Raw genomic sequence first — 142,254 nt, forward strand, 5'->3', positions numbered from 1 at the left:
ACACGTAAAACACGAAGTAAGGTTCGGCTCTAAACATTAAAGTCTTTTTGAAGATGGAAGCAGCACTAACTACTTCGTATTGAACTAAAGCATCGTTAGTGAGTTGGAGTGTTGGAGTGTTTATATTGCATTATTCGCAGATAAATTTGTGGCTGCTAGACAGCCTTTAAAGCTGAAATAACCAGGGGAGAAAAAAGACGTTAGGAGCTTCGCTCAATGGACCAGAGGCGCAACATTAGCCATGTCATATTGCCTTCAAAACCCGTAGTGGTCTGTCACGCAGACCTGTAAAACATGATGGTGTGGGCACAACAAAAGAAGTGATGAAAAAAAAGGATTCCAGACAGATGTTATTTTACATTCTGTGCCAGTACGAAATCCGGCATCCTTTATTTGCAATTCCCAGCATCTTAGACTGAAATACATGCGGAAATAAGTAGTTTTATTATAGCAACTTAGTTTATACAAAGCGATTACGATTATTTCTTTAGTACACCTTTTGTTGTGTTGGACATTATATAAATTGATCGCCTACGCAGGGGTACAAATTTCCCAATATTTTGAACAAACGGAATTGTTTTCATGCGTAAGCTTTTTTCGCGAGTACCCCAGCGAAATCTTTCTATTCCATGGTGTCTACGTTTGTAAAGTAAAGGCATAATTGGACAAGTTAGCATATGCAAACGCTACAATAGTGTAATAGTAGGTGATTGGAACTATTAGGAAAAAAACGATGATGTTGTTCTCGTCGCGTCAAGGCCGTAACAAAATAGTAAAAGAACAACAGAAACTAAAATAAATGTCCTGTGCCAAAAGAAAAAAGGTTTCTGGCAGCTTTTCGGCTGTGTTGATAGAATCGCTTTGAGGAGCAAGGACGCACCGAGATGCGTTCCTTCAAAGGCACCAAGGAAACGTAACGTTGGTGATTCAAAGAAGCACTTTAAACACGCCTATCCGAAAGGTAATATCGCCGTCGTAATGAGGAATAATAGCGACAGGATTTGGAACATGAATCAGATGAGGCCTCGAGAAGCACATCGGAACCGACGTTATGGAGCGACACGTCATAAATGTGGCGCCAAGGCGGTACAAGAAGAGAACACGAACAACATCGGCAACTAAGGGCTCAACTTTTTCAATACGAGGAAGTGGAGGAACGTCATGTGGCCGGTGACAAGAACTTCCACAGCGACTTAATACGACAAACGAAAAGCGAGACATTCAAAGAAAATTATAAGCAGGTTCCCAGCCTCCACAAAAGAAATGCAAGTCGTCTGACTGCCAATAAAACACTGCACAGAATGCAGCAAAATAACCCAGTGATTGCATGGAATTGAATTGTCCTTGGAACGTTATAATTTCATGTAAGTACGATAGATATGACAAACAAATAAATGCTGCGAAAATTCTGAGAATTGTGTACTAATGCGTAGGCATTCATTGGATCAAGAAAAGGGATGTATACACATGCGTAAGCTATCTAATTAAGTAAGCAAAAGCGAAGGAGCGGCGGAGCCATAGGTTGTTTGCGCATTAGCCCGCAATTATCTGAATGTTGTAGTATATTTAGTTATCTTTGTTGTTTAAGTGCTTACGTCTATACAAGGGTTTGGTGACGCTCGAAACATAATGTGTGCATGGAGCGGTGACCTAATGAAATAATGAATGTTGTAGCAGATGAGCGCTGTGTCTCAATTCATCTGATTTGCTCCTGTTCTCGCTTTGTGGGTTCGACACTAGTAGTCGCATGCTTACGCACTGCATTAGAGTACTGGCGACCTCATATTTTGCTTTAAGTTAGATTTTGACAAAAGTAATGCTACGTTACCCTGAAAAATATTGCACTGAGCATGCGAATGCATCTAGAGTACAAACAAAAGACCGGAGTAAATATACGCACCAGAATTATGTTGTGGTACCTTTTTGTGCTCTTTGAATTTTATTCCATATCATGAACGACCTTTGTAAACAAGCTTCCCCACAATACATTTCTTCCCTGATTCTCCATTTTTCTGTATGAATATGAATACGAGCAAATAAATCAGAAATTTAAACTATTGCTCGTTTGTATGCAGTACATATTATAGTGTATCTTAAAATAATGCACCAATTCAAGCTGAATCATCAATCTGATGATTAACTTATCCTAAAGGGTCTCTGAAACAAATTTAGCGATTGTGTTCAAATACAATGGCAGGTGTTCAATACAAGGGTAAGTGTATGCTGTTATAAAGATGGGGGTGAGACTCAAACGCTTTTAGTGAAGCTTGCAGCTTATCATTAGGTTTCAAGATTCTTCGTCGCTAGTGATCAGAAACTGCACCGTTCCTCGTATTTTCTGCCACCTCTGGCCAGCGTACGCAAAGACGTATCCAGCTTTTCTGGACACGAGGGTTTAGTTCGCGTGAGTGCCAGGACGTGGCGTACCGACCTCAAACTTTTCGAACTTCCCGCGGTGACGCGGTGATGATGTCAACAAAGCAAAAATAAAAGAATTAAAAGCTATCCCTGCTCATTGAATTTCGCCACAATGCTTGTCCCATCGGTGTTATCAGTGTTTTTGATAAAGCGTAGCCGCTCGTCGCCTGGAAATGATTTATCATCCTAAGTGCGTTTAGTCGCGATTAGCGATGATTGATTTTGGGCTTTCAATATGGTTCTTCTTCTTCTTTTTTTTCTTCTTTTTGATGCTACGAAGAAAACAAGCTAGGCTAACTGTGGGAAGCACTCCGTGGCCGCCTTTTCTCAGTGGGCACACATTCTTAGCGTCCTAACATCGCACAGCGTCAACGAGAGACGCTGTCGTGGGCGGCTTTTGCTTTTGACCTATCGATTTCATTAATGTGCCCCCAATTATTTCCCTAGTGACTTTGCTATCCGCACTAATGGGCTACCGCAGCAGCTGCCAATCGGTATGTGCTTAGGATTAGGATAGATACATGGATATGTTGAATTTGCACTTCGACCAAAAGTCACAACACAAGAATTGAGCAAACTGTCTCTGTGTTGTCGTCTGTTAGCATGCGAAGGCCGAAGCTGCTCGCATTACTATGTCACATGTACTGACCACCGGGCCAGGTGCACCTTTGGATATGACATATATAGTAGTTGCAGTTAGTTCCCAAAATAGTCTTCAGTGGCGGTTATCTACCTGCGTGAAAGAAGACCGCTATTTAAAATTATTGTGCAGTAATATAGGCGCGATTTCTCTATTCTGCATGTTGTCCACCATGTAGCCGTTCCACTTTTATAACACAGCCGTAATGTAGACCAGTAGGTAGCGGAGTCCATAAAGGCTGGCCACTTACTCATAAAGCTCGCGCGCAACTCCTGATATTTGCTTGCATTCAAGAGTTCTGCGACTACCAAGGATACCCTTAACGAGTGTTACATAATAAATTAGGAGGCTTTACGTGCCAAACCACGATCTCATTAGGAGGCACCCTGTAGTGGGGCATTCTGGAATATTTTGAACAATTTTGGGTTCTTTACCGTGCGCCTAATACTAAGTACACAGGTCTTTTCGCTTTTCACACCCATAGAAATACGGCTGCCATGGCTGGTATTCCATCCCCCAACCTCATGATTAGGAGCCGAACCCCCAAAACAAACTAAGCAACTACGACGGGTAAGGAATGTTGGCTGTTCGGGGAAGGTGACAGTCGGCACGTGAAACAATTTATTGTCACCCTCATTGCCCGAGAATCAGTACCAGCCGTCGAAGAATTGCACCGTACAATTCACTATAAATAATGTGATGAAGTCCATGTCCAATATTACAGACCCGAATCACCCTGTAACTACTGACGACCAGGTATCTTGCTTATATGTGCAGTCGCCTGACAGCTGCCGGACACTGGCGTCGGCTACAGGACCTACGTACTTGATCTCTCTTCAACACTTGCCGACATTCTCGCCCTATTTGCCATCATTGAGTTTCAGCTGAATTTCTTCAACAGCAAATTTATTTGTGCCGAAATTTGGCCACCCTGTCAACGCTATGTTTTTTTTTTATTTTTAGGTAATATATATTTAACCTATTGGTAGGCTTACATTTGGAGCGGTTTCACCTTTCCCAAAATTCCCGCTATTTTGTCGGCTTGTGTTCATATCTTTGGGGATATTTAATAGTGTTTGAGACCATAGCACGGCTGCCTGACCGTGCTGCCCAAGATGTCAGTTTATTTTCCTGTGGTGTTGTGCAAGCTTCTGCCTTATTGTCGTTCGTCGACTTCCTGATTTCCACGTCACTTGCATCCTATTCTGACCACTACGATACCACGGAAGTTGGCAATGATGTAATGGCCATAAAGTTCAAGCCGTTTAAATGAACTCTACCTTGGGCACGACAACCACCCTTGCTAACTGCGAATGAAAGTATTGCATTAATGAGTGCCATTATTAGGAATGTAAATTCATAGTCTAAAAATTATGCGGATCCCACGCACTGTGCGAATCGATGTAAGCGAAGCTTTCTGTGTTAGCACGCAGTAAACTCCATTAAATAGATTGTGTCTTCTTATCTATTTTCTCGACAGGTATTATACTTGTACAGAGCTAAGGTAGCTATACACTCTTTGTAGACATCGCCCAGCATAATGATGTGTACTTCCTGTATACCTTAATTACGTATTGGCTCCGTGGCTGCTGGTATTCTTACTGAATGACTTGATTAGTTTTGGCCATGAATATTTCCTGGTTGATTTGTTTTCTTTTCAGTAATTTTGCTCTTTCCCTCCTGAAACTGTGAGTAATCCCTTACCTTATTAGCAATGGTTATGGCCGTTTACCCTACATAACGCTTCTACTTTGTGCAATATGTTGTGGTTTGTCACAGAGTATAACATCTAATGCCGGTATTATTTGCCGGTCAGGGCTCTTTCAGGTCATTTGTTGTGGTATTGCACTTCTGGAAGTAGGTATTAATTATTACAACTCAATTCCTATTGCAAATTATCCGAACATCTTTGCTTTGGTATTTCTGTAGTCCATACCGTAGTTGCCAATTGTTCGATTACACTTGGTTGTTCCCTGACTTTGCATAAAAATTGCCCATGACTAAAGTATACTGAATTTGCGCATTCCTAGTTGCTCATTGAATGCCCTCGTCAAACTGTTTGAGTTACTCGCCATCCTAGCTCGAGCTTCGGCCGTAGGCGTGTACTTCTCTATTGCCTCTTTAGTTTTACTGTGGCGACTGCTAGGTCTGAGTATTAATGTACAACTCTTGTATGCTGCCCATCTGTACTTGTATGTCCTAGATCGTAACCTGTATTTCCTCTTAGTTGTAAGACCTCTGTGGTAGAGGACATGGCTGTTAGTCAGCACTGCAAAGGCCTCAACAATTTTTCCAACGTACTTTGACAAATGATGTTCCAAGCAATGCCATGGAATATCTGATAGAGCCCCACTAACCCCACTCCAGACGGTTTACGCTTTAAACGTGGCCTGGTTCAAACTTGAGCAGCGGCCTGTCTGGATACAGATAATGTTGCGTGTACTCTATGCAGAAGACAACAGCAATGGGCATATTAACGGTATCCGCCTAGTGGGTCAATGGTATATTGCGGGGAAGACGACGTGTCTCTGTTCTGTTTGTTTGAACAGGTAGTCCTGCTGTTCTCTAAGAATGCCCTCTCTCCGCTTGGTACAGCGACACTAGCGGAGATGGGGGGTACTGACCGCGTCTGATGCTCCGGAGTCCTGGAAGTGGTTCATCTATCCCGAACGCATTGGTATTAGTTACGATAACCATTCATCGCTTCAGTAGTCGTCTGCTTGGCCTCTCCCTGGAGTTCTCCCCTCTTCAACCAGCTTTCTCCAAGAGCTCCACACATTTGACAATGACCGAACACAGCCCACCGCAAGCACCCCAAAGCAACCGGTTTCTCAGTCTACAACAATTACGCGTTGTGTATCCGCTGTTTCTCTTTCACTATCGCGGTGCAATCGTCGAAGACATTGAAGACTGGCTTTGCAAGTATGAACACGTCTCATGCATTAACAGTGAACTGAGCAGCAAAAGCTCTCCCACGTCTATTTTGCCCTTGACGACAGTTGCCCTATTTGGTACGAGAGCCGCGAAGCTAATCTAACCACATGGAATAACATTCGGCAGATTACAGATGATTTTGCTGGTGCCAACCGAGGCGACCGCGCCCAGATGATGATGGAGCTAAGGGTGCAACAACCTAATGAGTCTGTCCAATGTTCTCCGAGGACACGACTCGCATCTTTCGTAGAGCCGACATGAACATGACCGAAGATAGGAAGTTGAGCTACCTCATGCGAGGTGTAAAAGTGCAGTTGTTCACGGGGCTTGTGCGGAATCCACCACTCATGGTCGCTGGTTTTATCAGCCTTTAAGATCCTTCCGGAGGATTGTCACTTTGGAGCTTACGACTAGAAGAGTTTGACTTGGCTGTCATGTACAAGTCTCGGAAACAACATACAGAGGCTGACTGCCCGTCTCAATCGCAAATAGAGTCGCCTGCTCCACCCGAAGAAGAAGACTCAGCATTTATTTGCGTTCTGGACACATCCGCCATCGCGCAACAAGAACGGGACGACCCCAATTTGCTAGAACTAAGTAATCACTTAGAAAGAAGATCTGCAAACCGCGTAGAGTTTTCGCAATAGTATTATAGTTTTGTGTACGGGGTAAAATCCTTTGCAAAAGAAATATCTCTTCGATCTGGTCACTCTATCTACTCGTCATTCTTGCTTCTATTTGTACGGACGTACTTCAAGCCTGTTACAAAGAGGTGATTTGTGGTCATTAGGCTACACACGATAATTGAGCAGAGTGCAGCAAAGGTACTACGGGCCAAGACTTACCGCCGCCCTGAAGCATCACGTTTGCACTTGTCTCGACTGCCAGAGGCGCAAGCCGCCGCCGACCAAACCAGCCGTCCTTCTACAACTCGTCCTGGTTTTTCGAAGACCACTTAGATCGAATGGGAATGGCTATTTTGGGCCTACTTCCTACTGCTTCTGTAGGGAATCGCTTTGTTCTCGTCGCAACCAATTATCTCACATGTTACGCTGAAAGAAAGGCAATCCAGTGATGCACCGCAGCCGTTATCGCGCGCTTTTTCATTGAGCATGTCGTGTTGCGACACGGCGCACCAACCGTCGTAATAACAGACCGAGGAACTGCATTCATGGCTGCACATTTAGATCACGTGTTGCTGCCAAGTGGAACGACTCATCGGAAGTCAACCGCCTGCCACCCACAAATAAACTAATTGAAAGAATGTCTAAATAAAACAATTGAAGACATGCTTTCAATGTACATGGATATTGTACCTAAATATTGGGATGTCGTGATACCTTATATTACGTTTGGGTAAATACGGCGCATAACTCAGTTCGCCCTTGTTCAGGGACGGGATGTGCGAACTACTTTGGATGGGATGCTTCGACACGACTTTGACTACATTGATTAGGACGCCGATGTGTTTAAGAAACGCGCAGGAGAGGCTCGGAAGCTTGCGCGCTTGCGGATCTTCCAGCAGCAAGACTACGACGCAGGCCGCCATGATGTTCACTGTACAACAGTAACCTATGAAGTCGACGACAGAGAGTGGGTTCGTACACCCATACGGAAACGAGGCCCCTACGAGAAGCTACCAAGGCTATAGTTCAGACCATATCGAGTATTCCGGCGACTCAGTGGTGTCACATACAAGATCGTTCCCGATTGTTCCAAAATGAATGCGGTGCCGCCCGCTTCGTCCAGGGCTCATGCATGTTTTACGCATAAAGCCTTATGTGAGCGAATGCGAGAGACCTTATACGAGAGACCCTCACTTCGGCAAGTGAGATTTCTGGTCTAGCATCAGGGCGATGCTGGTATAAGAAGGGGCAAATGACGCGTGTACACTATGCAGATGACAAGGACAATGGGGGCAATAACGGACTCTATCTAGCGGGGTAGCAGGATTTGGCTATGACGAAGACCTATCTTTCTTATGTTTGTTCTCAGAGGCCTTCCTGCTCTTGTAGAGCGTCTCTCACACTTCTGTCCGCGTTGTACCGCGAAAATATATCTAGTACCCTCTGCTGTGTCGCAGCTCTGAACGCCGCCTTCGTGAGGTGCTACGCAGGCGTTGTGGACTGCGTACGAGGCGTTACTTGAAAGAGTAATGATGGAGGAAGTGGCCAATACTGCACATGGAGGGGGGGCGGGGCAATTTTTGTTTGGTGAAAAATTGTCCTTGATGAAGGACAATGGATCTTCCTAATTTGGATCTATTCGGACAAGTGTAACCCCACTGGCTCTCCCAATTCTTTTTGTCGGTTCAAGGCAACACTTTAAGCCCTAAAAATGTAGTTGCTTGGACGATAACTCGAACTGAGGTCCTTCAGATAAAAATCTCTGTGTTCTGCAGCTTCTCGACTTGATAATTATTCAATCTAATGGCGCATTCGCCTCGTTTACAAGAGCGTTCTGAATGCAGGACTTGAAACCCATCATCCGAGGGGACCAGAAACAGATACGGGAATACAGAAAAAGCGGGCGCTGCTAATTTATCCATTGCTATGAATTGAATTCAAAGCCTCATTTGGCGAGAGGGACCTACTAAGGCGTGACGCAGGGTACTTTCGTGAGGCGCTGCTTTTCACATGCCGATTGTTGGAGGTCACCTGATCTTCTCAACTTCAGAGGAGCGGCACAAGGAAATGGCGGAGGGTACAGCAACATGGAATGTGCGCTTCTGATGACGGGCTGTGGGGGCTATTCCCCGGTATGATGCCTCCTAATCTATGAGAAATTCTGCGCGTTTATGAAGTCAGCGCATATTCGTAGGAACTTATACTGCGCATAAAATGACAGCCTTACTTTTCGTGAAGTTCTAATACTACTACTATCGCTACCCGCACTATCGCTCTTCAATCGCAAATATTTATTATGACTGCAATGAAATTTGCTTAATGTTCCCTTTCCCCCCCCCCTCTCTTTAACTGTTTTCCCATGCTGTGGATGGAAAAGAACAATAAGCTACGTTCATGCAGCCACGAAGAATAGGTCCTTCGTCATTCAAAGACGTCAAAAGAAAGACTGGGTGACGTCTACTAAAAGGTGAGCGTGAGGTTCTACGATGGTCATATATCATTATGTTGAGGATCATTGAGATTGAACCGTAGAGGCATATATAAATCAGTGCCTTTGCATTTCACAACACATCGTTTCTTGCTTGAAAATTGGGAAATGGCTCGTATGCTGACAATTGTCGCGGCTGCTTTGGTCATTATTGCAGCAGACGAATCATGGAATGCACTTGGCGAAGAAACTCACGAGAAGTGCACGAATCTCTGGAAAACGGTAAAATTTTTAACTGTATATTTCGAATAACTCTGACTGCCCAATCATTCTGAATGTGCCATGCTTCCATTTTTCTATGCTGGCAGGTTGTCTTTTATGAATTTAAAAAAAAAAATACATATTGTTCATATACAAGTATTTATCAAAATATAGCCGTAAGCATTGTAGAGGGGCGCGCTCCAAGTGGAAAGCCACCAAAGGCAGTCACAATAACTGCAATTTCTGTTACAAAACTCAACATGTAGCAATATATCAATCTCTTCACTTACTATTTTATATATGAGAGCTCCTTTAGAAATTCTTGAAACACATGCTGGATGAGTGCTCGGTATACGAAAATTTCTTTTGCCCCGTGCGTCAATTCAATCATCCAGCTTGAAGCAGCTCCCCACTTCATTATTGCTACATTATAACATTTAGGAACCCGCATTTTCAAAAAGCATCCTCTTCAGCGTTTTGCAGCACAATATACCACATTGCAAGTCATGAGGTACAATCACTTTGTGGTACCAGCAACACTGCACACAGTTGACAACTGCGACTTCTTTGCGTGAAGGTTCTAAAACTGGCCCTATTTATGCTTACTTCCTCGCGGTCGCGCTTTAATAATTAAAATATAGTACGAAAGCGTTATCGTCACACTTAATTATATCTTTATTATATTTTAGAACATAATCTGCAATATTGGGTATTCTTTTGGAACGCATATGTACACTCTTAATCTGGTTCCACATAAGTTCCAGTTAAAAAGGTGATCCACATATTTTTATCTGGATGCGATGTGGTAATAAGTGGAACGAGACATATAAGTGGATCTTATGTGAAACGCTCGTTCTGTTTTCTTTATGTTTATCGTTCTTATGTGGAACTCAGTAAAGGGGAGGAGGCGGTGTTGCATGATCCAGTTATCGTTCCACTTAGGTTCCAGTAGCATTTCTAGACAGTGCGCTCGTATATTTTTTACTTGTGTCTTGTTCCGCATAACTGGTGTGCTGCAGTGAAGTGTGCGTTGCACCACATATAAAGTTGGTGCTCTTTGGGCAAAGATACGTTTCACACATACACCCATGGCATATAAAATAGGAGAAACTTTGGCTGTATCTGTGAAGCTATCTTACAGCAGACAGCTATAAACTGCTAGGAGGATTTTTAGTGACGCCATTTTACCTTTAAAAAATATCCCTGTTCAACAACGCCGTAAAAAATTTAAACGACGCAAGCAAATGATATATCTTAGCGAAAAGCAGAACGTGCAGGAACCTCTTGTCAGGTGGTCTGCGACGCTCAAACGGCCTTTGTGAACCTGCATGGTTTTGCTGTCACTAATTTCAGACGCGCAGTACACCAAAGCGTTGGTGTCGTTGCCCTCTCTTGTACTTGTCTCAGTTTGCGTTTAAGTTTCAATGACGAATGTTCACCAACTAGCTCGTCTCTCCATTTTCCTTCAGTGCGTCTAAAATCAATAACTTCAATTCTAGAAGGTCTGGGGTCTTTCGGTGCCTAAAAACTTCTTGACGTATGCCGTAAGCTCCATCAACGACTGGAGTTCCTGCATGGCTTGAGGAGGCCGGAACACCTGAACAGATGCCAGTTTCGACCGGTCAGGACGTAACCATCTTTTGTGACAACATGCCCACTGTAATTAAGAGGAGCACAAAAGCAACACTTCTTGGTTTAAACTTCAAAGGTGCTTTCTAGAACCTTCAAAAGATGTCTGTCAAGATGGAAACCTAGTCCTCAAACGTCCGACTGAAGACTACGCTATCATCCACATAGAGGAGACCATTGTCATGCCTAATTCTGTCAGTGTTTGTAGCCATGGCTCCTTGAGACGTGGGAGGACCTTTAAGGCTAAACGGCATCGTTAGAAATTGATAAAGACCCCAAGTTGTAAGAAAAGCCGTCTTGTGCATGTCTTGTGGATGAGTGGCTATCTGTTAAAAACTAGACACCTAGTCTATGAAACAAAGGTACTTCCTCCTGATGAGCGCCTGCAGGACATGTTCAAACCTTGGAAAAAGCTAAACGAAATCTTCAGTCACTGCGTTGAGCCCTCGATAATCGACGTTGATGCGCATTGTCACGTCCGAGAAGGCAGGACTGTGTTCGCATCTACGAAGTCCTCGATTGACGAGGTAACGCTGTGCAGGAGACAATCTGAGAGGTAGTTTGAAGAAAGGCTTCGCATCCGTCCTTGCAAATCTTGCTCGACTTCGAGGAGGCTACATCCGTACTTGTGTGTCCAAAGCAAACAGCATGCCACGCCAACAACTATTTCACGACCTGCAGCTCACTTGAGGATAGCGTTGTTTCAATGTTAAAGTTGACGGCGTCAATTTCGATTGAGCGATGCTGCGAGTCAACAACTGCATAATCTGGTGGTTCATCAATGCCTTCAGAAGAAGGCACGCATGAAATTTAGAGGATCTGTTGAAATTATTCCACAGAGAGCTCAATGTCCTCTATTCCACATGCTTCTTTTACGATTCCCAGTGTCATCTGAGATGGAAACATGCTGGCTTGGGATGATGAGTTCGTCAGAAAACCTTGCTTACTACTTTTTATGCATCGGCAACCATGGCCGCACAATGACAGCATAGTGGTCGTACAACAGCTTTGTCCCTGTGATGACCATGACACAATGTTTGTCACTGGAACTGCCATGTCCGTCCACTCGAACTAACTTTCGTAATAAAGCCTGTAGTGCTTGCTCCCTAATGAGGTGAACCTTCTGTAACATTTGTGGAACAGACAAGGCAAATGCTTGCAAACCCCAGTCAGTGATGGCTCTTGAGTTCCAAAGAAAGTAGTCGTCTAGAAGCATTCCGTCATGAGGTAACAGCATAACCACGATAAATTCAGCGTGCAGGCTGTACCCACCAAAACACTGTACACTAAATTTAGAACGATAGTGCCAAGCAGAGTCGGCGATTGTCGGAATCTGACCTACGTGTCAAGCGCATCGGCTTTTATACATGAGGGATCGAAGGTTCCGAGCATTGGCTGGTGCCAGCGTGTCTTCCACAAAGTACAGCACATTCGCGTCTTGAATACCTATGATCAGAATACTCACGATTCAGTAAAAACAGGCAGCGGATACAACTATCTATAAATTTCCTGAAACTCCCGATACATGCAGCTGTCTCGCAATATTCAGATCACCTCTACCCTGGTAGATGAGCTTCATCTTAGTTTGACCCTAACCCACGAAAATGTTCTCCGTTTTAATCATCTGCTCTATGGCAGTATAGAGAACTGCCTTGGTCTTTTGACTCACGTTTTTGATTAGCTGTATTAACATTTTACCAACTCCTGTGGCATTGTTATTAGGAACATTTTCTTCGGATATTCTCTAGTAAAATGTTTGTGCTAGATTTTGATCTTTCAGGCGTCCCTGTTGTTGCCTGATCTCTTTGAGTCTGAACAAATATTCGTACCGCCCTTATACCTAATACCATGTCCTCGTACCGAAGTGCATCGTCTCCTTTCATTATGTTACCATCTTCATCTCTTATGACAGTTTGCGAATTTCAGTTGAAGTTCTGAGTTCTCTTACATGGTTCCATAATCTGTTTGGTGCGCCTTTGTTTCTTTTGCCACTGCATGCACCCAACGGTAACTTGTTCAGTTTTCTCTCTCGCGAAATTCTTTCATGAAGCTCCCTCCCTTTTGTTCTTTCGGCATTTGTTGCACCTAAGGGGCACCTCTTCTTCATGTAATCCCAACTTTATGCTTCTCGATCATCCATAGATGCTTGGTGCAGCTCTTTAAACTTGCTTTGTTTACTTTTTTGAGCACTTGCGTGTTTTTTTCTTTCCAATTGATTAACATTTGTTTGCCATGCCTGTCTTGTTTCCTGTTGCGTAACGTCAATTATTTCCCTATATTCCCTAGCCGTTCTAGGAAGCGCCCCTATTTTCATCACTATGTCTTTACAGAGAAGCTGTATATGGCTCAGATCCGGGTTTTCTTGACATATGCGAGTAGAAATTATCATCGGTAGCTGTTCGAACGCCGTCGTCTTCTTGATTGGCGCCCCTCGGCATAACCGCACGAACGCACTCGTGCCACTGCTCGCGCGTTCGTCGTTGTTTTCTTCTTCCAGAGATTGCTCAGTTGTGCAAAAAAAAATGTCATAATCAATAGCTCTTTCGAGTGCGACGCGAGCGTGATCGTCGACGGCGTGTGGACGCTAATGCAGTGGCCGACGAGCGTGCCCGCGCGACGGGATGTACGCGACTAACGAGAACCGACGAAGCATACCATGAGTCAGAGAATGGCGCGAAGCCTCTTTGGCGTCAAGGGGCAAACGTGGATGAGTTCAAGGGTGGGAACGCGAAGCTCTGAAAAGACTTCCTTGGTCGTCAGTTCAGCTCTACCTGCAATGTGTGTGACAGCGCATGGTACGAAAACGACATCAATGTGCAAAAAACTAGAATCATGAGCTATGGCTTGAGCGTCGTCGTCTTCATCATACAGCTGGCTCCGTTGCCGCTCACCATCCCAGCGTAGAATTTCACTTGTCTTCAGTCGTTGTAATGGGGAGGCCGCGTTTACATTGGTATGAGCCATAGCTTAAGGGGTCTGGATCATTCATTGTTTTGCTTTATGGAAAGGTTAATTAATTGACGTCATACGCGAATGTCTGTGCGTACTATATCGTCACGATTACCACAGATCAGGACAATAAATATTGTGAAGCAGCAGTTGTCACGACGTTGATTCCGCGTCAAAGATGCGGCGAACCGACCACGCCCACAGCACGGATCACACTCCGGAGCCAGCCCCACAAGCGATGATGAAGAAAAACCCCATATGAACCCCACATGATGGTGATCATGTACATATAACAAAGAATAGCTTATAAATTCCCACACTAATGTCACCTCGCACAAGAGCGGCCATCCTGGCCGCAATTCAAAGGGGCGGCAAACGCCTCGTGAAAGGCTTCATACGGGAAACGTGGACAACCTCAGCGGCGCGGCAGCGGCGGTCATTTGAAAAACTAACTGGTAGCAGGCGATAGTTAACCGGAGAAGTCTGCTCCAAGACTTTGTAGGGGCCGATGAACCGAAGCTGACACTTGTCAGACTAGCCAGGAGTACGAACTGGTGTCCGGAGTAGCACTTCCTCGCCAGAACGGAAACGCGACGCGATGACAGGCGTCGTAATGCTGCTTGCGGTCCTGTTGCCGTACTTCGTTGTTAATGCGGGCGAGCTGGCGACAACGCAGAATGCGGGACACATATTCTTCACAGGAGGAGGGATATTGATGGACAGTTGGCGCGAAGAAAGAGACGTCAAGACAGGAAGAGGGCGAACGACCACAGACAATGTAGAATGGCGAGTAACTGGTCGTGCTTTGAACGGCGGCATTATACGCAAAAGTCACGAATGGCAAATTTGCGTTCCAGTTTCTGTGATCCGGTTCGATGTACATAGCTAGCATGTCCGACAGCGTGCGATGAAATCGCTCTGTGAGGCCGTTGGTTTGCGGATGGTAACTGGAGGTAGGCTTGTGGGTGAGTACTCTGAGTACTTTGTCTAGTAGTTGGGAGAGGAATGCTTTTCCGCGGTCGCTCAGGAGGACGCGAGGAGCACCATGACGCAGTGTTAAGGATTGAAGTATGAATGCAGCAACTTCAGAGGCTGACGCAGAACTCACATTTGTTTCGGCGTAGCGAGTCAAGTGATCAACGGCTGTCCCAAACCATCGTTTGCCGGTGAGAGTCACCGGAAGAGGACCGTACAGGTCAATGCCAACGACCTCAAATGGTTGCGACGGACAAGCAACCGGTTGCAGTTGTCCGCTTGGAGCTGATGTAGGGAGCTTTCAACGCGGACATAGGGCGCAGGAAGCGACATACCTCGCTCCACTGGCGGACAAGCCAGGCCGTTGAAGCGACCTTTGATGCGGTCATAGGTTTTCTGGAAACCAAGTTGACCAGCGCTCATGTTGCCGTGAGAAGCCTGCCGGACCTGAGTACGTTGAGAGCATGGCAGGACAGCAAACCAGCGTTGACCGTCAGGGTGATAGACATGACTGTATAGGACGCGGTTGTCAATCTTAAATTGCGTCAGCTGTCGACCAAAGCGGGCGTTAGGCGGGCGCGAAGCTCCTTGAAGGTGGTCTATGATGCGCCGACAGTAAGAGTGGGCAAGTTGATGAGATTGGAAGGATTTGTTGTCGTGTGGAGGCATCTCGTCGACAGTGGCCAACAAGAAAGCATGCAAGGAGGGATCGTGCGAAAGCTTGTCACGGATGGTAGTTTGAGGTCCATTGCATGGTGTCGTAGGAAGTGAACAGCGAGAAAGCGCGTCTGCATCCTGGTGTTTTTTTTCCGCACTTGTAGGTAATAGTAAAGTGGTACTCTTGCAGACGAAGAATGCACCGACCAAGTCGTCCAGACAAGTTCTTCAGCGCTGAAAGCCAGCATAATGCAAGATGGTGTGTAACGATCGTAAAATGGCGACCTTGAAGATAAGGTCGCAACTACTGCACAGACCAAATAATAGCTGGCATTCCTGCTCCATGATGGTGTAATTCTTTTCAGCGTTTGTCAGCACTCTCACCTAAAGCGTCCACTCGCTGTAGGAGAATGCCACCAATGCCGTGACCACTAGCATCCGTTTGCAGGAGGGTACGAGCAGCTTCATAAAAATGGCGTAGTACTGGTTCAGATGTTAGAGCGAGCTTCAGATGGGCGAACGCAGATTCATATTCGGGAGACCACACAAAGAAAACATAAGAACCAGTAATTTGTGCAGAGGTGACGCTATTGAGGCGAAGCCTCGTATGAATCGGAAGCGAGGCCTAAGAAACTACGCACATCTTTGGTGTTTTCGGGAGGAGGAAAGTGCTGAACTGCCGAAAGCTTCTCAGGATCAGGACGAATGCCATCTTTCCTCACAATGTGACCTAGTACCTTGATCGTCTTGCTCGCAAAATGGCATTTCTTGGTGTTTAGCTGAAGTCCAGCGTTGGCAAGGCACGAGAGAACTTCACCCAGACGTTACAGCTGCTGAGAGAAGGTTGACGAGAAAATAACAATATCGTTCAGGTAGCACAAGCAAGCCTTCCACTTTAGGCCGCGAAGAACGGTGTCAATCATGCGCTCGAACGTTGCGGGCGCATTGCAGAGGCCGAATGGCATGACATTAAACTCGTAGAGCCATTCTGGTGTATAAAACGCTGTTTTCCCTGTATCGCCCTCGTGCATAGGTATCTGCCAGTAGCCGGAACGCAGATCGATGCTGGAGAAGTACTCGGTACTCTGCAGGGATTCAAAGGCATCTTCCATTCGCGGCATAAGGTATACATCCTTGCGTGTGATCTTGTTAAGTGCTCGGTAGTCGACACAAAATCGAACAGAGCCGTCTTTTTTTCGAACCAAAACAACGGGGGAAGACGAAGGGCTAGCAGAGAGGCGTATTATGTTCCCTTGAAGCATGTCAGTGACGTTCTCGTCAGTGACTTTCCTCTCGGCTAGCGATACGCGATATGGTCTACGGCGCACGATGGATGTACCATCTGTCTCTATTCGATGCGTCGTAATCGAAGTCTTTCCCAACTAAGCTGAATGCGCGTCAAACAAAGCTTCATGTTTTTGGAGCAAAGCAAGCAGTTGTTGTGACTGCGAAGGTGTCAGGTCAGAACTGATGGCAGGTGCAAGAGATGAAGGAGATGCGGCCCGTCCGGTACAAGGAACTTCAGAGGAAGCTGGTTTAACAGAAACAACAGATATAGACTCCGATGCAGTGGCGCACGCCAATGTAGTGCCTTTAGATATGAGAATCTTTTCGGATGTCAGGTTTGTAGCGTAGAGAAGTGCAGAGCCATGATCAAACCGAACTAGCCCTGATGCAAAGGCTATCCCTGTTGCGAGACAGCGTGCAGATGGTAATACGAGCACGTGGCCGCAGTCAGTGACGTCATACGTGGTGGTAACGATGCTTTGATGGCGAGGAGGTAGCGCGGTATCTTCTGCAGCAAGCAAGTGAAGTGGTGCGTAATCTGCATGAAGGGAATAGGTCGTGTCGGTAATGTGCAGAACGCGTTGCCCGCAGCAGATGGAGGCGGCGGCCGTAGAAGGAAAATCCCATCCCAATATGAGCTGCTGTGCACGAGGACTTAGCACTGCAAATTGTACGTAATGCAGAAGTCCATCGATGGAAATACGAACAGTGCACACGGCGATAGGTCAAATGGCAGCACCTTGAGCAGCGAGTAGCGTAGGTCCATCATAGGGGGTCGTAACTTTCCGAAGTCCGACACAATTCACGGTGAATTACTAAAACACTTTAACTTCCAACACAAGCTGCCACTTGTACACCTTCGACTACAACCAATATTATATTGCACGGACACGATGGAGGAATTTCTGTCCTGTCGTTCGATGCAGCTTTTCCTCCAAAAGCTGCATAATTCAGTTTTCCGGACGACGCTCGGCGAATTGAGAAGCAGGTCTCAGTGGGGACGTAGAGCGGCGAAGGGGCGACGGCGAGCGGCGTCTCGCAGGACGGTACGTCTGAGCCGTCTCGGATGCTACAGTAGGCGATGGAGAGCGTCCGCGCGGTGGACCATAAGGACGGCGTTGGTCATGGAAGCTCCCTAGACGTTGGAAAGTAGCTCCGGGCAAAAAGTCATCCCGTTCGTATACGTCATATCCGCGACGCTCGTCTTGCTGGCGCTTGCGGCAAAAGCGTGCTATGTGGCCATGATAGGCGCAGTAGTAGCAGATTGGACGAGGAGGGCGCCACTGTGGATAGCCCGTTTAGGTAGGTGCGTTGGTAATCGTGGAAGCCATATGGGCCGGTGTTGGTTTTGGGGGCATCGGTGGAATGATGAGTGGATTAACTGCGGCTACTTGTGCGTACGTTGGTGGGGCCGTGGGGGTTAGAGGGTCCGTGTACGCTGCCCCAGCCATGGATGCCCATTCCTCCTTGATACCGTCTCGCAGATTGGTAGCCGAGGCATGAGAAGGCATAGGTTCTGCGGCTAAGCCAAGATACTGTAGCTTTTCTCGAATTATTGCGCGTATCACTGGTCGTAAAGTAGGGTCATCGGCGGTAGTGTTTGCAGTGCTGTCTGGCTGCAACCGTACTGATCCGAGTTCATCTAGGCACTGGCAAGTAGCGACGATATCAGCGACGGTAGCGGGGTTATTGATGGCTAAACAATTGCAAGGAATAGCGCCGATGCCTTGGAGCATGTGGCGAACCCTGTCAGATTCGGTCATGGCCATGCTCACGCGCCGACAGAGAGCAAGAACATCTTCGATGTATGACATATAAGATTCCCCGAGTTGTTGCTTGCGGGTGTCGAGCGTCTTTTCTTGCTAGGGTGGAACGAACAGCCGGTGTGCAGAAGATCTTGTGGAGCTGCTGTTTGAAAGCGCCCCATTTCGTGAAATCAATCTCATGGTTGAAAAACCAAGTCTTCGCTACTTCTGTCAGATAAAAGGCGACGGGACGTAGCTTGAACGCATCGTCCCAACGGTTAGCGGAACTCACACAGTCATAGTCGTCCAGCCAATCCTCGACGTCTTCACCGCGAAGTCCAGCAAACAGATGGGGATAACGCTGGTGCCCACTGACAACCTAATAGGGAGAGGCTTACCTAACTTTCTGCCGACCCCTGCTACGCTTCCCTTCCCTTGAAATCCAGTCCGTAACCCTTATTGACCATCGGTCACCTTCCCTCCTCATTACATGTCCTACCCATGCCCATCTCTTTTTCTTCATTTCAACTGTTCCTTCACCCGATCTGCTCTTTTCTTATCCCTTAACGTTACACAAATCATTCCTCTTTCCATAGCTCGTTGCGTATTCCTCAATTTAAATAGACCCCTTTTCGTAAGCCTCCAGGTTTCTGCCCCGTGCGTGAGTACTGGTAAGACACAGCTATTATACACTTTTCTCTTGAGGGATAATGGCAACCTGCTGTTCATGATCTGAGAATGCCTGCCAAACGCACCCCAGCCCATTCTTATTCTTCTGATTATTTCCGTCTCACAATCCGGATCCGCCGTCACTACCTGCCCTAAGTAGATGTATTCCCTTACCACTTCCAGTGCCTCGCTACCTATTGTAAATTGCTGTTCTCTTCCGAGACTGTTAAACATTACTTTAGTTTTCTGCAGTTAATTTTTAAACCCATCCTTCTGCTTTGCCTCTCCCAGTCAGTGAGCATGCATTGCAGTTGGTCCCCTGAGTTACTAAGCAAGGCGATGTCATCAGCGAATCGCAAGTTACTAAGGTATTCTCCATTAGGTCTTATCCCCAATTCTTCCCAATCCAGGTCTCTGAATAACTCCTGAAAACACGCTGTGAATAGCATCGGAGATATTGTATCTCCCTGCCTGACGCCTTTCTTTATTAGGATTTTGTTGCTTTCTTTATGGAGGATTACAGGTGGCTGTGGATCCGCTATAGATATCTTCCAGTATTTTTACATACGGCTCGTGTACGCCCTGATTCCGTAATGCCTCCATGACTGCTGAGGTTTCGACAGAATCAAACGCTTTCTCGTAATCAATGAAAGTTATATATAAATGTTTGTTATATTCCGCACATTTCTCTATCACCTGATTCATAGTGTGTATATGGTCTACTGAGTAGCCTTTACGTTATCCTACCTGGTCCTTTTCTTGACAGAAGTCTAAGGTGTTCCTGATTCTATTTGCGATTACCTTAATAAATAGTTTGTAGGCAACTGAGAGTAAGCTGATCGGTCTATAATTTTTCAAGTCTTTGGCGTCCCGTTTCTTATGGATTAGGATCATGTTAGCTTTCTTCCAAGGCCGAGATGGTGGAAGTAGAAGTGACTGTTGGCTCGTCCAGCGACATGCTGGCGGACAGCTGGCACAATCGCTGACCCGATCGAAGCGCGAGGAGGTTGAGCGGGGAGTCAGAGGAGGGAGGACTGAAGAGCAGACTCCACCACTTGTGACGCAGCAGTTGTCATGACGTTTATTCCGCGTCAAAGATGCGGCGAACCGACCACGCCCACAGCACGGATCACACTCCAGAGCCAGCTCCAGAAGCGATGATGAAGAAGAACTCCATATGAACCCCACATGATGATGATCGTGTACAGATGACAAAGAATAGCTTATAAATTCCCACAACATTTTCATACCATAGTTCCAAAGTCTGTGTCGCCTCTATATTGTGCGCTAAAGAGCTTCGCTGGTAATCCGCCTTCACAGAGTGGAAGAGCTCATGAATTTTTTGGAATATCAGTTATTTGCTTTTCATTCATTTTTTAGAAGTTTTGATGCTATTTGTTCATGTTTTGCATTGGTATCTCTCACATACACATAGATATCTCACATAGATATCTTTCAGTATTTTTACATACGCATCGTCTACACCCTAATTCCGTAATGCCTCCATGACTGCTGAGGTTTCGACAGCAGTCATGGAGTTATCCTATATAATCGCTACCAAGGGTATGCTTTCCATGGCAATCTACGGTCATTTGGTGTAGTCGTGCATGGACCATTTCTGAGGTCTAGGCGAAATCCATAAAAGACTGCCTTTTGCGCAATACCACGTTATTACCGGTGACATTTATTCTCCTTGTTAACTACTACGAAGTTCGGTGAATCGCACAGAACCCGCATTAGAGAACCCCTGTAATCAGCATACCCGTCTAAATACTCCATGTGCGCATTCATATATCCTATTGATACGGTCAGGACCAATTTCCTGAACTCACAAGTATCGCCGCAAATGCGCTCAATCTTTTTATTATTTGTTATCACTACCTGTACACAGGTAAGCTATCCGAAGCCGCACCTTTCTTCCTTCTCAGGTGCCGCTAATCCAACGTGTCTTTTTTACCATTTCGAACTTCATACCTCGCCTAATTAGCCTGGCTACACCTCTGCCTTTCCTCAAACCAACCATACTGTTGCAACCATCCCAGACAATTTTTCCAGTGAGAGGCGACTGCTGTCATTCTCGTAGTCGCGTTTCAGTGAAGGCGTACAAGAAAATAGCTTCGTCATTAGGCTGCGTTTAAATTTCTAGTAATCTTACCTGCTTACCGACCGCTGTAATTATGCTTTGTGCGTCTTTTCTTCAGTTGCTGTGCGAGCGCGCATCGACGTTAGAGAAGCAAATTTCACGGTTGCTACAGCAATGCTGCCCAGGTTTCCCTGCACTGGCTGCCCCAAAACAGGCACGCTGCACCACAGCACCCAAAATAAGCGCTGACGCGAGAGAAACGTATTTAGCGGTTCAGCGTGCTGGTACCCCTCGTATCCAAATGTGGAACATGGCAAAACGAACGAGAAATGTCCGACGTACTTCCATAATATCACTCGCAGATTTGTCTAACGTACCTGCAAAGAAAGCTGCAGGGACACGTCGAACGTATCTTTAAGCACAGCCTATTCTTTAATCTAGAAAAGACAGCAAGCTGTATGAAACCTGGGTCCCTTTGAATATAGCAGCAATATTTGCGAAAATCTTGATGCGCGCCTACACGCATATTACTATACTCGCGTGCATCCTAATATCGCTCGATTGTCACGAAACGTACCTGCACTCTTACCGCTAGGCACGTGCGACATTCAAGGTGCTTCACTTTTCAGCCGAGCTTTAAAGATATTGAAATGCTACGTAGATGGACAGAACTAAGGCATCGTTCTTTGCCGTCGCTTCGAGGTACTCAGATTATTTTTTGCATACGGCCTAATTACATAGTCTAGATTATTCAGCTTCTAAATTATTATGATTAGGAGAAGACTTCCCAAGAGAAAATTCAAGAGCAACAGGAAAAACGCACGGTACAGCTTTCTGTTGCTCAACACATCCTACATAAAAGTGTTTTTCGGAGCGTGAAATACATGCAAAGTGCCTCCAGCGGCCAGTCACGCCATTGTTTTGTGTGAATTGCCGCGTTTCTTTCACGCTTGGAAAACCACTTTTATGTAGTGCGTATTCAGTAATAGAAAGCTGTATCGGGAGGTTTTGATGCTGCTCTACACTTTTCTTATTGACATTTTTTATGTAATTATACCAATTGAGAAGTTGTATTGTTCATTCAGACTATATATCTAATAAGGCGGAATGCAAAAGGAAATCTGAGAATCTCCAGACCATGGCAGACAACATTACCCTATTTCGTTCGGGCTACGTGGCATTCTCACATTTTTTTTAAGTTTGGCTCTAGTTATATGAAATATCCTGTATGCCTATTGTTGCTCCAGAGGAACACTTTTGCTGGTATATTACACATAACCAGAAGACTGTGATCGTCCGTCACCAGCAGGTGTATAACGCTGACTAGAGTAAAAATTTATTTCAGAAGAAGAAATTTTGTTCTGACAGCTCAAACTTTTTTACCTAGTTTTCAAACATAGTGTCCTGCCTGTTGCCGTTCGCAAATCTGAGAGCACTCAGGCCTGTCATCGAATGGCTCTAGGTGTATCAATTTACTTTGGCTAAACACGGAACACGATTAGGATACTCCCTAATGCGAAATTTCAGCGCAGCTGTATACGTGCTTTCATTTCTTAATACATTAGAGCGAAGGTCTGTACGCCTAGAGCTCCATGCATTTTTGTTGTCCGTGAACAAAAACTATTATCATCAAAGGCTTATACCCGCGTAAAAATTAATGCTCCCGTAAGCAAGCAAAAATGCAGTGGCTCATAGTCCCGTAAGGCAGAGGCTACAAGCGCTCAGCAAGGCGAAGCTAACAGTGCTGAAGTTCTTTCTGATCACCCTTGCAACATACAGAACAGCATGTCCAAAACTGTTATCAACAATGGCTCATACCGGCGTGAGTAATGGCTCGCACACCCTTAATCAATCACACATAGTCCTGAAGGTTGATGGCTACTCACTCTGCGTGAATTAGCTGCGATGACACTACCCCTGTTGTCGTTGTCGGTGAATTCAATGTGGTTATGTCGGTGCGGAGAGGTAGCGGTTTACGCGTTCCGTGTTGTAGGCATATTTTTTGCGATGTCGACCACCCAGTGGCGTACGTGCATCGTTTGGACATTATCAAATAATGTGTTTGCAGTGGCAAGTGAAATAATGGCCGCCAATCAAGAAAATGAATGAGTTAGTACCTTTGTTCAATATTATGTCCCACTGCCGTGTCTTGTGCTAGAAAGCTTCGCTGGTCATCCATCTTCACAGTGCGGAACGGCTCATGAATGTTTGGTTGGCGCGGACAATAGATTTCATGCGGAACGTTGTAAACGGAGCGACGTGTTATCTGACTGGCTCGCTTATCGGGAGATCATGAGAGGCAGCGCGTAGCAGACGCGTGGGCGCGACTGGCAGCAGCCACCACACAGAGACCTCCATTCATGAAACATTTTCTTTCGATATATGGTATTGGCGGCGTCGTTGGTGAACAGACGAAGCGTGCTACTCTAGCGCCATCTCGTAGCCATTGTCGCCGCAAAGCCTGTCTTGGGCGGCACTACGCTTTTCTTTTCATGCTTTTGCTTTCTGCTTCATAGTTTCACTGCATCCTTCTCGCACTCTTTTCGGTATCGTCATCTTTAAGCCATGCTTCGCGTTCACCCTTTCACTCTTCGCTGTCCTCATTCGCTCTGTTATGAAGGACGTCGTGGCACGACGCCGACGCTCGCAGCAGGAACTTGCGCGTGAGAGATGCGCTATAATATTTTTTGATCTGTTGCTATGGAGCAGCGCTGGGCATTAAGAGGTTAATGGTGTATGGAATGACACTCAAGAGTTTGTCATGCACACTCATTCACACTCATTCACATTCACGTCATTCACACTCGTAATCCGAATAGCGCATTCTTATCAGTGCTAGGAATCTGTTCCTTCTTGAATGTCGGTTGATCAGTCTCGAAACTAATCAGTCATTTATATGCGCGCTTTATTATTTGCTAAAAGAGCCTATCTGCGGCACGCGAACTTGCGTTGATCCTTATACGTAAGGCAAGATAAACTAGGAACGCAGAGTGTTGGAGGGCACATGTTAAGTGTACCAAGGAATAGTTTGCTTTATTTGTGCAATTATATGTTAGCATATCAAGTGCATACAGTTAGCAAAAACCCATTCCATTTTTGTCGCTATTCAGGCAATGGGTTTCACTCTGAAGGCGTCGTTTGTGATCAGAAGCTATAGCTCCATCTTTTTCGCGCTCCGCCAAATAATTGCTCTGGAAGATTTATAAAAATATTCGCACTTCCGCTGGAAAGGCGAAGCACCGATTGGGTTTAGCAAATTGGTAGATGGCTGTACGAAGTAAGGACAGAAGGTTTCGCACCCATATAAACTTCTAAGCATTCTCTTACTAATAAATTAGCAATGTTAGATTGCGCAACCCTTACAAAAATGCTTCCTTACTTTTTTTAGGACTTTTATGAACTTCCTATCAACTTTAGTAACATCATATGGACTTTTAATTTTTAGTAACGTTTGTCAAAAGAAAGTTGGTTACTTTTTTTCTAACCTCAGTATGTTAAAAAAGTCACTAGAAGGTTAAGACACACTGCTTAAACTTTTTAGAAACATCATTCAATAGGAACCTAATAAAATAATTATGTTTTTTAAGGTACGTGACCAAAGGTACATAACATACATGAATATTATTAAATAGGCTTATAATTAGTCAGTGGACATGGCTGGTGCAAGACAGTCCTGTTTAATGCACAAGTGTATATTTGCTTGATTTTCAATCAAATTTCTAGTAACACAGGTTCTTAGAGTGTTTATAAAAATTATTTACTGAAAAATGAGCAGATAGCATAATCTTAATTATAAATGAATATGCAAAGGCTCGCTGCTTTTAAACATTTTTATCAATTTCCTCGTAACAGATTATAGTAGAATTTTCATAGGAAACAAAATCGCTTTTAATTCCGGGTGCTAAGAGGGAATGTGGTCTCACGAATACGATATGATGGCACATATTCTCGAAGACACGGCACCTGCGGCCGTAGGAATCATGGCTATGAGCGGCTTTTATATGTTTGTGCTTGGCAGGTGTCAAAGAAGCCACCCAACATTGCAAGCAGACGGAGCTGCACGGACGAGCGCTGATTGGCTCGTGTTCGCCAACTAAAGCTCGCTCATAGTTATGCTTAAGCCCCCGTATATGCTGTATTAATAAGGAAACCCACCTCAATACTGTAAACCGAACAATTGGGGCCAAAATGCCTGCCCTCCTCCCAGCTACGGCTTCATTTCAGTGACAAATTGCGATCTCGAAGGCCGTGTGTTTGCAAACTAATGCGCCTGAAGCTGATGTGAATCTTGAAAGCAACATCGGCTTCGTTTTTTTTTTCGTATATACATTTCCTTAAACTTCATATCACAAAGTACGAAGTGCATATTTTTACATAGCACACACTTTCTGGAACTGGCAAATTCGTTAAAGGGTCCCTACCTTTTGTTATTAGGAAAAACACGCAATTATCTAATTTAACATACAATTTTCTAACAACCGCAGAGTGGCACTACTGTACTATTTGTTTGATCCACATACCACGTTGGTTGTATTGAATGCTCCTTGCCTTAGGAGGCACAGCGGCGGGTTGCTTTTTTAATACCGATCGCACCTACGACTTCTTCACTGCGCCTTGACAAAACGCTCATGCCTGCTCGCGTTGTCCTGTTCTTCATGGAGTACTCGCGCGGCATTTACGTTCCTCCGAAGGAAGCATCGTCCCGATGCGCAATTCAGTAGGGACAACGGGACAATCGGAGAGAGTACAAGAGAACAGACACACACCCACACACCTACACCCACACCCACACCCACACCCACACCCACACACACACACACACACACACACACACCCACACACACACACAGACACACACACACACACACACACCATGAAAAATGAGAACACATACAAGAAAAACAAGAAATTAGGTCGACAGGTATGCCTTCATCCGTACCAGATGCACCACTTCGGGTGAGTGCTTGTGGCGACTGGAGCTATTGTCGCTGTCAGGAACGGCCTCGTAATTCACGTCGCTCAGGTGGCGGATTCCTCTGTACGGCCCAAAGTATCGTCTTAGGAGCTTTTTGGAGAGTCCACGACGGCATATCTGTATGCAGACCCATATTTTGTCGCCGAGAGTGTGGAAAACGGAAAGGCGTCGAAGATCTTACAGTTTCGCGTCTTGGTCTTGCTGAAAACAGATACGTACGCAGGCAAGCTGTCTGGCTTCAGCGCGCTCAGTAAATTCGTGTACGTTGGTAGGTAGGTCGTCAAACTCGTGCGGCAGCATGGCGTCCAGCGTTGTCGTGGCTTCGCGACCGTGAACCAAGCTGAACAGTGTCATTCCAGTGATTTTGCTGTCGAGCGGTATTGTAGGCGAATGTTACGTGACGCAACATATGATCACATTTTTATGTTCTACGGCGACATAGATGCATAGCATGTCTGCGAGGGTCTTATTATGACGCTCGGTTAGTCCATTTTCTAGGGATGATAAGCGGTTGATTTCCGGTGGCTTGTACCGCTGAGTCTGAGATGCGAGTGAAGAAGACCGACAGTGAAGGCAGTTCCACTGTCTGTGATGACTACTTTTGAGGCGCCGGGCCTAACGAAGATCTTCTCCACAAAAAAATGAGCTGCTTCCGCTGCGGTGCACTAGTGTGTAGCTTCCGTCTCCGCGCAGCGCGTCAGGTAATCGGTGGCAACAATGACCCATCTGTTGCAGCTCTAGAATTTGAAAATGGGTCCAGGAAATTCATTACAACTTGGGCGAATCACTGGCGTGGTACCTCGACCAGATGTAAGAGATCTGCGGGCTTCCCGGCTAGCGCTTTGCTTCTTTGGCAATCCGCACATGTTTGCACGAGATGCTTTACAGCAGCGGGTAGCTTCGGCCAGTAATACTTACGTCGGAGTCGGGACAATTTTTCTCGTGTAGCCTAGATGACCTGCGGTGACAGTGAAGGCAGTTCCACTGTCTGTGATGACTACTTTTGAGGCCCCGTGCCTAAGGACGATGTTTTCAACAAAAAAATGAGCTGCTTTGGCTGCGGTGCCCCGCTGTGTAGCTTTCGCTGCGGGCAACGTGCCATGCTTTTAGTATTTCTATTCGAAGTGATGTCGGTAGGACAAGCAGGTACGTGCTGCCACGAACAGAAAAGTTCTTATAGAGAACATCGTTCTGGAGGCAGAACGACGGCAGTCTTCTGGCATAAAGTCACGGAACGTCTTTACTACGGCCTTCCAGTAAATAACTAAGTGGGAGCAACTCTTGGTCGTGGCGCTGTTCCTGAGAAATGGTGACGTCGTCGACGGAGCCCAAATTGCAGCGTTCACGTTTGCGTCAGCGGTACTTGCGGACTCGACGGTGACCGCTAGAGGCAGTCAGCGTCGGTGTACGTCTTTCCTGATATGTAAATAATGGTCGTGTGGAACTCCTGGAGCCTAAGACTCGAGCGGGACAGACGGCCAGGTGGATCTTAAAGGTCAGTAAGGCAACAAAGAGAATGATGATCGCTGACAGCCTTGAATAATAGGCCGTACAAATACGGGCAAAATTTGATGACCGCCCGCACAACGGCGAGGCATTCTTTTTCGGAAGTCCAGTATTTTTGCTCCGTACGAGAGAGGGATCAGCTAGCGTAGGCGATTACTTTTTCGGAGCCGTCTTGCCACTGCACCAGTACGGCACCCAGACCAACATTGCTCGCATCAGTGTGAATTGCTGTAGGAGCATACTGGTCGAAGTGCGCAAGAGAAGGAGGCGATTGCAGGTGTTGGCGTAGTTCACTAAATGCTACTTGCTCATTTTTCTCCCACAGAAAGGGAACATTGTCGCGTGTCAGGCGTGTTAATTGTGTCACAATACATGAAATGTTTGCAATAAATCGTCGCTAATAGGTGCCCAGCCCCAAGGAGCACCTCACTGCCTTCTTGTCGGAGGGTGTGGGGCACTTGGCCAAAGCGTCTATTTTGGCTGGATAATGTCGTACACCCTCGTGACAGACGACTTGCCCGAGGCAGCACAGTTCAATGAAACCAAAATGACATTTCTCGGATTTTTACGTCAGGCCAGCTCAGCGTACGGCTTGCAGAACAGTGAGTAACTGGCTTAGGTGCTCCTCAAATTTAGCTGAGAACCCTAGGACGCCGTCTGCATAAACCAGGCATGTTTTCCACTTCAGACCTAATCGCACGGTATCCATTAGGCGCTGAAAAGTGGCAAACGCTGAACACAAATAGAAACGAAGGTGCTTAACTTCGTAAAGACCGTCGGGTGTCACGAAGGCAGTTTTCTCACGATCTCTCTCATCGACCTCAATCTGCAAATACCCGCTTCGTAGGTTCGCTGATGAAAAATAACGTGTATGCCGCAGCCTGCCGAGCGAATCGTCGATGCGTGGCCGCGGGTAGATGTCTTTCTTCGTGACCTGGTTTATTTTGATGAATGGATAAAGAATCGCAAACTGCCGTCTCTCTTTTGGACTAATACCACGGGTGACGCCCAGGAACGTTTAGAAGGCTATATCACACCATCCTCAAGCATCTACATTGTTTTTGAATCTCTTCACGTTCCTTTGGAGCTGCACGTAGGAATTTTGCCGAATCGGCCGCGTAGTATCATCCGTGACGATACGGTGCTAAGTCAGTGGTGGTTGCTTGACCTTTGACGTAGTCGAAAAGCAATCCTGGAACTGGTGTCTCCGCTCCATTAGGCGCTGCCGCACCGAAGGCGGCAGGGTGGAGCTAATGTCGATAGACAAAGGTAACGAGGGCGGCACGATCGTTTCTTGTAGAGCGAAGCAATCTTTCAGCTTTGCGAGTCGTCGCAGTGTGCAATTGCGGTAGCCTACTGGATCTGACGGCGTTCGTTTCTGAAGTTCGTGAAAAGAACTTCCGCATGCCCACGAGTCATATCGAGTACGCCTCTAGCAATGGAACTGCCTTGCGTCTGCAGTAGTGCAACAATTTGCTCCGCAATGACATCCCCATGGTAGGGCTCCTTGCATGATGCAGAGACAAGGCGGCAGGATCGCGGCGGAAGGCTCACATCGTCGGTGATTCGCAAGCGCTCATGTTTCCCGTCATTCATCGTGTCGCCATATTGGCTGGCAGAAAACGTCACCATACGTTCTGGAATGTGTATGACTGAACCGCGATTTCGTAGAATATCCATCCCCAAATGAGCTCTTTGCAGCAGTCGGGGGAGAATGACGAAAGTGGCAACGAAGCTGAAATCACCGGTGTGAATTCGGGCGGTGCATGCTCCCCTTGGTGCCATTAGCCGACCTCCGGCAGTTCTTATGGGGATCCCTGTCCACGGCGTCTTCACTTTCCTAATGCGGTTGGCCAGCTCTTGCCCCATAATTGAGAAGTCTGTGCCAATGTGAAGAAGTGCGTTGACGTGATGACTATTCACCAGAATGCTGAAATCGACACAGGCAACGTCGTCGGTGTGAGTATTCGTCGTCGTCATGTCTTCTTTGTCGGCGTGAGTATTCGTCATCGTAATGTCGTCTTGGTCAGCGTTAGCATTCTTCGTCGTCATCTCGCCTTCGTAGGGAGAGGGGGGTATATTTGGCTTTTCGATACAAGGCAACCTTCCCCCCGGAGGTCACTGCCGTTAGTTTCCCCGGCGCGGACAAAGGGGACGACCATCCCTGCCGACGTCAGTGGTGATAGTCTGGCAGTCTGACGTAACGTACAGGTGATGGGGCCTGCCAGCGACGACGTGATGAAGCTGCTTGGTGACAGCTGATCACTGTTCCGGAGGGACGGTCGTCCAAGTGCAGAGAAGCGGCAGGCGAAAAGGAGCTGGCTTCAGCATCTGCATGGGAACAGTAACGGGCCATGTGACCTGGTTCACCGCAACGGAAGCAGAGTGGTCGACGGTCGGACGCCTGCCACAAGTCGGTACGGTGAACGTGTGGTCGTCTCACGGACTCCCGTTGCCACTAAGGCACGGAAACGGGCCGTGGTTAAAATGGCGTTAACGACGGCGAAGGGGGAGGATGTCGAACCATGTCGGCATAAGTCGGCGGACGTGTTGTTGGAGATGGGGCTGGTGAGGAGGAGGCTTCCTGCAACTGCAGACGCCCGACTTCGGTCATAGAGACGACTGATAACTCTGCAGGAGGAATTCCGAGGGCTCGGAGCTCTACTCGCAGAATGACTCGAATCATGCCCCATAAAAAAACGTGGTGAATTATCTCAGCTGCAGAGCTGATAGGCGTGTTGTTGCGCTCGTGGTTGAAGTGGCCGGAACTTTGCGGAAGCGCTGATTCAAAAACAGCCGCTTCCTTGATGAATTCGTCCAACCTTGTTGGTTGGTTTCGTAAAAGACCGGCAAAGAGTGGTTCCTTAACTCCCCGCATAAGATGACGCGCTTTCTTTGACTCGTTCATATCGGGGTAGCTCGGCGAAACACACGGGCCATATCTTCCGCTTACATGGCGAAGCTTACAATGGGTTTTGTACCCGAGCGTCAATAAGTTGTTGTGTGTAATCGCTCCGGTCCAAGCTCCAGAATGTATCGAGGAGCTGAAGGAGAAAATTGCTCCACGTTTGGAAGCTCGCTGCCCTGTTCGTCTATCATGTACGAGTGCTGTTTTCTATCGCTAAATAAGCATGAAGGAGCTTTTGTTGGTCGTTCCAGCGATTTACCAGAGTAACGCGTGTGTACTGGTCAAGCCAGTCCTTGACGTCTTCAAAAACATCGCCGTGAAGTATTTTGGGGCCACGAGGGTGTTCAAGAGTCACGTGGGTAAGGCTAGCCGCCGTTCGGGAAGGAGGAAGAAGCGCCAATGATGTAGCCACGCTGGTGGGAGTCGCAACAGGAGGGAAGACAGGGCTCAGGCCGAGCAGGCCCTTGAATGAAACGGTGCACTGGAGTCGTTACAAGAGGTGGAGCTTCGGAATTGGGTGTAAGGTTCCGCACAGGGGTTGGCCGCATGGAGATCCAGGCTCCAGCACCTGCATCAGTATCGCGACTTCAAAAACAGGGGTCGTAGAGTGCTATTCAGGAGGCACAGTGGCGGGCCGCTGATGATAATGAAGCCTCAATAATTGGTACACACCCACTATGGGGGATAGGCCACGAATCGGGTGGTAAAATGATTGAAAAAGTAAAATAATTAGTTAACAAATGAATAACACAAAGCAAAAAATGTATAATCCAAGATGAAAAATAAGCAGTGAATACGTGAAATAAAGTAGTGATCAATACTATAGTCAGCCTTGCATTGATAGAAATACTAAAGAATAATTGTTACTGAACTACATAGTGGCCGTTTGAATACCGAAGGCAACCGCGACTTCTTATTCACTGCGCCCTGACAAAACGCTCATGCCTACATGCGTTGTCCTCTTCTTCATGGAGTACTGGCGTGGCAATATTTTAGAACTGCCTAGACAAGATATGCTCCGTGTCGGGTGCATTAGCCATCGCGAACCTTCCAGGCTCGTGTAACGCCCTGAGTTCGCCATGTGTTTCGTGCCATCCACCAGTGCAGAGAGTGATTGTCGTACTACAGCACCCGCCCGAGCTGCCTTTGTTTTGTTCAGCTGCCTGCCCGCACTGTCGTGAAAAGTCTGGTACTGGGGTTTTGAATCATAGTGTATGGTAGACTTTGTTGACAGTTGTGCTTTTGTGGAGCTGGAGTTCATCGGAAGTTCTACAGTGTTCGCGCCAGAAAAAACGTTGGTGCGACGGTACGTTTGAGACTAAGGAGCATATGCTAATTCTTGAAAGGTAAGCAAGTTTGGCGCTTGCGCGCATTCTTGAAGCTTATGGTTCACGTTATGCCTTGTGTAACTAGCTAGAGCAGAGCGCTCTCTGATTGTAGGCGGGCCATGTTCGTGTGCACATTTAGCAAGCAATTTCACGAAATTCCTCTCATGTGACAGAGTACTTGTATTCTGCTGTAAAATATATGCTACCCGCCTTGATTACTATGTTTTGAATCGGCACACAATCATTTAAACACTCAAAGTAGCTGTTCATTCAGTAGTTACTGCAAGAAATTAGTCGTTATGTTGGCGTTCCCGCTAGTACAGTACATGTGTAATGTATACGTCGATGTATCAAGGGCTCCGCGCGTTGGAACATGATTGCTCTGTGTGACGCTTCAGCATATAGAACCTTGTATGAAGATTTTTGTACGTAATACAGTTCGGTTTGGAGGTCCGCTTCGCGAGGACCTGTGCGTAATGTTTATGTTCTTGAGTGCCTTCGCGTATTTGCCTTCTATGTTTGAATGCATATGTATGTCGATAATACAATAACGAGGTTTCTTTCTAATAGACACTTCATCTTCAGGCAACAAATCTTAAGAATGATATGTCAACTCTTGCAATCGTAGGTTAGGGCAGTGCGTAATAAAGTAAGCACTGCGATTTTGTAGCGATACTTACCACTCGATTCTATACCCCTCTTGTCGCCCACCGGTAACGGCCGGCTGTTCCTGTACGTAGCACTGGCCGGGGCGCCGCTCAGACCACTAACGAATTGCGAAAAGGAATAGCATCGCTACAATATCGCGGCCTAGCTTTCAGAAAGGTTTTCAAGAGCTCAATATTTTTTACTCCAATGCTGTATGTTTTACTACATATTTGAGTTCTGTTGATGATTGTCCTGGTACTCTGTTGTTGCTGCTGATTTTGTTCCTTCCTGAAATTTCATTGTTACAAAATAGCAGTGTAACATCCTGCGATATAACAAAGAGACATTTGTATAATCAGACGCAGGTTGATGCAGCTGTCTGTGTGAGGCTCTCTTTGTAATTCCACATGACACTGGTAAATCATAAATTTTCAGGTTCACGTCGCAATAAATTAAACATTTCTGACTGTTGAAGGGGATGCGGACTCTGTAGGCGTCCCTACATCCCGCCAGAACCTGCTAAACTGGAGCAAGCTGGACAGCGCGATGATACAGCACCTGATCTCTGTGCTTTCACAAAGGTGCGTACAAAACTGGCGCTACCTTTCCAGTTGTAGGATACAGTTGTGTAATATGCAATCATTTTACTGTATTGCCATTTGCAGGATTTCTAGTGGCTGATCACGAATTTTATGTTTTGGTGGAGTGCCCACAGTTTAATGAACTTACCTAAAGTAGCCTCCTCTGAGTTAAATATAATTGGGGGCTTGAGTAATTATGCCTGATATACTGCATATACACTCCACAATAATATAGCCAGATCGCCTTTTTAAGAACCGCGAATTGAGGTTTAGAGGTGTGAATAATTTGCTCGAGAGTGTCCAGAAAAATGTGTTCTACAACCTGAAGACATGGTTTATGCAAAAGTGCCCTAAGCAATGCTGTCGCAAAAAAGTTGTATCATCAAGAGCTTCACGGAAGCCTGTCTGGTCGGTATGAAGCATGACAAAGAAAGACATAGAGCAACCAAATAAAACTTAAAGGCAATATATTTCGGCTTCCATGTGGAAGCCTTGTTCACAATGAGGCAAAAAAAGTAGAAGTGCATATTTATGTACGTTGTACCATAAGACCCCGCAGGCTTCTATTGTTTCAGACGAGCGCTTGTCCTGTTGATTGGATCTCTAGGGAAACCGGGTACAGACGTGGCTTCCAATTTCTTTCCTGGCCAATTATGCCAGAGTTCCATTAGTAACTATTGTGTTTAGTCGTTGCCGCATGCTCTGCCAAAGCATTTGATGTTAATATTTTCTTGTCCACATCGTTCTGATGTTGGCGTCGCCATTGTATAAAGTTGCCCATCACCTTAATGTAGATAGCCTTCTTATGCACGCGTTACGTTTCAAAGGTCATAATTCATGTCAGTAAAATTTTCTGATCGCTTTCTTACCGGGATGGCTATCTCGTTAGTTTAGTATTGTTTGTCAATGGGATTCCTCTCTTATATGTGTTAGCTTCATGTCGGGTTGTTACGGATTTGATTTTGTGTACAATGACATGTTACAAACACTAGCTTGCATATACACGAATAAAAGGTTTACAACAGATAACAAATGTACATGGGCACATACATGTGTCAATAAAATACTTCAGCCTCCTTTGTGCCTAAAAAAGACGTTATGTCTCCTCAAGAGCATGGCTGATTGCACTATTGAACCTCCAAGCAAAGTTTTTCTCAAATTCGTATTTTTGATATCTAAATGTTTACGTGGCTTGTAAAAATCACTAGCATCAATTTTTCATTGGGATGAGCTGTCAAAAATTTTATTTTGAGTAATAATTACAATAATTAACTCATTTCACCTGTCTTCTAATGGCTCTAAAATTATATGCTTATACCTTGACAAACCTTTTATTACATTAGTTTGTTGATGCCCAATATACAGGGCTTTCTAAATTGAAGGCGTCAGTAACTATTAAAGACTATGCCAATTATGAAAATGCTGCTTCTGTATGTGGTTCATTCACTTTGTGAGTCAGATTTTTTACACCCAAGTGCAGTCAGTAAATTGAAAACTGCATGTCTGCAGGGGGAAGTGAGCCAATTGTATTCAAAGGCAATGGCATCTTGTTGGATAGCTCTCGAGAACTTGTGCGTCACTAATGAATCTCAGCTTCACCCTTGGCCTACTACTCAATCAGGCTTGAAGCTTTCACTGTCTGCGAATCGCTAGAACAGCACCAGATCTCACTCTGTGTGAAGGGGTGGCACGCATTTGCTTAGATCTACGCAAATGCATGTTTTTCTTTTGCGTTGAAGTTTTCAATACTTTCAGTCTTAGGTAAAAGTGCGCAGCTCAGAACAATGCATGCCTGGTATACGTAACGTTGCTTTGTTCTTTAAACTGAATCAGTAAGAAGCAGCTACTGCCGTTTTTGCAAACCTTACCCTATTTCCTGACCATTCCTTGGTCAAAAGTGTATAAAAAAATTATTGCTTGATATATTGTTTCACAGCTAGACATCAGTGACGATGCAAACGTTGAAAAAGTCCTGCTGAAGAGGCTGCGCCCGGATACTAACGATTCAGGCTTGCAGTTCGACGGGGACCTGCTTAAAGGTCTTTTTACAAAAGACAAGTTTGAAGGGAGGTCCTTCTTTGGGCGGCCTTCAAATGCCTTCCACCGAAGGATCCGTTGGATTCCAAGAAGGTCAACGCCATACTCAGTACGTGTGCGACAAAGAAGCATCTTACTATTTTTGTGCAGTTTTCAACAAAACTCTTTTCATGGCAATTTCAATCCTGTCTTGAAGTAGTGCTTCCTTTCCTGCTAAAATAACTATTAACCTGATTATAATAGCATATTATAATAGAAGCTTTGCCAACATAACTACAAAATTGTCACTACTGTTGGCTTATGTATTTTTGTGATAGAGACCCTGGTCATATGAATGCACTAATAATACAATATTCTTGTCTTGTGGAAAGCTAACATATATCGTAACTAGGGGCCGTATAACGTAAAACTATTCCAATATGTTTTTATTCCAATCTCTTGACGTCAAATTTGCGTAACCACCGATGCAAGCATCGGGCGGTCCCCCGCAGGATTGTCTCAACAAACCAATCAAATGCTCCCCTTGTTATAGGAGGTACCCTTTGTTTGCTTGAAAAACGAATAACGTCGCCTGCACTGAGCAGCTTGTCTTATATAATTGGCTCACAAGAGGCGAGGAGCATGCTCAAGTGGAGAGGGATTCGATGGGGCCGAGCCACTGCACTGAATATCGATAACCGGATGAAGAGGGTGGTGCCGGCGTCTGCGATTGGTCCGCTTTCTCCTAGCTTGCGGTGGCTCGTCGACAATCGTGGCGGCATGCAGCAGAAGCTTAAGAATGACGCTAAAACGGATACCCAGCAAAGAAGAGTTGGCAGAACGAGGTGGTAAACGTGCCGAAAGTTCTCGAAAATGTTACATGGCAACGCAAAAAGTTTTATTACACGCAAATAAACACATGCTCTCCAGCAGGGCCGAGTAGCGAGTTCCGGGGCGATCGCCGGCAGCCATCTTTTATTCCTTTCGGAATGGGGCAGCCTGCGCCTATTCAGAAGAAAATTCAGTTTTGTTCGGCATATTAATGCATCTTTCACGCGTTCGCGTCACTTTGACGCGGTAAATTTTTGCGGTTTTGGGACGTCGTGTGAGAAGCAGGTGAAGTGGGTGCCACCCGAAAACTTTTGACCAATAGCCGAGGACTAATGGGAAAAAGGCGTCGAAGCAGAAATAACTATTTTGTTTTGTTCGGTCAAATTATGCACAATCAGTGTGCACACGTCATATCGGATGGGGAGCTATCGCGGTTTTCGTGACGGGGTGGTCCAAAAAATTTTTGACCAATCGCGGTAGGCTGATTGCAGAATTCGAATAGAAAAGTTTGGAATAGTTTTACGGTAAAGGGACACTAAAGCGAAACAATAAATCAGTTTAGACTAATGAAGCATTGTTTGAGAACCCTGCAGGCAGTCATTTCAAATAAATAATTTGATTATTAGATGAGAAAATGAAGGTCCAAATATTAGCATTTGAATTTCGCGGCGAAACCCCAGCGCCGGTACGACGGCGTGACGTCAGGGATTCCAAAGTATGTTTTCGCATTTGGGCTGCGTTGGCTGAATAAAGGTTCCCGAAACTTGCCATCCTTAATATTTGGTTCCTTTAGAACACAATGTAGTCAATCTGTACCGCCATATATAATTAGTAGGCCCTAGAAGATGGCATCAAAATCCAAGACCTCACAGCCCCCAGGTGCGGGAACTCAAGTAGGCGTCGTCACCCGTATCTCGTTCGTGCGCTTTTTCTGGCTTACCAAACGTCTTCTCGTTGTAAGAGTGGTGTTTTTAGTGTTTTAGAACGGTAATTTACTGATGCAGAAGAAATCATTTTTCACTTTAGTGTCCCTTTAAAGCGCCCAAGGTCACTTTGACAATGTCTGCGCGCACAGCAAAGGCATTTTGTAATCTTGCTGTAGAACGTCCTCAATGCATGTTCAACTGCTTACATGTTGCTTATATTATTTCTTGGTTCTTAAGCGCCACACTTAATTGAACGTGTCTGTGTACCTGTGCCCAAGCAAAGCTGCGACACAGTTTCGACTTGCCTTTCTTAAGATAAGTCACACATGAAACTTCCAAGTACTGGTCTCGAGACGAATATAGAAGTTCATTAAACTGAAGTTGATTTAGAGCTTTTATTTCTAGATAAGAATTGATATTGTCACGGGGTAGTGACGGTTGAGGACACAGCATCAAAACTGTAAATGGCGAAACTAGCTTTATTGGGCAAACGTGCCCAGAAAGAAAAGGCTACCCTCAATGCTAAACGAAAACGGCAAATACAGTCGGCGAATGTTGAAAATCTCATAAGCGGGTCAACCGCACCGGCTTTTATACATTAGTCGTCGAATGTTCCAGAGTAATCTAAGGTACCCGCGTGGGGGGGTCTTCCACAAAGGTCTACGCTATTCGCGTGCGCACACCTGCAATCAGATTACACAAGGTTCAGTGACAGACATCGGATGGTACCACCCATAACATTCCACAAACTTCCGATACATGCAGGCGCGTCCTGCACTGTGCGATAAGATTTGTTAGGTGGTGAACCATAGTCGCCCGATAAAGATAAACAAGTACGCGTGTCAATATGATAGAGGTGATGTGTCGTGCATACTCTGGTATTCCGCACATCCTCACGCTCCCCGCTCTACTGCACTAATTGCGCTATTTCATGCATTTTAGAAGGACTTTGCACAAAATAGGTTGATATGTTTAGAGCTCACAGGGTTGAAAGCTTGTGTCTTGTGCACTTCCTTTTTTAGAAAGAGATGCATGGTGTGTCGCAACGTCACAGCAGCTACAGCAATGTATTGCCTTTTTTTCTCTTTTGTAGGGTACACAACCCAACATTTCGGTGTCTCCCAGGGCAGCTGAAGAACTCGTTGTCCGCATTACTAGCCTGGGGATATCAAATTTATGTGTCCAAGCACACATGTAAACCTGTCTTCTGTTGCATGCCACGCCTAGCCACTTGGCAACGTGTAACACCTGACTTTGTTTAGTGGCTGCTTCTACGAGGGAAACAATTCCTGTGCGTAGTCACTATGTACCTTAGGATGGCTAGCATTCTAAAGTTTCTTGACAGATATCCAGCTAATATATGCTGCTTCATTATGGTCATTAAGTAGCTTTCTTTAAAGCTTGCAAGCTATTCACTATATGATTACTCCCGCCAGTTGAATGGCATATATATATATTTTTTTTTAAACGGCAACAAATGTGTGCTACTCCGAACGTCCTTATACTGCTCAGTGAAGTCCAACAAGGAGTTCTTGGACAGTCGCAAACAGGTTTTCAGGAAGTGATAACAATTTCTAAATGCTTGCAACATATTCCTGGCCAATAGTTGACAGTTTCCTACTAGCAAGTTGTTATGATCGGTAAAGGTGGCGAATAAATAGACACTTTACAGTTTTTAGGAAATACGTAACAAATCTAGTCAGAGATAATAAAAGGTTATTATTGCGATATATAATAACAAAATTATTTATCTCTGAATGAAATACTTATGTATTTCATAATAACTGTGAAGCGACTATTTATTAACCACCTTTCTACATCCTAACAACTCGCTAATAACATCCTGTCATCTATCGATGGCGAATATTCAACAGGATGTTTGTTACTAGCAAGTTGTTAGGATGTATTAAGGTGGTTATTAAATAGTCGCTTCAAAGTTGACACATTCTACCAACATCAGATAATAAGCAGTCGGTAAGAATTCAGTCGACGTTTTATATCTGTATTTTCAATTCAATATCGGTGGCCAATAGTCTGTAGGAGGTTACTAGGAAGTGGTTACTGAGTGTAAAGACGGTTTATTGAGTGTCGCTAGGTTCAAGTAACATTTCTCTAAAGACTGCTTATTCAATGTTACTAAAATGTTTTGTAAGGGCAGCGTGACTCAACGAGGAAGTAGAAAGAAACCGACAACTGGAGACAGCGCTGTCTTTGTGTATCTGCTTCTTTCTAAGTCCTTCTTCAGTCGCGCCTGCACATTCTATCACGGATTCAAAGCAAACGGGCCGTCAACGTGTTCTAACTAAATTAAAGAGCATGGTGTCATGCGCCCACAGGTAAAAATTAACACACATCGCTCGTTGACAGCGGAAACTGTCTGTAAAAACGCTGGAATTAGGAAGCGCGGCAGCAGCCGCAAGCCAATTGACTTCCGTGCACCTGGCGCTCGAAGGCGTACGAAACGTTCAAGGTATAGCGCATACGATGCTACTGGCAAAACGCGCACTCCGAAGATATCGCAGATTGCTTTGAAGATGAGGCCCACGCGGGCTAGCACATTAACCACGTCGCAAACCGCTTTCAAGGCTCACGAGCGCCGTCAACGCTTCGCTACGGCGTTCGTCAAAACGCTGTTTCACATGACGCTAGTTTCAGTCAGCGACACAGCGAATTCCGTTGCTCAGTGACCGCCGCGACATCGTGGGCTCTGCACGACTGGATTCCAAGTTGGTCGCGCCGTCGCTGAGTCGCAGCGATCGGCGCGATGTGGGAGGGGCATTGTGTGACGAAAGAAAGCGCCGTCAAAATACGCGCTCTACTGTTTTACCGCGCATTGGTAGCTCTGTAGAGCAATGTTGCGCGCCAGCTTTAGTTATGTTTTATTAGGGTGTACCCACCAGCGGCCGCGGCTTAGGAACTTCACAAACATTATTTTTTCTTCCGCTTACACAATCCGTTTGGAAGCAGAAGCTGCACGCTACACAATTTGGTAGAAGGACGCCGCTTCAACATAAACCACGTACTCACTTGATCGCCACTGTTGTCAATCTCTTCATTGCTACAAATTGTGCGAGCTGCTTATACGTGTACACTCAATAGTAGCTTGTTATTCAAAAAGGCAAATACTAATCTAGGAAAAAGGTTGTGGCTCCCATATTAACAAAGATACTACACTGTACTGAACGGACCTACCCCACCTACGCCGCACAAGCCGCACGCTCATATTTGCGGCGGTGTGCAGCGGATCACTCACCGCATCTGCATGCTGTCCGAACGTCTCAACGCTGTTAAATGTTCAAAAATGGTGTACTCATTCCGTTATCAAATAATAATAGAAATTTAAAATGAATAATTGAATATTTCACTAATTTCTATGTTTTTATTTAACAACATCATCATCAACAGCCTGGTTACGCCCACTGCAGGGCAAATGCCTCTCTCATACTTGAACTACGCCGGTCATGTACTAAATGTGGCCCTCTTGTCCCTGCAAACTTCTTAATCTCATCCGCCTACCTAACTTTCTGCAGCCCCCTGCTACGCTTCCCTTCCCTTGGGATCCAGGCCGTAACCCTTAATGACCATCGGTTATCTTCCCCCCTCATTACATGTCCTGCCCATGCCCATTTCTTTTTCTCGATTTCAACTAAGATGTCATTAACTCGAGCTTGTTCCCTCATCCAATCTGCTCTTTTCTTATCCCTTAACGTTACACCTATGATTCTTTTTTCCGTAGCTACTTGCGTCGTCCTCAACTTAAGTGGAACCCTTTTCGTAAGCCTCCAGGTTCCTGCGCCGTACGTGAGTACTCGTAAGACACAGCTGATAAACACTCTTCTCTTGAGGGAGGATGGTAACCTGCTGCTCAGGATCTGAAAATGCCTCTCAAACGCACCCCAGCCCATTCTTATTCTTCTGATTATTTCAGTCTCATGATCCGGATCCGCGGTCACTACCTGCCCTGAGTAGATGTATTCCCTTACCACTTGCAATTCCTCGCTACCTATCGAAAACTGTTGGTCTCTTCGGAGACCTAAACATTACTTTAGTTTTTTGCAGTATAATTTTAGACGCACCTTTCTGCTTTGCCTCTCCAGGTCAGTGAGCATGCATTGCAATTGGTCCCCTGAGTTACTAAGCAAGGCAATATGATCAGCGAATCGCAAGTTACTAAAGTATTCTCCATTAACTTTTATCCCCAATTATTCCCAATCCAGGTCTCTGAATACCTCTTGTAAACACGCTGTGAATTGCATTGGAGAGATTGTATCTCCCTGCCTGACTCCTTTCTTTATTGGGATTTTGTTGCTTTCTTTATGGCGGACTACGGTGGCTGTGGAACTGCTACAGATAACTTTCAGTATTTTTACATACGGCTCGTCTACACCCCGATTCCGTAATACCTCCATGACTGCTGAGGTTTCGGCTGTATCAAACGCTTTCTCTTAATCAATCAAGGCTATACATAGAGGTCCGTTATACTCCGCACATTTCTCTATAGCCTGATTGATAGTGTGAATATGGTCTATTGTTGAGTAAGCTTTACGGAAGCCTGCCTGGTCCTCTGTTTGATAGAAGTCTAGGGTGTTCCTGATTCTATTTGCGATTACATTTAGCAAATATTTTGTAGGCAACGGACAGTAAGCTGATCGGTCCATAATTTTTCAAGTCTTTGGCGTCTCCTTTCTTATTGATTAAGATTATATTACCTTTCTTCCAAGAACCCGGTACGCTCTAGGTCACGAGGTACTGCGTATACAGGGTGGCCAGTTTTTCTAGAACAATCTGCCCACCATCCTTCGATAATTCTGCTGTTACCTAATCCTCCACAGCTGCCTTCCCCTTTTGCATAGCTCCCAAGGCTTTCTTTACTTCTTCCTACATTACTTGTGGGATTTCAAATTCCTCTAGCCTATTCTCTCTTCCATTATCGTCGTGGGTGCCACTGGTACTGTATAAATCTCCATAGAACTCCTCAGCCACTTGAACGATCTCTACCATGTTAGCAATGATATTGCCGGCTATGTCTCTTAACGAATACATTTGATTCTTGACTATTCCTAGTTCCTTCTTCACTTCTTTTAGGCTTCCTCCGTTCCTGAGCCCCGCAGGGGCGTCTGCGTCAGCAGGCGTTTGGTGTGTTGCGACACCACGGACCCGAGCACACGAGGGTTGGACCCTCCCGCGTGTAGCCGTTGTTACGTTTCGCCTACGACGCGCGGTATAGCCGGCGCGGATGCAACGGACGCCGGGGCTTCGTTCAAAGCGGCGGACATTTTGGCCCGTTCGGAGCTGCCGCAAAGCCTCCCCGCCAAGCGCCTCCAGGCGTGTTTCAGTGCCACGTGTCTTCGTGTGTGCGTGTGTGTGTGTGTGCCCACGCTTGTCAAAGCGCGGCAGCCGGGGAGAGGAGCTCCCCAAGTGTGAAGCGAGGAGGTCTGTCCGGCGCCCGGCCGGCGGTTGAGTCACTACACTCGTCTCAACATGTATCTCAGCTCGTCCGTGCCCCGCCGTCACGTGGTCACATCCCGTGACCTTCCTTCTTGCCCGCGACGCCGAGACTATAAGAGCAGCTGCCCCCGGACGCCAAGAGAGAGGCTCCGATTTGTTCTGTTGAGTTACGTGCTCTCCCGTCTCTCCACTTCGGTCGACCTGACCGGCCGCTCTTTTGCGATGTTAGAATAAACCAGTTGTTCTGTTACCAGTCGACTCATGCTTTGCCGGGACCTTCGGATGCTTCCAGTGCCCCAGGCCGCCAGGCCAACGCTACCCTTGGGGCTTGCGACCCATTTGCAACAACGGGCGTCAGCACTGAGATTCCAACAACTCGTGCCAGCGGTGCGATTCCCAACACCGTGCGCGGCTTAGCCGTGTCTGGGGAAAAGGGGATCCTGGAGGTTGAGCCGATGCCGGGTGTTTGGACCTTTAAGGCCCCCCGGCGGAGGCAACACACCTCTTTGGCCTCTGCTTCACATAGACGGCACCCCCGGACTGAACCACCCGGGGGAAATCGGTAGTTGCCTTTTCCTGTCTCTCACTCTCCCTCCAACCTTCGTCTTTCTCTTACTTTCCATCCTTCCTGTCTTCTCCTAACTTCCGCTCACTTCCAATTTTCCAGGCAGCAAGGGTTAACCTTGTGTGAATAACCAACCTAGGTTATCTCATATCTGGTTATAGTGATAACGTACAGCTGGCGTTTGCAGGACCTGTTCTTACAGTCCCTGTAGCGTCCCCTTGTAGGACTCCACGGTGGGTGGCTGGCGTTATTGCCGAAACTTCTATCCCTATATGGCAACCTCTTTCCCTCCGCTTCCTGATCGGCCTCAGAAAAGAGGGCGCACCGATGATGTATTCCAGTTTTTTGGTCGGCAAAAAGAATCCTTCCCTCGTTTTCACGTGATCCACTCTGAAAAACCAGCTAAGCAAGTGCGAACAATCTCCCCGTTCCTGGTATCTAAGTCTCTTACCAAAGTTTTTGGTCCAGGATATAAGGTGTCGAGGATGGCTAGCGGAGACCTTCTCTTGGAGCTCCGCGATCAGAAAAAATTTGAGAAACTGCCTCAGCTAGTATCATTTGGGGACACCCAAGTAGTAGTAACCCCGCACCGCATGATGAATACCTCCCGCGGCGTTGTCTCGGACGATGATTTGCTGGAGCTCACTGAGGCTGAGCTCTTGGGGGGCTTCAGCGAACAGAATGTCATAAATGTCAAAAGAATCAAGATGAGGCGACACGGTAAAGAAATTGCGACCAAACACATAATACTCCCCTTCAATTCAAGTGTCCTGCCCGAGTCAATCGAGGCCGGGTACCTCAAGCTTCGTGTAAGACCGTATGTGCCAAATCCCTTGAGATGTTTCAAATGCCAACGTTTTGGCCACAGCTCGCAGAGCTGCCGAGGCCGCCAAACATGTGCGAAATGCAGTGCCCTTGAACACGCCACTGAAGCATGTAAGAACTCTCTACACTGTGTAAACTGTGATGGGGATCACGCCGCGTACTCGCGGTCGTGCCCCTCCTAGAAGAAGGAAAAAGAAACTGTAACCATAAAAGTAAAAGAGAATATATCGTTCAAAGAGGCACGAGGGCGGGTAGCATACCTGCCAAAGAAAAGCTTTGCCGAAGCGGCGCGTCAGGGGGCAGCGTCACAACGGCCTCCGGCGGCTGTCGGACCCACAAGCAGTGAGTCGGCAGTCACGCCATCTGCCCCCGCGGCGGTTGCAGCTAGCGCTGCTCCGTCAACCGAGCAGAAGGGACCATCGACCCCGCAGGTGGGCGCAGCCGAGGCTGCCTCAACCTCCCAGGTCCCTCCCAGCGCTGGCAACGGCCGGCGTAGCCAAATCCCTCAGGGAGCCCCATCAACCTCCGGGCTGGTGGGCGCAGGGGTCTTGCCCTCCAAGGCGGGACTCCCCCTGAAAACTTCTCGCTCGCAAGAGCACGTGTCCGGCGCCTCACAAGAGGCAATGGACACAACACCTGTCCTCAAGGCGCACCAAGCGCCTAAGGAGCGGCGAGGCTCGCTCGAACGCTCCAGAAAGGGTAAAACTCCCGTTACAGGGCCTCGAAAGGGCTCTGTAATTTAATCACTGTAATTTCCATAATCAGTACTTCTGTTTCTGTATACACAGCACCTATTAACTCCCAATATGGATACACATGATTCAATGGAACGTCAGAGGCCTTCTCAGAAACCTTGATGATGTGCAGGAACTTATACAAAAACACAATCCAAAAGAGCTGTGTTTACAGGAAACACACTTAAAAAACAAACACACAAACTTCCTTCGACAGTATCTAACTTTTCGCAAAGATCGCGATGATGCCGTCGCATCATCGGGCGGTGTTGCCATAGTCACTCATAGAAGTATAGCGTGTCAACATTTACAGCTACAAACGCCCCTTGAAGCAGTGGCGGTTCGAGCTGTCCTACTAAACAAACTCATCACCATTTGCTCGCTTTACATACCCCCGCATTACCAACTAAACAAACACGAATTTCAGTCCTTGATAGATCAATTGCCAGAACCTTATGTTGTTCTTGGCGATTTCAATGCACACAGCTGTCTCTGGGTCTCGTTGAACAGTTACTTTTTTCGTCCGGTGCGTGTCTGCTGAATCAAAAAACACCCACATATTATTCTCTCGCAAACAGAACATTTTCTTCAATTGACCTCAACCTAGTTTCCCCTTGTATACTGCCTGAACTCGAATGGGAAGTGACCAACAATCCTTACGGGACCGACCACTTCCCCCTACTGCTAAAAACACATAAAGAAAAAGAATGTCTGCCACAGGCTCCTAGGTGGAAGATCGATACAGCCGACTGGGAGAAGTTCCGAAATTTAACTAGTATCTCATGGAATGACATGTCTTCTTTAGGAATTGATGCTGCTGTGCAGTATCTCACAGCTTTCATTATAGATATTGCATCTAAATGCATATCAGAAGCAAATGGCTTGGCATGTAAACGGCGGGTCCCGTGGTGGAACGACGATTGTATGATCGCTCGTGAGAAGCAAAACAAAGCGTGGGGGTTGCTACGCGCTTCTCCCACTGCAGAGAATCTAGTCAACTTTAAGCAAGTAAAATCCCAAGGCAGGAGAACCCGCCGACAGGCCAGAAGAGAAAGCTGGCAGAAGTACCTATCGAGCATTAACTCGTTTACAGACGAGGCCAAAGTCTGGAACAGGGTAAATAGAATTAGAGGGCGACAAGCATATTCACTCCCTCTGGTAAATACACAGGGTGATACACTGCAAGATCAGGCAGACTAGAAGAACGTAAGCCATTAATAAGAAAATAGAAGAACGTAAGCCATTAATAAGAAAAAGTCGAGAGAATGAGCCTTACAACCGTTCTTTCAGTATTGCCGAATTGAGAGCTGCCTTGAGCGCATGCAAGAGCTCCGCACCAGGATGTGATAGAATCATGTACGAAATGCTGCAAAACTTACACAATGACACGCAAGTGAGACTACTTACACTTTTCAACACTATCTGGGACGCAGGGTACCTTCCGACCGCATGGAAAGAAGCCATTCTGGTCCCTGTTTTAAAACAAGGGAAAGATCCTTCCTCAGTGGCAAGCTACCGCCCGATAGCCCTCACAAGTTGCATGTGTAAGGTATTTGAAAAAATGATAAATCGGCGACTGATCCATTTCCTTGAACAGAACAAAATGCTTGATCCCTATCAGTGTGGCTTCCGAGAAGGGCGCTCCACAACCGACCATCTTGTACGTATTGAAGGACATATTCGTGACGCGTTTGTACACAAACAGTTCTTATCGATATTCCTCGATATGGAGAAGGCGTACGATACGACCTGGCGCTACGGAATCTTGAGAGATTTGTCAGAAATGGGCATTCTTGGTAATATGCTAAACGTATTAAAAAGCTACTTGTCCAATCGTACCTTCCGGGTGAAAGTCGGCAATGTGCTGTCACTTCCTTTTACACAAGAAACCGGTGTGCCCCAGGGAGGCGTGCTGAGTTGCACACTTTTTATTGCTGAAATGACAACGCTTCGTGCTTCCTTACCACCAGCCATTTTGTATTCCATCTATGTGGACGACATTCAAATAGGCTTCAAATCCTGTAATCTCGCAGTATGCGAGAGACAGGTACAGCATGGTTTGAACAAGGTGTCAGGGTGGGCAGAGAAAAACGGTTTTAAAATCAATCCTCAAAAGAGTTCTTGTGTGCTGTTTACAAGGAAGAGAGGCCTAGTTCCGGATCCTTCCTTACAAATGTGTGGACAACAGATACCAGTAAACAAAGAGCACAAATTTCTAGGTGTCATACTCGACAATAGACTCACTTTCGTCCCACACATTAAACATCTTAAAGAAAAGTGTCTAAAAACAATGAACATAATCAAACTTCTATCCCAGACTACGTGGGGTAGTGACAGGAAGTGCCTAATGAATCTCTACAAGAGCCTAATCCGGTCACGAGTAGATTATGGTGCCGTGGTATATAACTCTGCCGCCCCGAGCGCGCTAAAGATGCTAGACCCTGTTCACCATCTGGGTATTCGTTTAGCAACAGGAGCTTTCAGAACGAGTCGCGTACAAAGTTTATATGCAGAATCGAATGAGTGGTCACTTCATATCCAGAGAACATACATCAGCCAAACATATTTTTTGAAAGTCCACTCTAATCCTGAACATCCCTGTTTTAACACCATTAATGACATGACATATGCTACACTGTTTCGTAATCGTCCTTCCGTAAGACAGCCTTTATCGCTGCGTGTGAGGGAGCTTAGTCATGAAATGCATGTTCCACTTCTCGAACTTCACCTAATGCATCCAGCCAAGCTGCTACCTCCTTGGGAGTGGCAGTTGATAAAATGCGATACATTTTTCATGGAAGTTACAAAAACCTCTCCAGAGATTGAAATCCAAATGCATTTCCGGGAACTCCAGCACAAATACTCCTGTACGGAGTTCTACACAGACGCATCGAAGTCACATGACGGGGTGTCCTATGCAGCCGTCGGTTCATCCTTCTCGGAATCCGACGTACTGCATCCGGAAACTAGTATCTTTACGGCTGAGGCCTACGCAATATTGTCGACCGTGAAGCATATAAGGAAAACAAAACTCAAAAAATCAGTTATTTTTACGGACTCCCTAAGTGTTGTGAAGGCTTTGATATCGTTCTGTAAGCGCAAAAATCCTGTTTTAATTGAACTCTATTCCGTGTTATGTAAAGCATATGTATCTAACCAGCATGTGATTATATGCTGGGTGCCTAGCCCTAGAGGCATCCAGGGTAACGTTCTAGTGGACCAGATGGCCACATCAATTTCATTACATACAGTTATTCCTACTGCTTCGGTCCCTGTCACAGACCTGAAGCCTTTCTTAAGAAGGAAACTGCGAAACCACTGGCAACGTATATGGGACGCAGAAGTAAATAACAAACTGCACTTGATAAAGCCACAGTTGGGTTCTTGGCCCTCCGTAACAAAATCACGGCGAACAGATGTCCTATTCTGTCGCCTCAGAATAGGACACACATTTGGCACGCACAACTTTTTACTCACTGAAAATGATCCTCCAACCTGCGGTAGTTGCGGGGAGAGGCTGACCGTCCTCCACGTCCTCCTGGAGTGTCGGGCAGCCGAATCTGAGAGAAGGAAACATTTTTCTCTGGCATACCGGCAGCACTTCCCCCTACATCCTGTAATGCTACTCGGCCCAGAACCTTTATTTCACACCAACGCAGTTCTAAGTTTTCTGAAAGATGTTGTCTTGCATGTTTTTAGCCCCACGTGTTCGTAGCGGGTCCTCTCTTCAGAGGATGCCGCTGTGATAGCAATTTCGTATAGCACGCGCCTCTAGGCCCTTGTGTTTCAAGGGCTCCGGTGAGGCAGCAGTGCTCCAGGTAATTTTACTGTCTTATATATTTTCTATTTTGCATCAGTCTCCTACGATGGATTTTAATGTTCATAGTATTCGTCATTAATCATCGCCATAATTTTATATCACGTAGATTTTATGCACTTTACAGCAACTATTTTTGGGCCACTTTACAGCCAAGTCACATCTCCATAATACATCGTCAACATGACCACTTGTCATGGCGCTCTTTGGCCACACCTGGCCCTTGCGCCATTAAACACCACATATCATCATCATCCGTTCCTGAGCGCATGTTCAAGTCTATCCATATTATACGTCCATATGTCAGCTGCCTTAGGCTTGTTGAAAAACTTGGAAAGCTCTGCCAGTTCTATTCTAGCTGTCGGGTTAGAATTTTCTGGTTGGCAACGTCTTAGTAGACGCCGCGGTTCTGTCCAATCTATACGGAGCGGTGCGCGAGGAGGACATCGAGGCATCCTAGCAGCCGCCAGAGAACGCCCCTCCTCTTAGCCTCACCTCCTTACCTGTCGTGCCACAAGAGAGGGCTCGGATCCGGGTGGAGCTCCTAGTTCGTGCACGCGAGTGAACCGCGTTCGCCGGCAGACCATCAGGAGCTTTCATTCATGCGCAACATCACGATGATGGCTACGGCGACGCCGAAGGCAGAAATCCGCCTGCAGTGTCCATATAATTCCTGTCGCAATGAAACGTGCAAAGTGCCTAATATACCAACAGGAACTTCCACAAACTCATAGGAAAAATGTACTCTGAGCTGTTTTATGACTGAACCGCAGTAGTAATGGATTGCGGCTGTTGCAAACGCAGCTTTAAATGGACTCTGAAACGATTTTCACGATTTGGTACAAACGTACCGAGTCGTTAGAGTAGGTCCTCCTTATCATTTAATGTGATTCATTATAAGGTTTTAAAAATGTACATCGCTGCCGATCGCAGCACATCGCTCGGCCGAATTTTAAGCCCGTCCTAGCCATTTTGCGTCATTTACCCGGAAGACGTTAGTAGGTCGAGCTGTCTGATTGGCTGCCGAGGACGCGTCATCAATAATTTTTTAACGTAATGGTGAACAAATGTTGTTCGGAATAGATTGAATGTATGCTAGTTGTTGCTGTAAAAATAAAGTAACAGAAAGAGAATGTGCAACAATAATTTCTCCCTACGCTTAAGCACTCCCGGCAGAAAACGCTTGTTTTACAGCGTGCTCCATTTGGCGAGAGCTCCACGATCAGAGTGGGTCTCAGTCTTTTTGCGAGCAACATGATTCGACTTCGTTCGGTTGTGGGCTGCATACGTAGTGACTGGCAATCTGTCAAGCAGCGACATCGTGTCCCTCTGCAAGGCAGCAGATGAGCGGATGGGCTGCAGCGCATCCGACTGCCGTTATCCGATCGGTGCCAGGATATGCGCGTTTGCGCCCGTCACTTTACACCCGAGGATTACTACCGCAATAGCGTTTCGCGAGTCCGGTATTGTGCAAACACTAGCACAAGGGGACTGGGCCTTGACGTTTGACCACGCCATTTCACGGGATGAGCTGAAGCGCAAATGTCAATGGTCTGCATGGTACAGCCACCTGGTGGCACAGAGTTGCACCACACACAGTAGTAGTAACGAAATGTATTCTTTCCTGCTGGTGTATATTTTTCGCAGGAGTGTGATCATCAACTCGTTGTTTTTATAAATGGTTGAAATGTTGTACGCTTGTTTACAGCAATATTAACGCTTTGTTTGGCTGGTTAAGCTCTGCGCCAATAGGTGGCTTGACCGTGCAGACAGATGAGGCCGCTCACGTAAGTGTACGCTAATAATCCTTCATCAGCTTGAGTTTATGCCTCCAGCCATCCGTCGAAACGCCCAGCTCACATGTGGTTACCGGAATGCCAGACACGTTGGGCGCTGCTACAGCATGCTCGGAAGCACACTGATTCGCTAGCTTTCGCTTGGGGTCGACTGCTAAGCAGCTAGCGGAGAGTTTGGACCGGCTTCGCGTGCTCGCTCCTAGAGAACCGGAAGTCCACGACACGACGTGCCATCATGACGCAGAGCCAGTGAAGGCAGAGCTTAGCCCCGATCACTCGGCGAAAGAGTTCAGGAGAAAAGGCATAACTATGGAGAGGGTAACTTGTAATTGTCCGTAGCTCTCTTAATATGAGGCACCTCACACAAATTGTGGTGCAAATGAATAACTTTAGCTGTACTCTACGCGTCTACAAAATTTGTCCGAACCGTTGCTGGGACCCATTAAAGAATCGTTCATTGCACAGCGTACCCGACTTGACCTCAGACAAGTCGCACTGTTCCAATAGACTGCTGCGGAAGGACAATATGGTACCTGGTTGGAACATCAAAAACATTTTTTTTAACTGAAGAAATTCGAAAGGAGGAATGCCTGGAGGGGGGGGGGGGATGCTGAAGGGAGTTTAGTTTGCAAACTAACATCTGCAAACTTGCCTAGCTCATGAGGAAATACAGTGAGGAATCAACCAATGCATCGTATATTTCCTGATTGAAACGACAAGTGTTACATCGTATACAAATATTTCGCCACTACCTCCTACCTGTACCTCAGACGCTTATGGCCTCAGTACCTTGTATTAGAGTGATAGTTCTACTACTCCAGGTAAAAACCCAGCAAACGCCTGGTTCCTTAAATCTAACCCTCAAGCTTAGGCAAGGTCAAACAGGAACTTCGCCTGCCACTAGCGGCGGCTGCTACGTATGCCACCTAGGCGCCCCTATCTTGAGGGTAATCTACCATGCGGACAAAGTCCATGGTCGCGCGGGCCTCATCCACAAAGTGATCTGCGATGTGTGCAAAGTGCGCTGAGTGCTGGTAGCTTTGTGTACCTGCTTCCGACTGTTCGCCATTTTTGGGCTGTTTTTGTAAACTATTTTCTGTACTACTCTATGTTATTTACCTCAGTTTCCTAAACTGAAAGAATCTGCGTTTCGTCAGCCCATGTCTCAACACCATGGAAAGCGTGTGCAACCCTATGGAGGAAGCGAAACAAGTGTGTTGGTGTGGGAAGAAATGGACGTTCAATAAAGACGTGGGAATCCAATGAGCAAAATTTACTCGGCCCTACCTCGGGCAAGTAGATTGTGGCCATCCATTGCAAACACGGTCACTTGTGGTCCATCCTGGTCCATTTTCGTTGAGCCGTACTTGAAAATTGACATCTGCCTTACATCGGCCAACTATTAGGGTGACTTTCAGGGTCGATCATTGTTGCCAATCTGGCCGACTTCAGACCTTGCAAGACCCGTGACAATTTTTATGTCAGGAAATATCTGGGACTCATCAGACGTAGCATGGCCACTGATAATTAAGCTTGAGTCATGTCTGGGCTTATATGGAACCTAACTTAGAGCGTAACAATTTAATGGTTTGTCCTTGTCTTGGCGTATATCGAACCTGCAATGGCCCACAAAAATTTGTAGGTAGACTTATGTCTCGGCCTACGAAAAACCTAACGTCCAAGTAGCAAGAATGACGTCCTATGGATATCCTATGGATATTCTCTGCAGGACATTAATATCCTAGAGATGTGTTGAAGGCGCGCTGCAGACGTCTCCCACATGGCCAATTGCCCGCATGTTTTCGTATCATGCAGGCATCGCCGGCATGTCGAGGAGGGACATCATACCTTTTACAGACATGTAAAAGCCTTTTCCAGAGTGTTCACCCCTAATATCTATTAGAGTTGCAGCCCACACTTTGTGACATATGCAACCGGAAGAGCGCCAACGTATCAAGAACAAATGCATTTTGTGCACACGTTATGCGCGCGCGCACGCGTGAAAAAGTGCAGCATACTGCTCACTGTTTTAGGCCTACCGCGAAGTGGGAGTTACTTATCTTCAAACAAAAACTTTTAAAGTATATTGCGGCAGGAAATTCGCCCAGTTCCATATACACATGAGCTGCAGAGACATTAGTTTCGGATTGTAATTCGAACATGCAAAAAATCATTCTGTTACGAGGAAACTGAAAAGCCCTGTTTCATTTGTTGGACAAATATTTAACCTTACGTTGAAAAGGGTCCATATGGGATAACCTTGGGGATTCCATGGCGGGATATCAAAAATAGGTATATGTGCGATATTCAAGGGACAACCATGATATGTTACGGGGATATTGCGAGTATAGAAAGACTATATTTACAATATATATATATATATATATATATATATATATATATATATACAGGTGGAGTCAGAGAAGTTAAGATGGCTGACCACCAACTCCACGCAGCAGCCAGCGTCTCCGATCTTCTTCGTCCGCTCTTTTTTTAATCCTTCCGCAGTATTATGATATCGGAAAGACATTATGAAAATTTGAATACTCATTATGGGAAGCCAGGGGTGCATGAACCTCGGATAAAAAGAAACGCTTGGAGCGACTAAAATATAACAGCAGAGAAGCAACTATGTGAATTGCAACATGACTAGTATGAAAAAAAAAATTAAAATAGAACGTAGATGCATGCTGTGGCAAATTGGTTTCGGGAAGGCACTATAGTGTGCTCACCTAAGCAATCAAAGAAACTCTGTACACATATTAAAGTAGCAAAAATGCAGTGTTGTGCACCAAACATATTGCAGTTATTATTGAGTCAAATCTTCGCGATTTTCGAAAAATTCTCATGCTGTGGTCGAAAAGCGCGAAATTGACTTCGAACTAGCCTGATAGAGTACGCTGGTAATTTACTTCGGCAAGACGTAGTTCACACTTTGCATACCAACGAGTGGCATCCAGCCCTGGAGTATGGTTATACAGCAACTTGGTCTCACGTCTGTTGGCCCCTCATGGACCGACGTAGTAGGCAAACAACAATTGCTCCACCTTTACCGTTCTGTGGCCAGCCACACCGGTGGCAGCTGACTTCCCAACAGCAGTTTTCCAGCCATCGGCCAATTCCGCATGCGAAGGGATCGAGAGGAAAACAACTAATGAATGCATAGAAGCTAGAAGCGCTTCCGCAGACATGTATCTTGCAGTGTGCACGGTGCTAGATGTTGAAAAACGAGGAGCGCAGCTATGTTCAAGCTTCTAAGGCATATGTTGAAGAGTTAAATACGGTGCTTGCACCGTTATAAAGCAATTTTTTTTTACAGTGAAGGGTGCGTTCATGTTTGCCTGTCCGTTACAATAGTAACGAATCCTATTCAAGATCAAAACTGGAACCGCTTCTCACTAAAAAAGAAAGCTCAGTGCTACGTAGCTAGTCACACTGCGATCGAACGCGTCATCTGAAGAAAGCGACGCTTGCAGACATCGCAAGTTGGCCCCATGTTACGTGGAATGCCCTCCCGCAGACGGTGGTTGTGCTAGCCACCAGAAGTATGGCATTTTCAATGCATTTAATGGAACTGAAAATGGCTTTTGAGGTTGGCAACAACGAAGGGGAGGTGTCATCAGACTATTATAGCTATTAGCCGCTACGATTCAGCTGTGTGCGTGTCTTCATGCGTTTGTATGTTTCATAATATCGTTCCAACATGCTATGCGCCGACTCAGGCTTCATTACTTGATGTGCTCGGAAGAATCAGCACGAAGCATATTTTAAAAATTTTGGGGTCGTAATGTAACTGCGCGTTAGTGTCGGTGGCGCGGTAGAATTGTGCCTATGCAGTACTTGCAAACATTTAGAAGATATTAAGACCATCAACTACTTGCGATTGAATTTCAGGACGCTATTTTCGCTGTTTCTTATGTGCAACCGAGTGGCAAAATAGCAAGCTCTTGGGGAACGAATTTATATGCTTAAATTTTTAGAAATTACAACATTTCATTTATTTCTGGTGGCGATCTAAATAACGTATTTATCGCAGTCTGCAAAGTTTCAACAAGAGAATCTAGGGACAGTGAATGGCTTCAAGGATATGTTTAGTACCCAATGAGAGTGAGGAAAACGTCTTCATCTTTAATAACTGTGTTTCTGACCATCATTAAGACCAGGAAGTTTCAAGCGACAGTGTTTGCTGTTAATATCAAATAGCACATTGTGATGCTAGAAATAAATTAGGGAAAACGAGTCTGGTCTAGATAAACCTAATCGAGCGAATTCCCCTAGAAAACGTTTGTGTATATTGCAAAAAAAACTTAAACACATAGCCAAGAGTATTGCGCAAGATATATATAAGGCGAACAATGGCAGTGTAAAGTACCTTTGTATTATAGAGTCCCTTTACAAGAGCATCCTTCACTTGCACGCATGCGACGATAGTGTTGGGAGTGGGTGCAAAACGGCGAAACTAACAATTGCTGGAAAAAAATAGCTCTCTATATTGGTATTTTTCCTCGTCTTCACATACATTCGTTCGCCATGAGGTACCTCTCAACATGACCGTTCAGTAACCCTCTTTCTTGCGTTTAGATTTACGCATTTGCCTCACAGTAAGCTCACATTTCACCTATCTTGGATCAATAGCTACTTGGCAAAGCTCCACTTGTCATTGCAAGTGAGAAACGTGCCAATACGGCTGTCGTTCGAAGCTAGGTCGAGAGGTGTGAGCAATCTTTTGCATGGCACGCGCTCTGCACTTTATTCTTGGTGCTTTCGTCATTTTCACGAGGAAAGTGGCGAGATGTAATGTCTCACAGGGACCCAAGTGCGTGAGTGGTACAAATTAGCCGCATAGCGAGCCACCATCAGTTGCATAAAATGGAATTTGTTGTATACTACTTCTAAACAGAATTTTGGTTCTCTTATTTTAAGCACTCGAAAACTAACAGCATTGTGAATATGTTAGCAAAATTCCAATGGGCCAGCGCTTGATTTGATTCCACAGGCTCAATTACGCATAATTGATAAAGAAAGCAGTGTGACCATGGCCAATACAGTGTTCGAGAAGTAATGTCAAGCGGTAAATGAGGAACTGCCATGCTGATTTCTATTGTAATATTTTTTTTTCAGTTTTGGGACGACAACGGCAATGTACTGAGATTCCGGACAACTGGTTGGAATTTCCCGAGTGTGAACACTTGCACATGGTACCGACGTGAGGGCTGTAATAACACCGGGGTCAAACTATCGCCCTGGTACTATTTTGTTGAGCAGGAACGAAAGTAAGACATAAGAATTCACCGCTTCTTAAAATGGACATAACCGATAGTAATTTCTTTTACAGGAAAGATGATTCTTGGTTGCCCAAGTATTATTGGACATTTGGCGAAAATGATTCTATGTGGAGATACGATGAGCAAGGTAATATTTGCACAACTTTCACTGAAAGAACCATAATTTCGTAAACACAAGCTTACGGTTAATGTTAAACCGGCTTTATTCAAGGGACGAGATTGATGGTAAAGTCAAGATGGCGTCCTGACGCTGCACCAGCTCACTTCTTCTTCCTCTTCTCCTCGCCTGGCTCATGCCGTAGCAATCCCTGGTTGCCAGAAGAAGTCCGCTGGGCAAGTCCAAATCACTCGGAAAGGGTAGGGTGAAACCGCTTAAGACGGGCAACATGTACGAACTGGGTCCGGCTAAACCGACGACCAGCCGACGTCAAGCGTGCCACGTCAAGCGTGTCAAGTCACTAAAGCGAACTACAATGACTCAATGGGCCCGTGTACTGGGGTAAACACTTTTCGCATAAGCCACGTTTACGTTGCGGAGTCCACAACCACACAAATTCTCCTTTGGCGTACGAGACAGACTGGTGTCGGCTGTCATAGCGCTTTTTCGATCGGTGTTGCGATGCCACAGTACGAAGACGAGCGATACGCCTGGCTTCTTCGGCAAGACAAAGCGTCTTGGCAACAGAGTACTCGCTGTGAAAGTCAAACGGTAGTATAGTGTCAATGCAGCTTTGCGGTGAACGTGCGTAAAGGAGATAAAAAGGACTGTGATCGGTCGTCTCATGCTTTGCAGTGTTATAAGCATAGGTGATGAAGGGGAGTACGTCATCCCAGTCCTTGTGATCGGAAGATACGTACATGGCTAGCATGTTAGAGTTCTGTTCGTACGTTCTACAAGCCCATTTGTCTGGGGGTGATAAGGCGTTGAATGATGGAACTGCGAACTGCAGAGACGAATCAGCTCCTCTGCGGCGTCCGCAACGAGCTGATGACCGCGAGCGCTAATGATCACACGCGGGGGACCATGTCGAAGAATAATGAATCGAAGCAAAAGCGTTGCAACGGACGCAGCTGTTCAAGATGGTACGGCCGCTGTTTCCGCGTAACGGGTCAGATGGTCGACACATACGATCACCCATCGGTTGTCGTTAGATGATCGGGGAAATGGGCCCAGAAGATCGATACTCACTTGTTCAAATGACAGGCGAGGCGGCGGCAGAGGTTGGAGAAGACCTGGCAGAGCGGTCGTAGGCGCTTGTAGCGTTGACATTGTTCGCAACTGGCGACGTAGTGCATGACTGTGTCCCTCATTCTGGGCCAGTAAAAACGCTCATGTGTCCGGTTCAGAGTTCTGATGAGTCCTAGATGGCCAGAGGTCACATCGTCATGCATGGCTCTCAGTATGTACGTTCGCAGACTCTGCGGCACCACCAGAAGGAAGCGTGCGCCTTTAGCCGAATAATTGCTCTTGTAAAGTAGGCCGTCACGGACACAAAATCGACCGGTGGCTCCAGGATGCGATGCGGCTACAAACAGAGGTTCCAAACTAATCTCATTTTCCTGCTCTGCTTTGAAAGTCACCGAGTCTGGGAATGTTGAAGAAATGGGAGCAAAACAGTCATCAAAATTGTCTTTGTCACACTCCGTCGTCGTCAGAGGAAGGCGGGAGAGACAGTCCGCCTCTGCGTGGCTACGCCCGCCCTTGTAGGAAATAACGAAGTCGTACTGCTGCAGTCGAAGAGCCCAACGTGCCAGTCGTCCACTCATGTCACGGAGATTCACCAACCAGCACAACGCGTGGTGGTCAGTAATGATAGTGAACGGGCGTCCGCAGATATAGGGCCGAAATTTGTGCACGGCGAAAACAGCTGCCAAGCATCCTTGCTCGGTCAGAGTGTAATTGCGTTCCACCTTAGTCAAAGAGAGACTAGCATAAGCCACAACGTGTTCAGCTCCTTTACGTTGCACAAGTACGTCACCGATGCCGATGCCACTGTCATCAGCGTGCACTTCCGTAGGTGCGGATGCATCGAAGTGACGCAATATGGGCCCTGACGTTAGTAGAAATTTTAGCTGACGGAACGCGTCATCGCAAGCCGATGTCCAGTTGAAAGGGACGGCTTTTTGGAGAAGACATGTTAGGGGGGTACACCACGTCGGCGAATCTTGGAACGAAGCGACGAAAATACGAGCACAGGCCCAAGAAACTGCTCAACTCCCGCACTGACTTCGGTGCTTCGAAGGAGCTGACTGCCTGAATCTTCCGTGGATCTGGCCTCACACCATTTTTGTCGACCAGATGCCCAAGTACTAACGTCTCGGTTTCTCCGAAACGACATGTCTTGGAATTTAGGATCAAGCCGGCTTGTTTGACACAATCCAGAACAAGATTAAGACGGCTGTTATGCTCACTCAATGTGCTGCCAAAAATCACCACATCATTGAGGTAGCACAAACAAATTTCCCATTTAAGTCCTCGGAGGATAGTATCCATGAATCGTTCGAATGTTGCTGGCGCATTACAAAGGCCGAACGGCACAACGTTAAATTCATAAAGACCGTCTGGTGTCACGAAGGCCGTTTTCTCCTTATCGTCTGGGTGCATGGGTATCTGCCAATACCCTGATCGCAAATCCAGTGATGAAAAGTAGGCAGCCGAATGTAGACAATCGATGACATTATCAATGCTAGGAAGCGGATGCACATCCTTTTTGGTAAACGCATTCAGTTTCCTGTAATCAACGGGAAACCGCCACGATCCATCCTTCTTTACTAAGATTACTGGTGCTGCCCACGGACTAGAAGACTCTTGAACAACACTTTCCCGCAGCATTTCTTTCACCTGTTCAGCAAGAACTGTCCTCTCTGTTGAAGAAACGCGGTAAGGTTTTTGCCGAATGGGGTGCGCAGATCCGGTGTCAATTCTGTGGCGAGCAGGAGAACGCGGGAATGAAGCCTGCTTGTCGCCTTGTGCGAAATCGAACACAGAAAGATGTGCCCACAAAACTTGTGCGAGAGGGCGGCGCTCATGTGAGAACAGTGCCTTGTTGATGATTCGTAGGATCTGCTCTTCAGAAATGCTTTGTTGGGGATCGCTAGTATGAGACTGCTCCTCCTCGCTTAGAACTGTAATGGAGCTGTAAGTAATTTCGTCAAATTCAGCCAGCTTCATATTACGCGGGAGAACGGCAGGGACGCAAGAACAATTGAAAGTCCACAAATTTGAGGCCCCATTCACTACTTGCACGACAGAGCGTGGTACAAGTACATCTTTCTTTGCGCAGCTCGACTTAGTGGCTGGACTTGCGCGTCAAACGATGAAAGGTCGGAAGCAGCGAAATTGACAGGGATACGTGACAGCGACCAAGGCGGTAGCAGCAAATCGTTCGAAACAACACAATAGTTTTTCACTGGTAAGGATGTGTCGGCAAGGGTGGCGAGAAGCGCACTATTCAAAGTTATTTCCCCTGTGCCACAGTTAACGGATGCACCACAATCCCGAAGGAAGCCAATCCCGAGAATCACATCATGAGTGCATCGCGGTAGTACGAGAAATTCTGTTTTAAAATCTTCTCCTCCGAATAAAACACTTGCAACACAAATACCAAGGGGACCTATGCACTCTCCACTGACACCACGAAATGTCACACCATCATTCCACGGGAACATAACTTTCCGACCCAGCCTTTCTTTGAAAGTCACACTCATGACGGAAACGGTAGCACCAGTATCCACTAATGCTGTTGCAGGTATACTATCAATTAACACACGCACTTTGTTTTCCACCATCATAATAGGCAGAGGAGAATTTCGCAGAGACGCAGACTGTCCGGTGAACTTGCCTCCATCGGCCGCGCCGGCTAGTTTCGCGACGGCGATGGAGACGTAGCACGTCGTCGTGGTGACGGTGAACGGCGTTGGCGACTGGTTGGGGGTGTCAGGCTGCTGTCTGAAGCTGGCGAGCCACTCCTTCTACTATACCGATGGAAGGTATTCCGAGGTGGCGCGCCTGTGGTGTTTGCAGGGCCCATCGGCCAACGGTCGTCATAACTATCACGTCCAAAATTAGGCCAAGCTGGTGGTGGGCCATATGTTGTCTGTCGGCGCCGGCGACAAAAACGAGCAATGGGTCCTGAGGCGCCCCAGCTGTAACATACAGGCGATGCGCGACCGACGTTGTATGCCTCGGAGTCAACCCTGGGACGCTGCGAATAAAAAACGCGATCTTCCGAATTCCGATTCATGGTGGTAGCTCGACGAGTTCGTTGATCGTGCGTCATGTCGTCGGGAAAGGTACGTCGGTGCTGTCGCAGCTGATCTAGTCGACAGTCTGCAACGCCTGGCATGGCAGACAATGCTGACACAGCAGATGCATGTTCTTGAGGTTGGTTGGAAGCGCAACCAAGCTGTTCAACATCCGCCCCTTTGGTGTATCGTTCAAGTTCTTCGCGGACAATTTGCCTTATAGTTGCCGCAAGGTCAAATTGAAAAGTGTAGTTTTCCTTTTCGTCAACGCTTGCCACCGTTGTGACATTTGCTATCCTGCCAAACTTTGGCGTGATACGGCGCAGCTTCAAGGCCTCAAATGTGCGGTAATGCTTGATGAGGTCGGCGACTTGATGACTCTGCTTGATGACTCTGCTTTCCGATTAAATAATGGTAAACATCCTCGGCTATGCCTTTGAGAAGGTGTTCAACCTTGTCCTCTTCGGACATTCGAGGATTGACAGTCTTGCAAAGCTTCAGGATCGCCTGTATATACTTAGGACAGGTCTCACCTGGGACTTGAGCGCGCAGAAGCAATGTCTGCTCCTCCCGCTTCCTTTTCGTGGTGGAATCGCCAAAACACTCTGTGAGGTGAGTAACGAAGCTATCCCACCTTGTGAACCTATCTTCATGGTTCTCAAACCTCACTAGCGCAGTGTCTGTGAGGAACAGAACCACGTTGTCGAACTGAGTCGTGGAGTTGCAGCCGTTGTACTTGCTCACACGCTTGTAGTGGGTGAGCCATACTTCCACGGCCTCGCCGAATTTTCCAGAGAAAGGGCGGGGCTCCATCTGATACATCCAGGCGCCGGTTTTTCGCACTGGAGCAGCTAGAGAAGGCTGTTGGTCGCTACTGTAGGACATCGGGATCTCAAGTGGTGTTGGAGGCAGTCGAGCGAGGCATCTGCTCCGGCGTCGCACTTGCTGCAGCAGCTCCGTTGTCTTGGTTGAAGTACCCCGCACCTCCAGCAGAGAACTGTTACGGTTAATGTTAAACCGGCATTATTCAAGGGACGAGATTGATGGTAAAGTCAAGATGGCGTCTTGAGGCTGCACCAGCTCACGTCTTCTTCCTCTTCTCCTCGCCTGGCTCACGCCGTAGCAATGTTGTTACGGGGTTAAAAACAGTCAGACGTATATTTAAAGGATATTTACAATGATTGTAGCAGCTGACAAGATGGTAGACAGCGCGCGAAGCCCAGAGCGTCGTCGTCTTCCGACCAAGCTGAAAACATCTTCGTCAGCGTGTCACATGACCGCCGGTGACTGAAGCACCGGCTCGGTGCTGGTTAGGAGGCGGGCGAGGGGTGCAACTTAACACGCGCGACGTGGGCCACAGGCTAAGGGTAAGGGGCAACACGCGGTAAGGGGATGAGTAGCATGAAAGTAACTTCTCCGAGAGGCCAACGCGTCGCGACGGCGACCAAAGGAGAACCAGGGCGCTCGGTGTGTAATGGACATCACGAGGGCGGGCGTCGTCATATAAGCGCCGCTGAATGTCCTGCGACCCCACACGTCGACGTCGGGCAATATGGCGTGCTTCTTATGCTTTGAGTATGGCCTTACGGGCGTACTCGGATGTGGAATTCAGACTAGCACGCAGAACGGTGTCGAAAGGTAGCGTAGGGTCGCGGCCAAACAAGAGGAAGAATGGAGAGAGGCCTACGGTATCATGGCGAGATGAATTATGGGCGAAAGTAAAGGCACGTTTATAGGCCGACGTTATCGGCGCGCGGGCGAGCGCCGTTCACGGTCAGTCACGCTACGTCGGTTGCGCTGCGCCAGCCGAGATGCCATCCCCGCTATACTTCAACGCGTCCGCCGTCGGCTATTATCTTCGGAGCATGCGCAGAACGTTCGCCAAGTCGCGCGCCGTCCGCAAAAGCCGTCTGCGGAGTTGTGTTGGCGCCTTTTTCTTCGCACGCAATGCATTGTGGTGCGAGAGTTCCACCGACTCCGACGTGGGAATGGCTCAGGAGCCATATGGGCGCCGAGCCCGTCGGGGCGCGTCGGAAGCAGCCGGTTACGTTGGCTGCGCCGGTGCGCCCGACTATAGAGGGATCGTTTTCTCCGACGTAACGTAGCGGGCGCGCGCGGGGGCGTTACGTCGGACTATAAACGAACGGCAGCGCAACGTCCGAGTCGCGATGGTCAGCGGACATGGACATGGACAGCATGTCATTAACGGTGTGGTTAACACGCTCGGTTAGACCGCTCGTTTGTGGATGGTATGCAGTAGCAAATTTGTGTTTAGTCGTTCACGAGTGCAGAATGTCATTGAAAACTTTAGAAATAAAGGAGCGGCCTCGGTCGGTGAGGAGCTGTCGAGGGGCGCCGTGGTGAAGGATGGCGTTCTCTTGGAGGAAGTCGGCGGCATCAGTTGCATAGCTTGTCGGAAGAGCCCGTGTGATTGCATATCGGGTGGCGTAGTCTGTTGCTACAGCAATCCATTTGTTTCCCGCAACAGACGTTGGAAAAGGGCCTAAATGATCAACACCTACACGGAAGAATGGTTCTGATGGTACGTCAAGTGGTACAAGGCGACCAGCAGGGAGTGTGGTCGACTGGTTGCGTCGTCGACAAAAGTCACACGCAGCTACGTAACGGCAGACGTCACGGTATAGACCAAGCCAAAAGAAGCGTCGACGAACGCGGTCATAAATCCGTGACACGCCAAGGTGACCGGCAGTCGGTACATCATGAAGCTGGGCGAGAACAGTTTGACGTAGATGCTCAGGCACAACGAATAGTCGGGCAGGGCTTTCCGGCGCATGTTAGAGCGGTACAATAAACCATATTGGAGTTCAAACAAGCGAAGGGAAGGATCAGGCGTCGTTGAAGCGAGCCGTTGAATAAGGTCTTGTAAGGAGGCTTCCCTACGTTATTCGGCTCCAGTATCACGAAAAGCAGCCAGAGAGAGAACGGTGACAGGTATGCCGAGCGCAGAAATGCCAGGAGGGTCGACAGGATGGCACGACAAGCAGTCCACATCTTGATGTACTCGGCCGGTATTGTATACAACTGAATAGTTGTATTCTTGAAGGCGCAGAGTCCCGTGGCCAAGGCGCACTGAAGGATCTTTGAGGGACGAAATCCAACACAGAGCGTGGTGATCAGTGATGACTGTGCATCGGTGGCCGTACAAATGGGGCGGAATTTACCCACTGCCCAAACGAGAGCCAGACACTCGCGTTCGGTGACAGAATATTTGCGCTCACCAGAGGAAAGAAGGCAGCTGGTGTAGGCAATAACAGTTTCTCGCCGTTGTTTCTGTGGCAAGATAGCTCCAATACCGTGACCACGGGCATCGGTACGGAATTCTGTTGGAGCTGACGCATCAAAGTGAGCGAGAATGGGCGGGAACGTAAGCAGCCCAATCAGCTCCGTGAAAGCACCAGCTTGCTCAGGGCCCCAAATGAATGCAGCGACTTTTTTGAGAGGTGATTGAGAGGGCACGCAGTTTTTGCGAAATTTCGGACAAACCGGCGGGAGTAGGAGCAAAGGCCCAAGAAGCTGCAAACATCCTTGGCACACGTTGGTATGGGAAAGTCTTTCACTGCCCGTATTTTATCGTGATCAGTGCGTACACCAGAAGAATCGACGAGATGCCCGAGCACATGACTGAAGTGGCACTTGGACGAATTAGGTTGCAGCCCCGCCTGACGGAAAACAGATAGGATCGTCGATAGTTCACGGTGTGTCGCAAAAGTAGTAGAATATCGATCACGTCGTCCAGGTAACAGAGGCAGTTGGACCACTTGAAACCGTGTCGGAGGGCGTCCATCATTCGTTCAAATGAGGTCATGGCATTACATAAACCGAAAGGCATCCCTTTGAACAGATACAGGCCATCAAGAGTAATAAAAGCTGTCTTCTCGCGTTCCATGTCATCGACGGCGATTTGCGAGTAGCCCGAGGGAAGGTCGATGGACGAAAATATTGGGCTCTATGCGGGCAAGGCAGGGCATCGTCAATGCGTGGTAGCGGATAGACGTCCCTCTCTGTTACCTTGTTCAGGTGTCGATAACCCACGCAAATTCGCCATCCGTTGTCCTTCTTTTTAACTAGTACAACAGGGGATGCCCATTGGTTGCAAGAAGGTTCGATGATGTCTCGAGAAATCATCGTGTCAGCTTCATGTTGGATGATGTGTCGCTCAGTAGGCCAGACGCGGTAGGGTCGCCGATAGATGGGACTCACTTCACCGGTTTTTATTCGATGTTTTACGACAGAAGTTTGTCTTAGAGGGCGCTCTCCAAGGTCGAATATGTAGTTTTTTTTCTCTTTTTTCATTCTTTAACCTAGGTAGGATATTAGGTAGTATAGTAGCAAGAGCATGGTTGCGCAACCCACCGCCCCGTTCCAAAGGGGAGGCTCATAACATCCATGCACCATCCATCCATGTCCCAGGATGAGGCAAGGATGCAACGAAGTTCTTGAGCACGCTGGGGCGGAAGATAGGGAGCATTCATTTTCGTTAGGGCATTCAACTCTGAAGGGACAGGGGGCAAAGTAGGAGTTAAACACGAGGGGCTGTTACAAGTCAAAGCCGAAATGTGGTAGTCTATGGCCGGCTTTATTTGCGCCAGCAATATTCCGCGTGTGAGTACTTGTGTACAAAGTCCAAAGTTCACAAGCGGAAGGCCGGATGTGTTGCCCGAAATGGTAATGACAGTGTGAGGAAAAGCGACGTTATGCGAGAGCAGGACATTCGGATTAGGTGATACGATGTAGTCACCGTCTGGTATAGGTGGAACGGGGGAGACACCTATGTAGGTAACGGCACGGTGAGGGAGGCGAATATGCTCTGTGCAACATAGCCGTATCGGAGCACTATCGAGAAAGTCATTAGCAGCAGGTAGAGCGAGTTGTACAACACCAGCAGAACACTCTGTCAAAGCGTAATGTGTAGTCCGAAAGTCAAGGCCCAGGATGAGGTCGTGAGGACAGTGCTCTGGAACATAAATAAGAACAGAATTATGATGTCCGTCGACACTCACGCGAGCCGGACACATGCCAATAACGGCTGGGGTTCCTCCGTCGTCGACTCGGACCACGGGCGACGGGGCAGGAGTGAGGGATTTCTTGAGACGATTCTGAAGCGATTCCGAACGGCGTACTGGGTGGTGTCAATAGCTGAAGGGGACCCGGGGTTGCGGTGGTCGGTCACTTGTGACGTTGACACGTTTAACAACTAGGGACATTGCGCTTGGTTGTTTCGTATATCTTGGACCAGTAAAAGCGTTCCTGCGTGCGATGTAGCGCTCGTACGAGGCCGAAATGACTGGATGGAACATCGCCATGCATGGCGCGGAGAACGCCGGAGCGGAGACTCTCGGGGAGAACAAGCATAAAACGCGCTCCATGCCCCGATAAGTTAGTTTCGTAGAGCAACTTATCACATACAGTAAAGTGACCGCTGCCTTGAGAAGTATGGGCGGCGACAAAAAGCGGATTACGTGAACACAGCTCTGCCACGCATCTCTCTACTAAACGTTAAGAAGGCAAGAAGTGTCCGATATATGCGTTTTTGTAGGAAGGAACCTTACCGAGGATACAAAACTCGCCCATCGAGCGCCTGATGCCAAACCGTACAAGCACGATGAATTTGTACCACGTAGGACGAATCTCGCTGCTTCTCGCGTATATGGGGTGATTTTTCCTTTCACATATACAAAACTCGCATAGTTAAACACGTTCCCTTCCATTCTTGACTTCATTTTACTGCTTACTAAGACTTAACTTTGAACGAGGTCACTGAGGTAAGCAGTAGTCTAAAGCTGTTACACAGACCTTCCTCATCGTGACGTTTGCGTTGGTCGAATAGAATCCCCCGAACGAAATATCTGGCGAGACCACTGCATGGAGCTCCGACTGCTGAGTTTAAAATGAATTTTAAGTGGTTGCAAAATGTCAGTGCTAAAATATGGAGGGACTACCTCCAGAAATCACCGCAGGTTAGGAGCCGCAGCTCAGTCAAATGAGTCAACGATATCTTCACACTTTATTGTGAAATATTTACTATTGGAAGAGCATATTTCTTGAAAATTTTATATTTTGGCCTCGGTGCGAGTTACATGTCCCTAGCACTTGAACTGATTTCCGCTTCAGCCTAACCAAGTATTCCTTTCTCAATTTGATGACTCATTCGTTCTTGTTTTTTTTTTTTGATATTTGGACAATTAACGGCCGCGTAAGATAATAGTGACATTAAATATAGCAGCATTACCCCTGTGCGCGCTTTCAAATTATTTCAACATACAAGGCAGCACCTATGTTATTGGTTTCAGAGTACGTTTCCCACTTCCGAGTGTGCAAGAGTGCGCTTATCAAGGCCAATTACTCACAGGGAACGGTGTTCACGAGAAGCAAATTCACCGAAGAATTAAGAGGGGTTGGAGTGCACAAGGCAGAGATTACTAACTCCTGACGGGGGGCTTAGCACTGTCGCTAGCAAGAAAGGTGTACAATTGCGGATATCTAGCGGCGCTAACACATGGGGCCACACTTGGAGGTTGACAAGAAACTAAAGCTAGTTACTGACCGCGCAGAGAGCGATATTGCAAAAAAAAATTATACAGAACTTCAACAGACAGACAGAGAGATAGCCAATAATCTAGTTGACATTAAGACAAATCAAATGGAGCTGGGCAGACCAGGAAAGTGGTGGACCTTCACAGCTGGAGCGAGACTTACACAGGAAGGAAATAAAAATCGAGGATGATAGAAAATTATGTCGAGTGATAAAATTTGGAAATCTTCGGGCGCAGGTTAGAATCAGCTAGTGCAAGGCAGGGGTAATTGGGGATAGCTGGGAGAGGCCTTTGTCCTGCAGTGGATGTAAAACTACGCTGCTGCTGCTGATGATGATGATCATCATATAGCTTTCAGTACTCTTATTTTTTATATCTGTATTTTCTAATACCTGCTTGTGCTATCAGTAATGCTTTCTGTTTGTATGGCAGAAAACTTATCAATTGCCCAGTTTGCAGGTCTGCCATTGTCGCGAGAATGTACCTTCATATCACCTTTACCTTGTGCATGCAGGTTTGGAGGTAGAGTATTTGTTTTATAAAGAAAACGATAGCAGCTGTGCTGTTATTGAACATCGCTACTACATGTTTGAAGACGGTGAGCACTTAATTTTTCGTTTCTTGTGTAGTACGTCCGTGTTTCTTGTCTCTCTGAATGTTTACCCTTGCACTGTAAGCATACCTATGTTGTAAAGATACAGATGTAGTCGATCTACGCCTTGGATGTAAAGCCCAAGAAAGTATGCGATCGTAATTGGCTTGCGCATATACAAAAATGCTTGAGTTCCAGAGAAGCCTGTACACCACAAATTATTCCGGATGGATTGCATTTCTTTTGAAATGTTTGGGTTGTAGTATGTGCCAAAAATGCTAAGCTCGCTGTCTATCCTCACTAGGATTGAGTGCGAAACCCGACTCTATAGGGAAAACAATAAAGCCTTCATCAAAGTGATAATATGTCTGTCTTCTGCCTTATTAAGTCTGCAGATATTTGCAGATATGTCTAGGGCACTCGTTCCACAGTACCTTCAGTCTTAGAAGCCATACTTTTATGCATAAAGAACAAAAAAAACTCACCAAGAAACGAGGTCATAAAGATATAAATGCTTGGTATCTTGTCGATGCAGCTGCTGGAGGCACCTGGGTGAATTCAATAATTTGCATGTCGAAAGCGTTCCTGACCACCACCATCTAATCTGCTATCACCGCGGAGAAGTGCGTGAGCCCCACCACCGCTACCTCTACCTCGAGGTGGGCCTACGAGGGTTTACCTTCAACATGTCGCTTCCACAGCTAAGCAAACATTCCCAAGAAATCGCTGACTACCCCGCAGCCACTCTATGGACACCCAGAATATATTCTGATCCACCATCATCCAGTTGTTAGTTCTCACCGCGGCTCCGACTGCACACTCGCCCTACCTGCGGCTGGCCTGATAGCCCGAATTTGGAAAGGTAAATGCAGTAGTCGATAGAGGTGTAGTTGCTACTTGTTGAAATGCCGAATATCCTCTGCCACCGCGACATCACGGCGAAGCAGCAATGAAAGCCACACTGCACAGTAAATCTTGAAGCAAAGGAAACGCTGCGTAAAGAGCAGCCGAAGACGCGACGTAACAGCAGAGGTACAAAGTGACGCAGACGTGATTCGATTCCATTACCAAATTAAATAAAATCAAATTATTAGGTTTTATGTACAAGAACCACTTTCTGAATATGAGGGACGCCGTAGGGAGGGACTCTCGAAATTTCGACCACCTGGGGTTCTTTAGCGTGCACTCACTACAAGTATACCGGTGGTCTCGCATTTCGCCCTCGTCAAAATGCGACCGCCGTGGCCGGGATTAGACCCCATGACCTCGTACTCAGCAGCTCAACACCATAGTCACTGAGCAACCACAGCTGGTATTACCAAATTTGCAAGAGAATGAGAACTACGCTCCTCAATATTCTTCTCGACGTCCACACAGCCACCCCTCTAGGGGACGCACGAGGTGACTGCTCCATGACCAGTGAAACCTTTAGCTCCAAGCCGTAGAAAGGTATGGCAGCATAACATGGCCTTCATGTACGGACAGCTCCATGACACAAAGAATCCTTCACTGCAATCTCCATGAGAAACTAATAGTTTATAACTTCGAATGCCCTGCGACAACTCTTATCCGCAACAATCCTCACGGGAAGTAATCTTCGCCATGTACTTCGTATGCCAATACAGCGCAGTCATCTGCTTAATATTTATTTTTATTTTATTTACAAATACTGCTATCCCATGGATTGGGACATTGCAGGAGTGGTACAGAAGATTTATACATAAACAATATTAGGAAAGTGCATGATTACAAATGTGAGTGCAAAGATTTACAGAGAAAACAGTACAGTATCATGAAGAAAATACATGATTTGGCAATTCTCGCACAAAATGATCAACAGACATTTCTCGTAATGTGACATCTAAATCGTTCCACAATTCAACTGTGAAACGAAAAAATGAAAATTTGTAGCTGTCTAAAAACGGCATAAACGGCACGGTATTAAGCGGGTTCGAACGGCGCGTGACACGTGCTGAAGAACTGGCGAAAGAAAAGGGGGCGTCAAAATAAATATGGTTGTTGATAATCTTGTGAAGTAGGATAATGCGATCACATATTTGTCTGTGTTCAAGTGTGCCAAGCGATAACGTGCGGGCGTGAACTGTGGGAGAGAAGTGACGGTCGTAACGCTTATATATAAATCTTATTGCTTTTTTCTGCATGTTCTGAAGTTTAATGATGTCTTTGGCGGAGTGTGGAGACCAGACCGCCGACGCGTATTCAAGTACAGGCCTTACTAAAGATTTGTACGCCGTCAGCTTACAGTTTTTGGTTGCATCTTTTAATGTACGTTTTAAGAACCCGAGTTTCCTAAGTGCCTTGGAGCAAGTTAAATCTACATGCTTAGACCAATTCAAGTTTGAACAGAACGTTACACCTAGGTACTTAAACTCGTTCACATGCGTTAGTTGATGTGCGTTGTTAGTGTATGAAAAACGAAAAGGATTTTTCTTGTTAGTGAATGTCATCGATACAGTTTTGCTAAAATTTAACCTCATCTGCCATGTGTTGCTCCAATCACAGAAAAAATAAAACACATTGTTTAGAATAAGCTGGTCGCATGCATTATTTATATTTGAATACAGAACGCAGTCATCTGCATATAAACGGATTTTAACTGATGTGTTATTAGTTATCTGGACGACGTCATTAATGTAAATGAGAAATAAAAGTGGTCCTAGAACTGATCCCTGCGGGACGCCAGATGTTATATAGACAGACGTTGATTGAGAGTGACTAAACGTGACAAACTGTGATCTTAATCGCAAGTAGTTCTTAATCCAGCCTAGTAGTCGGACACCGTGAGTTCCCTTGAAGAAGGCGCCAAGTTTAGTGATGAGCTTACTATGACAAACCAAATCGAATGCTTTTGAATGGTCGATAAAAATTGCGTCCATCTGACCGCGATGATTTAGGCATGATGCAATGTCGTGTGTAAATTCAATTAACTGCGTGAGAGTAGAAAACCCAGCCCGAAAACCATGCTGATTATTAGACAGGAGATTATTGTTAGACAAGTACAAGACAATATGTTTATGAATAATGTGTTCCAATACCTTGGAGCAAGTGCATATTAACGATATTGGTCTATAATTGGAGAGGCTTTGTTTGTTACCAGACTTAAATACTGGTACTACATTAGCTATTTTCCAGGTTTGTGGAACGGTTTCAGTTTGGAGGGATTTTTGGAAAATCACAGTCAAGTATCGGGCGCACCACTCAGAATACTTTTTTAGGAACATGTTAGGTACATTATCGGCTCCAGCACTTTTAGTCGTGTCAATTTGCAACAAAAGATTCAGAACTCCGTTATAACTTATATCTAACTTCGGGAAGGCTGGCAATTCAGCAGCTAGACTAAACATCGGTCTAGTGTCGTTGTCACTGTCAAATACCGATTTAAAATATTTATTAAAAGCTTCAGAGATAACAGGAGGGTTAGAACAAGGTTTACCATTAACAACAAAGGATGAAGAACAGCGACCAGACGGAGTAATTGTTTTCCAGAATATGTGTGGGTTGGTTATCATGAATGTTGTTAGGGTGTTCTGATAATAAAATTTCTTAGCGTCATGCATTTTGGTTCGTAGAGCCGTTTTCAAGGAAACTAGAAGCGCACCATCACTTCTATGCTGTGACTTGGATAATTTCCCTGCTGTACCAGATATGTTTGGGATTTCTTTTAACACATTTCTTGGGCACAAATTTACACAGACAGTCATGCACAACTTTATAAAATCGCTCGACCAACATGTCAATATTACAGTGTTCACTACTAAATAAAAAATCATCAAAATGTGACGCTAGAGCACCGAGTATCATGACATCATCAGCACGAGTGAAGTCAGTAATCATCCTGTATTCTGGTCTTTTGCTTTCAGGTGCAATATTCAATTTAAGAACGACTGCTTTGTGATCAGACAGACCATCACCGACTTCACATTCGAAACCACATTTAACCAACTGCTCATTCAAAAGCACAAGATCGAGCAAAGAGTCACCACGCGTAGGAGACTGGACAACTTGTGAAAAATCGAAAGAAACTACTACGTCAATAAGCAAGTCACACAGTACCTTGTCGCGACCAGTCGATACAAGTGAAGCCCAATCTATGCAAGGCAAATTGAAGTCCCCACACAAGACCATTTTGTAGTTATCTAATCTATGCGCTGCGATGTAATCATTCAGAGCAGGAAACGCATTGTAATCGGAATTTGGAGGACGATATATAACACCTATAACTAACGTTGACAAGGAAATATTAACTTTGCACCAAACTGACTCAGTTTCTGGAAGCTCGGGTAGCAAAGAAAAGTCGATGCCGTCTTTAATAAATAAGGCCACACCGACACCACGACCAGACGATCTATCTTTTCTCAAGACGCAATAACCAGGTGGTACAAATTCTTCATCTAAGATTGAGTTATTGAGCCAAGTCTCGGTCACACATATAGAAAGGTGGCGAGTTTCTATGAGCCAGTTAAAATTAACAATTTTGTTGAGTAAACTGCGAGAATTCACATTTAAAAGCGTGAGGCAAGGTATTTTACTTCGAGCATTTTCGTTCAGTAATCTGGTCTCACACTGGTCATGTCAGTACCGGTGGGGCGATTCACCATCTTGGTTGTTCGCAAGCCTCACACGCGTGTTAGACTGCGAGTCCCACGTATAAACGGCACGATCGATAAAAAGTTTATCGCGGACCAGCTTAATCTTTGCCCCGTTGCGCTTTTCTTCTTGCGCTGATCGCCAAAGCAATGTCCTTTTTTGCGCCGTTTCCCGAGAGTAGTCGTCAGAGACACTGTAATTGGTCCCTTTCAGTTTGCTGCATTGTTTGAATATGGCTGCTTTTTCATTATAGTCATATAACTTCATAATAACTGGTCTAGGTCCCTCTTTTTTCCTGTGACCAATCCTGTGAATGTGCGCCACCGATGAAATAGTGACGCCAAGAGTATCGGAAAAAATTCCCTTCAACACTTTGTCTTCGATATCCTGTCTTGTCCCGATAATGCTCTCCGGAACACCGAAAACAATCCGATTATTTCTTCGTGCTCTGTCATCCAATTCAATCAGTCTTTGTTGGTGTTGGTCGACTGTTCGATGCAGATGTTGAACAGTACTTTCAAGGGTAGTTAACTTACCGCTCAGCTCGGAGAAAGATTCTAGCTTTAGTTCAATGCCAGCTAGTCTAGCTTCCATCTGTGTCTGCTTGTCCAGGATTTGCTGCACTAACGCCTGTGTTGTTGGACCCGGATTGGTTTCAACGTCCCCGGATAGCATAAGTGAAAGACGTGACCATAACACACTGAGCATTTCAGAAATGTTCACTGGGAGCGGCAGTACTAAAAGAAAAGGATCATTTGAGCGAAAATCTGATACAGAAGTGTAATATCCAACCTGCTAGATAATCCATGCATGTTTGAACGACATGTTCAAAGCCGTACCGCCGCTCCCACTGAAGACGGGTCGATGTAGGGGCGCTTTTATACGCCCGGTGTCAGGTGACGTGCCCCTGCCGGGGTGTATCCGAAGGCTTTCCTCGGTGACGTCACAGTGAACGATGAAGGATGATTCAGGCAAGGCAGGAAGTCTGTAGCTCGTTCCTTGCAAGGCAGTCATAAGCGGCACAATCTGCAAGATAATCCATGCATGTTTGAACGACATGTTCAACGCCGTACCACCGCTCCCACAGTGGTATACAATGGATACCACTGTCTGCAAGTCAAGCTAAACCTTGTGATAAGAATCAAGGTGGCGATGCCCCAAATGTGTTTCAAAATCAGTCATCGTCACTGCTTACTCAAGTGTTATAATTTCCATTGGCGCAGTACGACAGATATGGAATGCATCGTTGAGGGTAATCAACGTCTAGTGCTTGATCGCGAAATTTGCGTCACAAGGTGCATCACTCGAAGGCAAAATTGATGCTGGCAAACTTCAGAAAACAGTAGAGAGAACTCTACAACATCATGGCCATCGCATCCATCAAAGCAATTCGACGTTTGCCATCTCATATTCTGCCACATTTACCTCAACGTTCTCAGTTCACAAACCGGCCTTTCCCATCAATTCAATTCTTCCGATGCGCAAACCAAGACGGCTCTAATGTGTTCTGCTACAAAAAAAAAGGACTGTCTTTTGCGATCATCCAAGATGTGGCAAACACCAGTTGCTAAGCATATAAGGATATCTCACGAATGCACTAGACCATTCCGACAGACATCGTTCCGAGTTTCAACAAGAGATGGAGAAGCCAAAAAGGAACAAATTGTTGGAATTCGGCAAGACGAAATTATCCAAGCACCAAACAGTATATACGTTTCTCTTATTCTTTGTGAAAAAGAAGCATAAAGCTGTAATTTTTCGTGTTCATTAGAGCCACCTAAACAAGATCACCAAGAAAGACGTATACAGCCTCTCATGGACAGATGATGCTTTGGACCGGCTCTGTTATGCAATGAATTTTTTTTTGCCAATGGGACATTAACACAGACCTTTGGATAATAAATTCAGCGAGAAGGATTGAGAAAATACGCTTTATCAAGGTGGACGGCCTCTTGTGTATTCAAGGTATTGCTAATCGTTGTTTGCTTTGGCCACACTACTTACCAGCGCATAAGGGAAAATGTATTGACTGACTTCAAATGTCATACCTATTTGGCGTACATGGAGAGGTTGTCTATGCCTGAAGCATTCACGATTGCCTTAGGCAGCTCCGTACAGTACTAGGACCGTAAATTCAACTGAACTCACCCTAAAACCAGAAGAGTGCCGATTCGCTTATGAGGATATCCTGCTCGTGGGTAACGCGATGAGCGAATGTGAAGTTTGTCCAAATCCGTAGATGAGAGCTCTCATCACTAACTTTGTCGTCGTGGGCTGTTGAGGAACACTCTTTTTTTTTGCACGTTGGCATCACCTAACACCAGTATCCAGGGGCCTAATAAGTTTTCGTATGGTTCCTAATGCCATCGTGCCTCGTAAATTTGACGCCCTCCCTACGGATGAAGCAAAAAGGAAACAGGAGTGCTCGATTCTGTAAATCACATCTGTATAACGCCAACAGGCAATGGAGCCAAGAAAAGCACAGGGATGAACAGCAGTGTTTGAAACTGAAATGTAGAAAAAGCAAATAGAAATGGAATAGACGAAATGATAACTTGTTGAGTTAACCTGTCGAGTGTATGCAATTTAGAAGACATAATCGCCCAAGCGTGTGGACGCAATGATGGCCGTCACTGTAGCCCTATTGGTAATGCATCGCACGCGTAATGCGTAAGTTATGGACTAGGTCCCTACCCTCGACAATTGTCTTTTCATCTACTTTCATTTCGGTTTTCTTCATTATTTTCTGCGTTCCAATATTAGGTACAGCTAAATTCCCCTATGATTTCCTTGGTTTCATTGTCTGTTGGTTTTAAGTGGTCCGCATTCGATATAGCAAGCGTATGTAGCATTCGCCGAATTCTAAAAGTGGAGAGGATTGATCAGTCCGAAAACCAGTTTGTAGGAGATTATACGGAAGTTGTGCCACTTAGCAACATAAGTTCTCCAGAACATGTTTCATTCCCGGGGAAAGACAAATTGTCTGGTCGCTTCTTGTAGGTGTTATTATGGCATAAACTTCAAAAAAACATGACTGATAGTAATTTTCTTAGATATTTTCTCGTCAAGATGTCTTACAGAGAAAGCGAAGGGAAATGGAAGTTTATTTACTATGAGGTTTTGGTAACATTAAGTTATCATGTCTTCCTGTTGATCTTTGCAGATCCCATAAATTGTGGTGCTTTCAGGGAATGTTTTTTTTCTATTTCGCAATGTATTTTAATTACGTTTTCTTATTTATGCATTATGTAAGTGATGATGCTGGTATTTTCGGCATTATAGAATTATTCGGGGTTATGGTCAAATACAAGTGCGTAAAAAACAAGACAAACAAAAAGACACAACCTAAATCACACACTAGGATGTCTGCGCTGCGTTTACCTCTTTACGTTCCTTCCTTGTGTTTTCCATGCTGGTATTTGACAATAATTAACGACGAACAAGGTCGAATTTCGCTCTAGTGGTTTTCATGCTCAGAAAAAGGCCTAAACACAGAAAGCGACTATATTGGCAGTGCTGTTGACCCTCTGTAATTGTACAAGTATTTTATCAAGCTCCAATCGAGAAAATATTACGTCAAGGTTGCCTGCATATATTCTATAAAAAGTGCATAAATACATTGCAATAAGTATAATTGGCATCAACTCGAAACGGCTTCAATTCCTGGAATAGCAGAGGACATATGCCGGTAGAATTTGTGGCAGCAACTACACTCCAAATAATGAAAACCTTCTTCAGCAAGCATACTAGCAGGAAATCGACCTAGGGAAGCGCTAATAAAAAACGAAAAAAAACGAAATACATTTCATACTGTCGGCCGATCCCTGCATAATGGAGTATGTAGAAGTATTAGGTAGGGGAAAAGGAAGTGACCATATTTTAGCGAAGTCTAGCTTAGTCTCAATTTCAAGAGGTAAAAGGCTACACTTGTCAAGGTCAAACAAGGTAACAATGATGAAATCGGGCTGGTGCTAGCAAACAGACGTAGTGTTTTAAAAGAGGAAGATGAAGATAACATAGATTGATGGATAAATAAACCTTTATTTGAAACACTGCCTTGTCACTCGAGGTGGGAGAGCCCCTTATTCCAGGAGTCGCCTGACCTGAATCGCCCGCCGGGCCCGGGAAATGAGTTCGCGCTGGTCGACCAGGTCCGCCTTAACGATTGCAGCCTGCCACGTTTCAGTGAAGAGGCTTGGTTCTAAGTCTGCAGTAGCTGGTTTTGTCACTGTGGGGCTCACTCCGGTATTTTTTCATTGCAGTAGGGGGTGAGCCAGCGTGTCTGATACATTGAAATGTGGACAGGTACAGCCGCATAGCAACGGTAGGAAATGATGCAATGAGATGTCGTGGGTGAAGGTATTGCTTTGGATTCGTCTGTCGTCGGTACATTCCTTTCTTGTTAGTATTGAGTGTGGGGGAGGATACACCCTGCGTCGAAACAGACAGTGCTGCAGTAGTTCCTGGTAACTTAGTGCAATGGTTTCTGTTTACAACTATATGAAGGGCAGAATCTCCATCAAAGCGATCAACACGCCAAAACGCGGTGACACTTCAGCCCCCCCCCCCCTTACACTTACATAATGTGAGTTCCAGGACACGAAGCACTGGAGTGGAATGAAGCGGGAACACCGCGGCTAGCGCAAGCATCAACCAGGCTTCTCCACGAGATATTAGACAACATAGAGGTAATGAATGAAACAGTAACTATATGGATTTCAGGTGCAGCAACTGAAATGGGATATAAAATACCAAGCCACTCAGTAGGTAAGCTCTCCCAAATTACAAGATACTTAATAGAGAAGCGACAACACAAGAAACGGTCCAACTCCAGATCCCAAGTTTATAGAATTCAAGGTTTGAGAGTTAGCAGAGCAGACAAAGCTCAAAAACAAAAAGTGAGCAATTTTTGAAATGATGCCATCAGAAAAATTGAGGAAGCAGTAAAATATGGCCGCAGCATGACATCACTGAGAAAACAAATTGGCATAGCATTGTGTAGGATGTTTCCAGTGAAAGGTAAGCAAGGAGCCGTATTCACTAACGCGCACACGGAGATAATGACAGAATTTCTGGTATTGTGTATGCCATCTATGACATTTGTAGGCAGCCGGCAAAGCTCATGTAATGTTACTGGGGGGCAGGAGCCACACGTTGTTGTAAATGGAGGGAGGTATGTCTTTATAACAAGCTTGCCGACGTCAGGGCCTCTGCATTAGGTGACAGTCAAATTCGATAAGCAGGCTCTCAAATGCAGAAAGCAATGCCGTGCTACAGCTGGACCCTGTTAAGAGGAAGCTTTAGTTCGGACAGAACTCCAAGGCTGCCTATTCAAATACATGTAAAACGCAAAAAAAACGCTTTTCTGAGATAACCACTGTACTGATTTTATTGGGATTTGTTGCATTTGAGTGAAAAAGATAAATTCTAGTCACTGTTGGAAGTGGAATTTCCATTTAGGGCTTAATGTTTACGGAAAACATTTTCGAACATTCGAGAGTTTGAAAAAAAGGGATGCCCGAAGTTTATCAATCAATATATCTACATCAAAAACGGATATCGAGTTGTTGTAAACGGCATCCATTAGATCATTCAAAGCGGAAAAAAAACGGGTATGTGAATTGATATTTTACGCGAATTTGTTACGCTGTGTACAAGGGTTATGCCAAAGCTGTCTTTCCATAATACTCATTTTTTTTAGATTCATGTGTAGCATACCAATTTTGTCCGCTTTAGATGTACTATTAGACACAATTCACAGAATTGTAGTCATTTTTGGTTGCCGAGTTGGAGCGTTCTAAACTTGGTAGTTTAGTTTTCTGAAAAATTTTGATTTTTGCCATCATCCTCATCATCAGCCTATATTATGCCCACTTACGGACGAAGGCCTCTCCCAGCGATCTCCAATTACCCCTTTCGTGGGCCAGCCGATTCCAACAAGCACCAGCAAATTTCTTAATGTCGCCGCACCTTCTGTCGTCCTCTACTGCGCTTCCCTTCTCTTGGTGCCCATTCTGTCTCCCTAACGGTCGAAATGTTATCAACGCTACGCATTACATGACCTGCCCAGCGCCATTTTTTTGTCTTCATGTCAATTAGAATGTCGTCTTTACCCGTTTGCTCTCTGATCCACACCGCTCTTCTGTCTGTTCAAGTTATGCCTAGATTTATTTCATCACTCCATCGCTGTTTGCGCTGTCCTTAACTTGTTCTCAAGCTTCTTTGTCAGTCTCGAAGTCTCTGTCCCATATGTCATCACCGGTAACATTCACGGATTGTATGCCTTTCTTTTCAATGATAGCGTTAAGCTTCCAGTCAGGAGCTCACGATGTCTGCCGTATGCGACCAAACCCATTTTTATTCTTCTGTAAATTTCCTCCTCGTGGTCAGGGTTCGCTGTGATTATTTGACCTAGGTAAACGTACTCCTTAGCAGGCTATAGAGGCTTACTGGTGATCCTGAATCCTTGTTCCCTTGCCCGGTTATTCATCATTATCTTTGCCTTCTGCATATTAATCTTCAGCCCCACTCTTACACTCCCTTCGTCAAGGTCCTCAGTAACTTTTTGTACATCGTGCACAGTGTTACTGAATAGAACACTGTCATCAGCAAACAGAAGTTGGCTGGGGTATTAGCCGTCGATCCTTACTCCTAAACCTTTCCAGTTGAATTGCTTGAATATTTCTGCCAAGCACGCAGTGAATATCATCGTAGAGATGGTGTATCCTTGTCTGACTCCTTTCTTTATAGGTATCTTCCTACTTCTGTAGAATTAAGGTGGCTGTGGAATCTCTGTAGATATTTTCCAAGGTACTTACGTAAGCGGTCTGTACTCCTTGACTACGCAATGCCTGTATGACTGCTGGTATCTCTACTGCCAATTTTTGCCAGTTTCTATTAAAAAATTGACGACCTAAATGAAAAATTAAAAACAAAGAGTCACTAAATTTTAAGCTTTTCTTTTAAATGCAAAACACCTCGTCGGATTCGACACAGTGGTTGCCGAGAAAAACGAATTATTCTTTTTCGTGTATTTAGATAGGAGCACGCGAGTGAAAGCTTTCTCTCAACATGCAGGCCTTTAGAATTGAACAGCAAACTGAGCTGCATCTCAGAAGCGCTCTTCTGCCATGGACCTCTTGCCGTCTTCTGTCAATGCTTCTTGAATAGCAAGACGCTCTATAGTGAAGAAAGAACGTTCTGGGTCCTCTAAAAACAAAACGAAACTTCATAATTGCTGACCCCGCTTCTTGTGAAAGTGCGGCTCACCTGCCTACTAAACCAAACCCATTGGTGATACTTCAACATCTTGAAAGAGTGGAGACGACCTGCAGTAAACTCGCTAACACCGTCATTCGCGAAAGCCTCCTCTCGCCCCCCTCCCACCCAATAAAGTAGGTCTCTAAGTTTGCTCAGATGATCTGGTTGGTATAAGTGGTGAAGCTTGCGGTGTGTGATGCGTGCGTAGAAGTCGCAGCGCTATATGAGGGGCAAAGTTTACAGATATACGAATTCGACATTGCAATGACGCTGAACGCGCACGCAAAGAACTGAAATGGCCTGGTTATTATTTCGAAGAAGCGTTCATGCTACAAGGCAGTACTAAATTTAAATTTTACTAACCGTGCATGGACAGTTGAGGGTGTAACATTCTTCAGCAGAAAATTTTATTGGTTAAGTCATACTAAGACTTGAACTTATTATTGGAACTTTTATTTTGGAAAGACAACTAGTTCAATAAAAAAATGTACTTTTCTTTTAAAGGGCCGGAGATATGAACTAGGTAAGTACATGTTTCTTCCATAAGGTCTTAGTAGATGGTCTGTTTTCAGCATGTTTATTTACCGATCATTTTTCAGTGAGAAAGACAGGAGCGAATCATTGTGCCTTTTAACAAAGATTTGTTACTAAACATGACGTATAATCTTCAAGACTATCTCAGATTGGTTAAAGTACGAAACACTTCAGCTGTAAAGCAGTTTGCCATAAAGTATGCATTGTTGTAGCAGAAGATAAGCAAAGAGCGGTAGCCTACTATCATCGCCAGCACAACTCCGGGAACTGTCAGCAGCGACCGCTGGGAACAAACGAGTTAGTGCAGAAAGAATGGGCTCAGCATAGAGTCTTGTGAGAACTAGCAGGCGGTCTTTCCTCAATAAATACCCCGAATATTATAACGTAGTGCTTCCCTTTCCTCGGTCTCCCAGCATATGTAAAAATTATTTTCGTTGAACTTAGCCCAAGAAAGTCAATTATACAATACACAACAGAGATCTCCTCCTTTTTAGTCACTATGCGAATGAAACCGGAATACAAATTGCTTTTCTTGTACGCCTGAGTACTGTACATGAATTTTCTGTATGCAGTTAAATGTTGCTCTCCTTTAAAGCAGATAAAGGAGTTTGAAAAATAAATTTTCTGCTGTGAATCAGAAAAAACTCTACTGCCCTGTTCTTGCGAAAATAGTATATAAATGATAAATATACGCCTAATTTTACTAGCTAACCATAGTATGCGGTTCTTTGATAAACCATACGGTTAAAAGCTGCGCAATAGTGGAGCTGAAGTGCTTTTCATGATTTTCTCTTGTGATTGTATTCAGCGGGCGTTTCCATCAAGACGTACAATAAATATGATTGTCAAATAGCTGCAGCTGCAGTGGCCGCTGAAGCTGCACTATATATTGCTGCGGTCAGCGGGCACAAGGGACCGACGACCGGGGGAGGAAAACTATGGTGTGCGGTACCCTTGTTTCTGTTCAAACTGGTATTTAATATTCCAGATTATTTATGTTTCAAAGAAGTTGTCCTGGCCCTCACGTTTTAGGCGTGTTTTCGACCAACATCGGCGCGAGCCGCAATTTATCTGCTCAAGTTATCGCTCACTTCTGCTAATTTTATTCCGCTGCCGTTGCACTAGTGAACTGCTGCTGAATTTAGCTTTTACTAAACGGCTGTAGCTCTTCTTGTTTAGTTTGTTTTATTATAGAATTTGGTAAATGTATCAATAAATATTAACTAATCTGAAAAAAACGCCACGCAAAAATTGAATGAGTTTTCAATTCACTGGTGTAAAAAGTGCAACATATTGCAGCTTGTTCTAATTACGCTTGTTCTCCTCCAGGGCCGGGATGTATGAAGGCACCAGGTAAGTAGACTTCGCTTGTTTAAGGTGTGTGTAATTGCTTATGATTCAATGTTCCTTATTGCACGATGGCTATGTAGTATACGCGATAGGTTTGCTATGTTCAAAATGTTTTGAGCTGTCATCCTCTACCTCTAGGTCCAGCTCTTCACACAAGCGCAACAAGCTAGCTTTCGTCAAGCTCATGATGTCCGTGGTCACTACATTAAGCTTAACTGTTCGAGAAAACTTGCTGCGAAAACCACCCATATTTTAGTGTAACTAAAAAAAAGAAACACACTACGAGTGGTTCAATTCTATTTTCCCAAAAGAAATTGAAGCCTGGAAAATATAGGAAACACGAAACGGCTACGCCGAGATGTGGCTCCTAGTCCCCAAGTTTTCCTCCACCGTATCGAATCAATCGTGAAAAGACGCAGCTCCTCACTCGCGTTATTTGATTACAAGTCTGGTATATCTCCACGTCCCAGTTACTCCCACACAATTAGGCCTCGCTTTAGTTGCAGGTTCAGATATACTGAAACCTGCTTTACGCTGCAATTCGCATTAGCCACGATATCATTATAGGCATTTGCATGCGCTATATCGGTGTTTAGTAGATTTTGGTCAAAAGTCGAATGACTCAAGCGCAAAGCCAGGTACTCATCCTGTACTGTGCAGTAATGTTGCGCTGCGTTCAACCAGCCACTCGCGAACCGGTTGTTGGCGATTGACGTTGGCTGCAGGATCCATCTTGCCACTTTTATTGCGAATCAGATGAGGCTGACTGGTCTCAGACACAGACTCCATCTCATCGCTGCCATTAACTTGTTGAAATTGGGGGTAGCGTTTAGGCAAGGAATTCTTCGTATGATATCGGGAGTACGAGTGAAAGATATGAGGTTTATTCTACGTTATTTAAATATTGAACCAAGTCGCCAGATTGTAGTCAGTGCTCACACATGTCTGCCGAAGTCAGGATGCCTCAGCCCACATCTAGCTGCACTGAAGGTCCGCTTTTAACATGCTCTTCTTCCCTAGTTCGCTACATAATGGAATTCGATGACCTTGTTGCGGTCAATCAAAGGGGTCGTGCAGTTTCCAGAAATCCGCCCCTGATATCCAACCTTTGAAGCAAGTACGAGGCAATCCGAAAACAGATACTGCTGACGCTTCTTTCACGTAACAGGTCACGCTCCCTCTACGAATGTCGTCAAGTGGGTTCCTTGCGCTCCGTGACGGTCATCTTAACGTCAGCAGATTAGTATTCACGCTCATTACCGCTTCGACGACCGGCGGTGGACACTATTAATTCTGTGAGTCTTCGTTCGCACATCACAGTACGTGTCAGACACTGTCGCCGTCTCCACGGTGCTATTGAAAGGGGCTGCCTCCGGCGAAATATACAACGAATGCGCACTACCAATTTGGCACACAACAGTGCACATTACAATGACTGCTGAACGATATAAACACGCGAAGACATCTCTATCATGAAGTACGCTAGATAACAATAGAGTCACGATTGCGGCATCACTACGCACATATGGCAACAAGGGTGTGACGAGAGACATATGACGAAGCTGTAGTGACGACAGTGGAACGATCCTTACCCTTACTCAGCCCAACGGTGGTGGGATAATGGATGAATGATGACTGTATGACGACAATGGGGAGGATAATGGCATAACGAGAGTCGGATGACAACGCTGGAATAATGGTCACGGAGTGACCACGATGGAATCACGTTTGCAAGCACATATGTAGTGGCCCACGGTATTAGACAATTTCAGCCACTAGGTTGGGATAGAAGGAATGATGACGTCGGCATAAAGAGAGTAGGATCTCGAAGCTGCATAGGCGATGAGGGAATAATAACGAGGGCCCGAACAACCCGAGCAGTGGCCTAGTGTGCCTCGTGGCCAGTAGACAAATTTTTCCAGGGTACGCGTAAGTAGACAGATAGACGGATAGATAGATAGATAGATAGATAGATAGATAGATAGATAGATAGATAGATAGATAGATAGATAGATAGATAGATAGATAGATAGATAGATAGATAGATAGATAGATAGATAGATAGATAGATAGATAGATAGATAGATAGATAGATAGATAGATAGACTGACAGGCAGGCAGACAGACAGACAGACAGAATTAAAACGATGGAAGTAGGCAAGGGATGCTAATCGCATTACTAAAGCATAGAAGTCATATTCCACGCGTAAAGGAAAATAAGCTGTAACATTTAAAAACAGAAGACGATTAGGTGCTCCTAAGAATGCACTGCCCATTTATACGACAGATTAGTCCGGTGACAGAGTCAAATATTTAATGGTTCTAGTGAATCATGCGAATGGTAAACCCCATCACCACTAAACAATACAAATTGAAAGAAGACGACATAACAAAGCTTGTCCAAGCCCTGATAATCAGGCCCGTTGCCTAAGCCTCCCCATACATACCCCTCACTCGCAAGGAGAAAGATCCAATAGACGTACTCCTGCGGAAAGCACAAAAGCAAGCGCTCAGCCTACCTCTGGGAACAGCCACACTCAAGCTCGAAGCCCTAGGAGTTCATAATACAATAAGAAAAATCATAGCCTTCACATAGACTTCACAAGCGAACGAGAGTGCCCAGCCCTCACACCAAGAGGAAGGACAGTCCTAGCGTGAACAAGCTACCCCACACACAGCAAGGGCCACGAACAAGGAATCTATCTGGCCCCCAACATCCGGGAGCACATCGAGGTAGCCCCTATCCCCAGAAGACGCACACGGAACATCATGCCCATCGTCGCCAAGCTCGCACAAAGACGTACAGACAAAATATGGCTGTCTCCCCACCACACTCTATTCAGAGGCTGCGCAGTATCCCCAAAAAGCAGCCATGACGGCCAGTGTTGTCGACAATAACCTTAAAGGGGCTGTCCTGATGATGGTCCGCAGTGGCAGCGCCCTCGTAGCTGAATAGACAGCCATCGCCTTCGCTATCACCTGTAGTCTGACGAACGAGCACGTCACAATTATTACTGACTCCCACGGAGCTCGCTGAGGCTACGCGAGAGTTAGAATATCTTCCATCGCCCACCGACTCCTCAAACAACCTTCAATTTCCGGACGCTGAAGTAGTATGGACGTGGAAGTAGGCGTGTGCACGCTGTAGCCCGAGCTCATGCCTCCCGGGCGCCGCACGACAGGAATACGGCCGCATCTATGAAGCCTGTACCTTTACAATACTACGCCATATTACAACACCGCTAATTGAACAAACGACAGTACCCACCTGCACACAAGGCCCTCTCACGCGTAGACGCTGTAGCATGACGACAATTATAAACGAACGCATACCAATTAAGGAAGACTACCCTACACTGTACCGATACAAATGTCCCCTTTGTAACGACTACGCCTCCCTATGACACACCACATGGGCGTGTCCCAACGTGAAGGCAGCCCCGAAAGTATACGCCACCCTACACTCGAGCAGTTGGAGGCCACGCTGACTAGTTGGGACCCTAGTAACCTGCAGTAACTGGCGCGACGGGCACGGGAGGCAGCTACAGCCGCAGGAGACCTGAACTAAGGGTGGCTCCCCGCACAAGCAGAAAGACAGGTGCCTGCATGTCGTATTTTTTTGCAGTAAAGGGTTTTCCTCATCCGCTATTGAAAATTATGCGTGCATCTGTTATCGCAAACGCTATAGACCAGCGGAGTGGGGAAGCCCAGTAGTGCGAAACCGCACACAAGGCACACGAGCGCCGGCTGCGCGTCCCTACTACATCCACCAAAAGCGTCTATTAGGACGTCCGTGACTCACGTGGCCAAGGCCGTAGGAGATGCCGCGGTTGTCTCCGCTCTTTACGCACTGCGCGCGAGGAGGATGTCGAGGCACTCTAGCTGCCGCCTCAGAAGAACGCCCCTCCTCCCTCGCTTCATCCCCCGGGCTCGTGCGGTGGTAGAAACATTTATCGCCAATGATGTGAATGGCGGGGACGAAGCCTCCTACATGGCACTTGGGTGCTCCCTTACTGTTGGGGACGTGGACACTCTTGCAACGCAAAAGAGAGCCCATGGAGCACAATCCTTCTTATGTCACATGATATGACCCGGCATTGGTCTTGAGCGGAAGTGCTGGTCAGGAGAGTCGCCCAGTAAGACTCCGCCACGGCAGGTGATGGGGAATGAGACAAAGTGAGGCCTGTGAGTAGAGAGTGTAGGAAGGCTTCTGGGTTTCCGCAATGTTTGTATGTTGAGGAGAATTAGTCTGTGTATCGGGCGTGTAGTAGAATGTGATACGGAGCAGTCCGAGTGTGTAGTCGTCGCCAGTGTGCGGCCTGCTCTATGGTGAGGGATGGGGTTGGAGGTCTATTCCCTTCGTTTGTCCTGGCAGTACGAGGTAACATCAGGGAAGGAGAGCAGGCACTCTTGGCCCGTAAAGGGGGCTCGGCTCCTACTGCCCGGAACGTCCGACCTCAGGCCAAGGAGTGAGCCTCCTCATTGCCAGGGAGGCCATCATGCTTGATTGTCGGCTACCGCCAGGGCTATACGGGACCTGAGGTATATTTTGCTGCGTCCATGTAGACTAGGATGACGTAGAATAGTAGAAAGCGGGACCCCCTCGGTAGGGTGTGTAACTGAGGTTAGACTTAATTGGGATAACAGAGCTGCGGACAGCCTCTGAGTTAGACAGGCGGGATACTTTTGCCGTAAAGGTGGCTTCTCTGAGTTCCTCGAAGGTGTTGTGGACACCAAGTTATAGGAGTCGGTCATAGGATGTGCTGGTAGGAAGGCGTAGAGCTGCTTTCATGCAACTCCGTAGGAAGCGCGTTTACCCGGTCTCTCGCCTTCTGTCGGAGGGGTAGGTATGGAAGAGCCTATGCGGTGCGGCTTATGATGTAAGCCCGGGTGAGGCGAAGCGTTTTTCCCTCGTAAGCTAGCCCGGCTGTTCTTTATGCGGCGAATCAGTCGGGTGGTCTGTTGAGCGTCTGTTTGGCAAGTCTTTATGGCTTCTCCGTGCGCGCCATGAGTGGAGATCTAGCCGTAGCAGGCGGAGTTTGGATACTAGTGGGATGGGGTGGGTACCTAGCCTAAGTATGATGGGACGAACGACTGAATTGTGTTGCTTGTGACGGTAGAGAAAGAGCTCCAATTTTGAGGGGGAGCAGGCCAGGCCACGCTCCCGTACGTATGTGTCGCTGGGGGTTAGTGCCAATTATAGGTGTTGTTCTATTTCGGCGTCACTGCCTCGGTTTGTCCGGACAGTGATGTCGTTGGCGTATAGGTTGAAATGGATGTCGGAGATTTGAGGTTGTTGTTGAGGTAGGTGAAGGAGTACTATAGGTGAAAGGAAGGCGCCCTGGTGCGTACCTTATGTCCCCAGTGTGATACCTGGGAGTTGGTGGTCGCCGACAGTGAGTGTGGCTGTGCGGCGGCTGAGGAGGTCTCAGAGGTAGTTGTACTTCCTGGCGCTGACTCCCAAAGTTGTAAGCTTTCGTAGGATATCATAGTGTGTAACGTTATCAAAAGCCTCAGTCAGATTCACACCTAGGATAGCATTGGTGTCGTTGGTTTGGGAGTCTAGAAATGTGATGTAGCTCTAGGAAGACGTCCTGTGTGGAAAGCCCAGGACGAAATCCGAACATGCAGGAGGGCATCAGATCACTGCTATCTAGGTACCGGCAGAGCCTGGTCTGGAGTACGTGTTCCATCAGTTTGCCGACAGCAGAAGTCAAAGAGATGGGTCTGAAGTTAGAGGTGAGCAGAGGTTTCTAGGGCGTAGGTATGAAAACGACTTTGGCTTCTTTCCATTGCAGTAGGAGCGTGCCCTTTTTCCAGCACCCGTTAAACTACTCGGTGAGGGCAGCAATAGTTTGGGCGTCAAGATTCCGGAGTGCCTTGTTATGTACCCCCTCTGGGCCGCGGGCTGAGGACGAATTGTCTCTGGAGTTCAACCTGAACTTGTGCTTCTGTAATGGGTTGGTCGAGGAAGTCGTTAGGGGTCCTGCATAGTAGGGGTGTATTAAAGGAAGGTGCGTGCGGAATTACACATTTCGAAGATCTGGGAGGAATTCCAGTGGAGGTGTATCGGAAGTATCTATGAGTTTGGTGAGGTTGTGTCTTTGTGTAGTTTTAGGCTGTGTGGAGCCTATTAAACCTCTAAAGAGGTTACAAGTCTGCTGTAAACTCGTATTGCCATCTAGCTTTTTGCATTGTGACTCCTAGTTTTGACGTGAAAGAGTCGCTGCGTGCGTCTCTATCTCTTCGTTGAGGCGGGCGAGGGGGCATTTAAGTGTTAGGTTCCAACGCTGCCTTTGCCAGTGTCATTCTTGGCTTGCTTTAGCTTCCCATAAAGGTAGGAGCCGGGAGTCAACTGTGTCGATCGGGTAGTCCTCCTATAGGGGACGAGGTAGGAATCGGACGCCACTTTGTAGTTGTTTGGACCATTCAGTGATGTCCTTGATGGGGGCGGAGGTGCGGTCTGTTCTTCATGATGGGAAAGAATCCCACTTCGTGAAAGTCGAGCATCTGGGAGGTCTGCGGGGCTGTTGTATGTTTAATAGAATTTCGATGATTCAATGGTCACTACTCAATTTGTATGTTGCACCATGTGGCATGAGGGAGGCGATGTGCGAACGTAAGGTTTGGTGTAGTGTCTTTACAGACGCTGGTTCCTGTGCGTGTAGGAGAGATAGGGTCAGTAAGTAGAGAGAGCCCGGCTTGTTGCGCTGCTAACCACACCCGACGGCCTTTCGGTGTGTCATGGGGTTAACCTTAGGCCATATCTGGGGCATTAAAGTCTGCTACAGCTACAACGAGTAAGGGGCACTCATTTACTATGCGCTTCGCAAGTGTAAGGAGGCGTTTGAAGTTGTTTTATAGGCACTTTGGGTGGCAATATATATGTTAAGGATAAAGTGAGTGTTCGCTCGAGCGTATTGCGGCACAACCTTAATTAAAATTTGATCAATGTCACCAATCACTGGGGGATGGCAGATGGTGATGTTTGAGTGACTAACTAGAAACGCTATCTGGGAGGGTGGGGAGGATATGGGCAGAATAAAAGTATAGCCGGGAAGGACCAGTGGGTTGTAGGGTTCCTACAGGGCAAGGATGTCGGGCCCGGTTGCACAGGACAGCAGTTGGTAGACAACTGGCCAAAGCCCTGCCAGTTCCATTGCCACAGTGTAAGATTTCAGTTTGGAGCTGCCGTAAGGAGGGTTGATAGGAAGGGCAGAAATAATCGGGGGTGCGAGTTGTGAGCTATAGCAGGGATAGGGTTGTACTTTCCTTCCATTGGTTGAGCCTTCCTACGTCTATTTGGGGCGCAGTGCCGCTTTGGGAGGGCGGTTGAGGAAGAATTGAATGGGACTCAAAGTCGCTACAACGGTCATAGAATTCTTGGGCTAGCCCGTCAATCGTTGGTTAACAGCAATGAGAGCAGCATTCCGGGCAAGTTGGTAATCCATTACTTAAATGACATTGCGCGACAAAAAGACGACACGGACGTGAGAAGGGCGCTTGTTGTGTCGTCTTCTCTCACGTCCGTGTCGTTTTTTTGTCACGTAATATCATTTAAGTAAAGGTTACTAGCAGCATTGCCTGATGTAGATTACCGCGTTTTTCAGGGTTGCGCAATCCTGGTTGATATGACTAATAGCGTCCTGCAATTTTGCCGCAAGGCGAGCAGCAAAGGACTCAAGCAAGGTTCGGATGTCGTCTAGTGAGGTGGCGGTTGAGGGAGGGGTGTTGTGCACGGAGTTGAATTTGTAGAGGGTTCCGTGACAGCTTCCATGGTTAGAAAATCAGGAGAGAAAGTATTGTTGGAGTTACTGGGCAAAGTATGGGCAGTGGGTGGGTTGCGGGTGGGAGGCTGGGATGCGGCAGCAGCGGAGGCAGATGGAATGGGAGATCCAGAGGCAAGAGCACTTATCTGGGCTTCCAGTTTGGCGGTATGTGGACGAAGGGCAGCGACTTCGTTTCGGGCTGCAGTAGCTTCTGGTTTGGCCTCCACTGCCTCCCCACTGGGATTTTGCAAGGGCGTGTTATAGATTGGGAGTCGCTGTCATGGATGCCGTGTGCTTGTTAGAAGAGAGGGGAGTGTCGCATGCTTGCTTCAACGGCACTGTTTAGGCTTGTTTGTTTTGGTTGGGCGACAACTGGGGAAAGTTGTCCACGGGTGCGACAAATTTTCGATGCTGCGTTGGTGGGTGGCTTGGCTTTTTCCCTGTCTGGCGATGGTTTCGTCTCTTGTACGAAAGGGACGTCCCTTGCACGATCACGTGCCGGTTAGATGAGGGCCCTAGCACAGGGTGCCCTTAGGCGTGCAAGGAGGTTTGTGTTGCGGATGTTGTGCTCCACAGCGGGGGCAAATGTTGGTCTTGCGGCTTGGGCACACGTCATGACGGCGACCCTGTTTTCTGCAATTGGTACAAGCATCCAGACTGTCCTGGTATGGGGTGTAGCGGTGGATGGCTCCCACGTATTTGATGGAGTGCGGGACTACGTTTGTTCTGAAGGTGGTTAGGATGGAGTGCGTTTTTCCAATGTGTCGGGCTGCTTGTACGGTGTACTCTGGATTTCTTCTGACGAGGTCTTCGTAGAGTTGCATTGGGGTCTCGTCGCCATATGCGTTTGTAATGACTCCTCCGGTAGCCCGCGGTTGTGGTGCCACGTAAGCGGCGCATGCGTAGGTGCGTTCTTCAATATTGAGGGAGGTCAGCGTTTCAGAGTCTCGGCTGTTGGCAAATCTGTTGTTGCCATGGTGAAAGTATTGTTGGCGGGGTGGATGCGCAGGTAAAAGTCGTCCGGTAGGGTAATTTGGAACTGAGTCTGCATTGCCTTCCTTAGTCGAGGTGTTGGGACGTTGTGGAGTCGCCCTTCTCCTCGCGGGCGAACGACCACTCAAATAGTGTTAAGTGGGAGCGGCGGCACTTGCTTGCTGCGTTACACTGCGAGGCGAGCCTCCTTGGTCGAAGGTGGTGGGCGGACCGGCACCTTGCCGCTGCTGGTAGCGGCTGCTGCGTCGTGCGCCGCGTTCCTATCACTCGGGTTCGCTGCCTCGGAGGTAGCGTTTTCGGAGCGTTGAGTTTGTTTCGGTGAACTGGCTGGTCGGGAGGCTTAGGCTTTATATAAAACTGTTGTCCAATTGTTGTATTCATATAGGAAGCTGTGGACAAGTACTGCACCAGGGTGCCCAATCCTGCTCTGTGTGGAAGTGCGTTACCAGTGCGGGTCACCGGGAACAGGCCGCACTCACAGCCTATTTATGCAATTTTATCAACAAGCGGATTTTTTTAATGCGGTGGAAAATTGCGCGGCACCGGGATTTGAACCACGCTCCTATTGTACGCGAGGCGGATACTCTACCTCTACGCCATCGCTGCCCCTATAGACAGGATACCAGTAAGCTATCGCAGGGGACGAAAGATCTGTCAAGAAACGCGAATGTATGAAAGCCTCTAACCCAACAGCTACAATAGAACTGGCAAAACTTTCCAAGTTATTCAACAAGCCTAAGACAGCTGACATAAGGAAGTAAAACATGGATAGAATTTAACATGCTCTCAGGAACGGAGGTAGCCTAAAAGCAGTGAAGAAGAAACTAGGAATAGGCACTAATCAGATGTATGCGTTCAGAGACAAAGCCGGCAATATCATTGCTAAAATAAATGAGATAGTTGAAGTAGCTGAGGAGTTCTGTAGAGATTTATACAGTACCAGAGGCACCCACGACGATAATGGAAGAGAGAATAATCTAGAAGAATTTGAAATCCCACAAGTAACGCCAGAAGAAGTAAAGAAAGCCTTGTGAGCCATGCAAAGAGGGAAGGCAGCGGGGGAGGACCAGGTAACAGCAGATTTGTTGAAGGACGGTGGGCATATTGTTCTAGAGAAACTGGCCACCCTGTATACGCAAAGCCTCATGACCTCGAGCGTTGCATAATCTTGGAAGAACGCTAACGACATCCTAATCCATAAAAAGGGGGACACCAAAGACTTGAAAAATTATAGACCGATCAGCTTACTGTCCGATGCCTACAAATTATTTACTACGGTAATTGCAAATAGAATCAGGAACACCTTAGGCTTCTGTCAACCAAAGGACAAGGCAGGATGCCGTAAAGGCTACTTAACAATAGACCATATTCACACTATTAATCAGGTGATAGAGAAATGTGCGAAATATAACCCACCCTTATAACGAGAAAGCGCTTGATTCATTGGAAACATCAGCAGTCATGGAGGCAGTACGGAATCTAGCCGGAAGACTAGCCGTATGTAAAAATACTGAAAGATCTCTATAGTGGCTCCCCAGCTACCATAGTCCTCCATAAAGACATCAACAATATCCCAATAAAGAAAGGCGTCAGGCAGGGAGATACGATCGCTCCAATGCTATTCACAGCGTGTTTACAAGAGCTGTTCAGAGACCTGGATGGGAAGAATTGCCAATGAGAGTTAATAAAGAATACCTTAGTAACTTACGATGCGCTGATGATATTGCCTTGCTTAGTAACTCAGGGGACAAACTGCAATGCATGCTCACTGACTTGGAGAGGCAAAACAGAAGGGTGGGTCCAGAAATTAACCTGCAGGAAACTAAAGAATCTTTACCAGTCTCGCAAGAGAATAGCAGTTTACGATAGTTAGCGAGGCACTAGAAGTGGTAATGTCATACATCTACTTAAAGCAAGTAGTGACCTCGATGCCGGATCATGAGACGGAAATAATCAGAAGAATAAGAATGGGCTGGGGTGCGTTTGGCAGGCATTTTCAGATCATGAACAGCAGGTTACCATTATCCTTCAAGAGAATTGTGTATATCAGCTGTATCTTACGAGTACTCACTTACGGGGTAAAAACCTGGAAGCTTACGAAAAGGTTTCTACTTAAATTTAGCATGACGCAACGAGGCATGGAAAGAACAATGATGGGTGTAACGTTAAGGGATAAGAAAAGAGCCGATTGGGCGAGTGGACAAATGCGAGGTAATGACATCTTAGTTGAACTCAAGTAAAAGAAATGAGCATGGGCAGGACATGTAATGAATAGGGAAGATACCCGATGGTCATTAATGGTGACGGACTGGATTCCAAGGGAAGGGAAGCGTAGCATGGGGTGGCAGAATGTTATGTGGGTAAATGAGATTAAGTTTGCAGGGACAACATGGCCACAATTAGTACATGACCGGGGTATTTGGAGATGTATGGGAGAGGCCTTTGCCCTGCAGTGGGTGTAACCAGGCTGGTAATGATGATGATGACGACGACAATGATGATGATTATGATGATGAGGATGACGATGGTGGTGGTGGTGGTGGTGTCCAATTGTCTGACTGCAGCTCTTTTACGGTTACGGTGTGGCCTTCAACCGTTACTTCCATGTTAAAGGCTGGCGTCACCGGCGGTGCCGGTGGAGTGACGGAGTCCGAGTGAGGCTTAGCTCGGCGGCTGAGCGTCTCTGTATGATAATCGCTTTTAGCACACGAGAGGTCGGAATGGGCGGCTTCCCTGTCTTTTTTAGGCGCTGATGTCGCTTTTCGAGCAGATTAGGGGCTGTAGGGGCAATTGTGTAGGAGATGCACACACCGTGTGACGGAGCTGATGTTGCAGGCATCCACTCTGGGCGACCCCCTTGCGGCAAGTGGCCACAGGAGAGGGCACGAGTCCGGGCCGCGTTCATCGCTCGTGGGCCGCCGTTCCTTCTCCGCCACTAGGCTCCACCCACTCTCACCGCGTCGCTATACTGCGCGATGCTATTTTGACACCTCGCATTAACTCTTTCTCACTTCTTTCATCGCAGCTCGGCGAAGCTGTGGACGTAGAGAAACCCAGCAATGTTCTAACAGCTCCACTGCAAAATACTGTCCTTAAAAGAGTCACAACGCATCATAAGATGGGCACCTACACGCTGCTGTGGCTCGGGATAGTGTTCAGGCCACAAATCCCCGAGCCACATCACATTGCTTGTTGCTAGTGGCCGTGTTGGCACGCCTTGATGACAGGCAACTTTCGGAACAGGCAATCTTGGAATGCCGGCATGAACTGTCATCGGACCGAAAGTCGGCGAAGGCTTTCTTGAACTTTTTCGTGGCAGTGGCCTATTAGAAAGACTATACTGATCCCGTTCGTGTTTTTCACACCTTTCTATTTGTCCCACCTCTTCTTTCCGTCATTACTTCCCGTTTCCCTTCGCCTAGTTCAGGGTAGCAAATCAGAGGCCTTAACTTTGGTTAACCTCCCTGCCTGTCACTCGTTTGCATCTCTCTAGCTGCCATCTTATAAATACACGTGCAATACACGCAAGAACGCTTTGCTCTGTGTCTGCGGAAGACACGTTTTAAAGGAACGGTACACACAATTTATATAATTGTGCAGTTAAACAACGTCGCCTTCAAATAACGGGTTTTGCATTAAAAAAAAAGATCTCCCGAATACTTTCCAGAAGTGAGCTGAGGCTTCTAATTCAGACCTATACACGTTTAACAAATAACCTTGACTAGATGTTGCAAGCGTCTCTCAAGGAAAATTGAAGCCTCTGCGCTTACAAGAAAGAAATTTATAAAAAAAAAACTATTTTCAAAACGTATGCGCGCTGAAACCAGCGATCAGATTGTCAGTGAACCAAGCTCAAAAGTAGCTTATCGAAATTTTCTAGTCTCAGAGATGTCAAAGCACTTAACCAAACTGTAAAAATAAAGAAACAAACAAGAAAACGGTTGTTTGCATATAACCGGTATCGCTTTTTTTTTCAGGATTGCATATAGTTGCGTCATATCTTTAATGCGTACTCGAGCTGGCTGCGGTGTAAAATCTCCTTAGAATAAAAACGCGAACAGCGCTACACAGGACGAGCAAGTAAAGAGCGCCGGACAAAGCGCTGACTTGCAACAAAATGCTTTATTTGCAAAAGCAGCATATAGAGACATCATTGAATATCACATAAAGAACAGAAAAGGAAAGATATGAAGGATTAGCATCAGCCACGGAGATAATCCAGTTAATTTTTTGAGGGCGTAAGGGACCCAGAAATGACACACGTGTCATCACTTTTGAATATGCAAAATGCCTCAAAGATTTCGCGCGCACGTTTTCACTATATCTGCCAATTATTTCGCACTTCTTAAAGATCGGTGTGCAACCACACGTGTTACAGTGGGCAGCCAGATGAATGTACGGGTTTCCTTTTAGAGATGTGGCGTGTTCGCGAAGGCGATCATTAATGCACCTCCCCGCTTCCCGATATAGCAACATTTCCAGGCGAGCGGGATATTATAGACGACCTGCGTTGTACAGTCTATGAAGCCGCCAACGTGACCCTTATAGAAGTTTTTGCGTGCGAAAGTATCAAGCCTATTGAATATTTTGCGCTCAGTTTATTAGGGGCATTGCACACCACCCTCACTTCTGCCTTTGCCGCAATTTTCATAATGATATGGGAAATACGGTGTACATAATGAAAGACGGCCAGCCTAGTTCTCGAAGGCAGTGACTGCATAGTTTGTTTGCCCAGCGTTCCTTTACTCTTCCATAACGCCAACAGCAACACTGCACATCACGCTGGTCGGGTAGCCTGGTGATGTTAGTCTGTTGACTTTCCCTGAAAAGCTCTATTCAACGGAGTGCTCACACGAGCGCTTGAGAGCAGCTCGCAAAGATGCCTTAGCGATGCCTCGTTTTACGTTTGGAGTGTGCAGACGAAAACGGGGGAAGCTCTTTCTTTGTGCCTGGTGAGTGGCTCCAGAACCCGTGATGAGGTTTAAAAGCAATTTCAATGTCTAATAAACATCAACGGTCATTAGTGGGCTCTTCCGTAATAAATGTAAAATCGCCTCTCACGCAGCCGAATTCCTATGGCGTTTAGCAGCCACTCCGGTTACCCAAGAAACAGCCCTCCTCTAAGGCATGCGGACAAGACGTACTTTTGGACGACACCCGCGTCCCTGAAGACATACAGCAGTACCTCACATTGGGGCCGAAGTGCTGCCCACACCCGAAAATAGACAAGTTCGGAACGCTCTGCTTCGTCAGAAACGCCGCTTCTCGGGCTAAGGATGAGAAAGCGGATCATGTTATCAAGGAATGTGTCAATTATCTTCCTCGAGGGTGACCCAATGGTCGCAAGGAACGCGAAAAGCAGCCTCTGTTTTTTTCCTCACTACGGGACGAGGGATTGAAACTGCTCCTTTCAAACAAGGAAGGTGGCTTCGTAGTCGCTCCTGCAGCGACCTACCATCTCAAAGCTAAGCAAACCCTGAGTAGCCACTTCAAGGACGCAAGTGAAGTCAAGGAAGCAAAGGTAAAGGCCGAAGGAGCCAAACTGTGCGAATGGTCGGGTCTGACGAAGCCGGCATCCTCTGTGAGGACTTGAAAGGGCGTAAGTTTGACTGTGTTCTTCTCGGCAAAAACACATCAGGTGGAAGCCCCTTTTCGTGTGATTGTGTCAGAGGGGGGGACCTGGCAGCGCAGCGCCTCGCTTTTCTGCAAAAATCCCTGGGGAACCTAGAAGTCGACGACCCTTTCCTCATCCGTAAGCCACAGGAAGTGTCTCCCTTCTTGAAAGTGAGTGCCCAGCGGACTGACGCACCTTTTCCGTTGATGTTAAAGACTTGTACCATTCGTTACCAAGTAAGCTGATTTTTGGAGGAAGTCGGTGATTGCCTCGGTAAGCACGGGGTAGTTACGTTTCAAAATGCCTGTGGAACGAGTGACGGCAGCTTCATGGAAATGCTCACCTACTACCTAAAATCCACATTCATTTCTTGTGACAATAAGGTTTTAATTTAAAAACAGGAAGTGTGTACAGGTTCATGTTTGGCACCCATACCTAGCGACATTTTATTGGCGTACTATGACAGGAGAGTACTCGCTCGCCTACAGTCGACGACCATAAGAATATTTCGTTTGTTGACGACATTTTAGAATTTTATCCATTTGACCTTTGTGACACGGAGTCAACCTCCAGGACAATAACTGACGCCTTCAATGAGATAATGAAGGAGATTACATTAATAACGGAAGAGCCCACCAATGACCGTTTAAGGTTTTTAGACATTGAAATTTTTTTAAACCTCATCACTTGTACTGGAGCTACTCGCGTGGCTCAAACAAAGGGCTTCTCCCGTTTTCATCTGCACACTCCACCCGTAAAACGAGGCATAGCTGCGGCATGTTTGCGAGCTGCTCTCAAGTGCTCGTGCGAGCGCTCTGTTGAACAAGGGCTTTTCAGCGCAAGTCAACGGACTAACATCAGCAGGCTAGCCGACTAGCTTGATGAGCAATGTTGCCGGTGGCCTTGTAAAAGAGTTAAAGAACGCCGCAAAACAAACTATGCAGTCACCGCCTTCGAGAACTAGACTGGCCGTCATTCCTTATGTACACCGTGTTTCAAATACCATTATGAAAATTGCGGCAAAGGCAGGAATGAGGGTCCTGTGCAATGCACCTAATAATGTGAGCGGGTTGTGCAAGATATTCAACATGGTGGATACTGTCACGCGCAAAAGCTGCTATAAGAATGATGTTCGCGGCTTCATTGACGGTACAACGCAGGTCGTCTATAAAACTGCTCGATTGCAAACGCTGCTAGGGCGGGCAAACGGGGAGGTGCAGTAACGATTGCCAGGGCAAGCATGCCGCTTCACTAAAAGGAAACCTGTACAGTCATCCGGCTGGCCACGATAACACGTGTGGTTGCACCCCAATCTTTAAGAAGTCTGAAATATTTGGCACATATAATGAAAGGCGTGTGCTGTAAATCTTTGAGGCAGTTTGCATATTGAAAAAATTCGACATGTGCGCCAGTACTGCGTCCCTCACGCTCTCAACAAGAGAACTGGATAATCTCCGTGGCTGACTCTTATCCTTCTTCTTTTGTTCTTTATGTCACATTCAATGATGGCTTTATGTGCTGCTACTGCAAATAAAGCATTTTATTGTTAGTCAGCGCTCTCTCCTGTGCTCATTACTCGCTAGCCCTGCGTAGCATTGTTCCTGTTTTCATTCTAAAGATAAACCAACTAACCCCGTTGAACATGCTGCTAAAATCTCCTCTTGTCAACCAGGGAATAGAAAGGGCGCTTAATTAAGCTGCGTAATCCATTCATCTCGCTGCAGTCCCCCGACACTACGTACTGATAACGTGCCTTCTACGAATTACGAATTCGTAGAAGGCATGTCGCACTACGAATTCACTGCCTTGTATGACCACTTTGCCTCGCTTTACCACCTCACTCTCCCGCGTCCTAATAGTACACCTCGAAAAGAACGGAAGGAGAGGGTATGTAACTGCCTTCTTGATTTTATCCTGCTCCGCGCCAAACGTATCTTTTTTTTCTTCCTCGTTTGGTTGATCAGACGTGCTCTGACTGTAAACAACCCAAACGAGAAACATGCATGTTGAACTCTTTCACTGCGCTCTCCACAGGCTTTCACGGGTCTCGCTTTATTCACCGCGCTGCCTTATCAGCCGCATTCGTGACTCTGCGACGCCTCTTTCTCGTAGTACGCTTCCTGGTGCTCAAGTCCGCGTGCCTTTCTTTTTCTTTCCGTTGGTGCTTCCTCAGTCTGGCCCTCTTTCTGAATTTCTGCTGGGGAAAGCGGTGAGTTCCTTCTCTTGGCATCACTACGTCTCCGGAGCTAGCTGGTTCAGTAGCCGTGTTTGCACTTTCTTTATCGTTGTAACTCGGCTGCTCAGCTATTGCGCGTGCTTCAGGTCTCCTAAAGCAATGACATCGGGTTCAGCAAATGTACACCCCTTTTTATTCAGTAGCGGCTCTGAGCTGTTGAAGAAAAGGTAAGCGTGGCTTTCCATTAGCCCATTTGAGACTGCTACCGCTGTGTAGATGTGCACGTAATGACTTACGTGCCCGAATACTTCAGGTGAACATACTTCAGATGGACGACGTTTATGGTAGCCGCGGAGTCCCTGATAACCCTACACTCTTGGTTATTTACCATTATAGCCATCATGTATGGCTTTAGAAAGTGGGTGTTACTCGGGTGATTTCATTTTACAAGCGAATACTGGCCTTTTATTTGGGCAGTATCGGGCAAAGTGGCCGGTTTCCTTACAGTTATAACATGCCACCTGAACTCTCGATTGTAACTCTTACCAGTGATTTCTGGGTTAATTTTTACCGTTTTCAGTGGTTTTTGCTGTGCCTTAAGTGTGCAACGAACAGCGGCTTGTGTCGGCTCGTCTTTTTTTGTGTTTGTGTGGTTTGTTGCTCTCCAAAGTAAGAATTTGACCATGGGGAAGGCTTTTGATAGTACTATGCGCTACTGCTCATAGCCTGAAGCTACGGCGTACCGCATACTCATCGGCAAGCTGTGCTGCACTCTTAACAGACACACCATCCTGCTAGTTCTTAAGCAGAAGGCGCACGTTATCTGTCAAGGTACCAGAAAACTGCTCTAAGCAGAATAAATCTGAGTTTACTGATGTTATCCGCCCCTCCTCCTTTCTCCCACTCTGAAAAATTATCCTTCTGGACACGTGGAAACTCAACAAAGCTTTCATTAGGCCTCATTTTTTTCTGTCCAAATCTCTTCCGAACTTCCTCTGTAATAAGCCTCTATTTTTTGAGCAAACTCAACTTCAGTGAACTCTACACGCCTTCTTGGGCTGCGCTCAGTCGGCCATGACTTCCGAGGCTTCTCTCGACAGTAACGCGAGCAACTGCTCCGGCCATATACCATGGTGAAATGATTGCTTCTCATAAATTCGTTAATATTAATCAGGTTGACACCAATGTTGTAGTCTCTTTGGCGCGGCTGAAGCAAACTCGTCATTTTAACACTTTCCGATTGTGGCAGCGCTACATCTGCTTCACCTGGTAATCACGCTTGTTCTATTTTTATCTTCTCGAGGTCACTTTCTGCCGGTTTTTTTTTTCTTCTTTTCCTGCCTTTCCTTTTCTTTTCCGCTGTCTTTCCTCTTGCGAGGTATCTTTTTTCCAGATGTCTATGAGCTCGCCCTCCTCGAAACCGACTTCGTGAAACGAAGTACGAATTTCGGCTTTCCTCAAATAATGGTTAATCTCCGAATCGAGCACAGCGACCAATAGCAGCAGCTCCTCTTTTTTAGCACTCTTATATCCATGCGTTTCCGAAAGCTGACTACAACTTCGCCTCTACTGACCGCATTCTCGGTGGCGATCAGAGCTGATTGCCCGATAGAACCCTGTCCTGATCGCCCGACAAAACGCAGTTGCTCCCGCACTCACTCAAACTTGAAGTTGCGAATATCGTGCAGCCCGGAGCCACGTACCCTGGTCCGCTGATCACAGATCGAGGGGGCTGCCTTCTTTCAACTTTACTTGAGTCGTCCCAGCCTTCACCCCGTTACTACAACGGTTTTGCCTCCGTGAGCTATGAGTGGGAGCTCTGCTGATCCCAGATCTACAAAACTTCCTCTTCCGTCCGCAGTTTATCTTTAGCTTGCGAATGTCGTGTCTCCTAGAACCACGTTCGCAGGTCCGCCGATCCCTGACCGTGAGGACAGCCTTTTTCATCTCTCCGCTGACGACCGGTTTGTTGGGACTCGGGGTAGCGTTCGGGCCATGAATCCTCCAGCCCCACTGATGAGTACGTCCGGAGATAGGAGCGAAGGAAAAATGCTTATATTACATTAGTTACACTGGATCCAGATAGGGAAGTTGACTTTGTGTAGGAGCACATGGAATGTCTGAAGTCACATCAGGACACGTGAGCAGCTCCCTCTGCACCAAAGGCGTCCGCTTTCAAAACAGTCGACTTCCTTATAGGACTAGAGTAGGGAACCTGATGACTGTATCTCGGCCAATCGTAATGAGCGAACTGCTCGCAAAATGTCTTCCATGCTGTCGCACTGTTCTGCCTCACTCCGCCTCCTATAAAGCACCGTGGCCCTCGCATGCGAGGCAACTACGTCGCAATTTTGGAAACTCAAGGTGCCGCAGTTGCCACGGTAGTCTTCGACATTTGCCTGTTTCATCAATTAGTGGGATCTCAGTGCCGGTCAGTTTGCAGCGAATCTTCATGGTTATTACGACGCCTACAGCATCCGGTGGTCGTTGTCCCCTGAGGGAAGCTTCTTTGTTGACCCGTCAACCGTCGGCGTGAGGACCGTGTTGACGCTTGGATTGGCGCTGATGAAGGGGTGTGGGGGGCCTCGTGGGTAACAACTATGGAATTGCTTTTACATATTGAGGCGTAGCAATGCTATGTTAACGATATGGTGTTTTTCATCGTATGATTTGAATGTCCTGCCGCATTAAAATAAAGTTTTATATTGTCAAGCATTTAGGATGCAGATGACGTCAAAGTACTTTCTTGTGCCTTTTTTGGTTAGCCCCATTTCTAAACCCAGTTCGCAATATATGCATTCATTGAGATAATTGCGACAGTGGGATGCTCATAGATAGAATGAAAAGCTCTTGTTCAATGTTATGATTGATACGGTTCTTCGGAAACATGGTAAGCATACCTTGGCGGTGAACTAATATAATTTCCGTGTTCTCTTCCGTTTAGATGCTGGAGACTGCAAAATAGGTGAATATGCTGCTCGCCAATAGTTTTTCTCCACGCTCTTTCCTTCATTTTTCCTCATTTAACAATGTATTAGTAGCGAACCTGTTAAGGTCGCTCTTGTATGTGTTCATCATTGTTTTTTTTTCGGTTATCAATCAAGGTAATGTTCTATTGCACTTATTCTGCTTCAAAAAACGCCCTACGAAAAAGAAAGGAAACAAAATAAAAACGAGCATTAAGATGTATATATGAATGTTTTCAATACTATACAAAACAAAACAATAAGCGGCTGGTAAAAGACACACCTTGGCGTCATTACTGCGTTATGGAAAATAAAGAAATAACTTGTTGGTCCTTCATTGTCAGTATATTATAAACATAGCACGTTTTCTACTTATACTAGAAATGATTTCTTGTTCTGGCATTTTAAGACTATTTGACAGTTCGGGAAGGTAATTTTTCCTACCAATTTTCGCCAGCGTAAATGTCTTCGCATTATTTTTAGCGTGAAGAACAAAAAAGATATATTTTCCTAGTAGCATAAGAATGGTATAGAACAGTTACGACATAACAATGTGTTCTAAATTACTATATATTGATACATGCCATTGCGTGTTTCTTGTGGTTGATGCAAAAGTGTGCACATACAAAGACGAGTAACGCTCTCTGGCTCTCGAGCTGTGGGCTTCACTGGCCACCGCTGCAACTATCCATTGTAAATATACTTTGTAAATAGTCTCCAGTTCTTGATCCTTCGTTCGCGTAACATTTTCGTGGAGGGTGCCGTTCCCCGTCGTCGCCACGGAGCTCCGCAGCGGCCGCACCGTCCTGCTTTCCGCTATGGCTCCCGGTGGCGACACATCGTCTGCTTCTACTCCTGCAACCCCGACAAGCACGTACGCTACGGTTACCAATCCCCGCGATCCTGGCATATTCTCCGGTCAAGATAGTGCCGACATTGAGGACAGCTCAGCCTGTAGGAGCGTGTTAGCCGAAACAACCTCTGGGACCCTACAATTGCGCTAGCGAATGTCCTCTCCGACTTGGATGGAACTCCTCGTGTCTGGTTCCGGACACATGAGGACGAGATATCTAGCTGGGATGCTTCCAAGGAGAAGCTCACAGCTACACCTCACAGCGATCTGTATTCCACTCCCAGATACCGGAACTCTGCCGAGTGGAGAACTCCGGACAATGCCATTTGCTTCCGTTGCAACCGCATTGGCAATGTCGCTCGCCACTGCCGCACCTCCTGGACGTCTCCGTATTCTAGCTTCTTTTCTCCGTCTACTCGCCCATATGTCGACCCGCGCCGTTACTCGCCTCGCAAAATGCCTTCTACCTATGACGTATACGTCGATCACCGTCGTTCTGGTCGCTCGCTGTCTCTTCAGCGCCGCCGGTCCCCGTCGCCCAACCGCGCCGCTATTCGCCGCCGACCAATTATAGGCCCTCCCGGACGGAAAACTAGTCCGCACAGCTCGTGGGGCTAGTGCTGGATTATCTTCGTCGTGTCGAAATTCTCCATTGACGCTCCCAACTAACCAGAACTTACTTGATGTTCACGACGACGGGTGTCCCTTTGACGGTATTAATAGATACCGAAGCCCAGGTCTCCATATTCAGTTGTAACCTCCCTCGTCGGCAGAGGAAGGTTCTCACGCCTGCAACTACACGAGCCATACGCGTGGCCAATGACAGCGCTATTGACGTCATTGGAATGTGTACTTCCCGTATAGGTATCGCCGATCGTCACGTTCCTATTTATTTTACAGCACTGACCAATTGTACCCATGACCGAATCCTCCAACTCGACTTTCTTACGGCGCATTGAGCTTTCATCGACTGTACTGCCAGTACGTTTTGCCTCGAAGTTTCCGTACTCGCGCCTATTCTAGCCGAACTGCCGCATAACTTTAGTACGACCGCCTTCGTCCGCCTGCCGCCTAAAGCCTTACCTGTCTTAGATTTGCTATCTTCATGTTCTGTGCCCGATGTTGGTTACGTCGCCACACCTGTTCATGATGTCCGTTTGATGAGCAATATCACTGCGTCCTACTCCGTCATCACCGTCGCCGATAACCAGGCATGCCTCCCGTCGTCAATTCTGCCCTGACAAAGGAAGTTCTACCCAAAGACATATCAGTTGTAACACTCCGTGCTATATGAGATGACCACGTCACAGCCTTTTCAGTAGACATCTGCTCATATTTTTCACTATGTCCACAGCATGCTAGTTGCCCTGACGCAAAAGTTCGTCCGGTGATTGCTGCAGACATATTGCCTGAACAAGCAGCAGCTCTGGGTTGCCTTTTGGTTTCTTGCAACGACACCTTCAACCTCAAAAATCGCCTTTTGGGTCATACTTCGATGTCAAGCATCACATAAATACTGGAGATTCCAGTCCTATTCATCGCCGACCATTTCGAGTTTCTGCTTCAGAGAACAAGGTTATTCAAGATGAACTGAAAAAGACGCTTGTCAAAGGCATTGCAGAACATTCGTCGAGCCCTTGGGCGTCACCCATGGTGCTTGATAAACGGAAAGATGGCACATGGCGTTTCAGCGTGGATTATCGTCTACCCCTTGCCTCGAATTGACAACGCCCTGAATTGTCTCCACGGTGGCAACTACTCTTCATCAATAGACTTTCGGTCTGGTTATTGGCATAGTGACTGTCAACGATTGTACGCTAGCAGTGATTGAAAAGCGACACACATATTGCCGGCGCCAAATGCTCCATATATGAATCGTGTCCTGCAGCCACGCTCTTTTCTCGTAGGTTTCTGAGGAAAAGTAGTGGTGTGTGGCATCGACACCTTCAAGTTGGCGGTTGGTGCGTGTCTGAGGATATCTGACGTGGTTTCATTCTGGTCAGCATTGAACACATTTTAAAGAACTTTTTCAACACTGGACGTCGTTGAAGTTGGCGAGAGGGAGTCACTTGCTGAAGCCACTATGTGAGGAAACCAAATTGTGGCCTTAGCAGTAATATCTTTGCAACCGTACTATCCACGCACCTTTTTTTTGGTATCGTTGTGTAAAGGAAAGGGGCAGACTCTTGATCAGACTTGTGTGGTGCGCACACACGTCACCGTTATAGTGGCAGCATACGCAATCGTAGTTAAATTTAGCTTCTCGCTCAGCATTTAGCCATGCATAACTAGCAGCACGTCTATCGATCTGAGCGAGAGCAATAACATGTGAGGGACCTCATTCCCCCTATCGTCCTGGATAAACCAATGCTATTCTCGTCGCCAAGGGGTTTCACCACATCATCAATGAGCACTATAAAAGAACCGACGCTCATCGACTGCACCAGCAGGCAAAGCGAAACCGCCACTCTCACCATGCGTCTACTTCTACCCGTACAGGCTTTGCTCTCGTCGGTAAATGGAGCCTGCTCGGCACTGTTCTCGCCGCTACCGATTGCAGCAGTATCTATCGACGCAACAAAGATCACAGTAGAACATTCGGAAGAATTGCTTTTGTTACATGATCTTTAATTCTGAAATTTCACCAAGACATAATTATACGTTATGATTTGCGACAATAAAATTTGCCCGCCAGCTTACTCCCGGTTACGTAGAGATCGAGGATCTCCGGGTGGGGCGTATCAATCGCTATAAGTTATGGTATTGACATAACGGTTAGAGATCATATCAATGAACATGAAAGTTTAATGCTAAGGGTGTCATTTCGGGAAATGGCGCGTTAAAGCGAATCTTTCTTTGCCTCTTCCTTCGAATTTACCAGTGATGTTTCTGCTGTGGCTGCTGCTCTCTGCCACACCGCGTCGTGGGGTGGTTCAGAAGCGTGTATGTACACGACAGGACTGAGTCGCACGGGAAAGTCAACGTGAGAAACTGGTTTGCCCTCACCAGGTTGAATGTGCACAGTGCCCTCTGGAGCCCCTTGGGCATCACCACATTAGGCCCTTGATAGCTGTAATTATCCGTGAACCCCCTCAAAAGCATTGCAGTAACTTCAGCGCTTCCCTTTCTACTAACGCGCGGGTCCAGAGGGGATGTAAATAGAACGGTAGAGAGGGAGGAGAAGAGGCAGTTCCCATTCAAAGATGGGGAGGGGGAGATGACGTGAGATAGGCAGGGAAACTCTGCTACTAGGCGACAGCGGTTGCGAGGAAACTGGAGAAACCAAAGTGCAAGGAACAATACAGTACGCTCCTGCCATTTGTGAAATAGAAATATACTGTTAATATGTCAAGCGGACGAATTACGCAAGGCGTGCACAAACAGAACCAGATAAACTAAAGTACACGGCCGGGTCCAGGCGACACTACGGAAGTGGTCAACCGCCATATCAACACTTCTTTGCCCGCTGTGGTAGCTTTGCAGCTATGGCATTGCTCGCAGTCACAGATTTTATCCCGACCGCGGCAGCCAGATTTCGACGGGGCCAAAATAGAAAATGCACGTGCACTAAGATTTTGGGACACGTTAAAGAGCATCATCATCATCATCACCACCATAAGCCTCGTTACGCCAACTGCCGGAAAAAGGCCCCTCCCATACTTCTCCAAGTACCCCGGCCATGTACTAATTGTGGCCATGTGGTCCCTGCAAACTTCTTAATCTCATCCACCCACCTAACTTTCTGCCGTCCCCTGCTACGCTTCCCGTCCCTTGGAATCTATCACGTAACCCTTAATGACCATCGCTTATCTTCCCTCCTCATTACATCTCCTGCCAATGCTCATTTCTTTTACTTGATTTCAACTAAGATGTCGTTAACTCGAGCTTGTCCCCTCATCCATTCTGCTCTTTTCTTATCCCTTAACGTTACACCTATCATTCTTTTTTCCATAGCTCCTTGCGTCGTCCTCAACTTAAGTGGAACCCTTCTCGTAAGCCTCCAGGTTTCTGCCCCGTACGTTAGTACTCGTAAAACACAGCTGATATACACTTTTCTCTTGAGGGAGAATGGTAACTTGCTGTTCATGATCTGAAAATGCCTCCCAAACGCACCCCAGCCCATTCTTATTCTTCTCATTATTTCAGTCTCATTATGCGGATCCGCGGTCACTACCTGCCCTGTGTAGATGTATTCCCTTACCACTTGCAGTTCCTCGCTACCTATCGTAGTGTTCTCTTCGGAGACCTAAACATTACTTTAGTTTTTTGCAGAATAATTTTTAGACGCACCTTTCTGCTTTGCCTCTCCAGGTCAGTGAGCATGCATTGCAATTGGTCCCCTGAGTTACTAAGTAAGGCAATATCATCAGCGAATCGCAACTTACTAAAGTATTCTCCATTAACTATAATCCCCAATTCTTCCCAATCCACGTCTCTCAATACCTCCTTTAAACACACTGTGAATAGCATTGGAGAGATCGGATCTCCCTGCCTGACGCCTTTCTTTATTGGAATTTTGTTGCTTTCTTTATGGCGGACTACGGTGGCTGTGCAGCCACTATCGATATCTTTCAGTATTTTTACATAGGGCTCGTCTACAGCCTGATTCCGTAATGCCTCCATGACGGCTGAGGTTTCGACAGAATCAAACGTTATATAAAAGGGTTGGTTATATTCCGCAAATTTCTGTATCACCTGATTGATTGTGTGAATACGGTCTATTGCTGAGCAGCCTTTATGGAATCCTGCGTGGTCCTTTGCTTGGCAGAAGTCTAAAGTGTTCCTGATTCTCTTTGCGTACACCTTAGTAAATATTTTGTAGGCAACGGACAGTAAGCTGATCGGTCTATAATTTTCAAATCCTTCGCGTCCGCTTTTTATGGATTAGGATGTCGTTAGCGTTCTTCCAAGATTATGCAACGCTCGAGGTCATGAGGCATTGCGTATACAGGGTGGCCAGTTTCTCTAGAACAATATGCCCACCGTCCTTCAACAAATCTGCTGTTACCTGGTCCTCCCCCGCTGCCTTCCCTCTTTGCATGGCTCACAAGGCTTTCTTTACTTCTTCCAGCGTTATTTGTGGGATTTCAAATTCTTCTAGATTATTCTCTCTTCCATTATCGTCGTGGGTGCCTCTGGTTCTCTATAAATCTCTACAGAACTCCTCAGCTACTTCAACTATCTCATTCATTTTAGTAATGATATTGCCGGCTTTGTCTCTTAACGCATACATCTGATTAGTGCCTATTCCTAGTCTCTTCTTCACTGCTTTTAGGCTTCCTCCGTTCCTGAGAGCATGTTAAGTTCTATCCATGTTATACTTCCTTATGTCAGCTGTCTTAGGCTTGTTGAATAACTTAGAAAGTTCTGCAAGTTCTATTCTAGCTGTAGGGTTAGAGGCTTTCATGCATTGGCGTTTCTTGATCAGATCATTCGGCTCCTGCGATAGCTTACTGATGTCCGGTCTAACGGAGTTACCACCGACTTCTACTGGACACTCCTTAATGACGCCCATAGGATTGTCGTTTATTGCTTTAACACTAAGGTGCTCTTCCTGAGTTAAAGCCGAATACCTGTTCGGTAGCTTGATCCGGAATTCCTCTATTTTCTCTTTTACTGCTAACTGATTGGGCGGCTTCTTATGTACCAGTTTCGTCCGTTCCCTTCTCAGGGCTAGGCTAATTCGAGTTTTTACAAACCTAAGGTCACTGCAGCGTACCTTGCCGAGCACGTCCACATCTTGTATGATGACAGGGTTAGCGCAGAGTATCAAGTCTATTTCATTTCTAGTCTCGCCATTCGGGCTCCTCCATGTCCACTTTCGGCTATCCTGCTTGCGAAAGAAGGTATTCATTAGCCGCATATTATACTGTTCTGTAAGCTATACTAATAGCTCTCCCCTGCTATTCCTAGTGCCTATGCCACATTCCCCCACTGACTCGTCTCCAGCATGCTTCTTGCCTAGCTTGCCATTGAAGTCGCCCATCAGCATAGTGTATTTTGTTTTGACTTTACCCATTGCCAATTCCATGCCTTCAAAGAAGTTTTCGACTTTCTGGTCATGACTGGATGTAGAGGCGTAGACCTGTACGACCTTTAATTTTTACCTCTTAATAAGTTTCACAACAACACCTGCCACCCTCTCGTTGGTGCTATAGAATTGCTGTATGCTACCAGCCATATTCTTATTAATCAGGAATCTGACTCCAAGTTCTCGTCTCTCCGCAAAGCCCCGGTAGCACAGGACCCGCTTTTTTAGCACTGAATATGCTTCTTTTGTCCTCCTAACTTTACTGAGCCCGAATATATCCCATTTACTGCCCTATAATTCATCCGATAGCACTGCTAGACTCGACTCATTAGATAACGTTATAGCGTTAAACGTTGCCAGGTTCAGATTCCAATGGCGGCCTGTCCGGAGCATCATAAAGAGTGTCACGGTGCTAAAATATGGTGTCCGCCACCACGGCATGCCTCATAATCCGATTGTCGTTTTCGCAGATACATCCCCATAATCCAATTTAACTTTAATACTTTTGCCACGATGCGATGTGCCATGTCAAGCTATAAACAATGCTCTACCGTCTAGGAGGTTACGGGGCATGGCGCCGAACAACGCCTCAAGCGTACACTTCTCCCGGTGTGTTCTGTGTACTACACAGACAAATAGAAGTGGCGCATGCAAGGTAGCGTTCCACATCTTCCCGCTACCGCCGTGTAAGACTAAACTTTGAAGAAGTTAAGCTTTCGACTTCAATATCACCGCCTAATATCGTCAGACAAAGCAACCAGCACAGAAAGCTTTGCTTAGGACAATTCGCACAGTGCGTGAGTTTAGCATCTTTCCTTTGCGCTGTTTATTGACCTCCGGATACCAGCGATGCTTTTCCGAATAAATTATACATTCATCTTTTAAAACTATTCTGTAGAATCCTTATCGTTACTGTAGACTTTAATCTATCGTCTGTTAACTGGAACAGTGTACAGTATGGATACTCCGCTACCAGTGAAATTCTAGTAGATATTACTTGCTCTCTTATTCTTGAGCAAATTTTAAAAAACTACACCCGCGGAAATTCATTTCTGGACCTAGTATTTTTGCCGAAATCTTTAGCAATAGTACTGTTCTCGTGAAACCAGGAATTTCAGATAAAAATTAGTGTCTTTTACCAGGACATAAAGCTGTCGAAAATAGAAAAAAAAATTTCTTCGACTGTTTTCATGATTCTAACGAGGCTGACGACAAGGCTATCAATGATTATTTGGACACGCCTCTTGATTCTGTCGGTCATTATGATGAGCGTTTGTGGCAAATCTTTCGCTCAACTACGGAATATCAAATTGGTCACTTCATTCTTACAAAAAACATTACAAGCGTCGCAGAAATCCTTGGATGGGTAGCGCTTTAGTACAGACGAAAAAAAAAATAACGCCGCCGTAGTAAACAGCAGAAAATTTCTACGTCTCATTTCCGTGAATTTTAAAAAAACGTTAGACATGCAAAAAAATATTTGCAGCAACGAGACTTTGTAGAATTTATTATGACTCACCCCTAGAAATATTGGCGCAACGTAAGTGTAGGTAATGGGGATATATATCAATAAAATGTACATGATCGAATTATACATGAACCAAGGGAAATCGCAGACATTTTTACCCATTTTTAAGACTATTTTTGAGCCAGACGAATACGTCTATCATGGATCCCTGGCAATAACGGAGACAGCACTAGTAATCACTCGTGAAGGTGTCCCTCCCATGCTACTTATTCTGAGTATTAAACTGCCAGCAGGCTCTAACGGCATAGCAAACTCATTTCTTAGACGCTACGCTGAGTAGATTTTTAGATTTTGAACCAACATGCCTAAACTGTCAGTCGCTACAAGTGTCACATCAATTGATTAACGCATTGCGCGTGTTACACCATCATCATCATCATCAGCCTGGTTATGCCCACTGCAGGGCAAAGGCCTTTCCCATACTTCTCCGACTACCCCGGTCATGTACTAATTGTGGCCATGTTGTCCCTGCAAACTTCTAAATCTCATTCGTCCACCTAACTTTCTGCCGCCCTCTGCTACGCTTTCCTTCCCTTGGAATCCATTCCGTAACTCTTAATGACCATCGGTTATCTTCCCTCCTCATTACGTGTCCTGCCCATGCCGATTTCATTTTCTTGATTTCAACTAAGATATCATTAACTCGCGTTTGTTCCCTCACCCAATCTGCTCTCTTCTTATCCCTTAACGTTACACCTATCATTCTTCTTTCCATAGCTTGTTGCGTTGTCCTCAATTTAAGTAGAACCCTTTTCGTAAGCCTCCAGGTTTCTGCCCTGTACGTGAGTACTGGTAAGACACAGCTGTTATAATCTTTTCTCTTGAGGGATAATGGCAACCTACTGTTCATGATCTGAGAATGCCTGCCAAACGCACCCCAGCCCATTCTTATTCTTCTGATTATTTCAGTCTCATGATCCGGATCCGCAGTCACTACCTGTCCTAAGTACACACCAATCCAAATAAATTTGAACAGTTTATTCTAAATATTTACCGCCCTGTCTCAGTCATAAACACTTGTTGCAAGCTATTGGAACATTCAAGAATTTCTTGCCGATCCAAAAGTGTTGTCATCCCATCAGCATAACTTCACAAAAGCTATGTCCACAGTCACTTAGCTGGTTTCAACTGCGCATGAGATCTTGGGTGTACTATCGGGGACAAAAGTCACTGCACCTTTCCGCACGGCCGCGCAACGGCTGGCAGCGCTCCGCCGTACGCGTTCTTGCAGTGCCGCGCCTGGTTACAAGATGGGCGCTGGGCGCGTGCGTGTTCCTCCTTACCTGCGAGCATGTCCATTCTTTATCGATCCGAGCCGCCGTTAATCGATGGCCAGGGGCGCCGCTAGTCCTCGTTAGAGCACTTACTTAGTGTTTACTCATCGCTGCATCATCGCTGAAAGGGGCCTCACGCTCGCTTGCCCTGCAACTTGAGCAGGACCAGCTCCTAGCTCGCCGACACCACTCTTCAGCGCAGCGTATCAAAAAGCCACGGTAAAGAAATAAAGGAAAGAATGCCGCAAAGAACACATTTCAAGTGATCCAATCGCGCTCATCCATCTTTACTTTGGAATGGTCACACAAGACTCGGTAAACTTCAAAGAGCACCGAGGAGCCCCTGCATACAATGCGGAAAAGATGAAATTAGTCTGATGTTGTTGGGCAGAGAAATATGTGGGCTATCTGCGTGGCCATAAGGCATACCTATGCAGCCTATGAAACAGCCATTTTATGTGACTGTGATTTTTCAAGAAACGGAAGGCGCAGCAACTGTCTCACATATTGGTGGGCACCAACCGCACCCTGAGGGATAGGATTAGGGCCGTAGTATAAAAAAGAACATAGATAAAATGGAGCCGTAGTGGTGGTCTGCAGAATAATTTCGACTACCTGGAGATCTTTAACGTGCACTGCCATCGCACACCACACAGACGCCTCCTGCGGCGGCACTGTGAATTGTATATGTGGAGGGGGGAGAGCAGGAAGAACATTATTTTTTATCGCTAACGTCATCGGTGTTATTGAAGCTAGCTCAAGAATGTTTCGTGGCGCCATGACGAGTGATGAAATACCGATATTTGTGAGCGTTTTCTAGGCATAGGAAATAAAGTAAATGCCTTGTCATGTTCCCTTTGTGAAACCTAGATGGATGAACCTTACCTACGGTACCCCTCGTAATAGAAGTTTTATGCATGGCAAAATCCGCATGGTGACACTACCAAAGCCCCTTCATGTGCAGTAAAATTATAAATGATGTAAAAAATACAAAAAAAAGTTAGCTTTCACATCTTACGGAGGCGAGCGCTAGTACATCACTAAGGCAGAAACAGCTTTACCCACATCTAAGGCCTCTTTGAAGAAAATATATTCACAATTTGGCTATTACTTAATAATTACTGTAAAACACCAGCGGAAAGGAGGGCAAACGGGGGAGAATTGATAAATAGTTGTTTACAAAAATAGCGCTTTGAAAGTGAGTGATACAGGCACAGTTTTTATGGTGTTATTACAAGAAATGTGTTACAAATTTGCGGAATGCACAGTGTTCGCCCCTGACATTTTAGCATCGAACAAGGAAGCATATGAAACATTCAAATAGCCGCCGCAGTGGCTCAAGGGTTATGGTGTCCTGCTGCTAGCCTGAAAAATGCAGGTTCTACCCTAGCCATGGCGATCGCATTTTGTTGGATGTGAAACGCAAGGCGCTCATGTACTGCGCGATTCTAATCCATGCTAAAGAACCTCAGATGGTCGAAATCATCATGAGCAATTTCACTACGGCATCCCTGGGCCGTTTTGGGAGGGTCAACTCTATCAACTCAGCTGTAACCTTAAAATTAGGCGTTTGAAATAAAATAAACCTTTCATTCAGAAAAAAACTCGTTTAACCTCTTCTACGTAGATACACGTCATGTCCACTACACTTAAGCGTGCTTACCTGCAGTTGAGTGGTCGGCACACACATTGCTAGTGGTCCCAGCATGTTCTAAAAGTGTATTCGTCAGAGACCACAAATTCTCCCCAGTCTTCTACAGTCCACTGTTCAGTAGCTCGTGCGAAGGCACTTTGTCTCTGTAAGATGTGGCTTTTGATCAGCCACGCAGTTTTGGAGACCTGCATCTTTCAGTATTCTCCGCATCGACTTGCACTAAATCTTGAGAGAAAGTGCTTCCTTCAGTTCTTTCGCGCTTAGGAATGTGTGAGCAACTACCGCCGCCATAACTAGTCTGTCCACTTCCTCGGCTGTGGCCCGTGCTCGGCCGCTGCGCTGGGCGTCACCGAGCCTATTGTCCTCATCTCTATATGTTCTGATTATTCTGTTAATAGTGCATCTTGCTCTTTTACACTCTTAAGCAAATGTACACCCTTAGGGGTGTATATTTGCCACACAACAGTAATGTTCATCTGTCTTGCTTGCGTTTCCTTCCTTAAAACGCTGCGCTCGCTACTTTCTTGTCGAGAATGCTCTGTAATGCTGATAACGGGCAAGTCACTCGTGACTTGGAAGTACCGGGCCCGCCGCGTGAAAGAAGAAAAATGTGGACAAGACACACCACGAATATTGTTGTGTGGCAAGAGGGTGTAATTTTGCTGGGGCGTTTATGCGCCGCCAAATTTTGTTTTGAGGGACTTTGAGGGCTCACAATGCGCCGTCTTTCCTCTAGTGCAACTTTCAATGCAATCAAGGCATGAAAACGGCGACTGCAGACAGAGCACGAGAACGTGTGATACGTTTTTCCCTGCCTACGATTAGCCAGTCTCCATGGTCCGCGCATTTGTTCAATCAAGATCCTCGTAAAACAGACCAATGTTTTGTAGGATTCATAGGCAGTGGCAATAGCAATCAAATTCGTTTATCGGCAAGTGAGACTATGCGAAAGATCGATTGCCCCTGACTTGCATTTCTGGTATAGGTGTCGAGGTGAAAGTCGCGACGAAAAGAAACGAGTTTTTATTGTCCCAGTCTGGATGACCATAACTGACACTCATGGTTCACGATAGCAAAAAGGGAAACAGCGCAGCTGTCTGCCATATACTGTGTATAACATATACGGCACATCCTTGCGACACCAACGACAGTAGAGGAAATGTGAGGAGTTTTTTTTCGAAATGGGTCAAATCCACGTAAACAAAAGTTGAGAAAAAAGCAAAAATTTGTTACCGGACCTAAATGCAACGCTAGCAAAGCTAATATATGATATGCTTTACATGTCGGCTAGGGCAAGTTTACGACCACAAGTAATGAAAAATTATGCGGCAGATATGCCCAATATTAGGGTGAGAACTCTGGATTTGGCTCGTATTGAATTGAAACACTGGATTTTAGGCGGTATTGTTATGAAAACTTTATTAATATTGGCTTTCCAGAATGGCATCATGTAATAATGACAGAAAAGCTGTAATAACATTGGCAGCAGGGCTTTCCTGTGCTTCAAGAACAATAGAACTATACTTGAACAGCAGGTGCGTCTTCTTGGCAGCATAAGCAGCTCTTTTCTAATTCTTCCGCAGGATCATTTCCTTGGGCGCGCCTGAAGACACTAACGAAGTACGCAAGCTCTTCATTGTCTTGCCAGGAATTTCCGAAATGCTTCACAAGAAGGCTGGTCACATCTCTGACTTTCATTTCGTTGACGTGGTGTGCGTACAGTGCACATCTTATGGGTGCTTGTGCAAGGGACCTTCCCCTTTTTAGCATTGACACGAAATTTGACACAGAAACTTTATAGCGAGGCTCTGCTCTAATTTGAGGACTCCTACCAGCTGCATTTCTTTGAATGTAGAAGACCTTCGTTTCGGTTATCTTGAACGGCAAGCTGGATGTCGACTTCATCACCGCCGTGCAGTAGGCCTTCCAGTCGTACGCATGCCAATGTTTTCCAAGCTCTAACACAGTGCCGTGATTTGAAAAAATCCTTTGGTAGCTTTGTGGATTCAGGATTTCTACGTGTCGTCTAACATCTTTTTCAATTCTGCCAAATACCCTGTCTGGGGGTAAAAAACTGTGTCCTGTGACAGGAAACACAAGGGAAACTACTGAGACACCTGCTGGAGCCTCATTCTGGAGCCACCAAAGAAGCATGCAAAGCACAGTACTCTTCTTGTTTTGTCCAGCACAGCCATCGGCTACTAACCGCACCTCTCTAATTCCTTCGAAGTTAGCGCTTCGAAGTGTATTATGTACCGCACTGGCTACTTGGTTGCTTCCTTTGGAGCTTTCATCTTCGCTCCATGTGTAGGAATGGATGGCCTCTTTGGGCATTGATCCATCTGCCTGGTTTTCCACCACGCAGAGGTGGTACTGATAGAGCTGGTGGCTGTAGTAGGCTTCCTGGTCCGGAACTTTGGGGAGCACTTGATTTTGTTGCCAATCAAATGAGAATGTTTTCAAGTCTTCCCTCTTCTCACGCAGCAGGGAATAAAAAGCCTTATACTTCAACTTGTGTACACGTTGCTCTGTTATGACACGCTGCTTCTGTGAAACATCTCCACAAGTTTTCATCTCATACGCATTTTTCAGGCACACAGAGCAAACGTCTGTCCTCGGTGTTCTGAACGAAAGATTGAACGTCGCTCGAAAAATGTGGTGAAGAAGCCATACTTCACCCTCACATCTTCGGGTGCTTGTTGGTTATAAATCTGCCACAGGTTTCGGATGCTCTTCAGCTCACTTGGAAGGTATAACTTTTTTGTCTTCTTCCGGTTGTAGTGCGACTCTCTTGCCCGAAGTCGCTTAATGAAACCCACAACAGCTGATCGCTTTCGACCGTAGCGCTTGATCTTCTGGTCACCTCCACGACTGTCGGCTTTCACTTCACCTTTTTCATGCTTGTGCTTTATATAGCGAGTAACTGTGCTGTGACTAATATCAAGCACTGCGCAAAACATATCGCGACAAACACGAATCTCTTGGCCATTTTCTATCCGTACCTTGTAAACAACAGCAAGGCTCCGACGAGGTTCCGCTTCTTTTCCTCTCCTACGTTTTACGGCTGTTGGCGTGCAGTACATCAAAACGAACGCCTTTTGTTCCACGCTACACAGTTCGTAGAACTTCTCCTTGAAACGTTTAGTGGATGCTTCTGTCACAAGCGCACACCTGAGAGTCTTTTTCGCGTGTTTACTTTTTGGCAACGGCGCATTCTTGCTTTTACGGTGCTGATGCGGCTTTTTTTCACTTCGCCGTCGACGTCTAGGGATAGATCTTTCGCCGATCTCTTCTTTGCCATCCGAATCCATGAACAACGATATCAGAAAAGCGAAGAACTCACGAAAACACGAACGAAACACTCTGAGCTGTCAGGCGGGAACCAACTCCTTGGCGGGAACTGACAAGGAGGCAGTGATGGCTAAATGACGTCATGCCAAAAGCGCTCTCCTATTGGGCAAATGGATTTGGCTCATTTTGATCCGTGCAACAGCTGGATCTGGCTCAATTTCGATACGAAATACGATCTGCGAACACGTTCGCCTGGCGTTATTTGACCCATTTCGTTGCAACGGTTTTTCTATGAGAAAGTTGCCTAGTTTTTCTTGTCATTACCGTTTTATCTGACCCAGTTTCGGTTTGTGGATTTGGCTCATTTCGAAAAAAAAAACTCCTCATGTGTCAGGATTGTCGAAATAATTGGTATTACAATAAAACATATGGTTTCCTTTTGACAACCAAAAAAGTGGCGTCATTAGACTATGATTACCACGCCTTGCGCTCAGTATTCTATTGAGAGCTGACATTTCACCTACAAGCCTAAGACGGTCACATGGAAAGCCACAGATGGCGGTTGTAACGCAAATATGATGACTGTATTTGTGCGAAAAAATTATAGCTTTGAGGAAACACTAAGCCACGCGTGACCTCCAACATAACGCGTCGGATGCGGCGTAAAACCATGAAAGCGCATCTCAGAAGATGGCTGCAACAGTTTTTGCGCGGTAGTGCTGCAGAGGTAATTTTACCTCCTGTTAACTGCTGGCTATATTTATAATAAGCGTTTTCTGCGGGCGTTGCATACGGTCCGCAGCACTCATGCCACATGCGCTTAGACACTCCAGAGAACTCCGATAATTTCGTGAATTTAGACAAACCTGTCACAAAGTGTTATGCAGAGATGCGAGCGACGAATAGTCTGTTTTGCTGAAAGTAGTAAAGAACCTCGTGGGCATCGGCGGTGGTTGGATCAGCGGTGGAGTGAAGGCACTATTCTGCCATTCCAATAGTATATTTCGCAAGGAATATTGTACTTAGTAGGCCATTTGTTATGTTTTTCCCTATAGTGATATACATGACTGCAGGAGCAGTGGCTGCAACGCAAGAAAAATTAAAAATATCATGGTACGTTTTTACAGTACAACGGGAAAGAGCGGGTCCTACACATCATCATGTAGACATCATGTATCTTTAATAGTGTGCTCATTGCCCTCGATGCATACAAATATGGATAACCTACCACCTCAATAGCCTGTTTAAAATACATGTTCTAGAAGACCTCTAGCTACAGAACTATGAAGGTGTGGGTGCATATGTGAATTCTAGGTCATTTTTTTAATTGCAGTAAAGCAGTGAAGTAGTGATTTGCGCTTGTTGGTAAGACATCGTGAGGCTTATAGCTCGTTAAATTACAAGGAGGAAACTGAGACTTGACACACACAGGCGCTAACTTGCAACAATGTTTATTTTGAGCAAGGGACCCATACATATATACAACTTTTTCGCGTACATCATACATGCCCTGTTTGCAAAAAAACCTTATACACCATTGCACAGGTACGATAACTCTTTGCGGGAAAGGGCAATCGATGGTTCTGACACACATTCAGATTGCTAATTGCAAATTGCAATCCGGCCTTTCAGTATGTCCACATTGGATAAATGTGTTTCCGAAAAGTGTTGACACTTTTTTTTTAACTTTAGTAACCTTGTCGAGCCGAGTTTCACGATAAGCATGGATTTGATCTTCCTTTGAGTGCAGCGTTGCCATAGCTTTGGTAACGCATCACATGGCTCGCGGCGCCGAGCTCCGCTGCTGCGGTGTGCTCTAGCCGCTGCCGCAGACTGTGCTCATGCGTTCACGGCAGCTGAGCCGCCGCATGACCCCGTAACTAACCGCGCGCCTGTGTAAGAGGACTCCGAACCGAACACCGAATAAAATGTGAAGCACTAATAAGAAAAGTTCTTGCCCGTTGCCTGCTTGAGTACCTCATGAAGGATATAGCTGCTTCGCAGTACTCATTATTGATTGACAAAAGCACTCACGTAGCAAATCAAAAGCAGGTCGCTGAGGCGGTTCGCTATTTCAGCACCTCACTAAAACAAGTGGTGCCCACGTTCCTGGGAGTCTTCCTGCTTAAGGGTTCAAGTGCGCAACAGATTGCACAAGGCCTCCTAGACATCCTGACCAGCGTTGGTCTGGATTTCACAAGGTGTATCAGAATTGGAACTGACGGCTGCAATGTTATGGTTTGGAGGAACAATTTTGTGTACACACACTTGCATCGAATAAATGAGAACCTCATGCTAGTCAAGTGCGTGTGCCACTCGTTTCAACTTTGTGCAACCAAGGCAGTAGAAGTGCTGCTCCGGAGCCTAGAATTCCTTGTTGGTCGTTCGTACAGTTGGATTTCGTACAGTTCACTGCTGCTTAAGGAGTATGGCAAAATATACAGAGTGACGAACAATGGCAAAGAAACGTTCAAGTTGGTTCAGCTGTCGGGAACGAGGTGGCTGTCCTTGTCCGGCTGCTGTAAACGTATACTGGAACAATGGGAGGAACTCAAACGTCACTTCACCATCAGCAAGGACAAGTACCGCTTCTATGACGCTGAGAATCTGTCCGTAATGTATCGGGATCCTGTCAGCAAACTGTACCTAGTCTTCCTGAAAGCAATGCTGCAAGAATTCTCAGCAATCAATAAGCTGTTCCAACTTAAAACTGGAAATCCATTGAAACTGGTTGAAGGCCTTCAAAACCTTTTCGGTAATTGATTTGCAGATTGCTACATCCCAGGTGCAGGAGAAAGACTTTTGGAACTGAACCTAGAGGACAGTGCGACCAACCGTCCACTTTCTGCTGTGGACTTTGGAGTGCTATTCAACATCGAGTTGGCAGCATCCAAACTGAACGTTGAGCAAGAAAGAGACGTTAAATTGAGATGCCGGGATTTTATTTTTGAGGCAGCAGAGCAAGTGCAGCGTAGGCTTCCTCCCAACATTCAGCTTTAGAATTTCATGAAATCATTGTCACCCGAGAACGTTCTGAGTCAGGTAAAACTGCCCCTTCAGGATGTGCCTCTCCTCAGACTGTTGAAGGGAGATGCAGGACTCCTGGACACGCAGTATAGGCGGGGTGTGCCTCCTTCCTTGGAAAAAGGTAAACAACTAGGGCGGCGCTTCTTTCTTGGTAGAAGTGCTAGATTTCAAGGATGCAAGCGGCGAAATTTGTTTTAAGGAAATAGCAGGGTTCACTCGGTCGTTGTTGGCCATGCTCCTTAGCAATGCCGATGTCGAGCGCGTGTTCTCGCACATGAACCGGGTGAAGTCGCGCTACCGAAGCAGAATAAAGAATCGTACGTTGAGCGGCATCCTGCACGTAAGTTATGGCCAAAGGTTTCGAGGTGTTTGCTGCCGGGACTTTCAACCGACATAAAAAATGTTGCAGTTATTCAACTCTAAAAACATGTGTGGTTCCAAAGAGCACGCCAAGGATTTTCCTGATGAGTCGAACACATGCGACGAGTCTAGTTGAGCCATTAACTCAAACATACGTTGGAGGAGTCAACAAGTAAGTTTATTGATGTACTGGCAAACGCGCAATGAATGGGGTACAGACTACCCTGGGGACACTGTTAAAAAGTACATGAGCGGTTTTGCTCATCCTTACGGATTCTGTTGTTGTTGAAAATAATCAAAGTGATTTGTTCACTTTCCTTTCGTATTCGTGCAATATTTTTATACTATAATTAAACCATTTTCAAGAATGAAAAAAAATTGTTATCGTCCACTTCTGTTGTGTTTCTTAGCAAAAGTCGCACCGCTTTTTGGGGGATTGTTTTGGGGTGGTTATTTGCTTATTTGCTCGGCAGCATCTGTCAATTCTGAAGAGGAGTGCCACGCTCGCCTAGTCAGTGCGAGCGTGGCCATCGATGAGAGGGAGGCCAGGCCGTCTTTGAGCGTTGCAGGGGAGCAGGAGGCCTTGAGCCATTGTCACCAAGGGGCGTCTCAGCACATGGCTGATTTCGCCTGGCGAGCTGCTTCACTGGAGAAGGTCCGGAATGCAACAGGCGTTACACCATCGAGAAAAATGTAGTGACCACGTTCGCCACCTGTCTGTTTCTGCTTGGACGCTGCGCGTATTGGCGGCGTCCTTTTGCATATGTATAACTTGCGCTTTGACTGTGGCACAACAGACGTCACACCGTAGAAAGATGCGTGTCTACGCAAGCCTAATCACAGCCATGTCTAGCCACCGACGTAGGCACAGACGTAATACCTGGCTTAACGATGATTGTATACCAAAGTATAATAATTACAGCTAAATCAAAGGTTAACCAAGTGAAAGCGGGCTAAACCAAGCTTTGGCTTTGTATATCCAGTGTTAGCTGAGCTAAGCCGCAGCCATTTTTTTTATTTAGGTTCACGAAGTCTTCCAAATAGTTTTCGGTATTTCCTTTCCAGACACCATATCATGCACCTAAATCACCTGTGCTATTCAAAGTGAGAATATGTGAGCGTGAACTATTATGTTCTCCGATTACAGAAACTCCGTGCAACCTAAAGGCTGTGGTAATGCAACATATGGCAAAAAGCAAGTTATATCATTAGTCGTTGTTATTTTATATACATTTGCCTTTGCTTCATTCAGTCATGATGGTCGCTAACTTCATTTAACCTACGGTATATATTTCACCTGATGTGCTCTTTTTTTGTTTTGTCAATCAACTGATTCGCTCTTAAATAAAAATAGCGTGTCGTATGAGCGTGACTCGCTATGACTTTCTTTCAGATCACTTGTATTACGACCTGCTGTTGAGTGAAAATAAGAGTATTGTGCCCCCAAAATGTGAAGAATTCTTTCAAACCAAAAAAGGCGACAACCGAGAGAGTAAAAATGATGGGATCGATACCTGCAAGCCCAAAATAAAGTGACCAACTCAACACTGCGCACTCACAAGAAAGAAAGCTAAATTTTTCTGAAGCTCTTTGGACATACACAAGATAGCATATTTGTAACATTCTTATAAAATGGCAATTATACTGCTACCATTATCAGAGATGGCTACAAAGAAACTTCTATAATAAAGAGGAAGTCCACTTGAGTAGTACACGTTCAATTGCTCCAGCGAACGATTGCAGAAAGAGTGTTCTTTTATTAGTAAATTTCGTAAGCGCAATAAACTTCTAAGTAGAGAACTTTATAGTATTATCCTGGAACCAAATCATATATTTCGGAAGTTATATTTCATTTATGGAGAAATAGTACGTTATAAAGATAAAACGTTTTTTACAGAGAGAAGCAGAGTACAGCACAACATATGTTAGAGCAAGGGGCGCAAGCAGTAAATAGGAGATAAACAAGACAAAACCAACATCATGATGCCAGATGAACGCGTGCGAATTCGAACAAAGAAAGTATTTACAACATAAATCTACAAGTAAATGATTCAGACAAAACATTGGCAAAATAAAAATAGGAAAACACAGCGGAACTAGAGTCGATGTACAATAAACAGGTACTTACACTAAAATATTTCCATCTCTTGGGGTCTACCTTCTCGCCAATGAATATTTGTCATTGGTGACGATTGTGTTTTCTTCATTCAAGAAGTCTGCCCTCAGTACATGTACATCACTAATACAATGCAACGTTTATAAGAGATATGCTGTTTGTGACCTGCAAGTGTTGTAGATGGAGAGTTAATAAACCAACAAATGTGCTCAACATAGATAACGAATATTGTTTGCGAAAAAGTTTAGTCTTAAAATATGCCTAGAATAGTTTCAAGTATGTGATTCATTTTACATAATAATTTTGCATTAGCTGCATCGTATGCAATAAATCAAATACCTCGCGTGGCATATCAAATGCATTTTTGTATATTTAAAACAGTAGGTAATAGTACAATATAGTTTTCAGTAATAACAGTTATTTTAGAACGAATAACTTTGATCGCCCCCCTTTCCAGTGGGGCGATATAACTGAATCAAGGTAACAAATCGACGTGTCCCTGCTGCTGTACGGGTGGCTATAGCTTAGTCAAGCTGCACAGATGCAGCTTTTTTGCCTGGCCCCCTATTTTCGCAGTAACAATGTATTGTCTGCGGCGAAAATAAAACTTGATTGATTGATTGATATATTACCATAAAATTCCTCTTAGTACTTGGCCTAACAAGAGGCGTTCGACATATTGGCAGGATAAAGGTCTACAGAGAGTAAGTCAATACCCTCTTAAAGGAGTACATTAGGTTAAAATTATTTTTTTGCAAATACCTGAGAAATATCAATATTGCTATGGAATAGTATTTGCAAAGCCGAAGAGGCGAGCAGTGTGAAGACGACGACGACGATTAGAAGCTAGCGCGGGCTGTTGCCTCTTGGCCAAGCGCAGCGTATTTTCTTGTAAATATACTTGTACATAGCTTCTCGTATGCGTCTTCCTACGTAAGATATCTGGTGGAGGTGGACGTTCCCTGTACCTCATCAGGGAGCTTCGCAGTGGACGGTCCGTCGAGCCTTCCTTCATGGCTCCCGGCGACGACGACTCGACACTTTGAAGGCCTAGACCACTTACCCCGCTCTCCGTGATCCTGGCATATTCTCGGTAAAAGATGGGGAAGACGTCGAGGACTGGGTCAGCCTGTACGAACACGTGAGCCGCAATAACCGGTGGGACCCTACTATCATGCTCACCAACGTAGTCTTTTATCTCGGTGGCACACCTCGAGTTTGGTTTCGGACCCGCGACGATGAGCTCACCAGTTGGGATTCCGTTAAGCATAAGCTCCGAGTCTTGTTCAGCAACCCCTACGGTCACCAACTTGCCGCGCAGAACGGGTTATCTGGCCGCGTGCAGACGTCAACCGAGCCCTACGTCACGTACATTAAGGACGTCTTGGCTCTGTGCCGCAAAGTTGATGCACACATGACTGAGTCCGACAAGGTCTGCCACATCCTCAAAGGCATTGCCGATGACACCTTCAACTTGCTCGTTTGGAACAGCGCGGCGACGGTGGATGCAGTTATAAAAGAGTGCTGCCGTATGGAACTCGGTAAAAGCCGACGTATTGACCAGCAGTTTGTCCGTCTGCCCAACATCCCAGCGATATCTTCCTGTGCCGGCGCTCCTCGTCCTAAGAACTCTGGCGATGTTACCAGGATCGTCCGGCGTGAAATCGAGTCCGCCTATCCGACTGCCTTCGACTCCAGCTCCTAAAACGCACCTGCAGTCACGGTTTTTCTGATCCAGGCAGTTGTCAGCCAGGAGTTCGAAAACATGGGCCTTCACACCATCTGCTCGGCCCATCGCCCTGATGCCCACCCGGCTTCTTCGATTCCGCCCCATCCCGCATCTTATTACCCACCACGTTTCCGCAACGCATCTGAATGGCGCACTGCTGACGACAAGGCCATACGTTTCCACTGCCGCCGAATCGGGCACATTTCTCGGCACTGTCGCAATCGCTGGAATTCCCCGACTCGGTCTACTTATACTGCCTACTCTCAGCCCCCAGATGGCCCTTCTCGTCCCTATTCCGCACGCTCCGATAATGCCACCATTGATTCTCCTGCGCCGAACCGCCCCGATTCTCTTTTGCCTTCACCGCAACGACGACAATATCGCTCTCCCCAGTCCCGTCGCTCCTATTGGCCGACTCCCTTACGACGCCGCTCCCAGCCGGAAAACTAGACGATGCAGCGCCTCGAGATGACGCTACATTGCTCCCTACGTCACCAAATCCTCTACTGACATTGCCCAGTTATCTGAACCTTCTTGGCGTGCAAGTCGACGGTGTTTCTGTGTCTGGTCTTATAGGCAATTGGGTGCATTTGTCGGTAATGAGCACTGACCTTCGTAACCGGCTCAAGAAAATAATCACGACCGCCACGACGCCTGTTGTACGTGTCGCCGATGGCGGAACAGCCCCCGTAATTGTTATGTGTGCCGCCAGCGTCTCCTTCAGCGATCGCTCCGCTATCGTGCTATTGACAGTCATCGCCCACTGTTGCCACGACATCATCCTCGACTTAGACTTCGTCTCCGCACACTCTGCTGTCATCGATTGTTCCGCCAGTTCTCACCGCCTTGACCTGCCTGTTCTGGATCCTGCTGAACCACACCCCAGTCATGTCAGTTTCGTAGACTTCGTTCGCTTGCCACCTTCGGCACTGACTTATGTTGACTTAGTGTCATCCCCACCAGTGACCGACGATTACTACATCGCGGCTCCTATGCAAGATGTCTTTCTTACACATGGGATCACAGTACATAATAGTTTTATTTATTACGGCGAATTGCGTCTGCCTGCCAGTGGTCAATTTTGGCTTGACGACACAAATGCTGCAAGGCGGGATGTCTCTGGCTCAGCTTTGCTCATTCGAGGATCACTCAGTAGCATCTATTGCAGTAGACGACAATTCAGCCGATCCTGCTCCACCATTGTAGTCGGCAACTTGTACCATCGCCGACTTAGAGAAAATGTTTGGGCGGGCATGCCGTCTCAGCACGCTCGTGAGCTCTACCGCGCTCTGTTTTCCTACCACGATATTTTTTACTTTACCGATCGTCCGCTGGCCCAAACTACAACTGCTAAACATCGCATTAATACCGGCGATGCCTCTGCTATTCGCAAAATGCTTGCCAAGGACATTATTGAAACGTCATGTAGTCCATGGGTGCCAGCTGTTGTACTGGTAAAAAAGAAGGATGGCTCATGGCGCTTTCGCGCGGATTATCGGCAACTTAAAAGGCTTAACAAAAAGGATGTGTATCCCCTAGCTCGGATTGATGACGACTTTGACTGCCTCCATGGTGCTCGATATTTCTCCTCTATTGACCTTCGCTCTGGCCACTGGCAGATTGCCGTGGACGATCTCGACCTCGAGAAGACTGCTTTTGTAACATCCGACGGTCTTTACCAATTCTACGTGATGCCGTTCGGTCTATCTAACGCTCTGGCTACTTTTGAACGCATGATGGACTCCGTTCTTCATGGTTTCAAATGGTCCACGTGCCTGTGGCACTTGGGCGACGTTATAATATTCAGCCCAACGTTCGCTACCCACCTCGAGCGCCTCTCAGCAGTCCTGGACGTTTTTCGTCGATGTGGTCTGCAACTAAACGCATCGAAGTGCCCATTCCGCCTACGCCAGATTACCGTCCTTGGGCATCTCCTTGACGCGAACGGAGTGCAACCGAACCCAGGCACGATCCATGCTGTTACGCACTTCCCTAGTCCGAAGTGTGTCCAGGATGTGCGCAGCTTCATGGGCCTTTCTTCGTACTTCCGCCATTTCGCGAAAAATTTCGCGGCCATTGCACGACCACTAACCGAGCTTTTGAAAAAAGAAACCCCTTTCCAGTGGGGCGATAATGAGGCCAATGCATTCTTGCATCTAATCGACCTTCTCACAGCGCCTCCAGTTCTGGCCCATTTCGATCCTTCTGCGCCTACCAAAGTCCGTACTGATGCCAGCGGTCACGGAATTGGCGCAGTACTGATACAACGCCAGCGCAACAACGACCGTGTTATCGCTTACACCAGCAGGCACCTCTTACTCTCGGAGCGCAACTATTCCATCACTGAGCGCGAGTGTCTGGCCCTAGCTTTGGCGGTTGCGAAGTTCCACACGTAGCTATCTGGCGGACCCTTTTACGTCGTCACAGGCCATAATGCGCTTTGCTGGTTATGCTCACTGAAAGATCCTACAGGAAGACTTGGTAGCTGAGCCTTACCCCTCCAAGAATATTCGTATTCTGTCACCTACAAATCTTGCCGGCTCCAGAAGGACGCTGACTGCCTGCCTCGCAACCCGGTAGACGAGCCTGACGACGCCGACATTAGTACCGCCTACGGCATTTTCTCTGTGTCTGCCTTCGCTAACCGAGACCTATCGCTGAGAGCACTTATCGAGCGTCTGCGCTCTGCATCTACCGACGCATCAGTTCACCGATATGTCCTCCAGGGCAGCATTCTGTACCGAAGGAACTTCCTGTCGGACGGATCTGATCTTTTTCTTGTCGTGCCAAAACATATACGACAAACTGTGTGCTTGGAGATGCATGACGCACCCACTGCAGGATATCTTGGGGTAACCCGCACGTACGACGGCGTCCGCCGCCGCTTCTATTGGCCTGGTCTCGCTCACTCAGGCCGAGGCTACGTTGCTGCCTCTGATCCCTGCCAGCGTCGGAAAACACCTCAGGTTCTACCTGCCGGTCGTCTCCAGCCGATAACCGTCCCTGTGGAACTGTTCTTACGTGTTGGATTAGACCTTCTCGGTCCCTTTCCCACGTCATCCTCTGGGAAGAAATGGGTAGCCGTCGCAACTAATTACACCACCCGATACGCTATCACGCGGGTTCTTCCTACCAGTTGCGCCACTAACGTCGCGGACTTTATCTTGTATGCCATTACCTTGCTTCATGGAGCCTGGCGCCAGCTGCTTACTGACCATGGTCGTAACTTGCTCTCGAAAGTTATCGCCGACATTGTGCGTTCCTGTTGCACTCAACACAAGCTGGCTACCTCATACCATCCTCAAACCAATCGCCTGACAGAGAGGTTAAACGCTAGTGTTACCGATATACTGTAGACGTACGTTTCCAAGGACCACTACGACTGGGACATTGCCCTTCCTTACGTCACATTTGCGTATAATTTTTACCGGCACGATGCTGCCGGATTTTCTCCATTTTATCTACTGTACGGTCGCGAATCGACGTTGCCCCTTGACACAGTGCTTCCTCCTGCTGCGACCTCAACAAGCGAGTACGCGTGCGACCCATCGCCCTCACCGACCATTCACGCCAGCTTGCCCCTACTCGACTGACGGCCTCGCAAACCACTCAGCAGCGTCAGTACAACGCCCACCACCGTGATGTACAGTTTTCGCCTGGTGCGCTCGTGCTCCTGTGCTCGCCCTCTCGTCACGCCGGACATACAGAGAAGCTCGTTTCGCGAAACGCAGGACCCTACCACGTGCGGCGCCAGGTGACGCCTCTGACGTACGAAATTGCCCCTGTGCGTTCAACCTCGTCCTCTACTCTGGCATCTAGTGATGTCGTGCACGTCAGTAGGCTCAATGGCTACTAGACTACTTCCGAGTCCAGCCTTTAGCCGCTCCGGGACGGTGCTTTTGATGCCGGGGTAGTGCTACGGATCAGTATTTTCAATTACAAAGAGGCGAGCAGTGTGAAGACGACGACGACGATTAGAGGCTAACGTGTGCTTTGGCCTCGTGGCCAAGTGTGGCGTCTTTCATTGCAAATATACTTGTACATAGCTTTTCGTCTGCGTCTTCCTACGTGACAATATCATCGAAATGTTCCCAGCATCTCCTGGACAGTGAAAATGAAAAGCAGAGACAAGATCTTAGGAAATGTTCCTAATTGGTCTGCTACCGTCTCAAACCCTTTAGGAAACGGACCATCTGGTATCAAGATTCACAAAAAAGCTACGTAGATATTTCAAATAAAATATCATACGTACCAGAAAAAAGTACAAATACCAAGGATAAAAAAAAGCTTTATCTATCGCACCTAAATGCAGACAGAAATACTGGTTTCAAAAAGTGAGTCAGGTAAGTCAGCAAAGAGGGCAATAATGAAAACCACAAAGACGAATTGAGGAAAACGATAAACGCATGGGAAAAAGTTTAAATACCACTCATGAGTAAAAGAAACAGTGCAGTATATCGCAGATCAAGAAAAAAAGTTTTCGAAGAGTGAACTTTTTTTTACCCTTTAAAGAAACACGGTAGAAAGGAGAGAAATGGATGGACGAAAAACTATATTTTATGTAGTCGTGCACTGTATGGGAAGCACTGTTCTAAAGAATATTTCAATCATAGAGCTTCAAGCACAAGGGCCGGAGGGCTTGAAAGTGAACGCCTTGCAAGCCCAGGTCATAAGGATGTCGCGGTAAGCAATTTGAATAGCAAGTCTGCCCATGAGAAGTTCTCAAAAATGATACCGCCGTATGCTAGATCACTAAGAACAATGTAGGGGATATCTGACACAAATGTTAATGCAAACAGCGATGTGAATGCATTCTTATTATACTTCCAGTTATTTTTGCATTTATAGAAAAGGAGAAGATTGTGCAAGTGCGCAGACTTTCAAGTGTTAAAGCAGTGATAATGACGCTTACCTGCAACGTCAGTGCAAACGCTTGCTACATGCTGGAGGGCCCTGCTTTGTACTCACGGCAGTGGCTTAGCGGCTATCGCTTTGCCCTGCTAAGCACGAGGTCGGGCGATCAAATCCCTGCCGTGGGATTTATGAGCCTAAATAACAGAGGACTGGGCATATTTCCTTTGTGGATGATTGTCATCCCGAAGCTGATATTTACGCCAACGTCCGGGATATCACCCTTGGATATTATGCGGAACCTAACGGCGATGGTGACGCCGACCGCAACCATAGGAATGCGAATGGACTGTCCATAAATTCCTATCGCAATTCAATGTTATACAGCATCACAACCTTAGTCTGAACCTATAAGGGCTATTCTATTTTACCTAATTGTTGCAGGACTTCTGGAGTACTTGTCATATCATTTGACAATATAAGTGCGATAGGCACTCCAGGTGCATTTCTACCCTCGCCGTGTGGTTCCGGAAAAAGCCCAAGGGCGATAAAGTCGTCACCCTGCGCCTTGTGCGGTATGTGCGAGTTGAAGCATGCGCGATTGAACCGGCGATTGCAGCTCAATGTCGTGCCCTCAAGCGAGGAACGCGGAGAGCGAGCATGCCGCCTTCCATCGCGAGCAAGGATCCGGAGGGAAGGTAGTGAGGCGGGGATGTTCTACTCAGGGCCGCCCGGGCGACCGCGCGCACCTGCCTTTGTACCTGCTTATTGAAAGCCATATGCTATGACGACAGAGTACGCCGCGCGCTCTGTTTATGCAGCATGGTTTGGGTTGATGCGAGATGCAGCAGGAATGCCAATTCACCTACTGCTGGTGCCGCACTTCCTCCCTCCAGCATTCTGATAGGGAGTCTCCGCGGTCATCGATTGACATGTGTACATGGTTGCTTGTGTGAGCGCGAGTGACACTGTGCTTGTTGTTTTAGCTAGCATGTCTATGCTTACAAGTTTATACGACCGATGAAACTACGAACGTTGCCTCGCATATCTAGACATCCACAAATTCGCAATTGCAATCAATGCTTCCATTTCGCGCAAAACTGGGACTTTTTTGCCATACCGCACATAACATATAAATAAATTTCAAACGAAATTACAACCCAAGAAAGAGCGATAACAATGTTCCTGCTACGTCCACAGTGTTACAGACGGGACCTCAAGACCGTCGAGTTAGGGACGCCAACACACTATCTTCTGTGTAGATTACAGAATGTTGAACAGTACCACCATGCGCGATGTTTATCCATTGCCGCGCATCGACGTCGCGTTGGATCGTCTACAACATGCCAAGTTCTTTTTTCTTCGCTGGACCTTAAATCAGAGTATTGGCAAATCGAAGTTGGTGAACAGCATCCTGAAAAAACAGCGTTTGTGACACCTGACGGACTTTATGAGTTCAAAGTTCTCCCCTTCGGTCTCTGTTCCGCACCTGCCACCTTTCAGCGGATGATGGATACCGTGCTTGCTGACCTCAAGTGGCAAACCTGCCTCGTATACTTGGACGACGTTGTCGTGTTTTCGAGCACGTTTGACGAACATCTCGCACGACTCGAGAGTGTCCTCACTGCGATCCGTACTGCCGGCCTCACTATCAAGCCTGAAAACTGTTACTTCGGGTTCCAAGACCTGAAATTTCTTGGCCATGTTGTTGGTCCTAAAGGCGTCCGACCAGATCCCGACAAGTTAGCCGCCGTCGCCGAGTTTTCGCCACCCACAGTCAAGAAGGCTGTGCAACGCTTTCTTGGTTTGTGCGCATATTATAGGTGCTTTCTCGAGGGATTCTCGAGAATCGCTGAGCCTCTGACACGGCTTACACGCGTCGATGTGCTTTCATTTGGGCGGACGAGCAGCAGCAGTCGTTCAATTAATTGCGCCAGCGTTTACGAGCGGCCACGATACTTGCTAATTTGGACGAAGACGCTGACACTGAAATCCATACTGACGCCAGCAATACGGGTCTCGGTGCAGTTCTTGTGCAGTGGCAAGCTGGTGCCGAACTTATGCAAGCCGCAGTCTCACCAAGGCTGAGAAGAACTACTCAACCACTGAAAAAGAATGTTTTGCGGTTGTGTGGGCAATTGGTAAATTCCGACCCTACCTGTACGGTAGACCCTTTAAGGCTGTCAACGATCATCACGCCTTGTGCTGGCTTGCCAACCTCAAGGATCCTTCAGGCAGGCTAGCCCGTTGGAGCCTGCGCTTACAAGGGTACGACATAACAGTTGTCTACCGATCTGGGAGGAAGCACAGTGACGCTGACTGCTTATCACGTGCACCCCTCCCTACGACATCATCGGACCCTGACCATGACTTGCCATTTGTCGGCGTTATTGACGCCATACAGGTGGCTGAGCACAGTGCGCTGACCCTGAGCTGCTGCCGCTGATCGAGCACCATCAAGGAGTTGAAGGTGTTTAGCCCGCTCGCACGCGCGCAGCTTATCATCGTACAACTTCTACAACAACGTCCTTTACAGGGAAGCTGCGGAAGCGGTCCCAATACGTACCTCCTTGTGGTGCCGCCGGCGCTGCGCCATGACATTTTGCAAGCCTGCCATGATGAGCCATGCGCGGGACACCTGGGATTCGCCAAAACATTAGCAAGGATACGACTCAAGTATTACTGGCCCCGGCTTTATTCTTCTGTGAAACAATACGTGAAGACCTTCCGCGATTGTCAGTGCCGCGAGAAAGCACCAGTTAAACAGGCTGGCTTTCTCCACCCTATGGACCCTCCTCAAGCACCGTTCCATCAAATAGCAATGGATCTACTTGGGCCATTCCCAGTGGCCTCGTCGCGCAACAAATGGATAGTCGTCGCTACCCACTACTTAACCCGGTACGCCGAAACCGAAGCTATTCCGCAAGCAAACTCGTATGAAGTGGCCAAGTTCTTTGCACGCCACGTCGTCCTACGACATGGTGCACCGTCTGTTGTCATCACCGACCGCGGTACAGCGTTTACAGCCGAACTTATGCAGGACGTTCTCCAGCTGATGCATTGCTCTCACCGCAAGAGCACTGCGTATCACCCTCAAACCAATGGATTAACGGAACGTCTGAACATAACGCTGGCTAATATGCTCTCCGTGTATATCGACGTAGAGCAAAAGACGTGGGACGAGATTTTACCCTATGTGACCTTCGCGTATAACACTGCTGTACAGGAAACTACAGAATATACGCCGTTCGAGCTTGTATACGGGCGCCACGTCACGTCCACACTTGACGCCATGCTACCTCTGGCTGATACTAGCCCGACCAGCGAACATGTAGAAGAATTCGTACAAAGAGCTGAAGAAGCCCGCCAGCTTGCTCGGCATCGTATGCGGAGCCAACAGCATGCCGACACCCTCCGGTACAATAAGGGTCGACGCGACACCCATTACAATACCGGCGCCTTCGTGTGCGTCTGGACGCCCATCCGTCACCGTGGACTCTCGGAAAAGTTGCTCCGCCGGTATTTTGGTCCCTACAAGGTTACACGCCGCCTGAGTAATGTTACCTACGAAGTCGTCCCCTGCAGTTCTGCAGTACGCGAATGCCGAGATGCAACTGAGGACCTCCATTTCTTATCGTCGCTCAAAGAACTTTTTCATGCGACCGAGAAGGTCACTTTTCGCATGGGAGGCAATTGACACAGGGATGTGGGGCTCCCGCACCACGGGACGGCGCGCGCAATGCCTGGCACCATGAAAGACGACGAAGTGCGTAAGCTGCACGCTCTTCTTCTGGCCCGCCATTAAAGAGAAGCGTCTATTTTGTAAGACTCGTCTTCAATGTACGTTACAAAATAAATGCCGTTTGTAGCAAACATATTGATATCAAGAATAAACACCAAATTTGTGTGAATGCGTTCGTTCATCTGCTGCATACGAACGCGCTTGCATCTTTTTTCCTTCCTCCTCTTGAAGCACTGGGTTCAGCGAGAGCAACGGGAATGTAAACGTGTCCGCAATAGAGGTTAGTAAGAGGCGATTAGAAGATTGGTCGAAGAAAAGTAGGCAAACAACAAGCAATGGCGGTGCACAAAAAGGAAGTTCTCAATAGGGATTTAGATAGTTTGGTAGAAGGGCTTGGTGGTGCAACGCATTACCCCGTTCCAAAAGGAACACTTATAGCATTTATCCACTTATCCTTGTTCGACGTAGCAAACCTAGAAAACAATGACATCTATCTGCGCGCCAAGCGAGAAATGACCCATCCCGCTGCGTGACTCACGCACGTTCGGTCGCTAGACCGAAATTTAATAGTGCATGAAGTGTCGCAAATAATGCGAAAACATTACCGGCAGTATCTGCAGCCTGGATCGAGCAGCGAAGTCCCAAGGCAAACTCGGAAGTACGCGTCAAAAAGAACCACACTGGCTGCCACTACTACTAAGCAACGTATGTGTGCATTGGAAGCTTCAACTTTATAGAATTTATTGGAGTAGAAACTCCCAATTAAGAGCGAATAACAAGCAGCAATAGCTATACAAAAACGACACACCAAGCGCCGTCTTTACAGCCGGCATGGCTATCGGACAAATTACGTGTGGCCCACGTAACATTTTCGGTACTGTGCCACTGCTGCCATCGATTATTTAGAGCCTGTTAATTGGACTGTGAAGCATGCAAGAGCGCGGCACCTGCACGCGCAGCGGTAGGCAATGGCGTTGCACTGCTGAGGTCGAGGTTGGATCCCGGCAACGGCGGCCGCGTTTCGATGTAAGTGGAACGGAGAAATTATCGTGTACCTAAGTGTAAGTGCACGTTACCACCCCCCCCCCCCCCCTGTGGAGTGCCTCATAATCGGATCTTAGGTTTTGCATGTAAAACTGCTGGATTTATTTTGTTTAACGTTGCCGAAACGCACCGAGCCGGTACGCTGAAGGTGCAGAAAGTGTACACTATTAACCACGGGACATTATGGAGCTAAAGACTTATGACATTCTTTGAATACGCAGCTAATTACTGCCCGTTTCCGGAATCGAATGTAAATAAGAGTTTAAAAAATCGGACGCAGCCAACTTCGCATGTTATTCATAGACTATGCATAAGATTTACCTTGCACAATTTAGTTAGTGTGTGTCAACATTCCTCAAAGCTTCATTGCAAGCAGCATTTTCAGATAGAACACTTGAGTTTCAAGTGATGTCAGTGTGATAATATCCCATTTTTCATTTGCTCCATGTTGTTTCAGAACATGCCAGCCAACCTGCACATCCCTTCCATGGATGCCACTTGTGGCATTTGCACTCAAGACCACAGTGATGATTCAAGGCAAAACACCTCCAGCCTTGCAGGAATATGTGCTGGTGCGAATACAGGTACAACTGCCAGTTCTGTGTAAGAAGAGGAAACTAGCCAAGCTACAAGTGAAACAGATGTTCTTTGTGATGCCGCTGCAACAAGCTTCAGTGGCAGTGAACTCAATTTTGCTTTTGAGTTGAGCCCCGAAGTGATCCTGTTCAAGAAACAGATGAAATGGGCAGCAATGATGAAGAAAGCGCACAGATGCATGATGCTGAAGGAAGTGGCAGTGACGCTGCAGGAGCTGATTTCGTTAAGTATTTTGGAAAACTTGGACAGGAAACCCTACCTCATCAAGCAAGACCAAAAGCATAAGCTTTCCTGCTTGTGCTTAATACATTGTCACTGTAGGACTGAAATGGGCACAATTTCGAGGGCTTCTAACTTTTATCAATGCCCTGTTTGGGGAGAAAGTTGTGCCATGCACTACCTACTCCCTGAGAAAGCTGTAGAAGAGCAAGACAGAAGCTTTAACGGTGCACTTATATTGTCACGCCTTCCATAAATACGTCGGACTATCTTGAAATGCCAAAAGCAAGCCCAGTGTCACCTGTGATTCATGGGGTGCAGAAAAGAGGCTTCAAGAGTCAATAAGTTCTAGGAGTTTTTTATGTTTAACTTCAAACAGCAGTTGCTTGAACTCTTAAAACAAGTTGGCAGACCTCTCTACCCTAACTTACAGAAGCTGTCATCAGGGCCTCTAGTGCCAGGCGCTTTTTCTGGCATCATCGATGGAAGTTTCTACCATAGTGCATGAAAGCATGCACATGGTACATGGCAAACATGGCATGTATTGATATCACATAGACCTTCAAGAGAAAGGGGGCACCTCTGTTCGATTCCAGCAAGAGCGCAATTTGGCCAGCTCAAATGTTGATAAATGAGCCGCCAGTTCTGATGCGGTGGCAAAATGTGCTCAACTGAGAGCTATGGTTCTCAAGGACTAAGCGAACGATGCACCTCTTCATGATACCGTTTGTTTAAGAAGTCACAAATATTGGAACTCTAGTATGGTCTCTTGCTGAGGTGGTATGAACATGCTGCATCAGCATGTCCGCGTTGGTGCATAACCACTGTTGTGACCATAGACTATAATTGACAAAAGTGTAATGTTAGTGCCGACGTAAGTTGCAAGCAAGGCGCATTAGTTAGCGTGGGAATGATTGTATATGTGAATATATATAAACATTTTCTATTTCGCTTTGAACATTATCATCATTTTGTATTTTATATAACTCATTGCAATATTATAAATAATATTAAATACATAGGAGAGTTTCCGCTTGCCGAATTTGATCGGAGGACCTCGAGCACAGTAGTAAGATATTTAAGCCACTACACCACTGAAATGTCCCTCGTAAGCGCTATAGAACAACCTTGGGCATTTCTCTTGAGCAAGCAAGCGTGCTGAGAGACTTGACGAATTTAGATTTGGCCGTCCATCTCTGGGTCAACGGAGTGGCAAATGTGTAAAGATTCTCGACCGCGGACTCGGCTAGCTAGCCGCGCACTTGGCTAAAAAACTAGCTCTGGTCGACAACGGCCAGCGAATGTGCCACTGTGGACCAGAAACACTCGAAGCAAAGCACAGGCACACATTCATCCCAAGCAGCTCCCACGAAGGAAGGGTGCCTTGCGAACTTTGTGGAGCAAACAGAAACACAACTTTTCTCTTTAATATGCAATTTTACTATCTGCGACACAGGCTACTGTAGACTGCCGGGGTCGTAAGATGTTTGAGTTAAGGCGGAGGGGAGATGCCTGCGGTCAGCGAAGGGGGTCGAAACGGAGGTAGGAGCGAGGCTGCCGGCATGCAGCCCACCGCTTGTGGGTCTGTCTCCTCAATGTTTTTGAGGCATCTCGGTTTCTGAGAAAAACGAGGCCTGGTAGTGACGGCGCCGTGCTCGTTGCTTACACTCGACCATCCTGCGCGATCTCGTCCCGAGAGAGTCTCATAAGTCTTACTCGCTTCCGCACTTGCTGTCCGATGCCAATTTAAATTGTTTCATCTGGCTTGCATGGGCGTTTGGGACACAGTCTGGCCACGTCGATCCCTTTGATACTCGTAGGATCGAGAAGCGATATGTGTCTGCAGTAGCACTTCTATAACAATGTACGGGCCTCTGTGTTTAGGTTGCGTCTTCCTGGGTTGCCCTGGGTCCTTAATTGTTGTGGTTATGGAGTCGGCGGCAGTCGATCACCCTCTCGTATGTGCCATCCGCTCTTGCGCGTGAGAATGGGGTTGCTGTACGCGGAAGTACTCTTACAGATTAATCTATATGGTATCAACGCATCAGCAATCTCTTTCCATGCCCGCCTTTGGTAGTAGGAGCTACAATATGGTGGCTGGGAAACCGGCTTGCTTCGAGGGAGCTCGACGATTTTCTTCTCAGCGATGCCGGTGCACGCCAGTTCTTCGATTCGCAGTGCGCAGCAATTATTATGGTTGTGAAGCAATGTGCAGGGCTGTGTTTTCTCCTCTCCATAGATGATCGAGCCTACATTAGGATCGTCTCGGTTTATCAGTTGCAGTGCATGAGCCTACTTCTTGGCGGTCCGTAAAACTTGCTCTGGCGTGTTGCAAGGAGCGGGTGCACGCATGAGTATTTGTCCTTGCTTCCTGGGTAACTTGATATTGCTATAGTTCGCAACCAGGATGGTGAAAACAGCAGGTGCATCATGAAAAGGTGTTCCTGATACATACATAACCGTCCACGGGCAAGCCTCAATGCTTTAGTGACACTTGACGGCTTCTCTCGTTCTTTCCAATTCTGTGACAACACCTGTTAGGCCTTGTCCTTGCCTTTGGTACAGCACATGGCTACATGCACCAGTGTGGACGAGGAGCAGACCGGGCAAGTCGATCACGTCAGTGACAATGATGACATCCGGTCCAACAAAGGTGTCGTTGTTAACTATCTAGAATTGGACGGCAGGAGGTTCAACATCATCGACGCGCACATTTAAATCTAGTTCGCCGTGGGATGGTTGCTTTCCACCGACTACGTGTATGGCCACTCCGGGTGGCGCCATACGCTTCCTGTTCAGCTGCCCAGCACGCCTCAGCTTTATCAAGCTCACATTGGAACTGGTATCGAGAAAGGCGATCGCCCATTCGCCGTCAATACAAATGCTTTTCAAAAATACCATTTTCAAAATGCCACGTCTTCAAAAATACCATTTTCAAAATGCCACTTCTTCACAAATACCATTTTTGAAGACGTGGTGCATACAGTGTTAGTCACATTACGTGAGCAGCCCTGATGCGGATACAATTTTGCGCTGTGCCATCACGGTTACATTTCGTGCAATAAAGTGGGCGCCTTGTCTCAGGACACTGACTCGACAGGTGACCCCTTTGTTGGCAGTTGTAGCAATGCACCCCATCTGCGCGGCGCCTTCCTTCTTGCATGGTACTGTTGAGTACTGCATCGTATACGTATGCTGGCACAGGACACGGCTGATGGCTACTACTCCATCGGCTTCGGCTGTCGAACTGTTGTGCCGATGAAAATTGTCTTTTGCGGCTTTCTATGAAGTTTTCATGAGTTCTGATGGCTTGAAACGACTCATGCACACTTTTATAGCTTCTGTCTCGTAATGCGAAACTCATCTCAGCCGACCAAAGACATCTGATAATCTTGACAATTGTGTCCGGCAGAGTTAGCTTCATGCTGGCGCACAGTTTTTCCTTTTCTCGGGCGTACTTCGTCACATCCTCATCACGACTCCAAAATCGTTCGGCCATTCTCCTCCATAAGTCCAGAAGGCTTTTTCTCAGTCACGAACCCTGCTTTAAACGCAGCTACAAACTCTTGCCATAAAAAACATCTTGTTGCTGACGAAATCAGACAATCCTTATCTGGGCCCTGCAGCTTGAGGTGAACAGCAGTTGGTTGTTGATGTTCAGACCATTTGGCTACGTCGGCAACGCGTGAGAATGCTTCCAGCCACTCTTTGGCACTGATTTGGGTGCTGTCTCCAGTGAAGTTTCGGATTGCGGTAGAGAGGTCCGGTCTCCCATGAACAGTTGTCGCAGTCGATGGAGCATTCATCCTCTCCATCATGCGGGCCACTGCAGAGAAAGCCTCGGTGAGCTGTCCCAAGATAATGTTGCTCGGGCCGGAATCCGGCTGGAATGACATTGTTAAGGGAGCAGAATTAGAGCCGCCGAGCTCCCGAACCTCCTCCTGCAGTTACGACAGTTGGGCGACTTTTCCTTGGAGCTGGTCTGGTGTGCTATCATCATTTCGTTGCCTGCTGTCTCGCTGAAGCATGGTGGCGCTTGTCAGTTGTTTAGCAGGGCATGGTTGTGCAGCAAGATGTGTGTGGTACAGATGTTCGTCATCCTGGCTCATCTTGACGGGCTTGTTGAGATTATCCCACTTCTGAGTGTAAAGAAGTTCTCGACCACGGACTCAGCAAGGTAACCACGTACTTAGTTAAAAACTAGCTCTGGTTGACAGCGGCCCATGAATGTGCCTCTGCGGGCCAGAAACATGCGACGCAAAGTAAGGCACAGGCATACACTCGCCCCAAGCGGCTTCCACGCAAAAAGGGCGCCTCGAGAACTTGGGGGAGCAAACAGACACACAACCTTTCTCTTAAAAACGCAGTTTTACTCTCTTTACGACACAGGCCACTGTACACTGCCAGGTTCGTAAGATGCGGGGCCCGAGGTAGAGGGGAGATGCCTGCGGTCAGCGAAGGGGGCCAAACCTGAGGTGGCACCAAGGCTGCAAGCATGCAGCCCGCCGCTTGCGGGTCTGTCTGCTCAATGTCTTTGAGGCACCTCGGTTTCTGAGAAAAACGGAGCCTGGTTGTGATAGCACCATGTTCGTTGCTTACAACTGATTACATATACAGAAGACTTCTGATAATTCAAACCCGAGGGGGCCGCAGAATTTTGCTTGAATTGTCAGATGCAGGTATGAATATGTCTTGGGGCAACACATCAGCTTATACTCTAATGAAATATTTATTTAATCATATACTGAAAATAAATTGCAAATTCATGACTGCTCTCTTGCAGCAAGCGACTTCAAAACAAATTTTTTTATATTCCAACAAGGGCAGCTTTTCTGCTTCTGGTTTTTACCGCTTTGAGTAGCGTAGACAGGTAGTTGGCTCCATTTTCATATGAACGCAAATGTTGAGCTAGTTGTGATAAAGCAGCTGATACTTCTGGTATGGACAAGCAAGAAGTATGGATGAACAGATTTAACCGAATGGTGCAGTTTGAATTAATGGGCTTTAAATACATTGACAACATAGTGGGCCTACCAAAAATTACAGATTTGTTTAAATGAACTGAAAGTACGAAATATCAATTTGAATTATAATGAGTTTACTGTACTGTTAACAGGTGTCATATGCCCGGCTGTAGATTCGTCTCAATACCAACTCGTTTGATTTCAACACGCTGATGGTCACATGGTTCGCTTTGCTCCGTGTTTGTGTTGTCTGATGACGGCAGTGCACTGCTTGCATAGTGGCTTGCAGCAGTAAGTGGGCATGTAAAACTTAATTGAAGGGCCACTAGGAACACTGAGCAAAACATAAAAGCACATGGCCCCTGTCTGTCCCTCAACGGCCCGTTCTCCGTGCACTGGGGGTACGCTAAAGGTGTCCTGGTGGTCTAAATTAATGCGGAGTCCCCCGCTATGGCGTGCCTGATGATCGAATCATGGTTTTGACGCGCAAAAGCCCAGAATTCCAGAATTTCTAGTTTTGAGAGTCAATTATCCACTTGATTGATGTAGAAGAAAATTTGCTGTTCTGAGATCAGTGTTTAGTATGTTTCTCTACTCTACACACAAGTGTTATAACTTTTTCAGCAAGTATAGATTACCAACCAAATCAGTCGCCATACTATAAGAGGACTAAGTGGGACATCATGCCTTTTGCATAAAGAAATGCGTCACCCACCCGACAGTAGCATGAAGCTCCTGGTTGCATGACTTATTGCTTTTCTTGAATGTTGTCCCTCTTTTGCATTTCTCCTGAACTGATTTGGCACTCATTACTCAAGTGCTTAAAAACAATTATTTTGGAAATTTTAATGTTGCAGTTGTTATTGTTTATTATATTTTATAAGTAATTAGTGTAGAATTAGGCTCCTCAGCATTGCTGCGGTAGTAAGTAGGCTGTAAAGCTTGTTCATGTGTAATTTCGATTTTCTCTTATCATTCTAGGAATTAGTCTCGGATGAAGATGTTCTGCAATACACTTCACTGTGAGTCTGCTTAGTGTATACCTGTATGATTCCTACATGTGCCGTCTTTCTGGCAGCTTTCGATGACTGAGTTGTGTGCTTGTATATATATATATATATATATATATATATATATATATATATATATATATATATATATATATATGCAATGATTAGTGGCCGTTTGGTGTAAAAATTGGTTTCTTCACCAGTCTTCTTTTTTGCGTAATCTCTGATGCATGTTGAAAGAGATACCTTTGTGTGAGAATAAACGATGACAATTATAAATCCGAAATGCTTGGTTTTTCAGCAGTTTTGATTCACTTACTCTTTTAGACACTACTGGTGGCTAGAGCTTGACGGCGCCGTAATGGCGAAAAAGCTTGTGAAATTCATTGTCATAAACAAATGCATATATATGAAGTGTGTTGGGATAATGGAGGAAGGAAAGAACAGGAGAGGCCTCAAAGTTTCTGTAGGCTCAAGGAGGTGTGTGGTGGTAGCGAAGTGGCATTTAGGCTTCCCTGTTTTGGTTTATGGAGCAAAAAGCAATAGCTAAGGGAGCTAGCCATACTCTCTGATATCTATTTGGTGCAGTGCGATGTTTGGAGCAGCAGCGGTTAGCTCCGAGATGAGAAAAGGCGGGTAGAAAGGAAGAGCTGCTTCAAAAGTTGAAGGTGCCGGTCCGAGAATCAGCTGAGACTTGCATCGGCCTGTTATCTTTTTAAAGTGAAACTTTCTTGGCCTCCTCCTTTAACTTTCCCACTGCTGCTCCTGCTGGAGCTGAAACAATGCATTTAGCTGCAACCATGTAAACAACCATGCATTTGCACTTTGATGTATTATGCTCCATCAAACAGCGTGAGCACCACGTTTCGATTAGCTTTAGATGACGTTGTAGTAACGATTGATGAGTACTGTTTGAGATTCAACGATATACAACGCAATCATCAGCAAAGAGGCGAATAGATGGCGTTATCCCAGATGGCAAGTCATTTATGAAGATAACAAAGAGAACCGGGCAATGAACTGATCCATGAGGGGCGCCAGATACTACTTGTGCTGCTGTTGAAAGCTCACCGCCAATGACTGTGAACAGAGATCGTCCTGTTAGAAAGCTTTTGATCCATGACAAGGTAAGCAGGTCAAGATTAAGACAAGTGTGTTTAGCCATGAGACGCCAGATACTACTTGTGCTGCTGTTGAAAGCTTACCGCCAATGACTGTGAACAGAGTTCATCCTGTTAGAAAGCTTTTGATCCATGACCAGCTAAGCAGGTCAAGATTAAGGCAACTGAGTTTGGCCATGAGACGACCATGAGCTATGCGATCAAATGCCTTTGAAAAATCAATGTAAATGATATCGGTCTAAAAAGACGAATACAAGTTCAAGTTAAGGTCTGTAGTGAATTCGAATAATTGTGTTTCACATGAAAACCCGGGGTGAAAGCCGTGCTGCTTGCGGAAAAAGAAAGGATTATTATCGAGATGACTGGTGACGTGGCAACAGATGATGTGTTCCATTAGTTTGCATGCAACGCACGTCAGCGATATTGGCCGATAATTTTACAGGTCTGAGCGGTGGCCCTTTCCGAAAACCGGGGTTACTTTTGCAGTCTTCCAGTCGTGCCCAATTTTACCTTCATAAAGGGACTGCGCAAAAACTATCTGCAAGATGCGACTCGACACGTCCTTAGTACCTTAAAGGAATTTTGCAGGAATATTGTCAGGTCCCGGAGCACTCAATGTTTAATTTTCTAATGAGGGACAAAATGCCTTCAACTGTGATGACGACCGGCAGCATTGCACTAAAATTTGGTCTAGGTAGGGCCGGTACATCATCAACAGGTTTTGAGGTGAAAACAGACGAGAAATAGGAATTGATGACGTTAGCCCGCTAGATCATCAGCCATCTGGATAAACAAGCGCAATGTTATGGGACTGATTATTTCGTTTTAAAATGCTCCAAATTTTTGGGGGGTTAACACTAATGATATTTTTTAGATCCTCGTGATGAAATTTTCGTTTCGAGTGCCTCAAAAACAGGCATATTCGAGCAGGCAATCTGAGTATTGCAGGCAATCTGACTATTGCAGGCAATCTGAGTATTTCTTCTATTTAGATGCTGAGGACGATTTCTGAGCGACACGACACAACCTTTTTTTCTTGCGCGATAGTCTCTTTAGCGAGTTGGAATACCAGCGCTTGCTTGCATCACCTCGTGTGCGCATAAGAGGGATGTGTTTGTCAATTACATTTTGAATTTGCTGCTTGATCAACAACCAGTTATTGTTAACTAATCGTGAAGAAGCAGATCGACGAAAACATTCATAGAAAGATTGTAGTTCGGAGTTAATTGCAGAAACATTGGCGTTATTGTAGCTCCTGATATATGCTTTTATTGGCTGTTCTTTAATGAGAAAGGATAGGGGGAATCTTACGGCTTTGGGATCACCTAGTTCCACGACAAGGGACACTGATGAATCTAAGTCAGGGTTTGAGACAAGAACAAAGTCGAGTATGTTCGAGCGAGCGGGCGAGTGCACAGTTTGAGTAAGGTTAAACAATAGGGTTAACTGAAGCAAGTCTTTTAATAACCGCGGGGATGCGGTTAAGTTTTTCCAGTTAATATCAGGGAAGCTGAAATCGCCGCAAAGGATGTAATTGGCGTTAGGGAACCGGGAAGTCAAATTAACTAGAACCGAGTGCAGGTCATAAGTGAAGGTGTGACCACAGTCCGGAGGGCGATAACATGCTATAAGTATGTTCGTACATGTATTGAGGGACAATTTAATGCACATAATCACTAGGTTGCAGTTACTCGCAACGAAACATTAGGCTATAGTGGATCGAATAAAGACCAGTAGACCGCTGCCCCTGCGTGAGGTCCTATCGTATCTATAAGTAATGAATGAGGTGGCATCCTGCAATAGTTCATCGCTTTCGATGTCTGGAGTTAGCCATGATTCGGTAAAGATGGCAAAGTCCGTTTCATTATCCTGAAGAAGAGCTTCCACGAAGTCCTTTTTAGGTAAGTAACTAGGGACGTTCGAAAGCACACCTTGCATAGGGTGATAAGTTGCTTCAAAGACAGGAATGGGAGAGTCAAGGGCGAAGGATGAAAACGGGTGTGTACAAGCACGTGTTGGCGGCTAGAATTCGAATCCGATAACCGAGTCAGTCTGAGCATCGTAAACAAAACGATTATTGCTTATGATGAGTTTATCAAACCTAATCTTAAAAGGAAGCCTTCTCTCCTGCACGTAAAGATAGAGTTTTATCCTAGCCAGGCGGACATGTGCGGAATATTCTTCACGTATAGCGAACGATGTGCCTTTTAACTTCCTGCCACAGGAGAGAGTTTGGGATTTCTCTTTAAACCACGCAAACTTCACGATAATAGAGCGGTTCTTCTTTTCTTGGAATCTACCTAGTCTAAGGGCACGTTCAATGTTATTAGTATCAATTGATATGTCCACATTGTCACGGCAGAATGAAATAATCTGGACTTCGGACTGCTCCCAAGACTCGCCAACCACGTCACGGAGACCAAAAAAGACCAAGTTGCAACGCCGAAGTTGATTCTCCGAGTCGTCGCATTTTTCGGTTAACGCTTGCACTTCTGACGAAAGCTTGAAAATAACAGAACCAGCCTCAGTGCCATGGACAGGATGGCAAGCTTTATTTGCTTCAACGGTTTGCTCTAACTTCTCGACGCGGGCGGCAAGACGTCCAACTAAGCTATCTGTATTTGACTGCACTGCACGGATTAACGCGACTTCACTGAGGACGGAATGCTGGGTAATTTCGAGGCAAGAAATA

The 142,254-nt window shown here is 46.4% G+C and overlaps 1 protein-coding gene across 3 annotated transcripts; it reads left to right on the forward strand.

Moving 5' to 3' along the window:
• The first annotated feature begins 9,201 nt into the window (after positions 1 to 9,201).
• Positions 9,202 to 119,875, forward strand: LOC126535283 (uncharacterized). 3 transcript variants are annotated; one of them, XM_072289056.1, is made up of 9 exons: positions 33,144 to 33,247; positions 35,184 to 35,393; positions 38,114 to 38,311; positions 55,327 to 55,478; positions 55,541 to 55,617; positions 79,252 to 79,272; positions 80,613 to 80,636; positions 100,130 to 100,150; positions 119,563 to 119,875. In XM_072289056.1, exons 5-9 carry the CDS (start codon positions 55,596 to 55,598, stop codon positions 119,703 to 119,705), a joined length of 231 nt encoding a protein of 76 aa, XP_072145157.1. In that variant the 5' UTR covers positions 33,144 to 33,247; positions 35,184 to 35,393; positions 38,114 to 38,311; positions 55,327 to 55,478; positions 55,541 to 55,595; the 3' UTR covers positions 119,706 to 119,875. The 3 variants fall into 3 exon arrangements, 2 of the variants coding, with proteins under 2 accessions (XP_054929067.1, XP_072145157.1); XR_007600473.2 differs by lacking the exons at positions 33,144 to 33,247; positions 35,184 to 35,393; positions 38,114 to 38,311 and adding exons at positions 9,202 to 9,328; positions 66,804 to 66,887 and having other exon boundaries at positions 79,254 to 79,272; XM_055073092.1 differs by lacking the exons at positions 33,144 to 33,247; positions 35,184 to 35,393; positions 38,114 to 38,311 and adding an exon at positions 9,202 to 9,328.
• The last annotated feature ends 22,379 nt before the right edge of the window (positions 119,876 to 142,254 follow it).

This window comes from Dermacentor andersoni, chromosome 7 (assembly GCF_023375885.2).
Source record: "Dermacentor andersoni chromosome 7, qqDerAnde1_hic_scaffold, whole genome shotgun sequence".
In the NCBI taxonomy this organism is placed as follows: Eukaryota; Metazoa; Arthropoda; class Arachnida; order Ixodida; family Ixodidae; genus Dermacentor; species Dermacentor andersoni.

Excerpts from the sequence above, each read along its gene's own strand:
- LOC126535283 (XM_055073092.1), top strand. The coding sequence starts at position 9,215 with ATGGCTCGTATGCTGACAATTGTCGCGGCTGCTTTGGTCATTATTGCA. Across the intron at positions 9,329-55,326 it reads GCACGAATCTCTGGAAAACG|TTTTGGGACGACAACGGCAA; the intron begins GTAAAATTTTTA and ends TTTTTTTTTCAG. Across the intron at positions 79,273-80,612 it reads GGGCCGGAGATATGAACTAG|GGCCGGGATGTATGAAGGCA; the intron begins GTAAGTACATGT and ends GTTCTCCTCCAG.